The sequence below is a fragment of the Salvia miltiorrhiza genome, chromosome 2 (assembly GCF_028751815.1).
Source record: "Salvia miltiorrhiza cultivar Shanhuang (shh) chromosome 2, IMPLAD_Smil_shh, whole genome shotgun sequence".
In the NCBI taxonomy this organism is placed as follows: domain Eukaryota; kingdom Viridiplantae; phylum Streptophyta; class Magnoliopsida; order Lamiales; family Lamiaceae; genus Salvia; species Salvia miltiorrhiza.
Window position 1 is genome coordinate 1,200,202 of NC_080388.1, and position 120,624 is coordinate 1,320,825.

Sequence of the window (120,624 nt, forward strand, 5' to 3'; positions counted from 1 at the left end):
GCTTGCGATCTTAATGGGCGCACATAGGGATGTAAACGAACCGAATCGAATCGAATATCATTGGATTCGATTCATATTCATAATAGTAATTATTTATTCGAATCGACATTCGAATATCTTTCGAATCATATTTTACTATTCGTATTCGATTCGTATACTGATTCGCGAGTACTCAAATCGAATCGAATATTCGTTTAAATTTTTTACAAGTGTATGTTATACAATTTAAATCGAATATTTTATTCGAAAATTCCTACTATTTAGTTTAATTCGAATATATCCAATTTGCGATTTTAATAAAAAAAATTAAATAATATTTCAAATAATATGGAGATCACGCACATTACATTTACTTAAAAATTCAATAATATATATGCTAAAAATATTCTTCTGTTTCAAAATTCAACTCTCAAATTATAATACAAACCTAATATTCAAAAGTTTGGATAGCATAAGTGTAATACCCCGTTTCCTCGAGCTAAGTTAGAATACTTTGAACTTAGATTAAGATGATTCGCGCCGGAAAAAGAAAAAAAAAATTATTTTTAAATTCCAACAAAAAAAAAAGATTTACAAAAGCATTTGTAAATTTAGTTATTAAATTTATATGCATTGCATATTTATTTAATTAAGCATTCAAGCATTTCATGAGTTGAGATTTATTTCATATTGGGCCTTATGTTTTAATTACTTATGGGTAATAAATGAGAGCCCAACCCATCTTGACAAAGCCCAACCCATCTTTCCTCCTAAGATATTTTTTTTGCTCACTCCACCGCCTCACTATTCCCTCTTCAATATATCTCCTCCGCTGCACTCTCCCTCATTCACTCAATTCATCTCTCTCGTTCCAACACCCGAAGAGAACAACAAGAATTCAAGTGAGCATACAATCTGTGTTTCTACATACATCAGAGCATGATTTATAAAAGAAGAAAGAAGGAGTCTTGATCTCGCTTTTGAGCCGAGAGTGTGTGTTCTGTTGGGCTGGGTCGGAGCTCGGCGACGACGGCGGCGGCCTGGCAGCTGCTGTCCGTCGAAGCTAGAGGGGAAAGAGGGCAGGCGGCGGTCGGCGGTGGCTCCGCGCCACTGTCAGCCGGAGTGCGCAGAAGGAGAGAGGGCCGTGAGACAGAGGGAGGCGCGGCACGGCGGCTCCGCCCGCTGCTGTCGGGCTAAGGACGGAGAGAGAGAGAGGGAGGCAGGAGCTAGGGTTTTTCAGAGAGGGGGAGAAGGCGGCGGCTCTCCAGCCGTCGAGAGAGCCGGGCATGGCGGTGGTGGCCGGCTCTTCGCTGCTGCTGCCGCCGACTGCCGGAGTCGAAAAAAAAGGGAGGGGGCGACGGCTTCCAGTTCGTGTGGGTGTGTGAGCTGTCGTGAGAGAGAGAGACAGAAGGAGAGGAAGGTCAGGGGCGGCGGCGGCAGCGGCCGGAGGCCAGCTGCTGTCGTCCGCCGGAAGAGGGAAAGGGGGGGAGCTGGGCGGCTGTGTGGTGTGAGTGTGTGCGTGTGTTTCTGATTTTGTGTGTGTGTGTGTGCGTGACTTAGGTGAAGAAGAAGGGATGGGGGCTTTTGGGCTTGAGCTTGGGCTTTGCTTTTCTTTTTGTTGGGCCGAAATTTATTTAGTGTTGGGCTGTTAATTCCTTTTAACTGGGCTTGTTTTAATTATTAAGAGCATGGGCTGTGCAGTTTTAATTTAAATGGACTGCACTATTTAATTAATTAGACTTATTTGAGTTTGATTAATTATTTTAAAGAATAAATTTCATAATAATATTATTAAATTATTATTATGTGCATATTTTAAGTAATTACTTATTATATGCTAAGCATGACATAAAATTTGCATTTATTTTGCAATAAGAATATTTATGTTTTAATTGGTTATTTATATTTCCAATTACAAGAGAAAGTCGAGTAAGAATATTGTTGGTGTTCTTAACTCAAGAGAATTGTTTTCATTTATTTATTCATTAAATTTTGAAAACCCGGCTAAGTGAATCATAGAATATTAAGCACTACACCACGACTTGAGTTTAGATTTAAGAGACCTATTAAGAATAAATTTCTTGTAGGCTTTGAACGTCAGGAGGATTAGCACTGCTATTCCGATTCAGAAATAACGTTAAACGACAGGCTTTGCCTAAACAGGTGGGCTTATTTTTCCAAATGTATGATTTAGCTATTGAGCTTTAAATGTTCGTGAAATATAAACTGTTTATCCAATAAAATATTTTTGTGCACTCTGCTCTGTTTAATGCTCGTCACAACGAATCAATTGAGGTTCTCTTATAGCCTAACACGTTATTTGAGAATTGTGTACACCGTTAGCTGACTCGGTGGGTTGATCTCCATTCGGGCACTAACTAAGAGGCGTTATAAGGATGCTTGCTGGATGTGTTCCGAAGCATGTAATGTAAGGGCCTGCCTGGGTAACGTCCCGAGGTCAAAAGTAAACTTGTCTGGGTTATGCCCTCAGTTCAAGTAAATGGGAGAAACGGATCCGTCGGTGGCTAAAAGGTCCGGGATCATAGCGAGTAACAGAATTGAGTGTGACAACTGCGCGCAAATTAAGTATATATATATATATATATGTGTATTGAAATGTTTTCACATGCTTAGAAGCTCTTTCAATTTAAAACCTTCTAAGTCATGTCAAGTATAATTGGATAAACTGTTCTTCAGATTATGAAATGTTTTAAAGTTGCAGCCCACTAAGTACATTAGTACTTAGCCCAAAAATGCTTTCAAATGTTTTTCAGGTTAACGGCAGGTGATGACGGGGCAGAGCTGAGGCTAGGATTCAACTCCGTATTTTGTCTTCCGCTGTTACACTAGCTCTTTTATCTTTTGTTCCTCTAAACATAAGACCTTTATGTAAATTCTGAATTATGTTTCTTATCGAGCTTAGACTCTCAACTTCTATATATATTTTGTTGAGCCAAGATTATTATTTCACAAGTATTTCACTCTAAATGTTGGTTATCAGAAGCATGACACTAAACTTGTGGTCCAAAGGGGACTAGCCCGACTTGTTATTTTATTCGGGTTTTAACAAGGTTGTTCCTTGTTTATTTCTATGAATTAGTTGCACCTCGATTATAGTTTATTCATTCAAGAATTGGGGTGTGACAGAGTGGTATCAGAGCATAAGTTTTCTTTCATGTCTCTGATAACCAAAAGCTTCTAATGTTGAGTCTAGATTAGTACCCCTAGACTTCTAAGAAAGTTGTTGAACCTCAGCTCGCCGTCACACTGCCGCAAGTAAGGTACGTTTTAAAAGTTTCAAAGTTATTAAATATTTTGAAAATTTTCAAGAAGTGTGCGCTTTCAATGAATAATGCTATGTGAATTGCTTATCGCTTTCTATATGCTATAAGTTATGAATTGCAAATCGCTTTCATATTGTTATTTTTTGAGTCTCCGACTCATATAACCAAGTTAATTTCGTGTTTGGGACTACCCGAGCCCTTAACGAATCAATGATAAACGGTCGAGTTAGATTCCTTGAATCTTTCCGGCAAAAGTAAAGTTTTTAAAGGAATGTGACATTTATTGTCCACGTGTTTTAAAGGTTTCAAAAGAAACAAACAAATGAATGAAGGAATGAATGAGAAAGTTTATGTTATCGTTTTAGGTTCACTGCCTATACGATCAGAATGAAGGGTCCTCTTACAACTGTTTGAGTACCACCCAAGAATACCTTGGGAATGTTAGTCGTGATAGCTCCGCTTGATCGATTTAAGTAAGGACTGGTAAGATAGAGACGTTAAACATAGATATGTTATAACGTAGAAGCAATGAGATAAGATTTAGGATCCACTTAAGTACTCCACTAAGTTAAGATTAGTTTCCAATAGAGTTAGCCTTCACAGGGTTACACTATAGAAGCGATATACCTTGTGTATATCTATGTATGTATACTTGTATGTATGCATGTGGAATGAGTCTCACTGTTGTGTTGTTTTCGTCCGTAATTCAGAATGGAAGATGCGCCAAGAGGACGCGGTAGGGGACGAGGACGTGGTCGCGGACGCGGCAGGGGATTCGTCCCTGAACAGCCTGTTCCACAAGTAGCACCGAATCGTACTGCTGAAGAAAAGTTTCGTAAGGAAAAGCCTCCAACGTTTGATGGTCTGGGTGATCCCACGGACGCCGAGAAATGGGTTAGGGCAGTGGAGCGAATTTTCAGCTACATCCGTTGCGAAGACGGGGAGAAAGTGACTTGCGCGACTTACCAACTGGTAGACGAAGCCGACTTCTGGTGGGAGTCGGTGAGGCGCACAATGACTGAGGAACAGTGGGGATTGTTCACTTGGGAAGATTTTAAGAATGAGTTGTATGAGAAGTACATACCGGGATGCTATAGACAGAAGAAACAGAACGAGTTTTGGAATTTGAAGCAGAGGGCTGGGACAGTGACTGAGTATGACAGGGCTTTTAACCAGCTGTCACGATATGCACCAATGTTAGTGGACACTGATGAGAAGCGCGCAGAGAAATTCAGGAACGGACTGCGCCACGAGATATCGATATCCCTAGCGAGTCAGGGAGGTCTCACTTATGCACAAACACTGAGTAGGGCTCTCACCATTGAGTCATTGCTACCAAGGGAGAAAGCAAAAGCTCCGGGACAGTCTGGATTTGTACCACCTCAAGATGGTGGTAAAGGAAAAAGAAAGTGGAACGAGGGAGCTGGTGGAAACCCTGGAAATGGAAATGGGAAGAAACCATGGGTTGCAAACCAAAATCAGAATCAGCCTCAGAACCAGCAGCATCAGGCAATTATTAAAACACCTTGCCCGAAGTGTCAGAAACTCCATCTGGGAGAATGCTTGAGAGGAATGAACGTCTGCTTTACCTGCGGAGAAACTGGGCACTATGCTCCGGCATGTCCAAGGAAGAGAGGAGGAGCACCGCAACAGCCACAGAACCAGGGTCGTGGAGGACATCGGGGGCCGCCCCAAAATGCTAGGGCATATGCCCTTAACCAAAATCAAGCAGCGAGAAACCAAGGAAACTTGGCAGGTATGATTAATGTCTTTGACGTGCCGATAATAGCTTTGTTTGATACTGGAGCGTCCCACTCTTTCATTTCACATGCTGCTTGTAAGAGATTAAAACTGACTCCACAATTGGCTGAGACAACTTTAGAGGTTAGCACCCCTGGTGGTGGAAGATTGGCTGCTAAGGACGTTATCTCGAACTTAGAGCTGAACATAAGTGCTGAAACATTTAAGGCAAAATTGTATGTCATCGTTATAATAGATTTTGACATGATCCTTGGGATGGACTGGCTTACTCAAGTCGGTGCCACGATACTGTGTAATGAGAGAAAGATCTCTTTCCAATCCACTGGAAAAGAGAAGGCAAGTTTTCATGGCATAAGAATGGGAGGGAGAGTACCAGTGATTTCGGCGATGAAGGCCACAAAGATGATGAGAAATGAAGAATGTCGGGCTTTCCTAGTCAACTTGACAGGAGAACGTGAAGCAGAGAAAACGATCGAAGAAGTTCCAGTGGTGCGAGATTTCAAAGATGTTTTTCCCGAAGAATTGCCCGGTTTGCCACCGAACAGACAACTAGAATTCACGATTGATCTGGAACCTGGAGCAGCACCAGTGTCCAAGGCACCATACAGAATGGCCCCGCCGGAGTTACAAGAATTGAAAGTGCAACTACAAGAATTGTTGGACCTAGGTTTTATACGACCTAGCGTATCACCGTGGGGAGCACCAGTCCTTTTTGTCAAGAAGAAAGATGGTTCACTAAGGATGTGTATCGATTATAGGGAATTGAACAAGCTCACGATAAAGAATAGATATCCTCTTCCGAGGATAGACGACCTGTTCGATCAGTTGAGAGGAGCCGGTGTGTTTTCCAAGATTGATCTAAGATCTGGTTACCACCAACTCAGGATGAAAAGAGAAGACATCCCAAAGACAGCGTTTCGAACGCGTTACGGACATTACGAGTTCACCGTGATGCCTTTTGGTTTAACGAATGCCCCAGCAGTCTTTATGGACCTGATGAACAGAGTTTTCCATCAGTACCTCGATAGTTTTGTCTTAGTGTTTATTGACGACATCCTCATATACTCTAAGACTGAAGAGCAACACGAGGAACACTTGCGCATCGTACTCGAAACCCTGCGTAATGAGAGACTGTTTGCCAAATTCAGCAAGTGCGAGTTTTGGTTGAAGGAAGTAATGTTTCTCGATCACATAGTGTCGACTGAAGGAATCAAAGTAGACCCCGCCAAGGTCGAAGCAGTCAAGAAATGGAAGGCACCATCGAATGTAAATGAGATCAGAAGTTTCCTCGGTCTAGCAGGTTACTACAGAAGATTCATCGAAGGATTTTCAAAATTGGCAAGGCCAATGACTCAGCTTTTGAGAAAAGGGACTAAGTATGTTTGGTCTGAAGCTTGTGAACGAAGTTTTAAGGAGCTCAAGATAAGACTAACTACTGCACCAGTGTTAGCAATACCAGAAGAGAATGAAGAATTCGTGGTGTACACTGATGCCTCGAAATTAGGATTGGGTTGCGTGTTGATGCAAAATCAGAAAGTGATAGCATACGCATCTCGTCAATTGAAGCCCCATGAGCTGAACTACCCGACTCATGATTTAGAATTAGCAGCTGTCGTGCACGCTTTGAAGATTTGGAGACACTATCTCTATGGAGTTAAGTGTGAGATCTTTACAGATCATAAGAGTTTGAAGTACTTCTTCGAGCAAAAGGATTTGAACATGAGACAACGAAGATGGCTCGAATTAGTAAAGGATTACGATTGCACCATCAGTTATCATCCAGGGAAAGCGAATGTAGTAGCTGACGCCCTGAGTCGAAAGATGAAAGCTAAGCTAGGGTATTTCATCACCCAGCAGAAGGAACTGATTCGTGATTTCGCCTCCCTCAGTTTGGAGTTTGTTCATCCTCCGAACACAGTATCGGGTTGTATAGCTGCCTTGATAGCTAAACCTGATTTGAGAGAAAGAATTGTGCAAGCACAAAGAGAAGATTGGTTCTTGGAGAAGATGCGTCTTGCTGCAAGAACGAATGAAACGAAAGGATTCACTGAAGCAAAAGATAACGCACTTATGGTTGGTGAAAGATTGTGTGTGCCACATAAGGAAGAATTAAAGAATGAGATTATGAGCGAGGCTCATGATACTCCTTACACTGCACATCCAGGCAGCACAAAGATGTACCAGGATTTGAAGAAAATTTTCTGGTGGAAAGGAATGAAAAGAGATGTAGCGTTGTTTGTAGAGCGATGTCTCGCTTGTCAACAAGTAAAGGCCGTGCATCAAAGGCCGTATGGAATGCTGCAACCACTACCTATCCCCGAGTGGAAGTGGGAGCACATCAACATGGACTTCGTAGTAAGCCTACCGAAGTCGGCACGTGGAAACACTGCAATTTGGGTCATAGTGGACCGATTGTCAAAGTCAGCGCACTTTCTGCCAATTCAAATGACTTTTGGATTGGAGAAACTTGCAAAGTTATATGTCAAGGAGATAGTACGCCTTCACGGTGTACCTGTATCTATCACGTCAGATCGTGACACCAGATTTACCTCACGTTTCTGGAAAAGTTTACAAGAAGCAATGGGCACTCAACTGAACTTCAGTACAGCGTACCACCCTCAGACTGACGGGCAGTCAGAAAGAACAATTCAGATTTTAGAAGATATGTTGCGAACGATTGTCGCAGACAAAGGTGGAAGTTGGGAGGATTTGTTACCTCTCGTGGAATTTGCTTATAACAACAGTTATCAAGCAACAATTGGAATGGCTCCATATGAGGCTTTGTATGGCCGAAAATGTCGTTCACCACTTTACTGGGATGAAGTGGGTGAAAGAAAGTTGTTAGGTCCTGAACTGGTCTAACAGATGGTTGAGAAGGTCGACCACATCAAGCAAAGAATCAAAGAAGCTCAAGATAGACAAAAGTCTTACGCCGATAAACGCCGATCGGAGTTAGAATTCAATGTTGGGGATCGAGTTTTCCTCAAAGTCTCTCCCTCAAAGGGAGTTATACGTTTCGGAAAGAGGGGCAAGTTACGACCCCGTTATATAGGACCTTTTGAGATCCTAGATAAGATAGGCCCTGTAGCCTATAAGTTGGCATTGCCGCCTAGTATTGGGGACGTGCACAACGTGTTTCATGTCTCTCAGTTAAGAAAGTATGTGTTTGATCCAAAGCATGTGATTAAGCACGATGAAGTGGTCCTAGCCCAGGACTTAAGTTATGAGGAGAAACCAGTCCAGATACTTGATCGCAAGGTTCAAGTTTTGCGGAACAAGAACATTGTTCTCGTTAAAGTGAAGTGGAACCATCACGGGATGGAAGAGGCCACATGGGAACTTGAAGATTCAATGAAAGTCAAGTATCCTGAGCTAGATTACCAAGGTATGTAATTTCGGGGACGAAATTTTCTTTAAGGAGGGAGGGATGTAATACCCCGTTTCCTCGAGCTAAGTTAGAATACTTTGAACTTAGATTAAGATGATTCGCGCCGGAAAAAGAAAAAAAAAATTATTTTTAAATTCCAACAAAAAAAAAAGATTTACAAAAGCATTTGTAAATTTAGTTATTAAATTTATATGCATTGCATATTTATTTAATTAAGCATTCAAGCATTTCATGAGTTGAGATTTATTTCATATTGGGCCTTATGTTTTAATTACTTATGGGTAATAAATGAGAGCCCAACCCATCTTGACAAAGCCCAACCCATCTTTCCTCCTAAGATATTTTTTTTGCTCACTCCACCGCCTCACTATTCCCTCTTCAATATATCTCCTCCGCTGCACTCTCCCTCATTCACTCAATTCATCTCTCTCGTTCCAACACCCGAAGAGAACAACAAGAATTCAAGTGAGCATACAATCTGTGTTTCTACATACATCAGAGCATGATTTATAAAAGAAGAAAGAAGGAGTCTTGATCTCGCTTTTGAGCCGAGAGTGTGTGTTCTGTTGGGCTGGGTCGGAGCTCGGCGACGACGGCGGCGGCCTGGCAGCTGCTGTCCGTCGAAGCTAGAGGGGAAAGAGGGCAGGCGGCGGTCGGCGGTGGCTCCGCGCCACTGTCAGCCGGAGTGCGCAGAAGGAGAGAGGGTCGTGAGACAGAGGGAGGCGCGGCACGGCGGCTCCGCCCGCTGCTGTCGGGCTAAGGACGGAGAGAGAGAGAGGGAGGCAGGAGCTAGGGTTTTTCAGAGAGGGGGAGAAGGCGGCGGCTCTCCAGCCGTCGAGAGAGCCGGGCATGGCGGTGGTGGCCGGCTCTTCGCTGCTGCTGCCGCCGACTGCCGGAGTCGAAAAAAAAGGGAGGGGGCGACGGCTTCCAGTTCGTGTGGGTGTGTGAGCTGTCGTGAGAGAGAGAGACAGAAGGAGAGGAAGGTCAGGGGCGGCGGCGGCAGCGGCCGGAGGCCGGCTGCTGTCGTCCGCCGGAAGAGGGAAAGGGGGGGAGCTGGGCGGCTGTGTGGTGTGAGTGTGTGCGTGTGTTTCTGATTTTGTGTGTGTGTGTGTGCGTGACTTAGGTGAAGAAGAAGGGATGGGGGCTTTTGGGCTTGAGCTTGGGCTTTGCTTTTCTTTTTGTTGGGCCGAAATTTATTTAGTGTTGGGCTGTTAATTCCTTTTAACTGGGCTTGTTTTAATTATTAAGAGCATGGGCTGTGCAGTTTTAATTTAAATGGACTGCACTATTTAATTAATTAGACTTATTTGAGTTTGATTAATTATTTTAAAGAATAAATTTCATAATAATATTATTAAATTATTATTATGTGCATATTTTAAGTAATTACTTATTATATGCTAAGCATGACATAAAATTTGCATTTATTTTGCAATAAGAATATTTATGTTTTAATTGGTTATTTATATTTCCAATTACAAGAGAAAGTCGAGTAAGAATATTGTTGGTGTTCTTAACTCAAGAGAATTGTTTTCATTTATTTATTCATTAAATTTTGAAAACCCGGCTAAGTGAATCATAGAATATTAAGCACTACACCACGACTTGAGTTTAGATTTAAGAGACCTATTAAGAATAAATTTCTTGTAGGCTTTGAACGTCAGGAGGATTAGCACTGCTATTCCGATTCAGAAATAACGTTAAACGACAGGCTTTGCCTAAACAGGTGGGCTTATTTTTCCAAATGTATGATTTAGCTATTGAGCTTTAAATGTTCGTGAAATATAAACTGTTTATCCAATAAAATATTTTTGTGCACTCTGCTCTGTTTAATGCTCGTCACAACGAATCAATTGAGGTTCTCTTATAGCCTAACACGTTATTTGAGAATTGTGTACACCGTTAGCTGACTCGGTGGGTTGATCTCCATTCGGGCACTAACTAAGAGGCGTTATAAGGATGCTTGCTGGATGTGTTCCGAAGCATGTAATGTAAGGGCCTGCCTGGGTAACGTCCCGAGGTCAAAAGTAAACTTGTCTGGGTTATGCCCTCAGTTCAAGTAAATGGGAGAAACGGATCCGTCGGTGGCTAAAAGGTCCGGGATCATAGCGAGTAACAGAATTGAGTGTGACAACTGCGCGCAAATTAAGTATATATATATATATGTGTATTGAAATGTTTTAACATGCTTAGAAGCTCTTTCAATTTAAAACCTTCTAAGTCATGTCAAGTATAATTGGATAAACTGTTCTTCAGATTATGAAATGTTTTAAAGTTGCAGCCCACTAAGTACATTAGTACTTAGCCCAAAAATGCTTTCAAATGTTTTTCAGGTTAACGGCAGGTGATGACGGGGCAGAGCTGAGGCTAGGATTCAACTCCGTATTTTGTCTTCCGCTGTTACACTAGCTCTTTTATCTTTTGTTCCTCTAAACATAAGACCTTTATGTAAATTCTGAATTATGTTTCTTATCGAGCTTAGACTCTCAACTTCTATATATATTTTGTTGAGCCAAGATTATTATTTCACAAGTATTTCACTCTAAATGTTGGTTATCAGAAGCATGACACTAAACTTGTGGTCCAAAGGGGACTAGCCCGACTTGTTATTTTATTCGGGTTTTAACAAGGTTGTTCCTTGTTTATTTCTATGAATTAGTTGCACCTCGATTATAGTTTATTCATTCAAGAATTGGGGTGTGACAATAAGTAAGCATTTGAATAAAGCAAGCATCAATAAGAACATCTTATATAACACTTCAATAAATAGAAGTACGTCATAGCACTTCAATTGACTAGAATTATTTGAATAAATAAAGCAAGCATGTGAATGCTATCAACAATGCTATTATTGTAATTCACTTTTATTTTAATAAATATTAGTATTTTTTATTTATTTTACTTTAAAACTATTTTATTATTTATTTTTTAGTGTGTGTGTGTGTATATATATATATTTATCGAATATTTTCGAATACCGAATCGAATATCGTGATTCTCGAATCGTATTCGATAACTAAACGAATCACAAAAAGTATTTGTATTCGTATTCGAATCATAAAATTCCGTATTCGAATATCAAAAATTTGAATCGAATACCAAATCGAACCAAAATTATTTGATTCATTTACATCCCTAGGCGCACATGATGGGTGAGCGCTTTTTGGAACCACGCTTTTGCAACTCAAGTGAAATTTAAAGCGCATAAAAACATGTGATTTGGTCCCCAAAGAGTCGGGTTTAGCTCGTGACTCTATATATTTTCGTATATTCATTGACTTTATAATTGAATAACATGTGAATATACATCGCATTCCATCAAAATAAATGTATTTTTCATGGCATTTTTTGGACCAAAGAGTCTCTTTAACCATAAATTTGTAGCAATCTAGTTTGCGTGGACTTTTGGATTTTAGAAGATAAGGAATAATATGCTAGTCATCTTTTATGAGCATTTTTAGTGAGTATGTTTTGTCCATGTTAAAATTCATTTTTTATTTTATCATATTTATTTCAATTTTAATATCTAAAAATTGATATTTACATAATAAATTTTACAAATTACATAAAAACGAAAGTTTGATTCGGTTTTTGTTTAACTTCACAAAATGATAAAAACAATGAATTGTTCATGTTTATTCCATGTTAATATTATTCTTTTCAATTTATATATTTATTTTAATTTTAATACCTAAAAATTGATATTGACATAATCAATACTCCAAATTACATAAAAATTAAAGTTTGATTCGTTGTTTCTTTAATTTAAACATTTGATAAAAAGAATGAACCGATCGAGCTTTGATTTTTATTCCATTAATTAATGTTTTACATCAGTGACAATTTATGAGATATTACAATAAAAATAAACATATATATCAAAAAGAGAATAATACTAATATAGACTAAATAAACATATCATTCATCTAAAAAGACACAATAATATACTGTGTTTATAGTAACTTTTGTGATGCACAAATCCCTATAAACCTTTTCATTTATATTGTTTATTAGCAATCGTGTTTCGAAAATAACTGAATATACGTAAGATAATCGTTAATATAGGCATTCTTCATGTCGATCTCAATCTTTTCCTTTAATTTAAAACTCTATTTTAGCTCAATTTGGTAAATATTTTGAGTGTATGGAATATTATGCTCAATACATGAGCTTATATACATATCACAAAACACGTGTTACGTGTATCATGTGTTAGATGATATATGATATAAATCAGTAAAATTTTATTTAATAAAATATGATTGAATTACATATAATGTGGTACGTCCATGTGGATGGTTAATTATTATGTCCAATCCTGACTCGATAATCAAAAATACAGTTCTAATTTTATTTTTTATTTTTTTATAGACGAAGAATATTAAATCAAAAAAATTTAAATATCACGTCATAGTGAACTCAAACCCAAAATTTTTGGCTAGACATTAATAATTATATCGCTTGATCAACACACATGCAAAACACATTCTTAATTTGTAGTATATGTTTGGTTGTTGGCAAGAGATCTTAATTGGAAAAGTATTGTAATCCATTTTTTATTTATTTATTTGGTTTGATGCCTACTGCATTATTAATTTATTATATATGGAAAGTATAAAAGTACTTAAAATAAGAAACATGGTACAACTTTACTATATTCTCATCTTACAAGCTACAACATACGACAAGTATTTTATTTCTAAAAGAAACACAAGTATTTCATTAAAAAAAATTAAACAATTGAAAACCCATGACAATTTTTCTATTTTGAATACGACAATTTTTCAATAATAGAATTTTTCATTGTTATATTGAATGAAGCGTACAAGTAGTCATTTTCGTTAGCGTTATTTGCAATTTAGTACCCCAACTTTTAATGTTGTAAAGACAAATTTAACACTTTTGCAATTTAAACCTATTCAAATTTTTGTGCAAAATTAGAGTTGAGATTTAAATCTACATCTGATGTCAAAACTCAAAATAGATTGAGAATTGTAACGCACATTATCTGAACGACCATCTAATATTGACAATTTCATCATCGAATGTTCGAAATTACAATTCGTACTGCTGCAAGACCTTGATTCCATCACACCAATGTTCAATTCAATTACTTAATCGTCGAACGTCAAATAATAAAATTATAACTTTAGAAACAAGAGATGATAGTTCAAACAATAAATTAATTTCTAATCTCAATATGAGATGAATGTCTAAATCTAAACTTCAATATCCTGTAAAAATTTATATTCCTGAGTATTAAAAAAAAAAAAAAAGAATGTCAATCTTGAAATCATTTTTTGCTAGATTTCAAAATTTGGGTCCAAACTACAAATAGCTACAAAAGTTGGGGAAAAAAATGTAGCATGATATTGACGAAATTAGCCCTTGTGGCATATGTCTAAAAATAACCGCATTTTAGAGTGTGAACACAAACGCATCAACATTAGAAAAATGTGGCAATCTGTCTACGCTCTGGGCCCCACCCCCCTTATGGTGTGACAGACTTATCCACAATAGTTCCTATTTTTTCGTTTTTTTTCTATGTTAACTTTTACGTTTGATTTGATTAACATCACAAGTTATCTTCCTTTTTTTTTTATTGCATATAAATTATTTAACATTCAAAACAATTCTCAATTTTATATTAATTTAAAAATTTATATAATATAATTATTTTTGTTATTTTACTTATTTTTCGGTCGAGCGACTGTATAAGATAATGTTATTTCATTTACTTTACTATCTTTGCAAATCAAAATTATTTTAATAACTGATGAATTTTGACACATAAAATTTGAGATGGCCACTTCAACGTTGATTTTAATGATGAAATAATTTTAATACAAAATTTTATAATTAGTATGCAAATGAGAATTATTTGAAACTTGAAAGTTTATTAGTTTATAACTAACTCTTTTTTTTCTTCTTCTTTTGAGTGATAATACATCACTAGATTAGTGGTTCTTCTAATTACCCAATTTATTAATAGGGATTAGTGCTATGAGTCGGCACGATATGATTTCATTATTACACTTCAATAAAGTCAGTACTCCCTCCGCCCCACGAATCTTGACACGTTTGCTTTCGGCACGAGAATTAAGGAACTATATATTAGTGTTTTAAGTGTGTAATTAAAGGTATAAAAGTGATAAAGTAGGAGAGAATAGATAATAAAAGTGATAAAATAAAAAAGAAAATGTAATAATTATTACCTTATTTAAAAATGTGTCAAGATTCGTGCGATGACCCAAAAAAGAATACGTGTCAAGATTCTTGGGACGGATTGAATAACTATATATATATATTTTTTTTTTATTGAGAATTTTGCCCTAATATTAATTTTTTCCAGAGATTGTTGAATCTCACAAATCATAAAGTCGTCTTATCCCCTAATAAAAGTCTTCAAAATTTCATTAAAGAGAAATTCTTTAATTGTTCAATTTTCATGCAATCGTTTACAAATAAAAAGATAAATTTATCTATTTTCTTAGTACACCATTTATAACGATACTTATTAAAAAATCGACAAAAATATTATCTAAAGAGGAAGCAAACGCGAAACAAGCTGCGGAAATTCCTCGTCACCCCAAAAACAAAAACATTTAATCTATTAATTTGCATATACAAAAACAAGTTTTTCTATAACTTCTCTAAAAAAAAAAGTTCATCAGCACAACCCCTTTCTATAGTGTACATACATCGAGTAAAAACACACACCATTACAAACTAGTTTCACCTTTCACCTACATTTGCTTCATCAAAAGCCATCTCTTGCAAAACTACACAAAAAAAAAAAAAGCAAAAGCCTTCAACGTTAGTCTCACTTGTCCTAAAATATCAACAAAAAGGCCAGCCCTATCAAAGCTCTACGACGACGACGCAGCTGCTGCTGCTGCACGACGGCCTATCTCGCGGGGGTGCTTCAGAGACGACGACGTAAGGGGGCGTGTTTAGCCGTGCCGCATTCCCATGAAGTAGTTGAAGTCGTGATGTTGGACCCTCAATTGCTTTAGCCAAGAGTCAGCCACGCTCAAGAGCGACGCCATCCTCTCCCGGTCGAGGCCGTTCTTGTCAGATAGCCACACATCCCCTTGCATCTTGTAACTTGCCAAACCAAATGGAGGGAGAGGGATGCTTTCCCCTTCCTTCCTTTTCCTCTTCAAATTCTCATCGTCGTCTCCCAAGTCCATGTCTATCATAATCCCCGGCAATTTAAGCACCATGTCTCAAGAAAACGGGAAAATGAGATGATGATAGAGTTCAGTGTTCATACCTTGGAACGAGGAAGAAAGGGTGTGGTACGTGAGGAAGCACGTTTGCAAGTCTCTAATGGTTCTACCGGTGGGAATGTGATAGATAGGGTACCTAGATCATGTATAGAAATGATTTTTAGACGCGTAATCCATAATCTCTTGATTCCATATTGACTCAAACACGCGTAAATCAATCAAGATACGTTTAGAGTGCTAACCACGCGACGGCCATCCAACTAGCCGGTGAAAGATCTACACTTCTTAACGACATTAATCCCGGGTGTCTTTGAGCTAAGCTACTAATCTGATCAAAAGCAAACAATCAAAGGAATTCAATACACAAAAAGGGAAGAATATATTCCTCAACAAATCATGAGAGCACGAAAGTAGAATAAAGGCGAGCGCCTATAACAAACAAGACACAAATCAAGGAGGGAAAACCGGCCAAATATGTTGGTTCGTTTTCACAAGTCAAAAAAGTTCACAAAACTTCTTTACAATATGCCCTATTATTTGATTCTTCTTCCACATCATATCATATCCAAATAATCTACTTCTCCTTTATTGATTCCTCACCAATATTAAGTAACCTTCGACTTCATCAAGATATCAAAGTACGAACTCAAGCTCGTTAAAAGGGTTACCTTGTCCGTGAGAGGGACCCTCCCGTAAGGGGACGACCTCTCAAAGTACTGAAGGTAAAGATTGCCCAATCTCTCATTCTGATGCCACAAATCCTGCTCGCATATCCCTTCCTCGGACGAGCACCCATCCCACCTCGACAACTTCTCACTCTCGCTCTCATCACTAAACGAATCACTAAACGAGTCCCTTGTCTCGCTCACGGAATCAGACTCTTCCCTACACCAAATGCAGTCTAATCAATAAATCACAATCAGAAAATGCACAATTCATCTCCAGCTTAGCAATGCCGCTCAAAACCAACACGAATTAACATCTTCCTCATACACAGCAATCGCAACGTATACTACGAATTAAGCCCTAAGCAAGAACTACTCAATCAAATAGCTCAAACCAAGAATTGATCAGCTCTGCAAATGTGTGTTTTATACCTCAAACAGTTTGCAGATGAAGTGCTGGTGAAAATCTGGATTGCAGAGAGGTAAGGCACGAAGTATTGGATGAGATTTTGGCCGTCGTCGGAGACGATCGGAACTCCGGCGCCGTAAGCACTCCATTCATCAAAGCTATTCCAAAGATCAGCAAGAACAAAATAGTCAACTTTTTCCCTTTCCCATGGATGCCACAGCCTGTTAAGCTTCCTTGTCTCACTCTATCAAAACCAATCAAGAAACAAAGCAATTCAACACAACAAAACCCCATCAATCAATAGCTACAAGAATGAATTGAAACAATTTATGCAAATTGGGATTTTGGGAAGGCTAAAAATCAAACCTTGGGGAGGAACTGAGATGGGGCGAGGGGCGTTGTGCAATCCAAGAAGCTTTCGAGGTTTGTTGTCTGCATTGAAACCTTGTCGAAGATCAACATGATTTTCCCTTCAACACGGCGAGATGATTAAGAGAGAGAATTTGCTGCGATTCTCTCTCCTAAACTCTTTTTGAAAGTTGGCACACAAGGGAGGGAGAAAAACAGAGGAAGGGAAAAACAAAAGGATTTTACGAGGAGAGGAAGAGAGAAATTGACGGGATTTTCCTTCTCTTTCTATGTGAGAGGAGAGAGAGGAAATTGGTCTTAAAGAAACAAATATTACTACCCTTTGACGTTTGGACAAACCATTAGCATAAACCGCAAGTCTTAATCAAATTCCACTTCTTCTTTTTTTTTTCTTTTTCCTTTTTCCCTCAAAATTCAATCTTTCAACAAGATTTCTGATCACCGGAAAAACCCCAAAATTCCAATCTTTCTCTCACCAAAGCCCGGATTTTTTTCAAAAAAAAATCTCACCCATCAGATTTTATGGGCAAACCCACAAACCCAAAATTTTTCTAATCAAAGATCACAAAAACAACTCACATTCCCAACATTCAATCTTTTCTCAATCTTTGCTGGGAAAATGACATGCACCCGGTTTTCGTAATTCGAAGCTAATCCCGGCGAATTACGCTTTCTTGTGCGTGTGCTGTGTGTGAAAGCGAACGAGGAAAAAACTTGGATGAGAAGAGAAGGAGTTTCTGATAACAAAAACAACGTTTAATTCACGCGAAGAGAAAGGAAAAGGGCATGGCGTTTTGTGAGGCAGGAAATATGAAGAAGAAAAAAATTGGATCTTTTCTCCTCTAAATATACTCGAAATCAACAGAAATTTATGGCTTCTTTTTCTCTTTTGTGATAAAAAGGGAATCAACTTTTCTTTAAAAAGCCAAACCCAAGTGATGTAATTCGAGTTTGAAAACCAGAATTTTGGTCACCACTGGTAAAGCAGGTGCCTGAATGCGTGTGTTGTGTGTGTGTGTGTGTGTGAGAGAGAGAGAGAGAGAGAGAGAGAGAAGGAGAGGAGAGAGAGAGAGCTGAAACAGAAGTAAGAGATTTTTCTTTTCTTCTCATTTTATGGCATTATCTTTCTCCACTGAAAGATACGTCTATTTAATTCTTTGGATTTATGTTTCTTATATTGCTTTTTCTTTTATTTTTATTTGTGGTCTTTTAATTACTATGTCACAATCAATTTGGGCATGATCCGGATCAATAAAACTTATTCTTCTTCACTAAATAGTTAAAAAAAATGTTTGCTTTATATATTTATTTATATTGTACTAATATGTACATAACTACTTATGAGCGTTATTTTGTATTTTATACATTTATTTCTAATTTAATACTTCAATTTTTTTTATAAATTACATAAAAATTAAATATATATATATATATATAATTAATACTATCATATATGAATATATATTTATATTGATATTCCACAGAAATTTTACTTAAATATACAAGAATTACAATATATTTCTGTGCATTTAATTTGCTAGCTTTACGTTTTATTAACCATAAATAATTATTGTATACTTCATTGATAATATATATGGCCGTGCGTGTACATATATTTTGTTGCATATATGCTACTACACATACTATAAATATCTATGAATAGGCAATATAAGATAATTAAGTATTTGTGTGCTCGAGAAGTTATTAATTTATTGATTTTATTTTGCTAAAATCTCCACTGAATTATTATTATTATTATTTAGAAACTTCCAACTGGTTTATTTAACTTGGTTTAAATAATTAAGTGAAGTTATTCATTCGTATTCATTAATGGCTCATAAGTCGTAACCTCAGTCGAGTTGTCAAAGTAATGGTCCATTATTTCTTTAAAATATCCGATATATCTATTTTTATATGATCTCAAAATTAGTTAAAGTATTTATTGGACTCTAATCCGCCATTAGCTAATTTATCTAACACTTTTTCTAAATCCAACGTAATTAACGGTTAAAAGAAGTATGAAATTATCTAATCCAAACCTAAATTATGTGTTTGTCTTTTGGGTCAAAGAGAATTTCTACGGTCTGTTTGGTGTCCTTTACAAAATTTCAAATAATCATTCAAATAAAATTTCAGAAAAAGACGTCTCAAAAAAAAAAAAAAAAAAAAACAGAAAAAGAAAAAGAAAAAGAAAAAGAAATTTTATTTTGACCTAATAAAACGTACAACTATGAAATTTTTTATAGCATCCTTCACTTTCAATCTTGGACGATAAAATAGTCTAATGAGCTTAGAAACTAAAAAAGAATAGAAAAGTATGATCATTTGTGAGAAAAGGGAAAAGCATGAAAATCTAGCAAAAATCTAAGGAGATCACAACCTAATCTTTAATGGGTCAAGCCTAAGGGTATATTAGACTGAAATTCTGTAGGATTATTCAATTTAAATTTTTTTAAGTCTTTTAAAATTCAGAGGTATTCAAATTAGATTTTTTAAAGTCTTTTAAAATTAGGTGGTATTCAACATTTCATGGATTTTAACAATCCATGAATTTTAATGGATTTGTCAAAAAAAAAAAATACAAATGACAAAATCTGAGCTTCAGACTTAAAATTTCGATGGATTCCTCTAAACTCCACGCGGAGTCTATGAATTTCGAAAGTCCTTTAAAATCCATGAACTTTTTAAAGTCTTTTAAAATTCTACAAAACTTCAGCCAAATCTAGAGAAAAAATATATAATAAAAAAAAAAGAAACGAAAAAAAAAGAGTATTCATCTAAATACAAAGACATCTTCATATTTCTCTGTTTCAAGAAGAAAAAACGAAATAGTGTTTGTATTAACTATTATTTGGTCGTATGGGTGTATATTTTATTCTATAATTTATAATTATTGTATATAAATGAAATTTATCGAAAATACATTTATATGTATGAATTATAGGCAGTCTTCACAAAAAAATAAAGAGAAGTTTTGAATATTTTGATGAGTGCAAATCAAATTTAGTCATTGAATACGTCAAGAGGTGGATTCATATTGATAGTGTATGGATTCAATTTCCTCTTAATGTGGCGAATATTAGGATTTGTTTATCGCTACGACATCTTCTTCAATAACATATCTAGTTTTGATTAAATTGAATATATGAGTCGAAAATATTATGTTATTAAATTTAAAATAACAAAAATGTTGTCATTTTGATTTAAAAGATTTTTTTTCCTGAAGTGATATTTCATGATTGTGCAAAATAAGTCGAATTCGTTACTATTTTTTAATGACGTGGATAACCTATAAGTTGTAACCGTTTTTTTTTCTTTTTCCTTTTTAAGTATTTGAAACGTATGCGACATTTTATCCTAATGGATTAGATAGTTATTACACGTATATTAATCATAAATTTGGTCCATAGGTGATTTTCAATAATTTTTCATTCCAAATAAAATGGAATGTATTTTTCCACAATAAGACCAAAAAATATTTGGCATTTTCTACCATTTAAGTTAGGCAAACAGTATTGAAAATGGTAATAGTTGAATTGTATATATACAATTAGCTCACGTGTATTTGATTATTTTTTTAAGGTCACGTGTACTTTAAAAAAAACATTGTTGTCATTTTATGATATATTTTATGATCATGCATATATATATATATATATATATATAGGGGGAGGCTAAAATAAGAACCAATTTTAATCTATAAAATAAGAACCAGTATAGACCATTAGATTATTTAGATTGAACGGTCTGATCCCAATGATCGATTTTCCATAAAATTAACGACATGTCTTGTATTAGGCTAGATAAGTAATTTCATCATTTTAATAATTATCCTTTCCTTAATTAAGGGAATATGTTTGGCACAATAAATTACTAGTATCAATACAGAATGCTTAAAAGATACGAAAAAAAGAAGAAGAAGGAAAAAACCCTAAGATTGTAGTTCAAGAACATGCACGATCAGAGGTATAATGGAGAACCCAAGTATGAGAAGATATTGTTCAAAATTTGATCTCATGGTTGTTTTTCATTAAATTTACAAGCAATGTCGATGAGTTTTCTACAGTGAAGAAATTCATACAATAATAATCATGTATAATTCATACAATAATAATCAGTAATTTTATTCATACGGTAAACAGAATACTTCGTACAATACTTGACTACAATTCTTACAAAAACCAACAACAATTCATGCAAACAGATTATCCCAAAACGTAAAAATTCATATGTAAACCAAAAGTAATTCATGCAACAAATAAAAAAAATTCATGCAACAAATAAAAATAATTCATGCAACAAATAAAATTCATACATAAATAAAAAATAATTCATATATAAATAAAGAATAATTCATACATAAACCAAAAATAATTCATGCAACAAATAAAAAATATTCATGCAACAGATAAAAATAATTCATGCAACAAATAAAATTCATACATAAATAAAAAAGAATTCATATATAAATAAAGAATAATTCATACATAAACCAAAAATAATTCATGCAAGATATGCTTATTTGTATTTTTAATGAAGTCATCAATTTTCAATTCGTAAATTGCGTCGATATCATTATTTGAATTTGGTTCAAATTCATTTCCATTCAATTATTGGTGTGCAGACACTCAATTACCAATTAAATCAAATCTTAAAGTCCATAATAAAAGAGCAAGTAAATTGGAACTGTTTTCACACGTCATATATCATAATTTGCACCTTATTGTACTCAATGAATCACTAAATATCAAGCCAATTTTTTATATTAAAATCATACTCCGCCATAAATGAATTATGCGTAGAATTTGGAAAGATTTTATTGCCTATATGGAAAGTCAAAACATAATCTCACATTTACCCTCATGATGGAAATCAGCGTGAATTATGTAACAAAATATAACGAATCAGTTGACATATCTAATATTTGATCTAAGCCGTTAAATTGCTCAAAATCTAAGGTCAATATAACTTCTTAATTTATATGCTAAGGGGAGTTTGTGGAATAACCGCCCCCTATATATATATATATATATATATATATATATATATATATATCCAATATTTGGATCTCACTAGCTTGAACAATTTCAAATTAATGGCATATAAATTGTATATAGGCTATCGGTTGTGAAAAATATTTGACTTTGTCCCAATTCAAATCTGCCAAATTGTTTGATGGCTAATTTGTAAAGAATGAAGCATGGTTATAGGTTCGCATTTCCGGTCAAACCAGCTTATTTTCTAAATATTACTATAAAACTTGATTTTCTGACTTTTGACGAGAAAAATCCAATTAATTTATATTTTTAATATGAAATTGGATGGATTTAATTAAGTAATTATATCTGATTAACGAATTACCATTCTATACCCAATATATGGTCGATATCCATGGCAAAATGTGAGCGATTTTGAATATTTACTACTAATAATAAACTTATACATAATCTAGATGTGATTTTAGTTTATAGTATTAAACGAATAATATTGTAAGATTCATTTGGATAATCTTATCCAAACAACAATGGAAAAAAACGAAAGAAAGCTGTATATATTGAAAATCGAATTGTAAGTAATAAATAAATTTAATTGAAATAAATAGCATTTTAAAATAAATTGGATATATTTAGATTTTGAAAATTTTAAATTAAAAGGATCTACTTATATTTTAATGGGGAAAATCGAACTATTTTATGTTGTCATTTGTATAGATTGTCCTTGGTGTTTTGTTAACTTTATCTTTAAGTGTTAAAATATTGGGATACTATTGAAATGTTTCAAAAGTTGAAAACTGATTTATAAAAAAAAAAGAAAATTTAAATTCGAAATTATTTGACGATGAAGCGCAGTCTGTTAGTAAGACGGCTTCTCCTCCAACCAATAAGTCAGGGGTTTGAATCATCTAGAAGGTTAGAGTGTCGGTGTTTTTTTTTTTTTTTTTGGTGTAACATATTTTTTTTTTAAATTGCAATTATTTATAGTAAATATTTTGGAGGAGAAAGTATTGTTAAAAAATCTAACTACTATAAATTTATCACTTCACAAGAACCCCCAACTACCTAAAATGATACCAATCAAGTCATTAATTGACTTTGGTATATCTTTTAATTCCCAAGTTGGGCAAATGACAATTACTAGGCTTGTAAGCAAATACTCCTATGATTATGGCCAGAAACCCTATGAATCTATGACATTTGTGAGAAATTCTTAAAAAGATAAATAATTGTTTCGCATAAATGCTATGAGACTAGCAAGGAAATTAGTCACCTTTAAGATTTTATGACAAACTGTTTCAGTGTATGCATGTCAGATTTTATTAATTGCTTCAGAAATTAATGTCAAACTTGGCATTATTTTCCAATGCATTTGACTATTTCCTAAGCACAATAATTTATTGAACATGTATTAAATTAACCAAAATATAATTTAGTCTACTTTGTTCTCTCACGTGTATTAAAAGATATTTTGTTAATGAAGTTTGGGGTTTGGAATAATCACATATAATGTCTATGTTAATTTTAAGCACATATTTGTATTGGTACATATTTACAATAATTTAATAGTATAATGTAATAATCTGTCTGAAGATATTTGTATACATAGTTGTGAAAGTAATATATGGAAAGTTATCTTTCTACATATGTATGTGTGAATTTGCCATTATCTTTTAGATCTAACTATTTAGAGAGCGAATATAATTATTATTATTATTATTATTATTATGGATCTCCATCGAGAAAAGTCCTAGAAGTAGACCCCCCATGTTTTAATAAAAAAATGGTTAATGTATTACTGAGTGAAGACAAAAATCACACTTAAAAAATGGTGTTAATAGTAATAATTAATTGTATTGTGAGTGAAGAAAATGACTCACATGTCATAGAAAGTTTTCAAAAATAGAAATAGACTTATTTTTTGTAGACGTTCTAAAATGATAAAAATAGATTATTTTTTATGGATGGGAGAAATATTTTTAAATTTTAACCCTTTACTCTTACTCTTATCTTTTTTTTTTCAATCGATAAAATTCAATAAATGAACGGTACCAGAGGTACCAAAACGTTATACAAGAGGGGAGTGCTCGTTAGAGCACCACACCGAAAAAGGAACATTCGACTCAACGGTGTGAAAAATCTGATTCCAACTCCAAAGCCTACCCTTGATATCTTTCACTACATTGGACACCTCCCAATTCTTACTCTCGAACCTACTCTCATTTCTATATTTCCACAGCAGCCACACGGTTCCAATCCACAGAGCTTTAAGGAAATTCGAGTTTCGCTTACCTCTTCCCCCTCCGATAAAGGCTTTGAAATGGTCTTCGATACTTTTTGGCTTAGTCGTTTCAACCCCGATCCATTGTTGCACCTGGTCCCACACACGATCTGCTTTCGGACAATGGAGGAAATAATGCTCAACCGTTTCCTCCCTCCCCGCACACGCATTACACCATATTTCTTCAACTGGGATCTGCACATTCCTTTTAAGAAGGTTCCCGCAGGTCGGTAACCTGTTACGAAGGGCTCTCCAGGCTGTCACTTTTGCCTTATGTGGAGCCGGCGCCGTCCAGAGTTTAGCGATCTCTTCTTTGAGAACCACGGGTCTCCCTCCTTCGGCCTTAGAACATTCCACATACGCCGCTTTAGTCGAGAAAGCACCATCAGCTGCACTTTTCCATTTCCAGCCATCCTGATAACCAAGACAAGGAGAAAAAACACCAATTAAAGTCAACATATTATCCGCCATCTCCTTATCCCTCCCCCTCAACTCTCTTCTCCACTTTAAATCCCACTCCCACCCTTCATCCGTCCACTTCCCAGCCTCCTCGACGCTGCAACACCGATGGAGGCTAAGGTTGAAGAGCCTCGGAAAAAGAAATTTGAGGGGACCACTTCCCACCCACTTTTCCTCCCAGAAACTGACCTCTCTCCCGTTCCCCACCACCCTTTGAATGTTGCCGTGAAACCATTTCTCTCTCTCCTCCCCCGCCCTCCCGACGATTTTGGACCACCATCCCTTCATCCCACCCCTTTTCTCCACCTTCCAATCCCCCCCAGCCCCCATGGAAAGCTCCCCGTACAGGGAGCGAATGACCCTAACCCACAGCGCCTCTTTCTCCGTCAGATACCTCCACATCCATTTGAAAACCAACACCTTATTGAACCACTCAAGGTTTCTAAACCCCAGCCCCCCTTGAGCCTTGTCCTCACACAAGTCTTTCCAATTGAACCAGGCGATAGATCTGGAAACCCCACTTCCCCCCCACAGGAACTTCCCAAACGCGGAATTGAGATTGTTGATCACCTGTTTGGGAATGAAGGTGAAGGAGAGTTGGAACACGGGAACGGCCTGCAACACCGACTTCACCAGAATGATGCGCCCAGCGAGAGATAAAGACTTCTTCTTCCATCCTCTAATTTTCTTCAGAACTTTTTCCTCCAAGAAATTCCAGTCAACACAGCTATTCATCCTTCCCCCAACCTTGATACCGAGATAATTGAAGGGAAGGGAACCCTCGTTACAGCCAAGCAAACCAGCCCACCTCCTAGTAGAAACTTCTTGGACACCAACCCCCATTAAGCTGCTTTTATCGAAATTAATTTTCAGACCAGCCAAGAATTGGAACAACAGGAGGATCCTCTTAACAGTAATCACATTCCCTTCGTCCGCTGCAAGCAGGAAAACCGTGTCATCCGCATATTGCAAATGTGACACCTGAACTTTGTCCATTCCCAGAGCTGCCGGCACCACCATCTGTTTCTCTGTTGCTCTCTCCATCAAAGCATTTAACCCTTCGGCAACAATTAAGAAGAGAAAAGGAGACAGAGGATCCCCCTGTCTAAGACCACGTTCCATCTTGAAGTCCCCTGTAGAGGAACCATTCACCAGAACGCTACCGGACGCCGACTCAAGGCACCCTTTCATCCACCTTCGCCATTTGTGATTGAAGTTCATCAGCCCAAGTAAGACATCAAGAAAGTCCCATTGAACTGAATCATAAGCTTTGGCGAAGTCAATCTTGAAGAAAAGACGCCCGATCTTCTTTTTCTTTGCTTTCGCGATAGCTTCGTTGAGTATCACCACTCCATCAAGAATAAACCGACCTTTAAGAAAGGCACACTGATTATCCGAGATAATTGACTCCATCACCATCTTTAACCTTCCCGCGAGAGTTTTTGCGATCACTTTGTATAAACTATTAATCAAGGAGATTGGTCGAAACTCATCCAACTTCTCGGCCCCTTCCTTCTTCGGGATAAGCACGAGGAACGAGGTGTTACTCCCTTTAGGAATCCTCTCGTTCTCGTGAAATTCGTTGAGCACTTGAAGAAGATCTTCCTTAACCGTATCCCAAGCAATTTTCCAAAAGGTGAAGTTGAACCCATCGGGACCCGGGCTCTTATCGGCACCACAATTCCACACCGCCTCTTTAATTTCCTCCATCGCGAACCCTCTACACAACCAGTCCCTCTGATCGTCGGACAATTTCTTCTTGAGGAGGTCGTTGGGAAGTTTTGGTAGATGCCGAGGCTTCCTTTTGAAGAACCCTTCGAAGTGCTCCCGAACCTTGGTTTTGACCTCCCCAGGATCTGACACCCACTGGTTCCCGAAGTACAAGCCCGCAATCTCATTCTTTTTCTTCCTCCCCACAATCGCCCGGTGGAAGAACCCGGTGTTAAGGTCACCACTCTGGAGCCACCTCACCTTAGCTTGTTGTTGGATAATCCTTTGTTTGTCCTTCAGCTGTAGAAAAAGATTTGCTTGAATCTCATTCCTGCGGATGATTTCGTTCTCCTCCATCCCCTGCTCTTCGTCTTTCTGATCAAGAACTTGGAGTTCGGACTTCAGATTCTTAATCCTCTCGTCAGTGTTCCCAAAGGTGATTTGATTCCAGCTTTTCAGAACCGTTTTCAAATTCTTAAGTTTTTCGTTGACTACGAAGCACCTCCACCCTGTAACTCCCTCCGCAGACCACACCTCCCTCACCCGCTGTTCAAAGTCCGGATGTGAAGCCCAGACGTTAAGAAAGCGAAAAGGCCTTGGTCCCCAATCTTCGGCCTTTGAAATCAGCAAAATAGGGCAATGGTCCGAAATGGTGCGCTGAAGGCCACGCCCGTTCGACCCCTCCCACTGTCTCAGCCAAGAGTCATTAACCAAAAACCTATCCAATTTGCTCTTGCATTTGCCATTCGGTTTGTACCAAGTATATTTGCGTCCTTGGCATCTGATTTCCGTGAGTCCGCTTTCACGAATAAAGCTATCAAAGATTCTTGCATCTGCTCCCCCAGAAGAATCCCCAACCCCTGCTCTTTCTTCCCTCTTCCGGATGGCATTAAAATCCCCCATCACGCAAACACCACGGTCTTCATTCTGATCCACGATGGTTCTGATAACATCCCATAATCTGGACTTTTCATCCGACCCTGCTGGTGCGTAAACATTAATAAGACAGCACCGAAAATCCCCTTGAATCCATTTTCCATTCACAATCACAGCCCCACTAACCTCCCACTTGCTAGAAGCTTGGAAAACTTCTTTGTTCCAAGCACTGACCAACCCACCTGACCTCCCTTCAGAGTTCCGAAAAGCAAGATCAAAATTGGCATTTCCCCACCAAGAGTTACACAACGAAAAATTAAACTCATGCATTTTCGTCTCTTGAAGACAACAAAAATCGACTTTTTGCAATTTGATTAAATCCCCAACATCTTTCTGCTTCGCAATACTCCCAAGACCCCTAACATTATAGGAAAGAATATTCATGGAGACTTACTCTTGTTACGCCCAGCTTCTGCCCTCGTGGTCCCTCCCTCTTGGCCATCGAATTGCTCCGCCATCTCCTGATCTGAGAGCTTGCTTGACAGCCCTAATTCTTTCCCTAATTTCCAAATTTCCGCACCTTCTGATTCCAAATTTGAAATGAAGTTACCCCATTTGCTCTTTTCTTGCGCTCTCTCTTCCGCCTTTTTCATCTTTTTGGACAATTTCTTGTTGTTTTTACCGAGCTTTTTGCCCAATTTTCCTTCCCCAGTAGCAACCTGAAACAAGGGTAAGTTCTGCGCATGTTCCGACTGCACTGAAAGACTTTCCGGACCTTCGCTGTTCTCTGCTTCGGGACCATCCTCGGAGGCTCGAAAGTCTTCGAGCTTCTGACGAGACGAACTCCCTCCCCCCGTTCTCTTCTGAGTCTCTTCTCCCCTGCCGAAGGAGCCGCCTTCGTCGATTGCAACCTCGGTCTCCCCAACAACTTGAAACCTGGCAAGGATCGGGCCAGAAGAGTTTGGAGAGATCTGGGCCGCTGGGGTTAAAATCCCAACCGGGCCGAAATCCAAGGAACAAAGAGGAGTCCTTCCTTCCAGCCGTTGGGCTTCAAAAGGGCCCAAGTTGGGCCGACTCCCCCTCAGTCCATCGTGCTTTTTACTCCCAACGTTCCCCACAAAACACCCAGACGCAACTTCACCACACGCGACATCCTGCGCCGCCACCCTATCATTTGTTGTCAGATCCTTGGTACCCCCAACGACACACGTAGCAGGAATCGAAGAGACTGTTTCTTGGGAAACTGAAACGTCCCCTTCGTTGGAAATCTGAAAATGCTCATCCTCGAACATTGCTTCTGCCGGCCCCGTAGAGTCCTCCTCCCAAGACCAGCCGGAATCCGAGTCCGAACCCTCCTCCTCCGCCTGAGAATCCAAAGAAGGATTGAAAGGTTCACGGATCTCCTCGATTCGGATATTGAAGCAGACCCCCTCGATCGTACATTCTGTGATTCTGTCAATTGAAAAAAGACCCGTCGAAACTTGGATGAACGCAGCATCAATCTTTTCTCTATTTTTGGTGCCTTCTTGAATATTCAGAATCGAACCAAAGCATGCACAAGCAGCATTAAAAAAACGAGGGTTCCAAACATGTAATGGAACTCCAGTCCATTTGGTCCACACCACTCTTTGATAGGCGACGTCGTCGGGTTTCCATTTTCTGCTCCACTGGAACCAAAACTGAAGCCATTCGTCCATCTTCTTTAAGATTTCTTCAGTAGGATCCTCGCCGGCGCTTTGGAGAAGAACCAGGTTCCCACCAATCAACGAGACATTCAGTTTCCCAAAGCATTCCCCTTGGATTTCATCCTTGATCTCTTCCCACCGGAACTCTTCTTTTATCAGCCCGGTAACCGCCCCTTTAAGCCAGGCTTTTTCCTCCTCCGTCGGGTTGAAAAGAAAGACTTCCCCCTCTCTTTTTTCCTTACCTCCAGTTCCCGTAAGAGCTTCTTTAAACGACACCCCATCCTTCTGCTCTGCTCCCTTTTTCCGACAAACCTCCTCGACACTATTGTTCACCTTGACATCAGATTTCCAAGCAGACCGCTTTCCGGCCACCGGTTCTCTCTCGAACCTCGGTTTGAAAACCCTAATCTTATAGCTGCCAATCCATAACTTGTTCAGATCCTCGAGCAATCTTCCAGGATCACCCACCTCTCGGAACCTAACGAAGCCGAAAGCTTTTCCACGCATGTCCCTTTTTTTCGGGCAAAAAACTTCGATGGGTTCCAAAACCGTGCCAAACTTCCTCCTCAGAAAATCCGGGCTGCATCCGTCCGGAAGGTTGTTGACGAAGAATGTAATAACCTCCTTATCCATCCCTCTTCGTCCCATGCACGTTGTTTTACTCCCGATTCTAGCAGCGCCAGAGCCATGGCCATCTTTCCTGAACCGCGAGCTAGGGAACCTAGGGTTCGAAACAGATTTGAGCCTCGCCGGATTGCTCTCGGAAAAAGGACGCCCACCCCATCTCTTCCTCACCTCTCTCCACTCACTCTCCATCTGAAACATGACTCTTACTCTTATCTTGGTCAATTATAATGAAAAATTTGTTAATTAATTTTAATCTGATCGTATTATCTAATAGATTAAGTTTCCATGTATTATTTCAGAATTTTTTGATCTTTTTGAAAAAAAAAAAAAAAAAAAAAAAAAAAACTTCACCTTTCAATTTTTTTTTATTCACATCGAATTTTATCCAAATTCCTTAAAATTTACAAATTCGAATTTTTGGATAATATTATATGGTTCTAATCAAATTGAATTTTTAGAATATTTCCGGATCTTCAAGTCGAATTAAGCAAAAATCTAAATACTCACCCTACTTTATACTCTTCTTACCATTAAAAACTTGTTTAAAATTGAAAAAAAATGCGAAAAATCTCAATTACTAGATCAACAAGATCATCAAATGAGATTGACTACTACATACTATCTAAAATTTAAGCACTATATCTATGGTATAAAAAAGTATTGTGTTAGGCCGGATTTGGCGACGAGCCCATGGAGGCTGTGAGGGGGCGGGAGTTGAGGTCGTCGACGATGCGGACTATGCCGAACCTGGTCGGACAAGTGGCCGTGATGGAGGCTTGCCACGCAGCACCACCACGGCTGACGTGACGCAGAGAAGAATTTGCAGTGTATGCAGATAATTGGATCAGAAATATCCTTCAAGTAGAACACTTTTGCCATGGATAGATGATGTCAATTTCTTCACCTTTCCTTTTAGGTCCACATTACTCAGATATCTCTCATGATCGCCTCCCAAAAATGGCAGCACCTCGACCACCAATTTCTGGAACAAGTTTTGTTCGAAGCCCTCTTCAAGTATATCCTCAAAATCAACAACGTTACCCGTCAGATCCAGCAAGACACTGCAGAGTCCTTGATTCTTGCAGTGTTCAAGAATTTCGAGTAGACTTATCTTTTCCAGATATAGTGTTTGGACTCCTTGCGCAGTCTCTTGCTTGTCGCCCGTGTCTTTATCAGTGACTATCAACAGTTTGGAAGCTCCATCATCTTCGAGAGCAGGAATCTCGGTCATGGGATTCCAAGACAGCACGATTTTAAGAGGCTGATTGGCTCCGGGTTCTTTAGAAATGGGAATAGACGACTTATCGGCCAATGCAGCAGAAGGAACTATGATAGCATCGTATTCTTGCAGCAGTTTTGAATAGTATCCGCCACACTCCACAGCTTCTTCACCGAGCTGATCCAGTAAATGGCCATCAAGCGACATGGAATACCTGTAACACGAGCCAACGTTTCATAAACTAACATTGTAAATCAATCAACACAAAAAGGGTAGTTTCATAATATGATCAATCAAGATAGATTCTTGCAAGTACCTCAGAGTAACATATGGCTTTCTTGTAAGCATATAATGGATATAGGCCTCGTTAAGCCTTTTGCAGAGTTCTTCCTCGACTCCAACAGTCACTTCAATTCCCGCGTCTTGCAGTTTTTTCACCCCTGTTGAAGCAACAATGGGATTAGGATCCACCATACCAACCACTACATTTTTCACTCGAGCTTTGATCAATGCTTCAGAGCAAGGTGGAGTTCTTCCATAATGATTGCATGGTTCTAAACTAACATATGCTGTTGCATTCTCGGCCAAATCACCCGCGTCTCTCAATGCAAAAACCTACAGTTTTCCTAGTCAAATTCTCTACGAGATAATATATAGGATAAACATATAGAAAGTTGCTATCAATCAGGACCCAGCATGAAAAATCTCCAGAAAAAATTACCACAACATCGAACAATCAATTTTCAAACTTCTAAACACCAAATCAAAAACAGTAGGCCATTTTTGTAGTTGATGAATTACCTAGTTTGTTTTGGTAGAATTCACTAGTTTCTTGACTGGATTCAACAATTGAGAACATATAGTATCATTTAGCTTTTAGAAACTCAGTATGTAAGAAAATTAAGCCTATAACAGAAACCAAAGGCAAAGACTTCAACATCAATACCAATAACAGAAACAATTCATTTCTCACAAGGAACAAAAGCACCCCAAAAAAGCTTCAAAATTATGATAACATATGATTCAAAATCATTTCAACTGCATAACATTATCTCGAACATTCAATAAAAAACTACTGCAGTGTGCTCCTATCATCAAAACAACAATGCAAGAATCAAGGAACCCCATACTCGGCAACACAAAATCAAGAGATTATCTTTAACAACTCCATCTTCAACCAAAATGCAGTCATAAAACAGAGAAAGAAAAAATGAAATCGAGCTTGACCTCAGCATGAGGCTGCCCAGCTTTAGGGTGGAAGCCTTCTCCAACAATCTTGCCATCCTTGACAATCACACAACCAACCATAGGATTAGGACTGGTGCAGCCAATCGCCTTCCTCGCGAGCTCAACGCAGCGCCTCATATAATACACATGGTCAAATTTATCTGCTTGCATTTCGCTGCACCTGATCGCAGCCAAACGAGCGCCGTTTCCCAAACTGGTTTTTGTTTCAGAAACCCTTTTTGGAGAATTGCAGAGCCCAAATCTTGATTTTGATGAGAAGGTTGGATTGTGGGAAGTGTGGGTGGGAATTGGAAGAGGTAGCATTTGAGCATACATACCGGAGATGGAATATTGCTTGTGTTGTGTATTGAAAGTTTAGGATGCCATTTTTGTGAGAGGTATGGAAGAAACAAAAATCAGAGTGATTAGTGAAAAATGAAGTTGCAAAAGACAACTTTGTATATAACTAGAAAAGTCATAAACAAAAACTTCTCTCTAGAATGAAATTATGGATTTGATAATTTTCTATGTGTAAATGGATTATCAAGTAAAAAAGGGAATTTGTGTTTAGGTTTGGTAAGCGTGAGACAATGTTAATAACATAGAATGTCATCTCTTTTTCACAAATCAAGATGTTCAGAAAGCTCATCAATAATATCAATAGCTAAAAGCTAATACATCTTCATAAAACACGGCATTTAGCAGATAACAATTCAAAAAGGCAACCAAATAATGCACACAAATTCAAGATGTCCATATCACATAAAAATTCCACTACCAACCCAAGCTATTAAAACAAAAAAAAAAAAACAAAAAAGTTCAAACACAAATAATTGCATGTAAATGAGAGGACAGAACCAATAATCAGTGAGGTGCTCAAAGGGCATCTCAAGGAAATCAAAAGGCACACAATGCCCATACATGGGAACAAATAATAGCACTAAATGTCCCTGTAGCAGGCAAGGAGTTTGACGGAGATACAGATACTAACACGTCACAAGAAGTTGGAAACAGCTTTCAAACATTGTTTCTTTTCTAGGCAGTCCATATGCGATATGCGGATGACCAAATTTTTTTCAAAGTCTCAACATCTTCCTCAAATTCCACACATTTAAGTTATTGTCTTATGCTCTGACTACACAAGAACAAATAAGCTCACATGTGATGCACATCACCTACCAACAAACTAAATTTGCTCAGTGACATTGGGCATTTGAATCTTCATCTACAACCTTAATTCTTTAGATACAGACGCCCTAAAACCTCGACATTGTGTTATGGGACGTGAGTAGGGAATTCAAAAATATAATCATGCGTGCTCGCACAAGCAAATATTTTGTGGAAACGCCCATTTGTATCAGGTCTACGCTAATTATATATAATCACAGAAACATTGAAGAGACATCAAGATTGAATAACTAACAACCACATCGAGTAAGTTTTCCCAGTCAAGCCCTAAATTCAAACTCAATGGTGGCCAGAACGAAGAACACTATTCAAACTGAAGGCCATTACTAAATATTCCACATTTTCAGACCCTACATACCATAATCACGACTAGCAAAAAATCAGAACAAAAGGAACGAAACCAGAAACAACTTCATCAAAAAAAACTAACCTAATGTGAAAACTGAAAAGGTTAATGGAGAAGGCAGCTGAAACTAACCTGACAAAATGGGATTCGCCTTCGCCTAGGGTTTTGTTCCTTGTTTCTTCAATTCGCAATACCCCAAAAACCTCCCCTCCAAATTTCCGTCTGCTAGTGTGCGCCAATCTTGCCCAGTTTTCTCTCTCTAAAGAATGGAGGAGAGATGAATAAAAAGCTGAAATGAGGGGTTTGGGTTTTACAAACAAGGAACTAGATTAGGAAAATGGTAAATTTAAATTGAGGCCCCATATTTTAATGAGATTTGAGAATTTCACTCGCTCTTGTTTTATTTGTGCAGTATAAGACACTGAGGGAAGTCTTTGCAGTTTGGTGCTTTGACTTGTGTGATATTGTAGATTAACCCACACATATTTGGTTTCTATTACTGAGGACTAATTTGTCTTTTTTCGTCTGTCTTCATAAAATGTATTCAATCTATTTTTAATAAATTTTCCACTTACAATAAAGTGAGAACCTTACTCCACTCACAACACATTCAACTACTTTATTAAAACTCTTGTCATTTATAAATGAATACTTTTTATAAGAATAGAGGAAATATTACACACGCAAATAAAATAATAATTTATGTGATTTATGGTTTGGATTAGTTCGAAACATTGTGTCAAATTACTTGAATAATTTTAAATTCGACTATCATATATATTTATTTATACATTATTTTGTTACTTCAAATTAATTTGGTTCTATACAGACATATATAGGACGTGATACAGTATAAAAAATTATTCAACTATGCCTCTTTCTTTCTTCTTTTTTTGAGGAAAAAGGAAATCTCATAAATAATAAATCGGATCGTACAATATTTAGAAGTCAAGCCGGGAAACTCGATTTCCAGACATTACATCCAAACAATCAAAAGCAACACGTGCAAGCTCATGCGCAGCTTTATTAGCACTTTTACAAGCATAACAAAACTCCACCACCACGTATTTTCGCGCATGCTCAAAAACCTCCCACAGCTCGTGAGAGAGAGACTCAGAGCCAAACAACTTATCATGAAGGACATGAATGACCACTAAAGAATCGGAAAAAAGAATAAGCGGCCCAAACTCATTTGCAAGACAGAAAGCCACGGCCAACACCATTTTGACTTAATTACCGCAGCCACAATCTTGCCCCTCCAATCCCGCAGGATGAAACCCACGGAATGCGACATCAACGTCCAAACTAAGCCACTTTCTAGTTGTTCCTTTTATTAAAGTAATTTTTCATAAATGTAAAGTCTTTCCAGTGGCGGATCCAGGATTATAAAATTAGGGGGACGATCGATACAAAATTTAAAATTATTTTGAACATAAACATTGTCTTATATTTAAAATGCAAAAACATCTGTTCAAAAAAAATAAAATGCAAAAATATCATTACAATTAAGCATTGAGTCCGACCCGACGAGTCTTCATTTTCTGGAATCGATCAATTACATCATCATCGGGAATTTGTAGAAACATATTTTTCTCAATGAAAATAACTAAACAATCATTTAACAATTGATCACCCATGCTATTTCGCAACCTATTTTTGATATAGGTCATTCCCGAAAATACTCTTTCCACACCTGCAGTAGCGACTGGGAGAATCGACACCAACTTGATTAGCAAATAAATTGTTGGATAAGTCTCATGTTTTTTTGTTTCTACAAGCATCACCGAAAGGGCACCAAGATCATTCAAATCTCCAAACCCATCATCCTTTCGCAAATCTTCAATATATATATCAAGTTGGTATTCAAGAGACATCAAATCAACACCTGAAAATTCAAATCTTAAATCTTTTTTTGCATATGTTGAATAATACTCCCTCCGTCCCAAACGAAATGTCCCATTTCTTTTCGACACGGAGATTAAGAAATGTGTATAAAGTAGATAAAGTGGGTTGGTGAAAATTATTTAAATATTAAGTATAGAGAGAGAGTGTATTGCCAAAAAAGGAAACAAGACATTTCGTTTGGGACAGCCCAAAAAGGAAAACAGGACATTTCGTTTGGGACGAAGGGAGTATATCATATAAAATTGACATTGAAGAATCATAAAATTAATACCTGAAAATTCAGATGGATAAAATGTGGCAAGTTTAAGTATTTTCTCCTTATTATAAGAAGAAAAACCATCTCGAGGACTTAAGCAAGCCATGCATTTAAACAACTCTATATTAACCTCATCAAACCTCTCATTGAGCTCCATAAGCCGCAACTCTATTATCACTTTATGTTGAAAAAATCATACTCCCTTCATCCCAATAAATTTTTCATTTTTGATTCGTTTCATTATCTCTGGCTCATTTTCATATATATATATATATATATATATATATATATATATATATATAAAACAATAATTCACTTTTGAAAATGTGTGAATCATATTATGTTTATTCAATTTACACATTTTTAAAATTTTTGTACCGAAAAGAAATAAGTCACAAATAGTGGGACGAAGGGAGTATATGTTTTTCAAAGTGAGGTACCAATATATTGATTAATGATTAATTATAAAATTTTATAACGGGGGCACCATTTTCATTTTTGATTATTAACTCTACTTTTGATATGTAATACATGGATGATGTGTTTAGATCATCTTGGAAGTTGGTTTATGTTTTTGTAATTGCTATATTATCTCATGAAAACTTTCTGTTGTACTATGAATAATTTATGTTCATATATTTCCGGAAATTTCCATATAAATCAAAAGATATGATCCCCTTTCATTTAACAAATTGGGTAGGTAGTAGGTTTCTATTTGATACATATAACTCAAAATAAATATGCATGACTACTTTATTTTTTCCTTTTCAAGAAAGCGATTGCAGCATTATCTAAAAAAGAAAGCTATTGCATCACATATTCATATCATAAATGTGTTCAAGATAATAATGAACTAGGAAAAATTGTAGTGCTTAGGGGAAATTTGCCAAAGGCTAAATACATATCATAAAGAAGATAAAAGACACTCGCAGAGAAGGCCAACACATATTCACAATGCCACATAAGAATATAAGTCATTATCAACAAAAAAACATTTAAAAGCCAATCACAAGATAATGGGAACTCAGAGAAATTATTCCTGTCCAGCAGTGTTGGATCAAAGATGGGAATGAACGTGCAGCATAGTCGGATCACCGGCCAAACCAACCTCGTGGACCTTGGCCATCCCCGTCGTTCATCAGCTTGTCCAGGACGACATTCAAATCAACCGCTTGTCCGTTTTCTGTTAGCTTTCGAACTGTTGCCCTCACTTGATCTCTAGAGAATCCCATGTTGGTTACTCTGTCTACTACATCATCGATCGGAACCCTATTCCCGGAACCACCAGCACCAGCACCAGCACCAGACCCAGGACCACCACCCACTGCAGAGGCAGTTGGCAGTGCTTGAGGCAGTATTCGAGCTGTAGGTAGCTGTGGATAACCACTACCACCACTCTGGCCCATACTAGGAGAAGATAGTTGCTGTGGCTTCATAGGGGAGCTAGTACCGTACTGTGATGGAGCACTGCCATAAGGATATGGTTCGCCATGACCTGATGGTGGACCGAACGAACCTGAGTATGCTGAACCAGGTCTGCTGGTGGGTGGAGGCTCGTACACACTTGGAGTCGGTCCAAAGTATTGTTGCGAGGCAGGTGGGGGAACTCCAGTAGATGGAACAGAGGGAGGTGGGCGAGAGCTCATAGGGTAATTTTGAGGGGGCATGGGCATATGCAGAGCTTCTTCAGAATGGTGACCTATTGGTGGCTGAGGCATAGAGGGGTTAACAGCTGAGAACGAGGAGTGTGGTTGAGAAGGTGGAGGTGGCAGAGAGTATTGCGGCTGCGGTGGTGGCTGATACTGGTGCTGTGGTGGAGGCGGGGCTGAAAGCTGCTGCTGCTGCTGTGGCTGCGAGGGAGGTAATTGATACTGCTGGTTTGGGTTTTCTGGTGTTTGATATTGCTGATTTGGGTTTTCTGGGGTTTGGCTGGGCGGGGGGAAGTAAGAATCTCGCTGAGAGACTGGAGGAATTTGATTTTGAGGGAACTGGTTGGGAAGTTGAACTTGGGGTTGTATGTTCTGTTGTGGAGGTGACGGAGGAGCATTTGGGGGATGAAGAGCTGGAGGTGCTTGTGTCAGAGGGACGTTAGAGAACTGATGCTGGGTAGGCACTCCCGTCTGCATTGGATCAGGTTGAGCGTTAATCTTGCTTTCAATATGTTCTGCCTTGGGCAACTGCATCTTAGCAATCTGCAATTGAGCTTCAACAATATCTTGTTTATCTCTTACTACCTTAACACCGGATTGCACCTGCAGACAAAATATAAAAACAAACACGCCACACCGTTAATCAAATAATGTAACTATGCTGCAAGAGAAAATATGAATGATCACACAATCTCATACTACAGCAACAAACATTCACCTAGTTCATCATACCTATCTACTACAAAGAGATGAGAAAACAAAGAACAGCTGGATGATAAGGATTTCCGATTTCTTTGATGAATCCTACTCATGTATATTTTTACATAGTAGAATTGCCGACACAATATACACTTATATGGGCGGGAAGGTGTGAAAGGTACCTCCGTAAGAATATTCTCTAGCAGTCTCATTTTTCCATCAATGGCACCATGATTGTTCCCAACAGATGTCTTCAGATCATCGATGGAGTGCTCCAGGTTGCGAGATCTCGTTTCCAACTGCGACAACCTTGAACTCATGTTATCGATGGCATGAATCAGATTGTCCATATGCTTCTTCATCATTCTCTCAATGTCAGAAACTAAAGTCCCGTCCAAAGGTGCACTGCCAGTTTTGTGATTCTTCCCCAACACAAATTTGGCAGGTTCATCAACATCAACAGAATTGTAATTCTGAAAGATTAAACACAATAGACGATTCTTGTAAAGAAAATATCCAAAAGAGTAATTGAAATAGTTATTATTCCTCTTAAGACAATAAACTAATGTAGCACAATATCATATCACACACTAAAAACATAAGGTGGATAAAAGACAGCTTAACAAAGAATTAGAGCAATTCCATAACAATTCTACGAAAAACTAATCAAATTCCCTTGGTTTTATTTTTTAAATTCCAGAATTATTATCGATAAAACCCAAAATCACAGAAAAACTAGCAATCAGCTAAACTACGGATCAATTCACGAATAACACCACCTACATTAAGAAATGGTCGCACAAAAGCAAAAATAAATCAGATACAAAGAGCAACCAATATAGTTGTTAAAGAAAATACCCTGATAGGCGAGGAATTCGCTTTCGAATCCACAGAATTCCACGTCCTGAGGGGAGGATCGTCATTGTCCGAGTCGAAGTTCGAGCGAGCGGCCTTGGGCGACGACGACGACGACGCCGCGGCGGTGGCGGGTCGAATCGGCATGAAATCGTAGCTCGGGACCATGTCCTCCTTCTTCTCCGCGGGGCGGTTCATGAAATCGATGAAATCCGCGCCGCCGCCGCCATTGCTGCCGGCGATGTTGCTCTGGGAATTGGAGAGATCCATGATCTGCTTGTCCATGTACTGAGACGCCGTACTGTTATTCATCTGAGTCCTCAATCGACCAAAATCGAATCAAACTGCTGGCGCTTAAATATAGCTCGAAGCAGAAATGGGGAATTTTGGGATTAGGGTTTTGGAAAAGATGCTCGATTTTGGATATGTTTTTGGAATAATTAAACAGAAAAAAAAAATGAAAAATAAAACGATGGGAGGAAGAAGATGACGAGTGTGGAGTCGTCTGCATTACTTGTCGCGGAAGGTTAAGTGATATTTTGAGCTAAAGTCGCTAGTGGTGGACCTAAATGTGAATGTCGAAGGGATTAGCTATCACTGAAGAGAACTGGAGCAGTTGGAACCGGAGACACTTCACCGGTGGCTGCTTTTCTTTTGGGCCGGCTAATGTGCTTGGGCCAGCCCAATGAATAAAGGAGATTAGACAGTGCACAATGGTTTTTCTTCCTTCAACATTATATATGGTGTTACTCCCTCCGTCCACCAATTTGTGTTTTATCCATTTTTAATAATTATTTTCTTAACAAATAAATTATTTTTAAAAAATTTGTGCCCCTTTCTCCACTCAACAAATAAATAATACTCCCTCCGTCTCAAACGAAATGTCCTATTTCTTTTCGACACGGAGATTAAGAAATGTGTATAAAGTAGATAAAGTGGGTTGGTGGAAATTATTTAAATATTAAGTATAGAGAGAGTGTGTATTGCCAAAAAAGGAAACAAGACATTTCGTTTGGGACAGCCCAAAAGGAAAACAGGACATTTGGTTTGGGACGAAGGGAGTACATTTTTTCTTACAATTTGTGCCCCTCCCCCTATGATACGAATTGATGGACGAAGGGAGTATATAATATGATATGTACATTGCAATGCATAATGTGCTCTATCTTGATTTTCTAATGTTGGAAAAAATAGATGGGCTAAAATTTGGATCAAAAGGACAATAAAATTAGGTTTAACATAAAAAGCTATTTGGACTTAGGCTTGATTGCCTAAAGATGAAATTTGGTTGAAAAGGGACAAAAATAATTAGTAATTAATTGAAATTGAATTTGATTGTTTATGGATGGTTTAGGTGGTGGTTGAATGAGAAGTTATGCCTGTTGTCTAAAGAAGTTGTGGTTATTTAATATGGTTGTTTTTTGTGAAGTGCATGGATGAATAACTAGATTATAAATTAATAAATTAAATTTAAAAACAATAAAGTTATAATTAGGGATTGGAGAGTTGAAATTGAATTTGATTGTTTGTATATAATATAGATCGTTAGTAAAGAAATTGAGTTTGATTGTCTCACCAATAAATTGTGTGTGGACGTAATTAATATCACACAGGTGCACTGCTAATTTTCTTAAATATCACTTCGTCGCTCTTTTCCTACTAAAAAAAAAGAATATTCCTACATAAAATAAATTAAATATTTGAATTTATTACAAAATATTAATTTTGTTATAATAAAATTAATGTTTTAATGAAGAAAAATGGAACCCAATCCAACTTGCAACATACTCCCTCCGTCCCCAAAATAAGTTCCTCTTTGGGGACGACACGAGTTTTAAGGAAAAGTGGTAAAGTGTATTGATAGTGGAAAAAAAATATGTTATAATTAGTATTGGGAGTAGTGAAAATGTGAAAAAGTGTTATAATTAGTATTGAGAGTGGTGAAAAAGTGAAAAATAAGAATAAATAAAGTATTATTAGTGGTGGGGTAGTTGTCCAAAAATAGAAAAAAAGAAAGAGGAACTTATTTGGGGGACGTCCCAAAAAGGAAAAAGATGAACTTATTTCAGGGACGGAGGGAGTATTTAATATTCTCTCCGTCCCACCGAAAGTAGTGCGTATTCTTTTTTGGGTTGTACCACCGAAAGTGGTGCATTTCCTTTTTTGGTAATAATTTTACACTACAAACAATGTGGCCTCAGACACATTTACACAACAATCTTATTCTCCTTAAATCTCGTGCCCAAAAGAAGTGCACCACTTTGACTGGGACGGAGGGAGTAGTATTTTTTTCACAACTCTTTAATGATTTATACTCTCTTCATTCCATAAAAAGTACTCCCTCGTCACATTAATAATGACTCACTTTTCTTTTTAATATGTCTCATTGATAATGACATATTTCCAAAAAAAAAAATCACCTTTACTCATTAAAAGTTGTGGGCTCCACCACAAACTATCACTTTTATTATTTAATCATTTTTTTCTTAATAACCGTGTTAAACAATAATGAGTCATTATCAATGAGATAGATGTAGTATCATATTTTTCATTTTTGTATGTTTCATATAAAATATTATTTTTATTTTGGGACATGATTTCACACATTATTTAATATATTATTTATTAAATATTTTTTAAAATTCGTGTGATTTTTTAAATAATAGTACTATTTTTTATGAAACGGAGGGAGTATAAATTTGATAGCACTTCGTCGTAGAAAATTACCAAATCGTCTTATTTTAATCGAGAAGGTCTGTATTTCCGTGTGGAAATCTGGTGCAACCCACTTACCTATTTTAATGTTGAATTTTATAGATGTTTTATTGTAGTTTTCCCAAGCAGACATATCATTGCGCGAATGATCGTAAATGCAGTGGCTGAAGCCCACTCAAATGTTAAGTTTTCTATTAATATATATAGAAGAAATATATGATAGAATATAATATATTATTTTAATAATTATAGCATTCACGTTAATTGCTTAATAGCATTTTACAGTGATTTGTTATAATTTGTTAAGTTTATATTATTTTTTGTCTTATTTTTCTTTTTTTAGTTAATTTTCAATGTTGAATTCGAGTCAGTTCTCAAGTCAAAATAAAGTTGTGAATTATCAATAAGAAAATTAGATTATTATTTTTAAATATGAAACATTTTAAAGAAATAAAACACATAAATATATGTCTTTATATGTTTTTAATATATGTTGGGTATCTTCGCCTAGCCGGAGGTTCACCGCTTGGTTCCCGACCGTCCTGCCGCCTTCACTGGACACTCAAGTGCCACGATCCTCTTCACGACTTATCCTCTTCTTCTTCTTCTTCTGCTCTTTCTTCCTCTTCACCTTCTACTTCCTCTTTCTCCTGCGATTACCTGCAGATCACAAGAAAAGCAGCAAGTCAACAGTTCAAAGAAAGAAATGAAAGAAAACAGAAAAGTAAGAAAGTCCAGAGGAGATTCAAGGTGGGAAAAGTGTGCCCTTTCGGACACAGGGGCTCAGATTTTCCCACAACAGCAACACACTCCGGCAGCTCAAGGACCAAGGCACAAAGGTGGAAGAGGAACACAGATCGGAGCCCAACTCAGTTAAACCCAGCCGCCTAAACTCAAGAATCCGATGGACAGGACTCCGGCGACACAGGGAACTCAGCAATATCACCAAACAGGAGACCTTCTCAGGAATCCGATGATAATGCTCTCAATAGCAGGAAGCCCGCTCCTCACAGCCACAACACCGGAGATCAGACCGAAAACACAGAAGGAATAGCAGAGCCTTCAACGTTGTGTACCTCTTGAACGGAACTTCCCACAATCGAGTGCTTTATAACCAGGATGGGGACAGATCAGGGAGGTGAATGGTGGTATTGGGAAGGATGGATAAACCATAAATGGTGGTGGAGCTCGAGGGATCAGCAGACCAGGAGACGGGGGAGATGAAGGGTTTCGGGGAGAGAGAGAGATCAGAGCGGCGCAGGGTAGAAGTGGGGGATTTAGGGTTTGGCTGAAAGGGGGTTGGGGTATAAAAGGGGATGGGCTTGGGCTTACGCGGGTTTTGGGCCTTGGGCTGGGATAAAGAGCATTGGGCCAACAATCCACAATATACTTATTGTTCAATTAATAAAATATGAACAAATATTTTATTTGGACATAAAAATAAATTATATGAAATTTCAAAAAGAAATTGACTAATTTTATATAAATACTTTAAGACATCCTACTTCAACAAAATTTGGATTCGCCCTGCGTACATGAGAATTTTGTATTTTGATGTTGTATATTTCGAATCCACTTTGTATTTGAAAAAATGATATGAGAATAACATAATGACGGCTGACATCAAAGTAATTAATATCAATATTTAAACTTAAATATTGTCCCTAACACCAAGAAAGTAAATATTACTACATGATTTAGTTTTGTTCACACGAAAAGTTATAATCCCTTTTTAAGTCAATAAATAGTTATAAGAGAGAAGCTTTTAGCCCACCCACCAATGTTTTTTAATGCTATTTGTTAAACAATTAATTCATGGTATAACAGATTAGCCAAACATAAACAGACACAAAATTAGATAGTTGTAAATTTGTATTCCTAGCAAATTGAGCAAGTCAAATTTACGTGATAATGGCATGATGTATTCCTATTTCCTACCAATATAAAAAATAAATTAAAAAATAAATAAACTGACAAATAAAGTCTCAACAGCTAAGAATGAAGCATGCAAATTAAATGAAGTTTGAAATAGTGGACTTTCTATTTGTGGTGGAATTTGAGTCAACTTTTCCAAAGACTCTTAATATTGCGCGACAAATCATGTGGGCTCCTTTTCCTTTAATTTAATATTTAATCACAACTAGTGTACTCTTTCGTTCGATACACAACGAACATTGAAATTAAACGACATATTTAAATAAATAAATGAATATAAATATTAAACAAATATAAAATATATTTCACAAATAAAATCTAATAATCCACATCAATTAATCAATAAAATTTATAATTTAAAAATATAAATTTCCAACTTTATATAAAGTGTAATGATAATTATAACTATTAAATAAATTTAAAAATTATTCGATAAAAAAATTAGCATTACACATATTACTATATAGTATTACACGTCATAATAAATAAATATTTTCACGCACAAACATAAATAAAAAGTTGTAAAGTTTTAGTGAAGAGATAGAAAATATTTAAAATTTTAAAATTTTCATAACTTATTCATTTTAAATTTATTTTTGAATAATTTTATGTTATATTAAATTTAATATTCATATTGAATATTTTTCATGAATCAAATTTGACGATGTTTAGAAAATAATTTAAATATAAAAAAAATAGTGAAAAAATTGGTGTGAGAAGAGAGAGAGAAAAGACAAGGAAAAATTTGAGGGAAAAAACTCATCTTTTATATATACTTGTATGCTTTCTCGTTCAATGCATGAATCACAATATATTTATTTATTTTTAAATTTGAGGTAAAAAAACTCATCTTTTATATTTTATATAGATATTGAATATTTTTTTCATGAATCGAAGTTAATAATTTTTAGAAAATAATTAAGAGAAAGAGAGATCATTTGGTGGGAGGGAAAAATTGAGAAGAGAGAGAAAAATTGGGGGTAAAAAAATCATTTTTCAGATACCATTTTTTTAGCCAATCACAATACCATTGAGAAATTCAAAATTCATATTTTTATAGTCTCTCTGTCTCTATAAAAGTATACTCAATTTATTGTTCTGTGTTGTCTCTAGAAAATCTCACTTTCTATTTTGGACACCACTTCATTTACAATAAAGTATGCCTTTTTTCATTCACATATTCACTTAACATTTTTTTAATATTCGTGCCATAAAAAATATCACATATATTTTAGAGGTAGATGAAGTATAATTTCTTTATATAACAAAAATATTACAAACAATCAAATATATAAATTAAGAGCATCCACATTGATTGAGTCATACTGACTCATTCATACTCCGGGACCACTTACGAGTCAAGTGAAAATTTGAAAATCAAAGTTACATAAAATTAAAAATACATAACTTCAAAAACATAATTAAAAATTACAGAAATTCAAAATCAAAATTTAATTACATAAATTTAAATTCATAATTTAATTAGATAAATCAGAATTTAGTTACATAAATTTAAAATCATAATTAAATTTATTTATTTTTAATTGCACATGTATAACACACGCTATGCATGAGCTGGGCTCATCCGGATGAGCTAGAGCTCAAGCAGTCCGTGACTGCATCGGTCGACTCATAGCTTAGGCTGACTCGAGTCAGCCCTATGAGCAAACCGATATAGATGCTCTAACAATATATCTAATAAAAGACATAGGTTCCTCTCAATCATTATGGCTATTTTATGAGCAATCAAATTAAATTCGCTTATGATTTATGTGATACTATAATCGCCCCGAATTTAATAAGATTAAGATGGCTTGTGTTTTATACTTTTGAAATAGTGTAACTAATTTCTTCATATATGATACTTCCTCAATCCGTCAAGATTATGTAAAAATTACTATATCGGGCATACACCAAGATTATGTCACTTTCATTTTAAGGCAATGGTCCCACCATGCTCTTTAATATATCCTTACTAACACTCTTTATTTACAAAAAAACTCACCCAAAATTTAATCTCAACCACACATCTCATAAAGTGGTGGGACCATTTCTCCACTACATCAAAATCATCATCAATTTTATTAAATCTTGTGCCCGAACAATTTTACATAATCTTAACGGACGAAATCACGGAGGGAGTATAAGATATTGCTCATGATGATCAACATAGGTAAATTAAGTATTAACGGAGAAAGGATGCTTAACTTTTTTGGTGTGGAGGTGGGATGGATCGGATGGGACCGACTTTGTGTTAACAAAGAGATAGATAGACTCAGTTTTTAAAAATTTAAGCTTTTTCAACTTCCTTGTGCTTGGGAAGATTGGTTGACAGCTTTACGTTAATTTGAATACTCTGATAAGTCTGGTTAACAGGAACGACCACTTATTTACTGCGAGCAAACATAATGTGCTTATCATTGATGCGGCAATTTTAATTAGAATAAAGTAATTTTAATTAGAGTAAAATATATTAATTTTCTTTCTTAATTAAAATTATCACATCAGTGATGAACACGTTATGCTTGTCACGGTGGGTAGGGGATCGATTTTGTTAAAGTTAAATACATTTTATAAGGAATTTTTTTCGAGATTCGTGATTGCGTCCTAAGGTAAATTTTTCATAAATGATTCTCCTTGTGAAAATAAAGAAAGAAAGTGGACTTTCCCACGATGGGTAGGTGATCGGTTCTATTAAAGTTAAATATATTTCATAAGGATTTTTTTTTAGATTCGTGATTGCATCATGAGGTAAATTGTGAGATAAATTTTTCGTAAATGCTTCTCCTTGTGAAAAAAGAAGAAGAAAGAAAGTGGACTTTAAACTATAATATTGTTATATTTTTTTTTTTCGAATTACAATAGGTATCTAATATAAAAGAAAGAAAGTGGACTTTAAACTATAAGAGCATCCACATTGGGGGTTCCTTGATAGCCTACTTGATAGTGGTTGTGTTATTGAGTAGGTAGTGCTGCATTGGGGTTCCTTGATAGCCTACTTGATTTTTTTAGTTTTTAAAGAGGAGAGAGAAATTTTTAAAGAGGAGAAGAGAATTAAAAAAAAAGAAAAAAAAAGAAAATCACTCGAGCATACTCGAAAACTCGAGTAGCACTCGAGTAGCTCCTCCCTGCAACACCTACTCGAGTGCAATACTCGAGTTCGAGTAAGGCATCGAGGATGCCGTTGCCAATGCTCTAATGTTGTTGATCTATTTATTTCTGAGTTGCTGCACCTTTCAATCTAAAATCGCTTCGGATTTTTCTTCATAGCTCAGAGCTGGGTTAAGGATCATCTCATTTTGGTGAATCACGTGCTTTGGATCGAAAACGTACTTCCTAAGTTGTGATATGCTTAAAACATTATGGACATTTCCTAAGCTTGGCGGTAATGCCAGCTTGTATAGGCCACTGGGCCTATTCTTTCTAGGATCTCATAGGATCCTATAAATCGAGGTCTAAGTTTCCCTTTAAAGTTAAATATAGTACTATTTCATAAGGAATTTTTTTTTTTAGATTCGTGATTGCATCGTGAGGTAAATTGTGAGATAAATTTTTCGTAAATGCTTTTCCTTGTGAAAAAAAAGAAAGAAAGTGGACTTTAAACTATAATATTGTTAGATTAAAAAAAAAATTTAAAATAGGTATTTAATATATAATCAAATATATCTACACCACACAAAGATGGAAAAATAATCGCAAGCAGATGAGATTGAACCCATGAGTCCATGACCTATCACAAATGAGAGTCTTTAGGTGCCTCAACTTTGTCATTTAAACTAATTCTCATAGTCCTATGATGTTATTGATTTAAACGAGTAAAATGTAACGGATTCCATCAAAATTTATATTCCATACATTGTACTATTGTTCGTTATTTAACCAGTTAATAGTTTAGTTGGTTGCTTGAAGTTATAGTGATTCAAGATTATAGTTTAGCGCAATTCGCGCGTCACGTTGAGCATCCTTTGCGCAGTTAATAGTTTAGTTGGTTGCTTGAAGTTATAGTGATTCAAGATTATAGTTTAGCGCAATTCGCGCGTCACGTTGAGCATCCTTTGCGATGGACTTAAGATTTTCTTAGTTGGCTTAGGGATATTGTACGGAATGATTTGGAGTAATAAAATCTATAGCTTCCGTTTCAAAAAAAAGATTATACAAAATTTAAAATAAAGTTTATCACATAAAAAATTCAAATAATATATTATTATATTTTATTAAATCATATTTAATTCATCAAATCGAACACTCTCGAATCGCTGTCTTCGCATAGTTATCTATATTTGATTAAAGAAAGCGTGAGAACGATGAAAATATAATATTAAATGCTCGTTTGGTTCAAGTAGAGGAATGGAAAGTGAATGAAATCAAATAAAAAAGCGGAATAGTAACAATAACTATTACTTTTATTAAGTGTAAGGTTTAACAATGAAAATGAATTATTAGTAAGAGATTCTCTTTCTTTTATTTTTCCTCTATTTTTGAGGAGTAATAAAGTGGGAGATTGATTGAGTTAACCTCAAATAAGAGTAATGGTTAACTCATTACTCAAATCAAATAACAAGTAATAGACTCAATTAATTGAATCATTTTCGAACCTCTAAAAACAACTAACCAAACGTGGGCTAAGACTTATTGCGCATACGAAATAGTTGAAAATGATGAAATATATTCCCCCCGTCCTCATAAAAAGTATCTAATTTGTCATTTTCTTCCGTCATCATAAAATGTATCCACTTACTACATTGACAACACATTCAACTACTTTATTAAAACCCATGCCAATTAGAAATGGATACTTTTTAGGGTAATTGGTGTATAAATAAATGAACTTTATCACTTTTTGGTATTAACATGAACTTCAAAATCTAATTATAAATAAATGAACTTTAAACTTATTTAATTTTTGACCCAGTTTTTATATTCTATTAAATTAATGCTGACATGTCAAAATTAAAACTTAGTTGGCAAATTAATCCTCTACCTGGCATTAATTAGCTTTAATTATCTCATTATTGCTAGTTTTGTACTCCCTACGTCCCACCATTTTAGTCCTTTATTCTATTTTGAGATGTCCCAAAAAGATAGTCCACTTTTCTAATTAATACTATATAAAAATATTATTTTTACTAAATTAATCTTATTTAATGCTTTACTTAAATGTGAAAAGGATGTGTGAAAATAATAAATAAGGGTATAAAAGATAAAAATATAAAAATTAAATGCATTTTCTTAATATGTGTGAAAAGTGGGAGGGGACTAAAATGGTGGGACGGATGGAGTATTATCTGTAGATGTGACCTCATACTTGGGATGTTTAATATCTGCTTCGTCGCTTCGTTAAGAACAAATGAAAGAGAGAATTAGAAATAAGCAGATGTGAAAGGGTATTTTTGTGTAAAAATGGGAGGAGGAAATTTCTAAGTTACATATTAGAGGACTAATTTTGTCATGTCATCATTAATTTCATGGAATATAAAAAATGGATTAAAAATTAAATAAATTTAAAATTTATATATTTATAATAAAAATTTTAAATTCATATTAAGTATCCAAAAGTTAATAAAGTTTATATATTTATACACTAATTAGCTGGGGAGTATATTGGAACTTGAAAAAAAAAATATAAGAGGCTTTAGACGATAGCAGCTTACTCGTGTAAGTCTGCTATCGTGTAAGCGATGCGGGGCCGAACTTACACGAGGGCTACACGATAGAACGTGTAGCCCTTTAAACCTTTGAAAAAAAAGAAAAATTTGAATATAATAAATTTTAATTAAAACTATCATATAAGCTATCATGTAACTTCAATGCAGCCTCTTTACACCATATGGCCCCCCTCATAATATAAGTTATCATATAACAGCAATGCGGATGCTCTTAGGGCCAATAGAACCGACATCAGTATTTAAATTTAAAATGTCTGATTTATAAATGTCCCAAGGCTTTTGCATTTGTCAACACGTCACATCATACAATGATACGGTGATTAATCACAAAAAAAAGAAAAAGAGTATCTCCAACTCATTTGACTTGATTCGTACTCTTTCCTTGATTGTTTTATTTAATTTGATCAAATTCTTATAATTATTTTAATACTATGTCGAATATGAATTTGCCCATTTTATATTATAATCTTATTATTTCAAAGACGTGTCAACTTAAATTGAGAAGGAGGAATTTATAAATAAATAAATAAATAATAAATTAAAGTTAAGATTAAAATATGTTCGAATTGGCATAGAAGATTTAAAATAAAGTATCTAACTAATCCTTTTAAGTTATTTGAAAAATTGTTGACGGTTTGAAAGTTTTTTCTTGTTTCCTTTGTGTTTTGTATTTGTATATTAAAATCTCAATTGGTATATTATATTTTCAACCTTCCTCTGTTTGAAATATTCGCTTATTTATCCGTTGCCATGCTCTTTGTCTAGAAAAGCTCTTTCCACTATTAAAGTGAAAATATAATTGAGTTTAATATAGCAAGATATATACTGAGATCCACTCTCTTATACTAAGAAACCGTTTGATTTGCAGTTTAGGATTGATTATGATTAAAATTATCTTGAAAAATTAGTGTGGATTTATACTATTTTATGGGTGTTTGATATCATGGCTACTTAATCCTATATTGTGTTTGATATCCATAGGATTATGTTGGATTATATTATCTAATACCAAAACTATCCTCATATAATTTTAAAAATACCATGTGTGTCCACCATTATTTGGGCATTTGCATCGATATGCGTGAGGAAGGGTAGCAGAATTTTTATCCAACTTCGCAGTATTAAAGTTATCCAAGAGGGGAGGGGTGGATTATTAGTATGGGTTATTCCCACAAAATAGCATGGAGAAGTGGGATTAAGTAGGAGTTGACCATATTAACTGCACATGATATCAAACATCACACTAATCTGTATTAATTTAATTTATCCTACCTATAAACCCATATCAAACAGGCCCTAATAGTATATAGTATCTAGTGATCTTTCACACAATGGGGTTATATGGCGCACTAAGAATGCGCCACATGACAACAGCTTTCCAAGACCTTCCAATGCTTTTCAAGGAAAAAAAAAACACGGAAGGATAAGATGATTATTTTGAAAATTATATAAAAAAATTAATTATTACTTCCTCTGTCCCGCTATTCATGGCACGTTGCTTTTCGGCACAGAGATTAAGGAGAAGCAAATTAGGTGAATAATGAGTGTGGTCCACATGTTTAAGTTTGTGATTAAGGAATTGTTAATTATTCCTATTTTATCAATATAAAAAAAATTATTTCTTTATTCATTAATTTAATTTTTAATAACATGTATTTAAATTTATCTATTTCCAAAAAATCGTAAAAATACAAAAAAAAAAACTCAAATCTAAGAAATGAAACTGAAATTCTGAAAAATGAACAAAGAATCATACACAGACGATTCCAATGAAACTGAAATTCTGAAAATGAAAAATTGAAATTCTGGAAAAATTCTGAAAAACTAAAATTCTAAAATGAAACTGAAAATCCTAAAATTCTAAAAAATGAAACTCAAATCTGAAAAATGAAACTCAAATCTGCAAAATAAAACTGAAACTCAAATCTGAAAATCAACGAACATGGTTGAGTTTTATTTTCCAGAAGAGGGTGGACGGCGGCATAAAATCAACAAACACGCTTGAAAATCTGCAAAATGAAACTCAAATCTAAAAAATGAAATCTCAAAGGGGGTGGACGGTGGCACTATGGTGGGGGTGGATGGGAGGCGGTGCTAGGGTTTCACTCAAAGGTGTCGAGGCGGTGGAGGCAGCGCTAAACTCAGAGAAGGTGGAGGCAGGCCGTTTCTGGGACCTGCGCCGCCGTTGCAGGAGGTCCTCATAGGTTTCGATCCGGACGAGCTTGAGTTTGGGCTAGAAGAATTGAGGCGGCGCTAGGTGGAGGGGCCGAGGGTGTGGAGGCGGTGGAGGGTGGAGGGTGGAGGCGGTGCAAGGGTTTAGGAGATGGTGGAGGATGAAGAAGAGGGTAGAGAGAGATGGATGATGAGTAAGGTAAGAGAGAGAGAGAGAGAGAGTTGCAAAATAGTGAATTAATTAGGCCTTAACTGATCCCTTATTATTTTCCAAAATAGAAATGAGCCATTTATGTTGGGACAACCCAAAATGGAATACGTGCCATGAATAGCGGGACGGAGAGAGTATTTTTTTTATTATCGAAAATCTATGTTTTTTCTTGGATCGTCGTCAAAATTATGCATATAATTGAACACCAATATGCATAAAGGTAAACACGTATGTGAGCCGTCAAGTGACCAGCGACGAGAGCTACCTGACGATATCGCATAGTACTATGCATATAGTTCAACACGAATATACATAAAGAAAAACATAAATATGCATAACGTTACACATAAATATGCATAGCATTATTCGACAGCGAGAGACACCAGAGGGTTTGCATACTGATACTTTCTCATGCATATTTTTATCCAGCGTCATGCATATTTGAGTTTATGTTTATGCATTTCGGTGTACAATCATATGCATAATTTTGACGACGGCCACCGGAAAAAAAAATGAATTTTCGGTAAAAAAATTATAATTTTTGAATTGACCATTTTACCCCTCTGTGTTTTTTGCCTTATAAGCTGCTTTGGAAGGCCTTCGAAGGCTAATGCCATGTGGCGCACTCCTAGTGCGCCACGTGGCCCCATTGTGTGGTCCAAATTTGGGCCTATATACTATGAGGGGAGTACTACATGATCCCACCCCAATATATATATATATATATATATATATATATATATATAGGGGGCCGCTCTAATGAGACCTCCTAATTTTAGTGAGATCTAGGGCACGATCTAGTGCGTTTATTTTATCAATCCTATGGCTGATATTCTATCTGGAGGGTGATTTTTTTTCGCAGGGTTCGAATCCTGGAGGGAGCATAATATTTTAAATTTTGTTATTCATCAGTATATACTGCATTGTTCATCAGTATATACGGCCATGTTCATCAGTATATATGTCTTATTCATTACAAATTTTTTAAATTTAATTTTTCATCAGTATATACATCTTGTTCATTAGATATACGTTTTGTTCATTAGTATTATATGTCTTATTTATTGTACTCATGTTACACGAAAAATAGGGGGTCTCACTGGAGCGCGCCCCTATATATATATATATATATATATATATATGTATATAGGGGAAGGCTAAAATAAGAACGCTTCTTAAAATATAAATTAGAAACCATTTTCAGCCCTTAGATCATCAAGATCTACGGTTGATTCATCACCTTGTTGGATAAATTCATGGTCCTGAGTTCGAATCCCAAAGGTAGCAAAAAATTATTTTTCACAATTCGTACCTTTATACAGTTTATTCATGCATGTTATGCATAAAATTCATGCATTTTTACTGGTTCGCAATTCTTAAAATAAGAGTGGTTTATTGAATAACCGCTCCCTATGTATATATATATATATTAAATATAGGTCCAAATTTAAACCATGCAATGTGGTCACATAGCTCACTAGGAGCGTGACATGTGGCAGATGCCTCTCAAGACATTCCAAAGCATTCCAAGGCAAAAAACACGGAAGGGTAAAATAGAAATAACTTTTTTAAAATATTATTATTATTATTATTATTATTATTATTATTATTATTATTATTATTACCGAAAATTTATTTTTTTCCTACGGCCGTCGTCAAAATTATGCATATAATTGATCACAAATATGCATAAACATAAACACAAATATACATAACGTTGGATAAAAATATGCATGAAAAAGTATTACTACGCAAACCCTCTGGTGCCTCTCGCTGATGCTCGTCGCCGTCATAGTTATGCATATTTATGTGTAATATGAATATTTATATTTTCGTATTTAATTATATGCATAATACTATGCGACACTGTTAGGTGGTTCTCGCCGCTGGTCACTTGACGGATCATATACTGATACTTTCTCATGCATATTTTTATCCAACGTTATGCATATTTTTATTTAACTTTATGCATATTTGTGTTTAATTATATGCATAATTTTAATGATGATCGTGGGAAAAAATAAATAAATGTTTAATAATAAAAAAATATTTATTTTGTTTTATTTTTTAAAATTTTTATTCCTATTTTACCCCTGTGCTTATTTTACCTTGGAAGCCCTTAGCAAGCATTTGACACGTGTCACTCTTCTAGCGCGCCACATACACATTTTGTGGTCTGTATTTTGGATCTATATACTATTACAAGGGGGTGGATCTACATGATCCATTCCCTATATATATATGTATAAAGAATTGGTTATTATCCGAACCATATTTATAGTATAAAATGAGTTAATTCTGAATTTCCTATGAAATATTATGATTCGTGATTTGTCGTGAAAAAATATGAGTTAACAAAAATAAAATTTTCGCCACATATAAAATTTAGGGTTAATTGCCGTTAAATTCAAAAGCTTTTTGAGATTTCGCAATATTCTCACCAACTTCAAAATCGGCGTATGAATACACGAATTGTGAATCCGTTCTTAATGTTCCCAAAATTAAAAAATCCGGCGAGATGACATGGCAAACACCTGTGACATGTCAATTCAATGCCAAATAGATATGACATGTCATTTTTTATTTTTTTTAATTAATCTTATTTTAATAAAATATTAATAAATTAATTTATAAAAAAAAAAATAGAAAATACCTACCCCCAACCCCAAACACCCCCTTCCCCAACCCCCCCGACCACCACCTCTCAAATCCAAACCCTCGGCGCCACCCCGTCCACCACCTCCCAAACCCCCGGCGCCACCCCGACCAACACCGCGAGAAGAAGAAGGCCGCCCAAATCAGTACACAAAACCAAACACCCTTCGACTCCTCCATCTACCCCATCCCCAAACACCCAGAGCTGCCGCCGCTGAAAATCGAAAGAAGTAGTTTGCAAGAGAGAGAGATTTGAAGGAAGGGAGGCAGCGATTTGCAGAGGGATTTGGGGTGACGATTTGAAGGAGGGAGGCCGCAATTTGGTGAGGCGATTTGCAGAACGGCGGTGAAAGGCGAGAGAGAGATGGACCGGCGGCAGTTGTAGGTGAGTGTGTGTGTTGTTGTTGACAGTTGAGAACAGGCGGAGATGGGCGGTGGTGGTGGTCTGGTGGAAGTCCAGAACTCTGGCAGAGACGAGTAAGGGAAACGGTGGGAGTCTAGAGCTCGGCGGCGGCGGTGGTCTGGTGGCTGGAAGTCCAGATCTCGGCGGCGATGGTGGTGGCTGGAAGTCCAGAACTCGTCGGCGGCGATGGCTGGAAGTCCAGAACTCGGCGGCGGTGGTGGTGTGCGAGAGAGAGAGAGATTTCTGCATTTTTTTTCTTTTTTTTTTAAATGTTGTTGGAAATCAAAACGACGTCGTTTTGATTTTAAGAAAACGACGTCGTTTCCTTACGCCGCTGACTATGCCACACTGTAACTACGGTAGTCCATGTCAGCTTCAAATTGTGGGGATTTTTTAATTTTGGGAACATTAAGAACAGATTCTCAATTCGTGTATACATACGCCGATTTTGAAGTTGTTGAGAATATCGCGAAATCTCAAAAAGCTTTTGAATTTAACGGCAATTAACCATAAAATTTAAATCATAAAACATGAATTTATTAAGCAAAATTATGCATTCAAGATAAATCTTCATGATTCAAAGGCTGGAAATAATTCTTATTTTATACTATAAATCCTATACTTTTTTTTTAGGTAAAAACCGTATTCCTTTCATTTCAAATCGGTCGTAGCAACATCCCTGAGCCAACTTGGGAAATCACTAGTCCAATACATTACTCCGAACAAGACTTCACAAACTGAGCTAAACAATGGACGATCATATTTGCCTCTCTAAAAGAATGACAAACATTAATCAGGAAATTAGAGTCCGTATGTATCTCCACCGGCTCAACTTTATACTCAACGCATGCCACAAGTCCATGAACAACCGCCATCACCTTCGCCATCATAGCAATCGATGCCAGTTGGGTTTTCTTCGCTACTATAAATCTTATGTTTATTTGAATCACTCCATTCTCTGAAGAGAAAATTGGTTGAAATGAATTTAGATCTCGATAATAGATTATGAATTCATTATGAAATATTATAAGTTCGTTGTAAAAAATTATAAATTAAAATATAATGAATTTCGACCGCTTTTGTGATTCAAACCATGAATAATGAATTTATTCATTAAAATGATATATCTATTATAAATTTTCATTAGTTTGTGATATACACTTAAACTCATTAGAGCATCCACAATGGTGAACCCACCTTGGTGCACAATTGTGGGCCCCATTTTTATTGCACTCACTCTCCAGTCTCCACAATGGTGCACCTCCAAGGTGGATGCACAATTCATCGTCTCTCTACCTTTGATTTTTTAATTTTTGATTTTTTTTTGTAATGTAAAAGCTGAAAAGAAAAGGGAGGTGGGCTCACGCGCCAAGCATTGCACCGGGGGCGCTGGGGCGCTCCGCCTCATTGCACCGACGGTGCGGCATTGGTAGAGGCAATAAGAAGGGGTGCGCACCGGTTATTGCACCCCCATTATGGCACTACAAAATTCGCGCAAAATAGCTACGGAAATTTCCGTAGCTAAAAACACTAATTCCGTAGCTAAACAATTTTACCTACGGATCGGGAACGGATGTCGTCCGTAGGTATATCGCTCGTCGCTAAATTTTTAGCTACGGAAATTCGATCCCTCGCTAATGTTAGCTACGGATTTAGCTACGGAAAATCCCTCGCCGGAGTGTGTCGCCATAATCGTCGTCTAGCGGTCACCAACGGACTTAGCTACGGAAAAATCCGTAGCTAAATGGCTACGGAAATATCCGTAGCTAATCCGAATCCGGCGATAGGAGTTTCTTCACCAGCTATTTGGATTTAGCTACGGAAAAATCCGTAGCTAATCCGTAGCTAAGTTGCTAAAATTTTGTAATTTTTATTTTAATTTTTATTTACCTTAATACAACCTGTTATATACTCGATTTCTAGCAGAACTAACAACAATTAATATTATTTCAACATCCAACACACTCATTATCCCAAAATAGTCAATATCAAAGTCATAAACCAAGATAGTTTAGAAATCACGTGTCTAACAAGTATTTCAAAACCAAACACCTAGAAATAGTAGTCACAAACCAAAATAGTTTAAAAATCACATATCTAACAAGTATTTCAAAATCAAGCACCTAGAGATAGTCGATATCAAAATCAAAACACATGTATAATCATGGAACATGTGATGGTGGATCTGGATGGCTAGTGGCACTGCTTGATTGCCCTTGCAACTGCTTGATAATCTCCATTGCAACTTTAACCTGTTCTTCTAATCGAGATGTCCTTTCTCGCTCCTCTTGAAGCTGCTCCTCTACATCTCCTAGGCGAGTGGCATACTGCTCTTTGTCAATGTCGGACATAGCTGAAGTACTACTCTCTCCCGATATAGTGGTGTTGCCTTCTAAAACCAGCACCTCTCTATAAGCTCTATAATCTTGTATCTTCAACTATATAACTGCTGAAATGCTGCTGGCCACCGCAGAGGCAAAAGGGCTATCCGGCAGACTAACTCCTTGAGCGCTGCACACCACGAGTAATCACCAGCAAATAAGTAATAAGCAGCAAAAAATTAAGACAACCTAAAACAGACTCCCAAATGTTATAGAGTTGAGTTTTTCCCACATTAATAAGAGATTAGTAGAGCATTGAGTTACCATGCATAACACTAGGAAAATTTTCTAACAAATAAAAGAATTGAGGGGACTCTTTAGACAAAAATGTCATCAAAACAATCACAGGCAGGAACGCAAAAGCACTATAAGAAGACAATATCTGGGTAAAGAATCATGCCAACCTCTCCTGATCACCACAGTTGTTAACTGGATACTTGGGGTTATCATCACTGGTAGAGCCACTGTTCAAAACGCCCAACAGATAATTGAATTGTTCTCTTGATGGAAATTTGGGGTGACCTGCGCAAGTTTGATGCAAGAATTTGACATGAACATCAAATGTGAACAATTCAATGAAGAATCCTAATTCAAAGACAAGATAAAGGACCTTCAGGCACTTTTAGCTCATCCATGGAATAACCAAAGATAGACTGGCTGGTTATAGGTCTGCCAGCTAACTGGAGCTGTGCAAGGCGCATTGCCTCGACTTCAATTGTGTGTTCCTGTTCTTCCATTAGCTGCCATGGGAACAGCCTTGATGAATCCCAGCCTGCCATGTGGAAGTAAAGAGCATGAAAAAAATAAAAATAGATCCAAATCCAACATGATGAACGTTCTCTTAATATCAGTACAAGTCAAAGTGATCAAATAACAACACTACACAGTTAATGGATAAAATAGTGGTAAATTACCAGTTTGAAGCTCTGAGTCTATATCTGTAGGGTGTGACTGAAAAAAAACTTGATGATCAAAATTTTCCAAGTATCTCCTGCATGGGAAATGGAAATCCATATGATACAAATTGACAGGATACACTCAAGTTCCTAGTGAGGAGTAGCTAATTGGCATAAAATCATATACGCCCTCTCAAAACGACGAAACAAAGACCAAGTCATCTGAGAGAAAAAAAAAATATTATCTGGATGAAGATGTAGCATAATCTCATACACAAATTGCATGTGGAACAAAACCATAAATTGAGCAATGACTATACTATTAGCAAATACCGTGAATTGTGGAAGTTATATCAAATTGTATGTGTACAAAAGTTGGATGACCAGAGACCACAAAACAGAATTCCTACAAGTGACTCGAGAAGAAAATATACCTCTCAACAAGCTTTGCCTTCTCTCTATATGGTTTAACAAGAACAAGAAAATTAACTTCACAGTGTCTGCACTGACAAAAGTTACAAAACCAAACATTCGTTGTTGCTGGCACGGCATCCTCACATCCTGCACCGGTCCAAAGTTACTGCAAAGAGAACCAACGAACAATTAGAGAAATTCAAACTTAAAATTGGGAGGAACACCAATCAACACTAAAAATAGAGATGTTACCTGAAGTAATTGGCAACATCTTCTTCAGTAAAGGTGCTCTCAGCTGGAAAAGTCATAAATTAGAGAGACGGATGATAGCTTCGCAAAATGACATCTAAATATAGGAGAAATGTACATGTAAGTCTTAAAACAAGCACGCTTTCCACAGATTAAATGATTAGCGTATCAGCACTTGTATTGCAAATTTGCAATGATAGTCTAATAGGCACCATTATCCTGATCCTATTCCAGATAGTCTGATCTTGTAGTATATATGCTACGATAAAGTAAGAAAAAGGATCCCAAACAACCTTTCCTAACAGAACCTAAATTAGCAACACCAGAGCACCAGCAATGTAGGGATTATAAATGCTCTCTCCCTGGGAAAAGGAAAATAGATGATATGTAATGCAAGGGGGGTATAGAAGCCAAAAATTGGTCAATGGGAATGATTTTTACAATACACTAGTAAAGATCTTCTAGGAAATAATACTAAGAGATATTACAAGGACCTTAATAGACCAGCCTGAGAAACTTAAAAAACATAGAAGCCTCCATACCTTCTCCTCCAACTCAACTCCAAGACGCTGATACACCTTTTCAAACTTGAGCCCAAGCCTTCCGGTACTTCTCCTCCCCAGCCTGTAGATTTGATACATAGATATATATAGCACCACACATAGAAAGTATAAAGTCAAAATGGGAATGAAACAATTCTATAATGAACTGCTAAAAGTTACTGTTATTTTTTCAGTGAGATACTTAATAGCCATTAAACACAATATTTTCTATTGAAAGAAAATGAAAGCTAAATATGTTTGTAATGCATTCTTTGTTTTCTTCTGCCATTTTTCTATATATATGTATATGCTTACGAAAATCTCAATCTAAAATAACCTTGCTAAAATTCGAAACAGATTGCATATATTTCACATGAATTCACATCCCAAATATTCCACAACATTTATTTCATGCCTTTTACTTTGTTCACACTGTCCTAAACCAAATAGTACCCTCCATTTTTCTTCTGCCATTCTTTTGTTTTCATCACACAATGAACTTAGTCCAAGTAATGGAGATTTCTGGATTGCAATTTGTCAGTTTACCAGAAAAGAAGCGCAATTTGTCAGCATTGTGCCCAAAACTCCCAAGTGCTCCCCAGACGGCAAAAGGGAAATATCGAAGTTACACTCAATAAATCAAAAAATGAAATGTGGAACAACTAATTAACAGATCACCTATGCCATATAGAACATACAAATTTTTTAGAGGCAAGCCTTAGAAACTTACGGCGCCTGCGACGGTGAGCGAGCACGGTGGCGGCACCTGTGAATGAGAATGAGATGGTGAGAGAGATAGAGATCGACGATACTGAACGTGATGTGAATGTCGTGATCTGTACCCACCGACGACTTTGAGAGAAACGGCGGAGCAACCGCGGCGACGGGATGAACGGCGCCGGAAGAGTGAGAAACGCTAGGGTTTGCAATTAGGGGAAAATGAGAAGAAGAAAAACCGCGACTGCACCTTTAGATTTGAAATTTGGTCTTAGCTACGGATTTTGCTACGGACATTCCGTAGCTAATAAGTCACAATATCCCGCTACAGATAGAGTCCGTAGCTACGAATTAAATTTTAGTTTAGCTACGGATTTAACTACGGTTATTCCGTAGCTAAATTTTTTTAACAAAAATTAGTAATTTTTTTGACTTTAATGACGGAATATATCCGTAGGGAAAGTATTGCTACGGAAATCCGTCGTTAAATCCGTTGCTAAATTCAACAAATTATTTCCGTAGCTAATCCGTTGTAATTCCGTCACAGAATAGCTACAGAATAATTTCCGTAGCTAATTCCGTAGCTAAATCTAGCGTTTTTTTGTAGTGTGGGTGCTCTAAATACCACTCGCTGTATATATTTTATAATAAGTTTATTCAAGATACATTCAGCGCAATATATATATTTCTTTCCAACATCTCTTTCAAGTCACTTAAATAGTTCATATGTATTGTTTATTTTTTTTTTTTTGGGAGGAGTTCATGTGTTTTGTTAGTATGAATGTCCGCCAAAACACATTAACTATTAATCGTCAGAATTTTTGTTACGAGTAAAAAAAAACCGATAAACATTATCTTATAATTAGTCTTAAAGTAGTCATTTAAAAAGAAAAAAAAAAACGCTTTAATGATAAGCTAAAAAGTCATATTAATTTACCTAATAAAAAATCATATCTAGTCTAACATCAATTTTCGATTGTGAAAAATATCATATAGCTTTCCTTTCAACTGTTGGCGTCGCATGCTTTTGTCCTCTTGGGTGATGATTTGCCGACGCCGTTTGGAACTTAGCCAAAGATGACGGCGCGTTTATACCACGCCCTTGCTCTGATTCACAATATGACTTTCGCACTTTAGCATTTTTATAAATTAGTAATTCCACTTATATATATATATAGGGGGCCGCTCCAATGAGACCCCTAATTTTAGTGAGATCAAATGCACGGTCTGGTGCGTTTATTTTATCAATCCTATGGCTGATATTGTATTTGGAGGGAGATTTTTTTTCGCAGAGTTCGAATTCTGGAGGGAGCAGAATATTTTAAATTTTATTATCCATCAGTATATACCGCATTATTCATCAATATATACTGCCTTGTTCATCAGTATATATGTCTTATTCATTACCAATTTTTAAAATTTTATTTTTCATCAGTATATACATCTTGTTTGTTAGATTTACGTCTTGTTCATTAGTATTATATGTCTTATTCATTGTCCTCATGTTACACGAAAAATAGGGAGTCTCACTGGAGCGCGCCCCTAAATATATATATATATATATATATATATATATATATATATATATATAGGAGTGAGTTAAAATAAAAACACCTCTTAAAATATAAAATAGGAACCATTTCCAGTCCTTAGATCATCAAGATCTATGGTTGATTTATCACCTTGTTGGATGAATTCATGGTCCTGAATTCGAATTTCATAATTAAAAAAAAATTATTTTTCGCAATTCATACAGTTACACAACAAATTCATATGTGTTATATATATAATTCATACACTTTAGCGAGTTCGTATTTTATATGTTAAGAAGTGCTTATACACTAACCCTCCCATATATATATATATATATATATATATATATATGGGTGGGCTACCGTGAGAGCACATCTTAAAATAAGAAATAAGAGCAATTTTTAATGTATGAATTTTATGCAGAACACGTATGAATTCGCTGCATAAAGGTATGAATTGTGAAAAATAAATTTTTGCTACCTTTGGGATTCGAACTCAAGACCATAAATCCATCCAACAGGATTACGAATCAACCGTAGATCTTGACGATCTAAGGGCTGAAAATGACTCTTATTTTATATCTTAAGAAATGCTTTTATTTTAGCCCTTCCCTATATATATATCCGAAAACTTACAGATCCGTTGGTTTTGTCACTTTTTCGCATGTGCACGTTTGGAGGATGGGTGAAACCCGAGAATCGGGTGCTGGTATCTGTATATTTTGTATGCTATGATGATAATTATATGTGGTTCTCATGTTTTCTCGTATGATCTTCATTTTTTACCGTATCTAACGCATTTCACTAACGATCTCTCGGTTGTTGCTCAATTTTTATTTGTTTTTGGGTTTCTTCTGATAATCTGTTCTTTCCGCCGCATTTGAATCTAAATTCGGGGAGAAAATCTTTGTTATTCGTTCTCCGTGTTTGAATCTGTGCCCTGGGTTTATTTCCCGGCGCGCATGGAAGTATTTTGATCGGGAATTCATAATGGCCTTCGCGCCAGTATTTGGGATTTCTTATGTCGAGGATGCTTGTGATGAGGGGTGGATCGATCTGTCTTTTATCGGGACCCTTCTCACATTTTTTACGTGTAGGTACCATGGACTCTTCTGACCCTCATCGCACCGTCGAGAAGGACTTTGACAACACCGGGCTCAACTCTGCCGCCTGCACTGAAATGCCCGTCTCTTTGCTACGCAGTCTGCCAGTCAGCACTATTTTCTCTACACCGCCGGGCTTCCTCAACACCTCCGCTACCCCGCTGACGGGCCAGAACATCACCCCCCCAGATATCTGCTCTGGTTGCTGCTGGATCTGAGTTGCAGGGCTTGGTCCCCACACCTGGTGGTGGGTCGCTAAACTTCGTCCTGGCAGAACAGCTGATGGCTCTGTTAAATTACGCTGTTGTGCGTCAAGCGCTGAGAACCCCGTTCATCCCAACTGTCCCCGCTACCGCCCCTCTGCTGGGAATGCTCAACCAGCAGAGCACTGAACTACCACCTCACGCTGCTCTGGAGGTGAACGAGCAAGTTGCCAACAAACAGCCTGCACTGCCGAAAAAAATGCCAAAATTCCCCGCTGAGAGGGAACCGGAGAGGAGGCCAGATGGGAGCCGTAGCATTGTCAGAAGGGAGGGGGTGGATGAATCTGACAGTCATTCCATTACCCCTATGTTCGAAGAGGAAAGGCCGAGGGAAAATGCGAAGCTGAAAAATCAGGTGTCACAACTGAAGAACCAACTTAAAGATCTGGAGGATACTCTGAGGAAGAAATCTCAGAGGGCTGAAAAGTCACAGAGGTCAGAGAGATCCCACAGAGCAAAGAAGTCATACTGGTCAGATAAGTCCCGCCGGACTGAGAGGTCAGAGGGACGAGAACATGAGCAATCCTCTAGCAAACAGGGACATAGGGGCCACAAACAACACCACGCTCATAATTCACCAAGAGACAGGAGGGAACACAGGAGATACAGGGATGAAGGGCGTGCCAAAACATCAAGGATCCAAACCACCACTATCCGGAGCCCGTTTTCCGCTGATATCCTGGCAGATACCTTGCCAAGGAGCTACAAACCTATTTCACTTGACTACGATGGTACCACTGACCCGGAGGTGCACCCCAACCGGTTCGAAGGGCTAGTCACGCTACACATGTATTCGGAGGGCATCAAGTGCCGTATATTTTCTACCACTTTGTCTGGACCCGCCCAGCTATGGTTCGGGATGTTGGCCCCGAACTCCATCCACTCTTTTGAGGACCTGCAAACACGTTTCCTCAGACAGTTCACAAGCTCGCGAAGGGTGGGAAAGTCAGCCCTTTCCTTGATGGATATAAACAAGATCAACATGAAACGCTGCGGGAGTACACTACCCGGTTTAATCTCGCTGCTCTGGAGGTTCCAAAAGTGGAATCACAGATAAAAAACTGTGCATATGTAAGAGGGTTGAAGCCTGGGCTTTTCTTCGACGAGTTACAGATCAGGCCGGCGAGAGATTTTGATGACATCATGTCAAGACTACCAGGGTATTTGCAATTAGAGGATGCCCGAACGACACAAAAGGCAGAAAATGATAAGCACAAGGCCAAAAGGGCCGAGGCCAGGCCACAACAGAACAACAGGAATCAGGATCGGGCACCCTTCAGAGGGTTGCCCCGTAGGGTACTTCCTCCCCAGACAGAGGTACCACCCCGCCAACAGCGCACTGTGAACGAAGTTAACCACTTTGATGAATACACTCCCCTGAACAAGCCACAAGAAGAAATCTTTCACCTGATTAAGAACTAGCCGTTTTTTCGGGCACCGGGCACTTACAGGGATGGGCAGCCACAGCCGGGGCCTAATAATAAATTATGTGAATACCACAACTCTTATGGGCACTATACTAGGTACTGTGGGCATCTCAAACACCAATTGGAACTCTTGGTACACCAGGGCAACCTGGATCAATTCATAGCCAGAGGGGATGAGGGTCAGGGTCAACAAGCTCAGGGAAATGACCAGAGGCAAGACCAGGGAAATAACAGAGACCGACGCACGGAAGAAAACCGCGATCAGCGCAGATGGGTCGTGCAGGGTCGAATACCCCCCCCACCCGGCTAGAAGGGAGGTGCATATGATCTTTGGGGAAAATGGGCTATCAACCTCCAACCGAGCCAAGAAACAGGTTGTGCGGGCAGTGGGGTCAGAATATTACCCTAAACAGGTAATGGAAATCACGAACGCAGCAGAGGAACCAGCCATAACCTTCGGGTTAGAGGACTTGAGGACGCTCATGTACCCCCATGATGATGCACTGGTTTTTACAGCCGACATAGCAAGTTGCATTGTACATCGTATCTTCGTGGACTCTGGGAGTGCGGTGAACATTTTATATTCGGAATGTCTCCAAGCTATGGGGATCGAAGCCACTATCGAACCCACGAATGCTCCTCTGTTCGGATTTGGCGGAGAAATCGTCATGCCGCTAGGATTTGTGGAGTTACCAGTTAGCCTTGGCAGAGCAGACGCCAGCAAGACCAGGGTGATACGATTTTTGGTGGTAGACATACCCAAACCATCCTATAACGTGATACTTGGGCGCCCTACTCTGACGGCGTTCAGAGCAATCATTTCAATGTTCCACCTAAAGATGAAATTCCCAATCGGAGGTGGAAGAGTGGGGGAAGTGTGGGGTGATCAAAAGATGTCAAAGGAATGCCATGTTCGAATGCTCACGCACTCTTCAGGTCAAAAAAGAGATAGGGTGACAGAGGGACCAGACACCAGGAAGAAGGGGAAGACGGGTGATATCGCTGCTCCGGCAAATGAACGACGGGAATTGACAGAGCTACTAAATGCTCGAGAGAATTCAGAGAAATCTGCTTTGATATCTACTAATAACGTGTGTAACATGATTGAGCTATTTCTGGAAAAAGAGGGCTTCCAGACAAAAATCGGGTCATCCATGGATAAACAAGCCAGAGCAGAGTTAATCAATTGCCTTCAGAGGAATGCAGATGTGTTTACTTTCAGCACAGCCGACTTAAAGGGCATTGACAGAGGATTGGCGGAATATTGCCTTAATGTAGACCCTAACGTAAAACCAGTAAAACAAATAACAAGACACTTTGGGGCTGAAAAAGATGCTGCGATCAGAGAGCAGGTCTAGGGATTACTGGATGCGGGTCACATCGAGGAGGTGCAGTACCCGGAATGGATCTCCAACGCCGTGATGGTGGCTAAAAAGACAAACACTTGGCGCATGTGTGTGGATTACAGGGACTTGAATGCTGCTTGCCCCAAAAATCATTATCCTCTGCCGAAGATTGACCAACTTGTGGATTCTACTTCGGGTTGCGCGCTGCTATCCATGATGGATGCCTATCAGGGATATCACCAAGCCAAAATGCATAAAGGGGATATTGCTAAAACGACCTTTGCCGTCTGCTACGGGGTATTTGGCTGGAGGAGCATGTCGTTCGGCCTTAAAAACGCGGGGGCTACATATCAGAGAATGATGGAAAAAATATTCAAAGAACAACTCTCGAAGAACATATCAGTATACGTGGATGACATGCTTGTGCGAAGTATCAGAGCAGAAGATCACGTCTCTGACTTAGAGGAAATTTTCACAGTCATCAGAAATCATAGGCTCATGCTTAACCCAACGAAGTGCACATTTGGGGTCACCACAGGGAAATTTTTGGGGTACAAGGTCACTCCAGCAGGGATCGAGGTCAATTCGGATAAGGTAAAGACCATAATGGATATGACACCACCCAGAGGAATAAAAAAAGTGCAAACTCTGAATGGGCGTATCACTGCCCTAAGCAGGTTCATTTCGTGATCGGCAGAACGAAGCTTGCCATTTTTCAAGATTTTGAGGAAAGGGACCAAATTTCAATGGGATGCGGAATATCGGTTAGCTTTTGATGATCTTAAAGCGTACTTAGCAGAGCTCCCGACTCTGACCAAATCAATTCTCGGGGAGGTGCTATATTTATACATAGCAGTGGGTGAAGAATCAGTCAGCTCTGTCCTTATCAGAGAGGAGGGGAGCCATCAGAAGCCAATCTACTTTGTCAGTCGGGTGATTCAGGGGCCCGAATTAAACTATTCAGAAATTGAAAAGGCTGCTCTGGCGGTCATGGTCATAGCTCGGAAACTAAGATCCTACTTCTTATCGCATCGTGTGGTGGTTCGAACTGCCTTACCTTTCAAACATGTGCTAGGAAGGCCAGATCTTTCGGGACGCATGGTGAAATGGGCCATGGAGTTAGGGGAGTATGATGTGGATTATGAACCAAGGCTGGCTATCAAGGCCCAAGCCCTTGCGGACTTTATTCAAGAAACTACTTGTCGCCCGGTGCAAGAGTTTTGGGTGGCTTTCGTGGATGGATCAGTTACAAAAGAGGGATGTGGGATCGGAGTGTATATCATTTCTCCAGGATCAGAGGTATACCAATTCGCTATCAAATTCACCTATAAGATGTCCAACAATGAAGCCGAGTATGAGCCCATGGTCATAGCAGCACATATTTTGTCAGAGCTAAGGGCGGAGTGTGTCATCATCAGAATCGACTCACAATTGCTGGCTCAACAATTCTCGGGAGGATATCACATCAAAGAGGATTGGATGCGGGCATACCATTGCAAGATTACTGAACTGAAGAAAAAATTTATGGAATTCATAATAGAACAGATCTCTCGAGAAAAGAACACTCGGGCAGATTTACTGGCACGAGTCGCCAGTGTAGTGGAACGAACATGGAACGATGAGATCACGCTGCTCTGCGACACCAGAGAAATGGGGACTTCCCAGATTTTTGCGGTGGAAATTCGGGACGATTAGCGGGCTCCAATTATACATTTTCTCAGAACAGGAGAACGACTGAACAGAGAGTCCAATAAGAGGGCTCGATACGAGAATTATTGCTTGATCAATGATCAACTCTACAAGCGTTCCTTCACCCATCCCTTGCTGAAATGTTTATTTCCTGAGGTGGCTAACTTTGCTTTGACAGAAATTCATGCAGGTTGTTGTGGTGGGCACACGGGATTTAGGGATCTTATACGAAAAACCATCCGGGCAGGGTTCTATTGGCCAACCATCACTAATGATGCCAGAGAATTCGTCCGCAAATGCGAAGCTTGTCAGAAGCATGCTGGCAAGATCAATATTCCAGGAGAGACTATGGGAGTAATGTATGCTGCTTGCCCATTTGACAAATGGGGCATAGACATAGTCGGGAAATTGCCCACGGCGCCAGGGGGCAAATGCTTTTTCATCGTGGCAGTGGATTACTTCTCCAAATGGGTAGTGGCCGAGGCCGTGTCAAAGATCGATGAAGGAACTGTGGAGCGATTCATCTGGCGAAACATATGTTGCCGATATGGAGTCCCGAGAATCATTGTATCGGACAATGGAATCCAATTCACAAGGCAGAGGATCGCCGACTTCTGTGATCGCATGGACATAATGCAACGCTTCGTTTCCGTAGCACATCCATAAGCAAATGGGTAGGTGGAGTAGGCAAATAGAATAATTTGTGAGGGGATAAAAAAGCGGCTAAATCAGAGCAGAGGGAAATGGGTCGAGGAGCTAGACACCGTACTATGGGCCTATCGCACCAGCCCAAAAACAGCAACCGGAGAAGCACCATTCACTCTGGTGTATGGATCCAACGCAGTGATACCAGCAGAGGCCAGACTGGAGTCGTACCGAATAACAACATATAACACAGAGCAAAATTCAAAACTCCGCAGAGTAGAGCTAGACCTAGTGGAAGCGCAGAGGGATGAAGCCCAGGTCAGAGCAGCGAAATACAAGAGCATTATCGAGGCCGAATATGACAAGAGGGTCAGAGCGCGAAAGCTGTCCAAGGGTGACCTAGTTCTCAAGAGGGCCGACGCTCTGAAACTAGTGGGCAAGTTCGAGCCCAATTGGGAGGGTTCTTTCATCGTCACAGAGGTTTTGGGTGGTGGAGCATACGTATTGTCGGATCCAGACGGCAGAGCTCTCCCAAGACCGTGGAATATCAATACCTTGAAAAAGTTCTATGTGTAATTTTGTTTCACGAACTATCAAATTGTAGACCGGATACTCTTTTTCTCCACAGGGGTTTTAACGAGGTTCGGGGCCATGTTATCAATAAAATTGGATGCGTGGTTTTAGGAATTCCGCGGTGTTGTCTCGATTTGTTTTAATTATCTCATTTTACATTGCATATTTTACTTAACATGTTCATGCAGAGCATTGCACATGTCATCAGAGGGGGGAGTAGGGTATATACCCATAATTCATAATTTTAACCCAAATTGCTGCTTAGCAAGATAAGGGGAAGACAAACATCCAGGGTCAACATCCACGTAAAGGGAAAAACAGAGGGTTCGTTTTAATCGTAAGCCGCGAAAGTTGGATGCATCTCCCGGATCATCCATGCTCCGCGCAGAGGGTTCGCTTTAACCGTAAGCCACGAAAGTTGGATGCATCCACAGGATCATCCATGCTCCGTGCAGGGTGTCCTCTTAACCGTAAGCCACGAAAGTTAAGCGGATCCCTCTGATCGTCTATGCTCCGTGCAGGGTGTTCTCTTAATCGTAAGCCGCGAAAGTTGGATGCATCCCCCGGATCATCCATGCTTTGCGCAGAGGGTTCATTTTAACCGTAAGCCACAAAAGTTGGATGCATCCCCCGGATCATCCATACTCCGTGCAAGGTGTTCTCTTAACCGTAAGCCACGAAAGTTAGGCGGGTCCCTCTGACCGTCTATGCTCTGTGCAGGGTGTTCTCTTAATCGTAAGTTGCGAAGGTTGGATGCATGCCCCAGATCATCCAGCTCCGCGCAGAGGGTTCTTTCTTAATCGTAAGCCGCGAAAGTTAGCTGAGTCCCTATGACCAGCTATGCTCCGTGCAGAGTATTCCAGCCAGCGCGAGGGAACCGTCAGAGAAATGCCTAGGAGGGAACCGTCAGAGAAATGCCTAGGAGTTAAGCGTCAGAGAAATGCTTAGGAGGGAAGCGTCAGAGAAACGCCCAAGAGGGAAGCGTTAGAGAATGGCATACGAGGGAAGCGTCGGAAAAATGCATATGGGGAAGAGTCAGAGCAACGAAAGGAAAAGTCAAAGCAGGGCATGCTAAAAAGAAGTCAGAGCCACGAAAGGCAGAAGAATCGTGCACACTCCAACAACACAAACAAGTAGAAATTGACCAGAGAAATCACAACAATTTCAATAACACATTCAAAGGAAAGCCGACCAGAGGAATCACGAACACTTCAACAAAAAATCAAAACCCTACTTTCTACAGAGGAGACAATAGCTACATCTCGGAGCGCCAAAATACAATTCGCATCAATTCAAAGGCAAGACAACAACAACAGGACAACACGAAGGGTAAACAAATGCGGAGCCAGATCAAAAAGCGAACTCATGTCATTTCAAAATAAGGGAGAAATCATTCAGATGTATCATTCAAATGTAGCAGAGTATTTACAAGTTAAAATATACAAATTCCAGCAAAAAAAGGAGAGGATAATAATGGCAGTCAGGAGGTAGGAGCAGCGGCAGAGGAGTCAGGGGCAGCAACTTCAGTGGCAGCATCGGAGGCTTCGGTAGAGGGGACCCCTTCTTCGAGCACCTTCAGCGTGTCAGAGTCATCCACCTCGCGCAGTCGCTGTTCCACGTCCAACAGCTTCAAAGCCTCTTTGGTATATTCTTTCTCATTTTGATACAAGGCAAAGAGCTGATCCACAGCTGCAGAGGTGGAGGCGAATATCAAAGGCGGAAGCATCGAAGGTAGGAGGCAAAGGAGGGTCCATGCTGAACTGAGCAAAACCCCGGGAGCAAACATCAGCCCAGTTTCTCAACTGACCCACGAACATTTTCAGGGCCTCGCAGAAATGGGAATGGTACTTGGGAGCAGTCGGCACGGAATCGGGACAAACCCCAAAGGCAAAAAGGGGGAAGGACCCTATCCAGAACCGGGTACCACCACAGAGGCTTCTCCGGGGATTCAGCAATTATGCCCAGCGGAGCATTGAGGTCCTCATCCTTGATGTTGTCCATTAAGGCCCCCAGGTCCAGAGCAGAGGCCTGCTCCGCTAACGCTCCCAGCACTTTCACCGTCTTCAACACTGTTTCCTTGATAACGTGGGTGAAAAGCTGGGAGAACCCTTCCAGATACTCTGGTGTCCTCTGGAAGGTCACCAGGGTATCCTCCAGCATCATATCCAGAAATTGCTGGCCCCGGAGGGGAGATGAAGAACTCCAGTCGCTGGTCCCGAGCACCCAGCGCATAGCCCCGATTCAGAGCACCTTCACAGGCCACTTTCCAGCGATGCTTGGCCTCTTTATATTCCATTTGATATCGGGCCCGGAAGCGCGCTAGGTTCTCGTACCCCTCCTTCTTGGTCCTCTCCAGCTCAGAGGCCAGGGAGGCCTTCTCCACCTCTAGCTGCTCAATTTTGGCTCGCAGCGCGACTGCATCTGTGTCAGCCTTACTGAAGCGCTCCATCAGGACCGTGACCTCCTGGTCACGCTTCACTTGCGTCTCTCTCTCTTTCTTCAAATCTTTTTCCAGTATATCGTAATCATCGATACACTGGATTGCCTCACCAATTTGGGTGTCACAGCCCGACCTAAACTAACAACAGTTAAGTCGGGGAAAATGTGTGACTAGGGAAGATAAAAAGAAAATGAAAAATAAAATAGATTTAAATAATAATAATGAACCCTCTTTAACGATGAATTACTTTAATATTGGATAATTATAAGCAATCACTTTTAAAACTCATGAGTAGACAACTTACAATACACAACGACAAGTTGTCTAACTTTCAAGTGACATAATTCTCTAAGCTATTGATTTAAAATATGTACAACACATCAATAAAGTAAAGTACATTAAGTGTTGCAGCGGAATAATTCATGTGGATTACATATATGAAGACATGGAATCCTGAGCCTGGTTTAATACATATACATCAAAGAATTTGCTCTGCTCACTTCCATCTGCACCACAACTTAACCTGCATATTTAGAAACATAGGCAGGGCTGAGTACCAAAAAGCACTCAGTGGTCATGCCGAAATAACTTTAATGCTTGCTCTTAGAGCTATATATTGAACTTGACATCTCAAACATCACACAGGAGTTTTATTTAAATAACCTATGTATGCAAAACTGTAAAACTTCTCTATAATCATCATAACATCATATACGTCTGCAGACAATTAATATGTATGTACCATATCTACGCATCATATAACTCTGAGTGTTGAGAAGTAGGCCTCCTTCTCAAACACGATGACAAGCTAACACGAAGGTTAACTGTCAACTCTGTGTACACAAATCCTGACTCGCTCAGGACCCGAATTCGTTCTTCTATGTAGATGGTATCATACAAATCTCAAACATTGGCAAGTCAATAATTGGAAAATAAATGCATACACTCAATCTTTATATAATAAAGTATGCATCTTTACTTCTTGAGTTAGTAAGCCCACCTGATACGCTTAATGAAATAGAAGTCTTTGCTTGTTCATTCTACACTGCCACTCGAACCTTCATTATAATGAGGTTCCCACGTAAGATTGGATAATAAGTAAGTAAATAGAAAGTAAATCTTGAATGAAACTTCTATCACTTGAAAGTTGCATCCTCTAATCTGAGTATTCTACTTATATGGACTTAACTAACTAAAGCAAACAATAACATCATATCTCTTGGGATATCTCAAGTTGAAAAAGTATAAGAGTAAACTAATCCATTCTATATAGATTAGCTTACAATTAATAACTAAAACATCAATTCAAGAATTGACCAATGACTTAAGCATAGTTTTACTCAACTATCCCAAGTAAGTAACTTCAAATATGTAATCATATATGAATCTCAACTTTGAAATATCATATAAAATCAACCTCTTTAAAGAAAAATACAAGCTTTACATTTTTAGAAATCACTCAAAGTCTATTTTTATTATAAAGTTACAAAAATACAATACATCAAGTGTATGAGAAGTTATATCACGAAAGGCAGAATCTGCCACTGAACTTTGCTGCTTTGTGCAGTACATTTCAGAAACTCGTTTGACACATCTAATGGTCTCGGATTTAGCTGAAATTTTGTAGAAACTTACTACTCATGATAAAGTTATTACAGTAAAAATTTCAAGTTATTTGAACCACGGGAACACTCTCAAAAGTATCCCTCAATACCCTGTCCTGTACAGCCAAGAACTGACAGCAGGGGTATCTCTTACTTCAACTCAACAAAATACATATCTTGGCTAAATAAAGTGATGTAGGGCTCAAATATACATCATCTTACTACATACTAGCATGCTTGAAATCCTCCAATTTATATCATATAGTTTATTTTACAATCTCAAGAGTACAATTATACAAGCTTCAAACATATGGCTATCTTACATCAAGAATTCCCAAATCCACTTAAACTAACAAAATCAATCTCACAAACTATGTGATGTAAACTCATAATTTACTCATATATGACATAATTCCAACTCAAGAACACATATATGAGTCCAATTATTCAAGAACATAATCATAACTCTCAACCTCAAACCTAGGGTTCATACTAACTTGAGTAAACTCGAAATCAAGTAAGAATTAATACAATTAACTAGCATAATCATGCTTAGGAACATCAAAGACGTACTATATCTCAATATTAAAGTCATACTTCAATTCTAGTATGAAATCCCCAAATTTTCGGAACCCTAGAATTCAGAACATAATTTTCTTCAAGCTAAAATCATAGAGAGATAGAGAATCGAAGAATTCACCTTTTCTTTCAAGGTATTGCAGCTACTACATGAAATTTCTCTACGAAATTGAACTTGAAGGAAGAAAATGGTGATTTTTGATTTCTTTTGGGGAGGGGAGATGGTCGACTGTTTTGGGGAGAAGAAAAGGAAATGAATCTCCTCAAAACTAATATATACAGTACTTTACAATAAATAAATGCTTATCTCAAACATTAAAAATTTAAATCCAATTATAGAAATGAGCAATATAATTCAAACCTCATTTCCCTTACTGATCGGCCCATTTGGGGTTTGTAGAAGAAATAAATAATAAGAGGAAAACTTGGCTTTTCCTATAAGCCTTATTTTGTGGCCCTCAAAATTTGATCAAATAAAAATAAGAATAAATTAGAAAAGCAATTCTCTACACTAATATGACTCACGAAACTTGTGCTCCAAGCTCAAGTAGTATTTGATAGCTATCTAAATTAATAAATTATTATACACTCCATGAAATATAATACAATTCTATATATATATACTAAATTTACTCAAACTAGTAAGAATTCAAATCCAAATCTCAAATTCATGGTTTAATAATAAATCATCACTATTAAAATAAGAAAGCTCATAGATAAATAATTAAATATCATCCGTCACTTCAATTAGTCGAGCAATAAATCGACTAATAATATTTCATATTTATCACCATTCTCATCTCTGAAAATAATAAAATAATCCCTTTAACTAGGAATTATAAACTTGCTTCCAAGTATGAAAATAATAAAGGATGCAAGAATACTTAACTTTTCAAATTATACAATCACTGAATTAAAAGCTCCGGGTAATATAAAAATGTCTCATCTCATCTCTGTGATTCTACTTCTCTTTCTTCTTCTAGATAATAGAAAATAGAAAATAATATTAATAATATAATCTATAGTGAAAATGTCGGGTGTTACATTGGGACTCCAGCTGCAGGGAATCAGAGGGAAAATGTCAGAGCAGAGAAACTAAAAGGTAAATACCAAACATCACCAAGGTAAAGATAAATGCAGGGTACCTGAATCCACAATTGGCCGATGCTGCTGGCCAATCTCGCCCTCTTCATTTTCACGGTTGCCTCCCGATCCTTGGGATGGATTTGGGTAAGCAATTTTCGTACAAAGTCTCATCCCTTCATGGACGAGACGAGCTTGGAACTAGAGGCCTCCGATGCCTCTGCAGTAAGGGCAAGAAGATTGCCCTCTTCGGCATCCACGGAGGCAGTCTCCGTTTCATCTGCCGGTTCCCCCTCCGCCGCCAGCGTACTCCCTTTTTGAAGGGCTTCCCTCCTCCTCTTCTCTCCAAGGGACACCAAGGTACCCTTCCTCTTTTTTCTTGTGAATGCAGGAATAGGGATGTCTTGGGCCTTCTCGGGAGTGGGAGCATCTTTGGAAATGTCCACTACGGGGATAACACCCCCAAAAATAGTGGATCCTCCCTCCGCCCTGTGGGAGCCAGAGCTCGAGCCGCCAGCCCTCTGACTGTCTGGGCTGAACATTGCCAAGACCTCCATGGATTTTTCCTTGCCTGGAGGGAGGCTTCGAGTAGGGGTGGTCGCCCCAGCAATGTCAAACATCGTCCGAGAGGTGTCCATCTCAGAGCCAGCGGGTTGCTCTGGTGTGTCTGCCCTGGAGCTGGTGTCTCCAGAGCCCTGCCCCCTGGTGCCAGAGGGACGGTCAGCCGAAAGAATGGATCGGCACTTCTGTCTACACGACATGCCTACAGACAAACAACGTTATATTATCAGAATCAGGGTAATGACAATACATATACTTATTAACACGTGATATTACCTATAGCTGTGCGTGGATACAGGGGGAATAAGTCATTGTCTGCTAGAGCCGAGTTGTTATCAGTGAGCTGTTTGCAGGGGAAAGGCTTTTTGTTATTAAGGGCGTTAAGGTTGGCTATCACCCCTAGATCAAAATCACTGGGGGTTCCTTGGGAAGCAGGCTTATGCTTGGTACGAATGTCATGCTATTTTAGTTCTTGGGCACCGTATTGGCGCCAAGTGCCAGTGGAAGTCACCACGAAACAATAATAGGGCAGGAAGCCCTTATCATAAGAATTTAGGGAGTTGAGGAAGGTGGTGGGATACGTTTTACGGGCGGCGAAGCTATACGGGGGACCACCCTGTAATCTCAGGGATTGGGTCTGAAGGAATAGTTTTTGGTGTCTTCGACACCATGAGCTCTACACAAAATATGGAAGCAAAATAACCTCCGAAGAGCGGAGGGGCTACTTGGTAAAATGGAATTTGGAAATAATTACAAACCTCCACTAAGAGTGGAGGAGGAGGAAGTCTCAGTCCGGCGTCAATCTGGACCCGCCATATGGCCGCCGTATTCATCTGCATCCTACGGAATGGCTCTAAAGCTTTGGACTGGGGTTCAAACCTTACGCCGGCAGGGTTTCTACACGTTGCGACCATCCTGTTTAGGTCCGCGACATCCAGCCTGGAGTCGGGAATGGGCTTCGGCATCTTAGGAGGGGGAGGGGGAGATTCAGGGGAGGCCCAAGGGTCCTGGGGATTCGGAGGAACATAAGAAGTTGGAGGGTCCTAGGGGTTCGGGAGATCGGGAGAAGAAGGAGGAGAAGCCGGGGGACTAGGGGAAGGAGAAAGGGAGAAAATAGGACGGTCGGCGGATGAAGAGGCCATGGATGATTATAACCTAGGGTTTTCAAGCTCTGAAAGAGAGCACCAACAAATTCAATATAATCAACCCACGCTGAACACAAGTACCAGGGGAGAGGATGTAGGATTTACCTAGGTCTGCGGTTGAAACTGAGGAAGACTAATTGCAAGGTTTTCGCCGGAATCAGGAAAGGAATGCCGCCGGAAAAATTTGGGAGTAGTTGAAGCGTATGAAACAAGAGTGAAGAAGATGAAAAGTGAAAATTGAGTTTGAATCCACTCAAGTATTAACCTACGCAGGCAACAGCAAAGTAGCGGGATGAACAACACGTGGCATTGGGGAAAGGATCGACGGTTGAGGGTTTCTACGGAAAAACGAAAAGACGAAAGGGCTGAAAAGGTAACCTCGAGATACGGAAAAGTATACTGCAAAAAGGCGGGCATTTAATGCAAATGACGTCAGCAATGCGGGCGAACACTCCGACTAGACCAGAGGGGGGAGTAGTTGTTGAGGAGTAATATATGCAGAGCAGATGAATGAACTTGGACAGAGGCATCTCTCGGGTCAGAGGAACGGGATCAGTCAGAGGAATGGGCTCCGTCAGAGGAACGGGCTCCGTCGGAGGAACGGGCTTGATCAGAGAAATCACTGAAGTCAGGGGGGTGACTTACCCACAAGATAGTCAACGGTAAAAGTGACCACTTCACCCGGAAAGCGCCAGAGCAGAGGAATCGCTCGTTCACAGAGTAATCCAAGGCTTCGCGATATGTACGTTTCTCTGTCTTTGAACAGGGGAATGAGCAAAGGCAGATGAAATTACCATCGTGCCCCTGACCATGCGGGGAGCATGACTGCTAAGATGAAATTACTATTTTACCCCTCGAATGTACTCTATAAATACCCCATGCACCCATATTGTGTATTTTTCACGTGTTCTCTATTAATACAACAGCAAACTTACTTTCTCTCAGCAATTCGACTCTATTATCTCAATTTCCACGATCAACACTAGGTAAAACTCATAATCTAACCATAATTCATCGATTAAAACGTTACCCACTCAATCACGATTTACCAGAAACCAACACACAAGAAATATAGACTTAAGGAGTTAAGTTCAAGCAACAATGCAATTGAAACTAACCAACATCTTTATGAATGCACACAGGAAAGACAATCAAGCATGAAGAAATGTAAAGCAAGTAAAACTAAACTTTTCCTACAGTCATCAACGAGTTCAAAGCCAAATTCAACAGCACGCATATCTCATTCAACATCCAATAAAAAATAACTAAGTATCATTCTCCATAATCAATCTAACAAGCAAAATCAAGAAAACAATCGATAGATTCTAGGGCAACAATTCAAATACAATTTCACAATTACTAGAGCGGATCAACGGATATAAGATTAGGGAAAACAACGAAATTAACAAATCAAACAAGCATAGATTATCAAGAGCAACGAAATTAATTAACTAAATGAAAGATTCATCAAACTCAAGAGCAAACAAGGAACACTAAGCAAATCAATTGAAATAAGAGGAAATCCTTACATTCATCCAATGACACTTCAATCCAATGAATACCAAAATCACACGAGGTTTAGAGCATGATTTTCTCTAAAAAACTAAAGGGGGAAGCGGTAAAAATCGCCTTGGAGGCTGTAAGAATGGAAGATGCTCAAGAAAACCCAAAAAATGGGTTTTATTCCCGAAATCCATAATTGTCGAAACTACAGGGGGCGACGGCCGCCTACCCCCTTCGCAAAATATGCACGGAGGGCGGCGTAGGGCGGCAAGCAGTGCTGGCGGCGGGCACCGTGAGGCGGCGGTGGCCATGCTGTTGCTTCCAAAAGTACGCCCAAAGCTTCCCGAAACGCCTGATAACCATGACAACCTGCAAAAAAAAAAAAAAAAAACACAAAAAGCAATCGAGCAAGTATAAAATGACACTAGAATGCACGAGGCATGCTCGAATACGCATCAAACAATCCCCAAATAACACCCAAAAATGAGGTAAACAACACGCATGACACAGACTCCTGCACATGTGATTTTGTCTATACTTTGCAAAATGTATACTTAACTATATCGTTAGTTATAGTTTATTTAGTTTAAATTTTCAGCGAATTTTAGTTTAGGGTTAAGGTGCAGATAGGCCCCTATATCGTATTGCTCTCCATAGTCAACATTGAATCAAATAGGCCCCTCAAAGTTCGAAAAATCAAACAATTAAACCCATTAGACTAATAGACGTTTGACCCCGTTAGTCAATTTTTTTTAATTCAAATGTGTGGGGCCCACCTGTAACATTTACGGTGGAGCAAGGCTGCATCGTCCGTGAGATCGAGCCGGTTTACCCGCCGGAGAACCAGACGCAGTTCGCCATGGCCTACTACATCATCAACTACTCCAAGCTCCGCATTTGGGAGATATAAATCGCGAATTAGGGTTTCAAAATTCACCGAATTAGTTAATTAATTGCAGCAATTAAAAGTTGCATGTTTGAATTGAACTGCAGTTTGTGGAGTACAACAAGATGATCTACTTGGACAGAGATATTCAGGTGTTCGAGAACATCGACCATCTCTTCGACATGGATAACGACTACTTTTACATTGTGATGGACTGCTTCTGTGAAAAGTCGTGGAGCCACATGCCGTAGTTCTAGATCGGCTACTGCCAACCGAGCCCGGTTCCTGGGCCCGAAGCCACCCAAGTACTTCAACGCCGGAATGTTCATCTTCGAGCTGAGCCTGCCGACTTACCAGGACCTGCTGCAGACGCTGAAGATCGCGGAGGCGACGCCCTTCGCGGAGCAGGACTTCCTCAACATGTTCTTCCGCGACGTCTACCGCCCCATCCCCAACATCTACAACCTCGTGCTGGCGTAGCTCTGGCGCCACCCCGAGAATGTACACCTGGACGAGGTCAAGGTGGTGCACTACTGCGACACCAATCCAAGCCGTGGCGCTACACTGGCGAGGAGGAGAATATGGACCGCGATGACATCAAGATGGTGGTCGATAAGTGGTGGGACATTTGAATTAAAATAATAATAAAAATTGACTGACGGGGTCAAACGACCGTTAGTCAAATGAGTTTAATCGTTTGATTTTTCGGACTTTGGGGGTCTATTTGATCTAATGTTGACTTTGGATAGCAATATACCATAGGGGTCTTTACTATATGAGCCTATTTGCATCTTAACCCTTTAGTTTATAGTCTTATTTTTTATTTATTTTGTGCATATTCTAACATTTAAGAAAATATTTTATTATGACCACAATCACATTGAAATTGTGGCGATAGTAGTTATTTGTCAATATTACACCTGAAACGATAATCGGTAACTACGAAACTAAAACATAATGTATTTTGCATTACATTAATGGAAATTATTTTATCGTAGATAGCTCATTGTTATTGAACTATCGATACGATTTAAATCACTTTAAAGTGGTTGAAATTAATAAATTAGATTCACATTTGACCTTAACCGGTTGAATTATTATAGGTCGACACGATAACAATTTGACTGGATCCAAGATGATGTGTCGGTCCGGTCTAAAACTAGAGGCAACGCGCGTAAGAGAGAGCGTGAGGTACTTTATGGAAGACGATAGTAAAGCAGAAAAAAAAGGCAGCAGAAAAGAAGATATGTCCATGTCTACCATCATCATTTTAGCCGGGCACTTTGCTCTTTCAAACCCACCCCTTCTCATTATCTCTCTCGCCAACCCATTCTCCCTCTCTCTCTCTCTCTCTCTCTCTCTCTCTCACTCACACACACACTTTTCATGCAATTGCAATTAATGCACCATCTTCACCCCCCAACAACAATCTTTCTGCTCCACTGCTTTTACCCCTCCTGCTAAATTTAAAGAACTCACATTTGCTTCATGCAGCAAAACTCGACCTTCAATCTCCCCGCCTGCAACAAGCAAGGTAAGCCCACCTCTTGTTTCTCTCTCTAGATGCTTATTCCTCTTCTGGGCCTCCATGCCGCTTGCTAAAGATTCTGTTTTTTCCCTTCGATTTTGCAGAGCTGTCAAATTCTTCTATGTCGAGGGTTTTTGGAAATGTTTGATCTTTTTCTTGAATTTGGTCGTAGATGGCAGCTTTGAGCTTGAGATTCCTTTTTCACGCTTTTTCTTGGAATAGGGTTTTGATGAATTCATCTGCTGTTTGCTTTTGCGTCTTGGAATTCAATTTTTGTAGGATTCTGTGTTTGACGATTTCGCTTTCGCCCATTATTTTTGAACTCCCTTTTTTGCTTTTGTATTTTATCCCATTAGTCAAGAGAATGAAATTTCAAAGTTTGAACAAATGCATCTTTCTTCACTGCCTTCTTTCTCTTTGCCCTTTTCCCTTTATTTCTTTATTTTTGGTTTAGTATCAGTAAAGCTTAAACAATGTACATCCTTGTTTCTTTTCTTATAGATCTTGTTTGTGTGTGTTTGAATGTGTTATGTATCTTTATCCTATTTTAGATCTATGGTTGTCAAGAAAATTCCACACTTTTAGCTGTTTTCTTGTAAAACATTATCCTTTAATTTGATTAGAGAGGGTTAATTCCTTTTATCAGTCAACTTAGGTTGTTGATTGAATGGAGTTTGTGATGGAAAAAAATGCATTAGAAAATCGAAATGGTCAACTAATTCGGATTGCTTAAAGGTTTATCTTGTTTTATGCTTGTGTTTTGTGGTGGGAAATGTGACAACAATTTCAAGATTACTCTATGCTTCTGTCATCAAATATTATATTGGATGGTTGGGTTGTAAATACTAATAGCATGAAATCTTTCAACCTTGTTAAAATAATGAGAGATTCCTGTCAAAGGACAAGCAGTTAAGACAGCCTTGTGATAATTTTTTAATTCACACTTCACATGCTAAATCTTTAAATTTTAGTGTTGTTGATTTTGGAGTTTACTTTCTTGCCTATTTTTATACATTGAAATGCTAAATGAGCAAACTTCACTGATTGAATGTCTTCTCTCTACTCTTTTCTAGCTGGCTTGGTTACCGGTCCACCTCGTCTTCAGCTGAGTTTGATGTTTGACTGAGAGAAAAAGGGATCCTAGAATCTATATTCAGAATCTTGTGACTCCTAACTGTCTTTTGCTTGGTCAAATACTATCTGATCTGTAAAATATAATTGAGATTCTTGTATGCCAAGAAGAAGGGGGTTGTTCTTCGATTTAATCCAGATGGTCTGTTGTTTCGCAGTCTGAGATAATGGGGGGTTGTGTCTCGATTAGTAGTCAGAGCACTTGTAGTAGCAGGAGTAATGGAGAGAGGATATCTCCTTCATGTTTGTGGATAGATATGTTTCGGCGCAAGAGAAGTAGGAGGACGTTTTCCGACCATGCCACCACTTTGCAACATCTCTCCTCTGTCCCTAACCGGATAATCACCAACGGGAGGAGCAGCAGTTCTTGCATATTCACTCAGCAAGGCCGGAAAGGCATAAACCAGGACGCTATGATTGTGTGGGAAGTAAGTCCCTTTTTTTGTTGGTTGAGTTGTCTTCATCTATTTCAGAAGATAATATCATATTATTTGATCTTGTGGATGTGCAGGATTTTATGGCAGAAGATGTTACCTTCTGTGGCGTCTTCGATGGCCACGGCCCCCACGGACATCTGGTGGCTCGTAAAGTTAGGGATACGCTGCCGCTAAAGCTCTCCTCTTTTATGAACTCCTCTGAATCAAAGAAGAATGGTTCGAGTGCGAATTGCTGCAATGGGAATGTGAAGTCAGATGTGGTAGATCCCGTGAAGGATACACCTGTCGAGGATAGAGTGGAGTCGTCGTGGAGAGAAGCTTTTCTGAAAGCATACAAGTCGATGGACAAAGAGTTGAGGTCCCATCCTAATTTGGATTGCTTCTGCAGTGGCAGCACCGCTGTGTCGGTTATAAAACAGGTATATGTTATAGCTTTGTCGATGTTTACATCAAAATTTGAATTCCACTTATATATCTGTTGAGCTTACCTTGAATTATTGAAGGGTCAAAATCTTTTCATCGGCAATATTGGTGATTCAAGAGCTATATTGGGATCTAAAGATAGCAACGATGCGATGGTGGCAATCCAATTGACAGTTGATCTAAAGCCTGATCTGCCTAGTATGTTCTTGTTTGTTTGTTTCCTTTTTTGTTTTATTTATGTGATTTTGAGTTATTAGGCGAACTTATGGTTGCTATTACTTGAAATAGAGGAGGCGGAAAGGATAAAAAGGTGTAAAGGTCGAGTTTTTGCTTTACAAGACGAGCCTGAAGTGCAAAGAGTTTGGCTGCCATTTGATGATGCCCCTGGTTTAGCAATGGCTCGAGCGTTTGGGGATTTTTGCTTGAAGGAATACGGAGTTATCTCCATTCCTGAATTCTCTCATCGGACTCTTACTGACCGAGACAAATTTGTTGTTCTTGCTTCAGATGGGGTGAGTCCATTTTTCTTTAAGCTATGATTTATGAGTTGTTTTTCTTTTCCTATTCCTTTGTTGAAATGTGTTTGTCACGACAAATGATGCTTATGATTCTTCACTTTTCGCCTTTAGATGCCTTAGCATTAGCACGTTAGTTCATTTAAAGATCGAGATTGTAGCTTGATTTAGAATCTTTCAAATGGCATTCACCATCTTCTTAGGCATAGGTTGAGCAAGTCTACTGCCACGATCTTCTTAAGCCGACTATTGGCGCAAAGCCATTTTTGAGAGTTAGATTAAACGAAACGGTTAATGAGTTTCTAGAGTTTGGTACTGCAACAGGGCATGGTTTCCTGCAATAAATGAAGTAACAATGCATTAATTTCAAAATGTTATCACCAAATGCAAGTTGTGAGAAATAAATAAGCAGCCATGCTTATGCAAATGGCAGCATGCCTCAGGTATTGCTTCTCGAACCAGTGAAATTAATTAGACGAGGGTCAAATCCCTCGTTTCATATCTTATTCGTTTGTCTGATGGATGTGCACATCGATTGGCTCTGCCTGCAATTGCTTGACTCGATATTAAGAAAGAAAAAAGTTGTTTGAATGTGAGAAGAATTTTCTTGATTTAGTTTCTTCTATTTGATTGCTTGGTATGAATTTTCTATTAAGGTTTAGCTGATTGTTCTTACTAGTAATGTTGGATTGTTTCCTCTACACATGAAACTCTGCAGCTGCATCTGTTTTAGGGGGTGTTTATTTCAATTTATCAAACAATTTTGAGCTTGTTTGATCATGCAATCATACGTGTATTGTCAGTCGAATCTATCACTCAAAGTAAACGCCTCGTTAGTAAATCTCCTTCTCCGGTGCAGGTATGGGACGTCCTAAGCAACGAGGAGGTGGTCGAGATAGTATCATCGTCCCCAACGAGGTCCTCAGCTGCTCGGATCCTAGTCGAGCACGCCGCCCGTGAATGGAAGGCCAAGTATCCGACATCGAAGATGGACGACTGCGCCGTGGTCTGCTTGTTTCTAGACGGGAAGATGGACACGGAGTCCGACTACGAGGAGCAGGGCTTCTCCTCGGCAACCCTCCAGAGCAACCATTCCGGCAACGTCGTGGAATCGGACGACGGTGGCCAGCATCCCGAGCCGTGCCTGCAGCGGAACTTCACCGTCAGGTCGGCGGAGGACAACGAGCACTACAGCAGGGTGTCGGTCGAGGCGGACAACGGGGATAATGCCGGTGGCGGTGAGGATCAGAACTGGTCGGGTTTGGAAGGTGTGACGAGAGTGAACTCTCTTGTTCAGCTTCCTAGATTCTCCGAAGAGAGGCCGAGGCCATAACGACGTCGTTTTGATTGATAGTCGGAGTTGTAACTTGTAACACTGCTGTGTTATGTTGTCTGAAAAATCAAGAAATGTGTTCTATTTTTATTTTTTATAAGATTGGATAAAATCTTATTTATGATTCTTGCATATATTTTGGTCAGTTGAAATCCGTGTTACTTTTTCATGAGAATTAGCATTTGCATTTTACACCGTATCTATACTATATTAAAACAGCAGTTTTCAATTAGAAATTGATTTCAAATCAATTTGAAATTGATTTGAATGGCAATTTTGATAATACTTTTAATATGAAGGTTAAAAAAAAATTATTAACACCACTAACTAATTTCACACGTTCACACTAATTCAACAAAATATATTAATTACTTAGAAAACACTATTCAAATATATTTATTCAATTTGATTTTCTTTTAAATTCATCAACTTTAATTTATAAAAAAATATTCAATATGGATGTTAAATTAAAGATAATGACGATATCTATAATTTGATGTAAAAATTATAAAAAATAAATTTAAAACCAATAAGTTATTATAGTTTAAAGTCACCAAATAATTTTTTTCTCTCTCCTCTCTCTTCTCTCCTCTATCATCTCCTCTCTCATTTCTTATTTTTTAAAATTCACGGTTCTTTCATTCCTTTTTCCATATTTTTTTATTTTATTTTTTATGTTTTTACTATAGATCAGTATTTTTTATATTTTACTATTTATATTTTTATTATATCAGTTTAATGCAATTACAATGATGAAACTTATATTTGTTCATTTTAGAAATCTTTAGCTTAAAAATATTTTTTTAAAGGTCAACTTTATATTAATATAAATTTGTAGATAAATAACTAATATATAGTATATCTTAAAAATCGAATTTTTAAGCTTCAAAATTACTCATTGGAAAATCAGTAATTAGAGAACCATTATCGATTTTCTTTAAAAATAAAAAATAAAAGTAAATTGAAGAGTTTAATTTTTTAGTAGCACATTTATTTAAATTTACTGAAATTGTATACATTTTATTTTGGAAAATGAACGACACATATCTCATGTTAAACCCTTTATTTTTTCACTTTCCAATTGAAAAAAAAATGTATACATTGTAACTTTATTTTAAAATTTGAGCATAAACAAAATGACCTCATAAATATGCATTCGAAAACTATATTAAACTACAGTTATACTATATGTAAATAAATAGTTTTGTACATCTTAGAATATTATATGATCCATAATGATACTCATTATCATCTATACTTGCTTTTGATATTTCATAATTTATTTATTTATAAATTTATACACATTATCAATTAAATCAATTAATTGCTATTTCAATAATTGAAAATTCGAATGTTTTCAGATTGATATTTTTATTGAGATTATATTGTGAATAATTTATTTTTTATTGAGATCATTTATGTTTATATTTACTTATATATATATATATATATATATATATATATATTATGTTTAACATTTTTATTTATTTATTTAAATTATCATTCAATTTCGATGATGGTCGTGCATCGCACGAGCGGGCACATACTAGTTTATATAAAACTGATACCGGCTCAATTATCTTATTTATAAAAATAATAAAAAAATTAATGTTAACTGAATATATTTTAAATTGAATATTAAAAAATTTAAAAAATAAAGTAGAATTTATAATAATAAAATTTGATATTATGAAATGGTAAAAGAAATAAGTTAAAAAAAAGTGAAAGCGAAAGGACTATGATTGCAAACGAAAGTAGATGACTATTCAAAAAATAAATTAGAAATACATAGATCTAAAAATGAGAGGAGTTGAAGAAGAAAAAAGTGTTAATAGGCAAAAATGCCCTTTTCTTATAAACACTTGTAAAAATGGCCTTTTTCACTTATGAAAAAGGGCATTTTTACAAGTGTTTATAAGAAAAGGGCATTTTGATATGATCAATATATTAAAAAGATAATCGAATCTAAATCTATATCTATATCTATATATATTATATAAAAGAGCAGTCTAACGGCTATATTTTCCCGCCACTACTCCCTCCAAAAGTTTAAAATTTGTGATTGAACGATTTTTTAGAAAATTATAATGACAGCTAACATTTTGAAAGAATTTGTGCCTAAGTTGTTGAATTAAATTGTTGCGCATATTTTGAACAGTTATAAATTTTGCAGCACCCACGAATTTTGGCAGCACCCACGATTTGATGATTTCCACTAAGTCATTTTATACTTTTTTAATTTATACTAAAAAAAAATATTAATTGTAACCATTATACCAATTAAATTTCGCGATTAATAAAAATAATTAGTAAATTGAAAAATAATTGTCTAGGAACTATATAGATTATGTACTTTAGATTAACTAATTTAGAGGTTTATCTTAATTTATAAAATAATCGAACTTTGTCTTGGAATTTTAGTTTCCCTTTAATGATTCATCTCCATTTGTTGTAAGGTTGTAACAGATCAAACTTCACTATGCACCAAAATTACACTATTCTCTTCTTTTTATATTGTAATTATTTTCTAAACCTCATTAAATTTGATCATGAAAAAATAATCAATATGTATCTTAAATTTAATATTTATTAAATAACAATATTATCTTTTTTTTTTTGACGGAAAAAGAGAGATTTTATTAACCACACGAACATGGAACATGGAGATGACCCTCCACAAAAGACGGGGGTTCATTCCAAACATGTAACGTAGAAATATCTCTCGCAGCTTTAGCTAAGCAATGTGCTATAGCATTTCTAGTACGACGAACATTGCAAATACGGACACCCAGCATGGTCAAAAGTTCACGTCGACAGTGATCGGCAAGGACGCCTCGCTCATTGATAAAGCCCACTCCCTTCGAAACTGCATCACAAGCTACCTTACCGTCGCAATCAATCCAACCATGCGCATAACCAAGAGACTTAAGCCACGACAACGCCTGCTTTATTCCCATGAGCTCACCCTCCGCAACATCTCTACTCCCCGGCACCTTCACCGACTTCCCAATCACGAACTCACCTGCATGGTTTCTCACCACCATGCCAATACCCATTGATTTATCATGCTCAAAAAACGCAGTGTCCACACCGCACCGCACCCAGCCCTCCTAAATAGCATGTCAACCAGTACACGAGTTAAAATCCGGTGGCGCCGTAGCATCCAAAGGCTGAAAACTCCGAGCCACAAGCCAATCTTCACGGCAACTAACAACAAGAGCATCAGTGCGACTGGGGCTCGGGATGACATTCTCCCACACTGCTTTATTTCTATCTTTCCATATATGCCATAACAACATACACACTTTGGCTGTCCCCACCCCAGCAGAAGACACCAAATAAGATAGAGCATCTTTAAAGGAATCAGAGTTTGCCCGAATGGAAAGCAAGAGCAACGAGAAACCCCCACACTGCCAGCTTTCTTCCGCAAAGGGGCAAGCAATGAAGATATGCCACAAGTTCTCAAAACCCACTTTACACACGCCACATTCACCACCCACCTGAAGGCCACGCGACAAGAGTTTATCTTTGCAGGGAAGATTATTTTTCGCCGCTCTCCAGAGAAAGGACAACAATATTATCTTAAAAAATAATCAATATGTATCTTAAATTTAATATAGTATAAAAATAATCAAAAATGAATTTAAAATAAATAAGCTACGTAAATTTTAAAATATTTTATTTTCTTTATCTTCATTAAAAATTTATAACTTTTTATTTATGTTTGTGTATAAAAATATTTATTATGATTACTAATATATGCATAGTACAAAATTTCATTATCGAATAATTTTTAAATTTATTTAATAACTATAATTATCATTACACTTTGTATAAATTAAATATTTACATTTTTAAATTCAGGAATTAAATATTTAAATTTTTAAATTCAGGATTTTATTGAGTAATTGATGTGAATTATTATATTTTATTAAAACATATTTTGTATTTGTTTATATTTTAATTTTTTTATATTTATTTATTTAAATTTATCATTTAATTTCGCTATGCGTCGTACATAGCACGTAATAATCAATATCCAAATAAAATGGAATTTCAAGGAAGGGACCACTTAAAATATGAAACTTCGAAAGTTTTATTGTCAGCTTAGAGCATTGGCATCGCTTCTCCTCGATGCCCTACTCGAACTCGAGTAGCCACTCGAGTAGGCGATGCAAGTGAGTGCTACTCGAGTGCTACTCGAGTTATCGAGTATACTCGATAATTTCTTTTTTTTTTCTTTTTTTTTTAATTCTATTATCCTCTTTAAAAATTTCTCTCTCCTCTTTAAAAACTAAAAAAATCAAGTAGGCTATCAAGGAACTCCAATGCAGCACTACCTACTCAATAACACAAACACTATCAAGTAGGCTATCAAGGAGGCTATCAAGGAGGTCCCAATGCGGATGCTCTTAGACATAACACACAATTATCTTCTATACTTGAGAAGCAAAATCACTAAAAACATCTCCAATCTCTAAGTATTTTCAATACTTTATTTTCAATGAATAAAATTATGAAATAATGTAGTCGGATGACCATAATGAAAATTGAAAATCAAATTTTGGCCTCTAATCTTCAAACCACAAAATATGGCCATTAATTAAGCGGTATGCCTAATATACCATTTTTACTCGGCCGCTGGGGTGATTGCGCGACCGCTGGAAGCTTATGGGTGAGTTGCGCGCTCGCGGGGAAAGCCAGCGCCCGCTGCACGTATGGCACTTATGGCACTAATAGTGTCATAAGTGCTAAGAGGATCATTTTATTACTTGGTTTTATTTTGGATTTCCGTCGGCACTTATGACACTATTAGTGCCATAAGAGCATCCGCATTGGGGGTTCATTGATAGCCTACTTGATAGCCTACTTGATAGTGTTTGTGTTATTGAGTAGGTAGTGCTGCATTGGGGTTCCTTGATAGCCTACTTGATTTTTTTAGTTTTTAAAGAGGAGAGAGAAATTTTTAAAGAGGAGAAGAGAATTAAAAAAAAAAAAAAAATTATCGAGCATACTCGATAACTCGAGTAGCACTCGAGTAGCACTCACTTGCAACGCCTACTCGAGTGGCTACTCGAGTTCGAGTAAGGCATCGAGGATGTCCGATGCCAATGCTCTAAGTGCCAAAATAACCATTTTAAACACTTCCACGTAGGATTTAGATGTTCCATTTAGAGTTTAGATGATCCATTTATGATTTCTTGATTCTATTGCTGTTGTTTCTATATTTGTGTTGCACGTATGACACTATTAGTGCCATAAGCGCCAAAATGACCATTTTACTTGGTTTTATTTTGAATTTTCGTTGACACTTTTGCACTATCCAAAATAAAACTAAGTAAAATCTTGGCACTTATGGTACTATTAGTGCCATAAGTGCCTAACCCGATCCGGCACGCGATCCGCGTGCCTGATCCTACCCGGTCCGCCTCATTAAAGGTAAAAACGTCCAAAATCAATAAAAATGGCCAAATTTTATGTTTTTTTTTCAATGTGTGACCATAAATTGTGTTTTATGCTTCATTTTGGCTACTTCAAAATTTTACTCTAAAATTATTAGGCAAGTTAACAAAATCTTATACTGCAATATAAACATTAGAAAATCAATAGAAAATTTCAGCAAATTCACGTATTTCACCAATCGACTTTATTTTTAATGGTTACATTAGCACTTGTAATTAAGAAAATATATCTTCAAATCAATCGTAAATAATATTTTTTTATAATAAATTTAAAATTATTAAATATTATCATAATTAATGGAATTATTTTTGAAATTTGGGCTAATCAAATTTGGGGCGAGCCCTGCAATCTTGAGGAAAGAACGGGCCCATACTACAGCCTATAGTTAACGAACTTGAACCCAATGTATTTTTTTTAATAAGTGTATTTTGGTGATTTTGTCAGGCAGTTTTTTATATTCCACTTGCATACAACTATTAATTCACTATTTTGATAAAATTTATTAGAAAACAAAATTTATTGTCATTAATCTGATTAACATTGATCACTAAAATTGAAAGATAATATTTATATCCTAATTATTGATTGATCACCAAAACAATAATTTTTTAATTATAAAATTTGCAAATTTAGTGTAAAAGATAATAATAAACCACAGTTATTAATTTTGAAATTAAACTAAAAAAATGTTAAAATTAAAGAATAAATTATTAAAAATAAAAATAAAAATTGATACCTTGACTTAGATGTGACACAAAATGGAATATTCCAAGTAGTGTTAATCACATATTTAGAATACTGATTGAAAGGTGTTAGGTGTAAGTATAAACAATTATTTTGCAGCTCTAAATCAAGCTAGTTTAACCTACAAATTACCCCCAATTGCAGACAAGCACCAAACCTCGTTGTTAGACCCTTCTAGATTCAAAATTAGGAGGGTTAATGACATTAAAATACACCAATTTTGATTGGTTTTTGATTTTGCAAATAACCTTTGAAAATTAATACGAACTTAATAATTGTTGCAACTTTATTAAGATTGAGATTTTCGTGCAAATTAAAGCTAACATGACAATTTGATGGCGTAAATTTTCATGACCATACCGACGTCATTTAGAAATGAGCATTGACACGTCATAGCCAACTCACACAATTTATATCACTTGGTTGTCATGTCAGCTTTAATTTCGATGAAAATCTCAATTATGATAAAATTTTTGTATCAATTTTAAAATTGGTGTGTAAAATCAAAAATCGACCAAAAACTATATATGAACTTTAATGCCGATAATCTAAAATAAATATATATTGAGTTATTACAAACAAATCTATGGCTGTAGCAGCACAAGTCCCTTTCAATCAATTCATGCCACCAAACTAAGTTGGCTGTTTAATGAAGCCTGCAGGTGTAATATAGTAATATATATATATAGCATTCTTATTTAACAAATTTTAGAATGTTAAAAACAGTGAATCTTGTCCCTAGTTTTTGGGGTTTTGCTACATCCTAGCTAGTGATTAATTTCAATAATTAATTAGACGAAAACGACTAATCCATCCAATAATCGTGCTACTAATTCGATAATTTTGCTAATTTACGAGGTTATGCATATGCTACGATCAATGAATATATCGAATCTAATATCGACGAATTCTCGTGTAAAATATAATGCAATGTCACCTAGCTAGATTGCATGTATTGAATTAGCCGTGATTTCTTGGTCACTGTTCTTAAATGAGCAACCACTTCGTTTTGGCCTATAATGCATGAAAACAACGTTTTCACAATATGTGCTGTAGGTTGGGGTGTAATCGAATCGAGTTGAGTGATGCCGTGCTCAAGTTTAATTTGTTTATTATGTAGTCGAGTCTCAAATTTTGTTTATTGAATACTTCGAGCCTCATCCTCATGAGCCTGTTTGAGCTTAATCAAATATTTCCAAATTAACTTTCTAAATTTAGATTCATGTTTAAAATATTAATTATTCTCATTTGAAAATAAATCATTTTACGCACAATAATATACTATTAAGTGTTGAAAACAAATAGAGTTAATTAAAGATTGTATACATTTATTACTAATTATAATTTATAAATATGCTGTACCTATTTCCATATTAACTTTCTAAATTTGGATTTATGTTTAAAATAATATTTTTTAAATAGATAATTTTAGTCACAATAATATGATATACTCCATCTGTCCGCGAAAGGACTTCATACTTTTTCTTTTTGGACGTCACAAAAGATTTTCCTATATATTTTTGGACTATACCTCACCGGTAACTTTTCACTTTTTCACCACTCTCAATACTAATTACAACATATTTTCACCACTCTCAATACACTCAATAACCTTTTCTTCACTCTTAATACATTCAACAATTTTTTTCTTAAAACTTGTGTCACTCCCTCCTAAGAAGTTCTTTCGTGGACGGAAGGAGTACTAATTATTTTCTATAACAAATAAAATTAATTAAAGACTTAATACATTTATTACTAATTATAATATATAAATATATATAAGTTGTACCTACTTAGAATTTTATATTTTCAAACTAAGTTACTTAATAAGCTTGTTCACGAGCAACAAAACCGAATATTACCATATTTAAACTTGGTTTATTTAAATGACGGGTATCAATAAACGAACTCAAACTATGAACAGATCACGAATAATTTGATTTGTTTACCGCCCTAACAGCATATATTTCTCTCATCCATAGTTTTATTCGGCATATAAATTTTAATTAGGAAAATGATCAGGTAACATTCCAAACATTGAGACTGAGTAATTTAGTTGCAAACGTTTTAAAATTGTAACAAAAATGTCACTATCACATCTCCGAATACTAGATCATTTGCATGTAGAAAATATCAAAATTTAATATAAATGATAGTCAAGTACATAGACTCAAACTTTTACAGATGAAAGTAGAGAGATGATTTTTTTTAGAAAAAGGAAAAGAAATTGAATATTCATTTATCACTTTCACTCACTAAGAAAAAATGCATATAAACATTCTATGTAGCCTCAGTGAGTTCCATTAATCACCGCCAAAATTGTCACAAAATCTCACCTATAAAAACCCTTCCAAATCCAATCTTCCATCATCACCAATTCTCTAAAATAAAACATTCACATCTCTCATCTACTTCACCAAAATCCTAAGACAATGGCATCCTCCTCTTTCTTCCTCCTCTTCCTTCTCGTCTCGTCTCTGGCCCTCGAGGCAGCCGCGGGGCGGGACGTCCCGACGGACGATGCCAAATTTTCCCACGACGGCACGGTGTGGGTCCCAGGCCTCGGCCGTTTCATGCTCCCCAAGAAAGGCTCCAAGTCCTTGGACTACAATCCCATCACCGGAGCCCCGGGAGGGAACGGCGTCTCCATCCCCGGGATCGGCGGCCGCAGCAATATCCCCGGCGGAGACGACACGTTCGTGCCCAACCCCGGCACGGAGGTGCCCGTCCCTAGCGGTGGAGGGATCCCAACACCATCCAACCCTTAAAGCTTTAATAAAATGAGCAAGAATGGTAGAAATCTCAAATCTGTCTTTCTCTATTTTTTTCCTGTATTTTAAAAGGCCATGTTTGCACTCAATAAAAAGTGTGTGTGTGTTTCTCTACCTCTACTTGTACGTTTCAACAGCGAGCTTTAGAGGGTGAAAACTCGAACTATGAGCAGCAGCAACCTCACTTATCACTAACCTGAAACAAGATGCAGCAAAAACTAGCCAAAACAGCTCAACATGAGAGATATATTATTGCATGAACTTATGAGCAAGAAACAGCTAAAATATACGATAAATCGAACTGAAACTAAAATCCGCTTCAAAATGAGCAAAATGGATGAATCTACAGATGATCTTCTGCTGTGATCAAGAAGGACTAATGTTGTTCCACAACGTATAAAATACATTTCTTGCAAATGTAAAAATCAAAAGGCTAAACTCTTCCAAGTAGCAAAAATGGCTGTTGAAGAACACAAAATGTCAAAATCAGTATCAAATTATTCATAAGACACAACACTAGTGAAGATGGAAAACAGTGAAATCACAACACGGAGTTAATTCATCACACGCAAATTCTTGTAAAGTAACAACAAGATGAGAAACTCAAAGCCGATGGATTCATACTAGCACAAGACACAGTGCAGCAAGACCACCCGACGGTGGAACTCCCTTCGAGTATATATCACTCTTAGCATTCTATGAATCACTTCTTGACAACTGAACCGGAGTAAAAATCCCACGTGATAATTTAAATTTTCCTGCGTGAAAGGATGGCAATGAAACAGGAATCAGTTCAGCAGAAGCTACTTTCAACAGTAAACAGAAACATGATTATAGTTCAAATCAAATTCTTTCAATCCTGTCTTCTTAAAAGTTCTGCTAAAGGGAGGAAACCTAGATGTTCGAGTTGAAAAGTTATGTTTCTGCCCTTGTAATCTTGTTTGGTGACTAAGGTGATGGAGTAGAGCTGGATGATAAGATACATTTTGCAATTCTAAGAAGTCACAGAATTGATCTTTCACAATAAAATCATCCAACTTAGCTACCAAATAAAGTAAGCCAACCAACCTTATCACCACACTAGCTGACATTTTTTTTGGGAAAAATCTCATTGAATTTTAAACATAGGAGTGTAATCTAAAATCTCAAAATTACAGCTCCAACAACAACAAAGGTTAGAGAGAGAGAGAGAGAGAGAGAGAGAGAGAGAGCAAAAAGATCACTGCATTCAAATCCAACAACAACAACAAACGTTATAACAAGAAGATGAATAGAATCAAATGAAACTTCACTCAAGTATTCATACCTCAAAATAGAACATTCACTTGTCGATTTTGAGCACAAACTTTCTTAAGAATCTCTTGCAATTTCTCATCTTTACTTTCTCCAATTCTAAGTTCGTGAAGCAAAGCAGAAATGATCTTTGAATTAACCTTGAATCCTCTCCTGCAGGTCTCCTCCAAGAAAGGTATTGCCCTCATGCACCCTTTTGCTCTTCACCAGATGCCACACAATAATGTTGAACGTCATGCCATCAGGCGCGCAGCTGCTCCTCTCCATGTCCACCATCAACCTCCTAGCCTCCCCTTCGCGCCCTTGATGGTAGAGGGAGTCGAGCATCATGTTGTAGGTGTGTGTGTCAGGATTTAAGCCCTTGGAAGGGAGATTGTTGAAGAGCGTCATAGCATCATCAAGTCTTCCGCCCTTGCACAAGTCGTTGATCAGAACATTATACGTTGCGATATCGGGATTCTCACCTCTCACCTCCATCACCGTCGAAATTGCCAATGCCTCATTAATCCTACGAATACGACACAAGCCATCTAACAAGATGGTGTAGGTGTAGAGATCCGGATGCAACTTCTGAGCTTCCATATCCTCAAAAAGCTTCCACCCCTCTGAAAAACTACTTTGACTAATTATGCCGTGAATCGTAGTATTGTATGACACGGTCGAGTGTTTGAGACCTACTCGCGAGATTTCATCAAAGATATGCCAATCTTCATCAAGGTAACCCATCTTGTAGTATCCCTTAATCAAGATATTATAGGTGATTATACTGTGCTTGATCCCCATCTTTACCATTGAATCGAAGAGCTCTCTGGCTCTAACCATCTCGCCCAGCGAGCAATATCTATCTATCAATATGTTGCATGTGACAACACTAGGCGAGACGCCGTTCTCCACCATCTCGGAAAGCAAAAGCAGAGCTTCATCCATGTTTCCCGTCTTGCAGTATCCCTTAATCAAGATATTATAGGTGAATATATCGTGCTTGATCCCCGTCTTTGCCATTGAATCGAAGAGCTCTCTCGCTCTAACCATCTTGCCCAGCGAGCAATATCTATCTATCAATATGTTGCAGGTGACAACACAAGGCGAGAAGCCCTTCTCCACCATCTCGGAAAGCAAAAGCAGAGCTTCATCCATGTTTCCCGTCTTGCAGTATCCCTTAATCAAGATATTATAGGTGAATATATTGTGCTTGATCCCCGTCTTTGCCATTGAATCGAAGAGCTCTCTCGCTCTAACCAGCTTGCCCAGCGAGCAATATCTATCTATCAATATGTTGCAGGTGACAACACAAGGCGAGACGCCCTTCTCCACCATCTCGGACAGCAGAAGCAGAGCTTCATCCACACTTCCCTCCTTGCAATATCCATATATTAAGTTGTCATAGCTAACAATATCAGGCTTTAGGCCCGACTCTACCATGGAATCAAATAATTGTTTTGCTTCTTCCATCTTTCCTTTCTTGTAGAATGCATCGATCAATATATTGAAGGTAAAGACATCCGGAGATATCTTGGAAGTAGCCATTTTATTATGCAGGGTCTACCAACGTCGCACAGTCCCTTAATCACGTAATTATATGTGACAACAACAGTGGGTGGAATACCCTTCCCTACCATCTTAAATAAAACCTGGAAAGCATCATCCACATTTCCACACTTGCAGAACCCATCAATTAACGCATTATAAGCCTTAACGTTGGGACAAAGCCCCGTACTTTCTACTCTATGAAGCCAATCATGGGCAGCAACGACCTGTCCAGCTTTACACAGCCCATCTATCACGTGCAAAGTTTTAAATCCAGAACCTTTTCGAACAATTTCACAGCTTCGAAATCCTTATCATCTGAAAATAATCCTTTAATAAGAGTGCTGGATGTCACAGTATCTGGTTCGTAACCTCTCTTGAAAAATAATCCCTTTATAGCAAAAGCAGAGCATCTATCTTTCAAGTGACAATATGCATTTCATCGAACATATAAAGGGCAAAAAAAAACTGCTCAATCTTTGCAGTAACACTTATAAGTTTGTTGTAGAGGCGAACAGAAGGCTCCGGCCACATACTCTTTATTTTATGAAACAATTCAATAGAATCATTTAATTCTTTAACAAAACTGAAACAGATTCTAGACTGCTTAGGTTGAAAAGCCTCGGAAGAGAAGAGAGAGGAAAAGGAGAGAGAATACCCGATAGATGCGACCATCGATTGAGAAATCCTCTTGTATGAATGAGATGAATTGCAGAAACAGCAGCCCTTTTGCTCATCATCTTTAATCGGTTCTTTGGTTTTTGAGAAGCTTAATTCGAAGAAAGGGAAACAGCAGCGAAAAGAAGGCATCAATTCAGATTATACAAAAGACAAATAAAAAGGAAGTAATATTAATCCAAATCTTTTTAAAATGATTTTTGGTCCAAATCTTAAGCCTTTAATTTTGCGAATTCTGTGATGTATTTGGCCGAGTATTTTATTGCTTGATTTGAGGATATTATTTTTTAGAAACAATAGGGCCCTATTGGTGATTGAAACTTAAATTTTGTCCACAAAATTTAAAATATCAATATTTGATCATCTTTTATGTGCTCTACCTAATCTATCCTTTAACCCAATAGATCTAACAACTTCCTTTGACCCGGATCCAGATTTAGGGATTAACCAATGTCTTGTCTACCCCACACCCCGGACCCCACCCACCCCCCCACCACCCACCCCAAGCCAATTTTTTTTTTACTTCCCCTGCTTGTCTACCCCCCAGACCCCCGACCCCACCCACCCACCCCCAAGCCAATTTTTTTTTTTTACTTCTCCTGCCTTGTCTACCCCCCGACCCCAGACCCCCGACCCCACCCACCCCCCCACCACCCACCCCCAAGTCAATTTTTTTTTTTTTTTTTACTTCTCCTGCCTTGTCTACCCCTCCAGACCCCAGATCCCCGACCCCACCCACCCCCCACCACCCACCCCCAAGCCAATTTTTTTTTTTTACTTCCCCTGCCTTGTCTACCCCCCAGACCCCCGACCCCACCCACCCCCCCCACCCACCCCAAGCCAAATTTTTTTTTTTTTTTTTTTTTTACTTCCCCTGCCTTGTCTACCCCCAGACCCCAGACCCCCGACCCCACCCACCCCCCCACCAAGCCAATTTTTTTTTTTTTTTTTTTTACTTCCCCTGCCTTGTCTACCTCCCCAGACCCTAGACCCCCGACCCCCCCCCCACCCCCCCCCCCTACCACCCACCCCCAAGCCAATTTTTTTTTTTTTACTTCCCCTGCCTTGTCTACCCCCCAGACCCCAAACCCCCGACCCCACCCACCCACCCACCCTCCCACCACCCACCCCAAGCCAATAATTTTTTTTTTACTCCCACTGCCCTGCCTACCCCCTGACCCCCGACCCTACTCCCCACCCACCCCCAAGCCAAAAGGAACTTTTTAAACACTTCCCCTAGGGTTTAGATATTCCATTTAGGGTTTAGATTATCCATTTAGGGTTTAGATGTTCCATTTAGGGTTTAGATGATGCTGTTGTTTCTATATTTGTTCTGCATGTTTGGCACTTATGGCACTAATAGTGCCATAAGTGCTAAAAAGACCATTTTACTTTATTTTATTTTGGATTTTCGTTGGCACTTATGGCACTATTATTGCCATAAGTGCCATAAAATAAAATAATAAAGTAAATTTTTTTGGCTTGGGGGTGGGTGGGGTGAGTGGGGTCGGGGGTCTGGGGGGTAGACAGGGCAGGGGGAGTAAAAAAAAATTTCGTTGGCACTATAAGTGCCATAAGTGCCTAACCCGACCCGCGTGCCTGATCCTACCCGGCACGCGGCCCGCGCTCCTGACCCTACCCAGTCCGCCCAATTAAGGGCAAAAACGTCCCAAAGCTATAAAAATGACCAAAATTTGTGTTTTTTCAATGTGTGGCCATAAATTATGTTTTATGCTTCATTTTGGCTACTTCAAAATTTTACTCTATTTTTTATCTCTATTGAATAAAAAGGAACATACTCCATTTATATTAAATAGAGAAAAAGAATTCTAAATTTTATATCCATTTATATTATACTTTATACTTATGCATCTATTTTTATAATCAAACATCATAGCTTAAAAATATTCATTCTATTTATAAGAATAAGAATAAAAATAAATTGTACATGTGTGAAGCTCAAACCACATTATAGATTGTCTAATTAATTTATGTGACAATAGACATTTGTAGCCAAAAGCATATAGTTTATGACTTTGATAGCCACCACTTTTAAAGAATAACTTTGGGGGTAAAAAAGCATTGAAAAGACAAAATAACCATTACTAATTACTGAATAAAAATAAAAGGAAATTAAAATAAATTTTATTTGACTTAGAGAATAAAAAATAAAACAAAAATAAGAAAACCCCTTTCTCTCCAGTTTTGCGGTGACCTTCCCAAAAAATCTCCACCGGCGGCGGCGACCTTTCTCTCCAGCGGCAGCAGCGGCGACCCTTCCTCTGCGGCGCGGAGCACTCCAGTCGTCGGCGCGACCCTTCCTCAGCAGCGGCGACTTCCAGAAGCGGCGACCTTTCTCTCCAGCGGCAGCAGCAGCGGCGACCCTTCCTCTGCGGCGCGGAGCACTCCAGTCGGCGGCGCGACCTTCCTCAGCAGCGGCGACTTCCAGAAGCGGCGGCTTCCTCTCCAGCAGTAGTCGGCGACGCGGTGCTTGGTTCGGCAGCCGGAAAAACATGAGTTTACCGATTGAAGCGATTGCTAGTCTGGAATTGTCGATGGAGACGCTGATGGGAGTCCCTTGGAAGTTGCCACCATGGAGGGCCTTGTTTTTAGAAACATCGATCAAGGGGTTGTTGTTGACGGAGTTGATCTCGTGCTCGATCATCTTGGTGACGGTATACTTGAACGCCTGAAGACCTTTGTCAATGCTAACAGGTAACAGCTCTAGGGGTTCTTCACATAATGTTGTGCAATGTGGTGTCGTAGAAGGATCGTCTCATATATTGATTGTTGTGTTAGAGTGGATAACCTTGCTTAGCTTTGATCATAGAAATGGCAATTTAGTTTGCATAATGTGGAATTTTGTGATCATTTTTATGAGCAGTAATAGCATATACTAATTTTCATGTACTTTTCAACATTTTCATTATAGAAATGGCAATTTACTTTCTTATTTCTATTTCATGTGATTGTGTTTTGGGGGAGGTGCGGAGGGCGTAGCGGTCCTGCTTCGGCTTCTGGAGCGGGTTCGTCTCGCGGAGCTCCTGCGCGGCCTTGACGTAGGCGTTGCTGTCGAGGATGTGCACCATGATCGCCGCCGCCTCAATCTGCCCCGGGTGGTGCTTTAGCTTGGAAAATTGCACAATTGAACCCTCATACATCCCATCATTTGGCGAGCTTGTGGGATGAAGATGCAGAATTTGATTAATGGTGTTGCCAGGGGCTTGAATTGTAAGACTTTAAAATGCAGAAGGAGAAGACGATGATCAAAGTAAAATTAACAAGACACCTAATTTATGCTGCAGTGAAAGACATGAAGATATCACATGTAAGTTTTGTTACACAAGAAATGTATTGATTTGAAGAGTCATTTATTTAGTTCCAAGCTGTATCCATTCTTGATTATGATCTAAATTAGATTAAAATCGATTCGTATATTACTAATTTAATTAAATAAATTAATTATTATTGAATTTATTAATATATTTATTAACTAATGAGTTAGAGCTCGCTCAAAAAATTTTAATTAGTTATTACTGAAATTTAATAAATATTTTTTATATAAATTAGCCAGTTAATTAAATTTCTAATTAAGTATATTAGTTATTTTTAATTAATTAAGTTACATATTATTTATTATTTTTAAATATTTATTATGTGTACAATTGACTATAATACGTAAATAATTGATTAAATTTGTACATAGTTGAATAACATCAACCATGTAAATGTTGTGCATAGTTGAACTATATACATAGTTGACATAGTATTTATGAATTAGCTTAATTATCATTTATATAGTAATTTAATTAATTAATTAATTAATTCTTGAATTTATAAATATATTTATTAACTAATGAGTTGGAGTTCAAGCTCATAAAAATCTTAATTAGTTATGCTCGATTAATGGGTAATTTGTTCAAAATTGTGCATACTCAAATGTGTACACTAGTTGCGTACTATCATTGACTCATTGTACACCGTAGAATTATTATTTTTGCCCGATTTTAAGGTATTTGGGCAATAAAAATTAAGAAATTTAACTTTTTAAGTTCATGTCAATGTTTATCACATCAAATCGAATACTTCTTTATAATCAAGTTTAAACATTTATTTTGAATACTTAATTTCACTTAAACGCATATCGATTACTAAGAGATGCCCCGTTTAAAGGGTAGTTTGTTCACAATTGTGTATGCAGTTAACTGTGCACCGTCATTGTGCACCGTAGAACTATTACTTTTGCTCGATTTGAAGGTGTTTGGGAAATGAAAATCAAGAAATTTAACTTTCTAAGTTTATTTCAATGTCTATCAAATCAAATTGGATACTTGTTTATAATCAAACACATGTCAATTACTAAGATGCTATTATATGTACACTAACATATACTCTTAGTACAAGTAACTTACATGTAATATATCTCCAATATGTTTGAGTGAGTAATGAATATGAACACTATTAACTCATTTAAATCGAATATAATATTTAAACATTTATTTTGAATACTTAATTTCACTTAAACGCATATCGATTACTAAGAGATGCCCCGTTTAAAGGGCAATTGTGTATGCAGTTAACTGTGTACTCTAGTTGTGCACTGTTATTGTGCACTCTAGAACTATTACTTTTGCTCGATTTGAAGGTGTTTGGGATATGAAAATCAAGAAATTTAACTTTCTAAGTTTATTTCAATGTTTATCAAATCAAATTGGATATTTGTTTTATAATCAAACACGTGTCAATTACTAAGATGCTATTATATGTACACTAACATATACTCTTAGTACACTTAACTTCCATGTAATATATATCTCCAATATGTTTGAGTGAGTAATGGATATGAACACTATTAACTCATTTAAATCGAATCTAATGTTTAAACATTTATTTTGAATACTTAATTTCACTTAAACGCATATCGATTGCTAAGAGATGCCCCGTTTAAAGGGCAATTGTGTATGCAGTTAACTGTGCACTCTAGTTGTGCACTGTCATTGTGCACCGTAGAACACATCAAATCGAATACTTGTTTTTAATCAAACACGTCTCAATTACTACGATGCTATTATATGCACTCTAACACGTACTCTTATTGTACTTAACTCTCATGCGATATATGTCCAATGTGTTTGAAAGGGTAATGGAATTGAACACTATTGACTCATTTTTATTGAATATAATGTCTATTAATTGCAATTGCATGCTTAATTTCACTTAATTGCATATGAATTACTAAAACATGCCCCGTTTGTGGTTGACTGTGTATTCCCCGATTCACTGTGTACGTAGTTGTGCACTGTCATTGTGCACCGTAGAACTTTTACTATTTTCCCGTTTTGAAGGACTTCGGGCATCGGAAATTTGGATTTTTAATCTCCTATGTTAAATTCAAGGGTTAACACATCAAATCGAATACTTATTTTTAATCAAACACGTCTCAATTACTACGATGCTATTATATGCACTCTAACACGTACTCTGAGTGTACTTAACTCTCATGCGATATATGTCCAATGTGTTTGAGGGGGTAATGGAATTGAACACTATTGACTCATTTTATTGAATATAATGTCTATTAATTGAAATTGCATACTTAATTTCACTTAATTGCATATGAATTATTAAAACATGCCCCGTTTGTGGTTGACTGTGTATTCCCCGATTCACTATGTACGTAGTTGTGCACTGTCATTGTGCACCGTAGAACTCTTACTATTTTCCCGATTTGAAGGACTTCGGGCATCGAAAATTTGGATTTTTAATCTCCTATGTTAAATTCAAGGGTTAACACATCAAATCGAATACTTGTTTTTAATCAAACACGTCTCAATTACTACGATGCTATTATATGCACTCTAACACGTACTCTTAGTGTACTTAACTCTCATGCGATATATGTCTAATGTGTTTGAGGGGGTAATGGAATTCAACACTATTGACTCATTTTTATTGAATATAATGTCTATTAATTGAAATTGCATACTTAATTTCACTTAATTGCATATGAATTACTAAAACATGCCCCGTTTGTGGTTAACTGTGTATTCCTCGATTCACTGTGTACGTAGTTGTGCACTGTCATTGTGCACCGTAGAACTCTTACTATTTTTCCGATTTGAAGGACTTCGGGCATCGGAAATTTGGATTTTTAATCTTCTATGTTAAATTCAAGGGTTAACACATCAAATCGAATACTTGTTTTTAATCAAACACGTCTCAATTACTACGATGCTATTATATACATTCTAACACGTACTCTTAGTGTACTTAACTCTCATACGATATATGTCCAATGTGTTTGAGGGGGTAATGGAATTGAACACTATTGACTCATTTTTATTGAATATAATGTCTATTAATTGAAATTGCATACTTAATTTCACTTAATTGCATATGAATTATTAAAACATGCCCCGTTTGTGGTTGACTGTGTATTCCCCGATTCACTGTGTACGTAGTTGTGCACTGTCATTGTGCACCGTAGAACTCTTACTATTTTCCCGATTTGAAGGACTTCGGGCATCGGAAATTTGGATTTTTAATCTCCTATGTTAAATTCAAGGGTTAACACATCAAATCGAATACTTATTTTTAATCAAACACGTCTCAATTACTACGATGCTATTATATGCATTCTAACACGTACTCTTAGTGTACTTAACTCTCATGCGATATATGTCCAATGTGTTTGAGGGGGTAATGGAATTGAACACTATTGACTCATTTTTATTGAATATAATGTCTATTAATTGAAATTGCATACTTAATTTCACTTAATTGCATATGAATTATTAAAACATGCCCCATTTATGGTTGACTGTGTATTCCCCGATTCACTGTGTACGTAGTTGTGCACTGTCATTGTGCACCGTAGAACTCTTACTATTTTCCCGATTTGAAGGACTTCGGGCATCGAAAATTTGAATTTTTAATCTCCTATGTTAAATAGATTTGTACACGGTTAACTTAATTTATTGAATTAATTAGTACACAGTTGATAAACTCGTACACAATTAATTAATTTACTAAATTAATTAGTAAACAATTGATATCATTCAAAATAAGTGCACAATAGATAAATTCATACACAATTATTATAATAAGTGCACAGTTGATGTAATTCAAATGCCTCATTATGGAAAGTGAGACATTTGTAATGAGACGGAGGGAATAATTATTAATATTTTTAATATAAATATAAATTTAGAAAGTTCGTATAAGCTCGATTATGTTCACGAGTCTTAAAGTATTAAATAAATAAATCATAATTGCTAAACAAATAAAATTCTGTGTAGATACAATTTTATACTTTTATTACTAAGAAAAATAAATCACAATTGCTAGATTATCACTCTTGATAAAAATCCAGTCAATCTACAGCCAAATCATATGATTGGAATCCTAAATAATCATTTATATGGCAGGAATACACATTCATCAAAGTTTGCAATCATCAGGAGTTGTTTTTTATCAACAAATAATAACTATATTCCAAAGCAACATGTGTGAAATTGCAATAGAAATGTAAAGCTAAATGAATTATATTACTCCATAAGTGAGAAACGAAAAATGGGAGTAAATCAAATAAACCTTAAAAAAAATAATTTCAGTGGGAAACACCATAGTTTCTTCTATCTAAACAAACTGAGGCTAACAGACTCATGCTGAGTTCCACAGTAGAACGGCGTTGCTACACTGAAATTGGGGGAGCCGGCGCTATCGTGGTTTCTCTAAAATCCGGTGAAAATCAGTCGCCGTTCTGTCGAACGAGCCCTAGCTCTCTGCTGACTCAGGCGGAATTTCCGCGCCACTTGGCTCCGTCTGCCGTTGTTCCGTGAATCGGCGAGAGTCGCCATCGGCGTCGGATCTCCCGACTAAACCAAAGCCTCCGTTGCTCTGGATCGACGCTGCTGCTGCTTCTCCGGTACTCTCAACGGGGAAGGAGAAGAAGTCTCTGTTCGGGCATCCGAGTGCCGCCGCACGTTCAACGGGGAAGGAGAAGAAGTCTCGGTTCGGGTGAGAGGTCGTCGTTCGCCGTTCGTTCGGGAGAAAGTGAGGTCGCGGTGGGGAGAAAAATAAGAAGCAGTTCCAATTTTTCATTCTGTTTTTTTAATTATTAAGGTCAACTTTCAATTTTTTATTTTGTTTTATTACAAATTTTTCAAGTCAAAATTTGATTTAAATTTTGTTTTATTTTTATTCACTAATTAGTTAGGGCATGCTTGTCTTTTCATTTCATTTTGACCCCCAAAGTCATTGTTTAAAAGTGGTGGCTATATAAGTCTCAAACTATATGCTTTTGGTTACATATGTCTTTCTCCCTTAATTTATTGGCGATTGGAGATTTTTTTTTTTTGAGAAATAATTTAAGGGATATTGTTGAGCGGCGAGATTGGATACATTTGGGAAAGAAAGGTATGAATTACGAGAGTATTTGGGATTTCAAGGGGGGGGGGTAATTTTTTATTTTTTATTTTTATTTTTTTATTTTATTTTTCATTTTTGGAAAGAGAGAGCGGTGGGTTTGAACCCTGAATCTCACTGTTCGTAGACAGGAGTTCGCACGAACTGAGGATGGGTGATTATTGTTAGGTCCGGAGGGTCTCGAATAGGTGTGTGGGGGATACACCTATGTGCTATTTTTCTCGAATGAAAACAAAACTTTAAATACAAACTCACTTAACCTGTTTACTGAAAAGAGTTTTGTCAAAACAGGGTTAGCGACTGATACTGAATACTCTTCAGTAAGGATTATCAGTTAAGTCAAAGACTTTAACTGATACACGTAAGGCTTCAGTCGAGTTTGATAAATAGAGATATGTTATGAATCTTACTGACTATCAAAAGATAGATCAGTTAGACTGATAACATATGCAGCGGAAAACTTTTGTTTCGTAATAGCCTGTGTAGTTAAACACGTTGTCAGTCGTTAGGTTTCTCTTTGCAATTAATCAGTTTTTAGTTTAAAAAAGTAAGAGCACAAGTAAGAATGTGAATACTGAAAGCTCTAAATAACACAGAGATTTTACGTGGTTCGGAAAACACTTCCTACATCCACGGTCGGTTGATCAGACCAACAACTTCACTGGGCAACTGCTTGCGGGTGCACTGCAAACCGATGCTCGTGCTTACGGGTGCACTGCAAACCTGAACGTGTGCTTGCGGGTGCACACAAACCGAAACAACTGAAGATCCTATCTTCAGTACCAACGCACCTGGTTGGATTTCTCACTCCTAGCACACACTGGGCACTAGGACCTCACGGAGACAGAACACCGATCTGAACTCCTTTTCGACACAAACACTCAATTCGGTTGGTTGAAGAGAGGTTTGAAAACTTGCCAACTAGACTACAAAGAACAAGTTCTTTGCAGTTAGTTTTACCTAGGCTTTGGATATGCGATATTTGCCTAAGGTCTAAGAGAATGTATGTAATCAGCAGTGACTGATTTTTGACTTTGTAATTCTCTTCTTCGATTCAAACTTTGGAGATGTTTGATTTAGCTGAGTAACAAATTTGACAGCGTTTCAGCTTTTGTTGTTGAATCGGTGAATAGTGAAGTGATCCTCGAGCGCTATTTATTGGAGATGTCTTGAATAGATTCGTTGGCGGAGATGGTCTTCAAGATTTCTTCCGTTAGAGAGTAATTTGAACTTGGGCTGAGGCTTCAATCTTCGAGGTTCCTTGTTTGGTGAGAGCGGCTACTTTGAAGAGCAGGAGATGCGACATCTCTGAAAAGGTAATCACCGAAAAGGAATAGCCTCTGCAGAGAAAGGACGATCCTGAGATCTTTACATTTAATGCGGCTGTACTTCTGGAGTGCGTGGCTTCCTTTGAACGTTGGAGGTTCAGTCCGAGGAAGAATGTTTAACTGATACTTTACTTTAGTATCAGTCCGCTGAATCCACGTGACTCGCATTAAGTAATCAGTCGAAACTGATCCTTCGACTGATACTTCAGTCGGCATCTTCAGTCTTCAGAACAACAACTTGTTAGATCCCGGGGGTTTCGAATAGGTGTATGGGGGGGAATACACCTATGGGCTATTTTTCTTTTCCTCAAAGAAAGAGATCTCAAGATAGAGATCTAAAAGAAACTTTACATGCAAACACAGACGCCTGTTAACTGAAAGTAGTTTTGACCAAACAGGGTTGACGGCTGATACTGAAAGCTCTTCAGTAAGGAGTTATCAGTTAAGTTGCTGGAACTTAACTGATGCACTTATGGGCTCCAGTCGAGTTTGCCAAAATAGAGATTATAACACTCTTTCTGACTATCAAAAGATAGATCAGTCAGACTGATATCATACGCAGCGAAAATTAAACTTAGTTTCGCAATAGCCTCGGTTGAGCACGTTGTTGGTCTTAGGTTTCTCTTTGCAGTTATTCAGTACTCAGTTTATGAATTGAAACAACACAAGTAGGAAGGTAAAACTGAAAGCTGTAAACAACACAGAGACTTTTACGTGGTTCGGAACCCTTTTCTACATCCACAGTCGGTTGATCAGACCAACAATCCACTCCGCAAGTGCTTAACAGGTGCACTGCATACCAAACCGTGTGCTTGCTGGGTGCACACAACCGTACCACTGAAGAAAACCCTTCTTCAGTACCCACACTTCACTCGTGTCGGATTTATCTTGCTTAGCACAACCCGCGCTAAGACTCTCAGAGTCAGAAAACCTTTCTGAACTCCGAATCACTCAAAACACTCAAATCTTTCTTTTGGAAATGAGGTTTGAACGAGTGCCAACTATACTGCAAAGAACAAGTTCTTTGTAGCAAGTTTGACCTTGGCTTCTAGGTAAACAAAGGTTTGCCTAAGGTCTAAGAGAATGTATGTAATCAGCAGTGACTGATTTTGGCTTTGGAATTCTCTTCTTCGATTCAAGCTTTGGGGAGGTTGAGCTTTAGGCTGAGTAGCGATTTTGGCAGAGCTTCAGCTTATGTCGTTGAATCGGTGAAGATTGAAGTGATTCTCGAGCGCTATTTGTAGGAGAACTCTTGAATAGATCCGTTGGCGTAGAATGTCCTCAAGATTTCTTCCGTTGGAGAGCAATTCGAATTTGGGCTGAGGCTTCAAACTTCGAGGTTCCTTGTCTGGTGGAAACGGCTCTCTTGAGGGACAGGAGATGTGACGTCTCTGATAAAGTAATCACCAAATAGGAATGACCTCTGCAGAGATAAGATCCTGAGATCTCTGCATTTAATGCGGCTGTACTCTTGTGAGTACGTGGCTTCCTTTGAACGTTGGAAGATCAGTCCGAGGAAGAATGTTCAACTGATACTTTACTTTAGTATCAGTCTGTGGCACGCATTAAGTAATCAGTTCCAAACTGATTCTTCAACTGATACTTCAGTTGGTATCTTCAGTCTTCAGTCCTTCGTCCTTCAGTCTTCAGAACCGCATACTAAACTAGAAACGAACTCTAACACTTGAGTTCAACACTGTTCTAGTCTATTACAATTAAGACCTATGAATTTTGGTATCATCAAAACAAGGATTAAGATATTCCCACAAGGTTCCCAACACAACTAAACTAGAAAAAGAACTCTAACACTTGAGTTCGAACAGTTCTAGTCTATTACAAATTAAACCTATTGATTTTGGTATCATCAAAACTAGGATTATGATATTTCATTAAGTTCCCAACAATTTCCCCCTTTTTGATGATGCCAAAACCTCACAACAGTTCTAAGCAAGAAAAAGACTGAACTTAAAGCACAAGTCATTAAACAGGGTGAATACTATTCCCCCTTAACAATAGAACCTAAAACTTGCACTTTGAAGGAAGAACACAACAGTTTAAAGAAACTGAACGAAGACAAAACTGAAAAACATTAACCAGAGCCTGGACAAAAAGTCATTGTCTTCAGGTTGAGATCAAAGAGAAGTTCTTTTCATTTAAAATAACTGACGAGAAATCAGTTGAGGTACAAAGCAAGACATACAAAGGAGTAAAAACACAAAGAAAAACACATGGGAAACCCATGGACTCCAGCAGTCTGCTTGTCTGCGCCTTGAACTTCTTGATCTCTATCTTCGTTTTCATGTTCCTAAACTTGTTCTTTTCACACTTATTTTCCATTGACTTGAGGTCTTTACTGAAACGTCATCCTTAAAACTTCTGGTGATCCTTTTGCTTTACCATCTTCAGTCTTTCGAGAAGATGCAGAGAACCACATTTGAGAAGGTTTTTCTCTGACTTCTACTTTCCCCCTTTTTGGCAACATAAAAAAGAGAGCTGATGATGGAAGCTATGATCAGACGGTACCCAACTCCTATTCTCAAAAACTCATGAGAGGATTCGAGAAGAGGATGAGTCCAGAGATGCAGAAGAGGAAGACGCCAGTGGAAAGAGAAGATGAGAAGGAAGGCGGAGAAGTGAAGGAGAGCGAGAGGATAAGGGAGACGGAAAGATGAAGGAGGTTGCCTTAGAGATGAAGGAGGCTGCCTCGGAGGGAGAAAGAGAGGCTTAAGAAGAAGAGAGAGGGGACGGGGATGGAGAAAGAGGGAGAGTACGTGAGAGGGGTGTGAGAAGGAAAAATTGAATCAGTGACAGTCGTGAGAACTAACACTGTTGATTTGCCGGCACGAGGTCTTTGAAAAAAGAACCATGTGCGGCTGATGATGCCGGCAGACAACGAGAGAGAGCTCATTATTGTTACATGCCATGGAGGCGAGCAAGATATGTGAAATAAGCTTGATAACCTCCGGAAGCTTAGAAGTTTCTTGGCGCCAGACATGATGATGGAAGACACTCGCGTCGCTGGATATAAGTGAGGGTAGAAATAAGCTTGACGTCGAAGAGACGTTGAGATCCAGTGAAATGGTCCTGTGAAGACCAAGTGTGTGAGTATCATTCTCCCACTCCATGACTTCGTCGTCATTGAACACACCTTTGTCGGAACGAAATTATTCTACAACTTTTGAAAGATTGAAATTCTCACAGGGAAGGCTGTGGAGAGATGTTAGTTAATGAAGAATACAAGTGAAGACTTCGAGGCATATATAGACTATAATACCGAGAGAGAAGATGAAAAAGTTTTTCGAAAAAGGTGCCTAAAATCTTTTTGAAGAAAATTTCACGTTCGCTGTCACTGCAGAGGACGGAAGCTTCAAAAGGTAAGAAAAATCATTTCATTTTGTCAAATTAATGGGATTCTCAAGATTTTCATTTCAGAGGCAAAAAGGTTAGAAAGATTTCAAGTAAGGATCATGACAAGTTAAAGCAATTTTTAAATCCTCTTAAAAGTACTTGTCCTTCATGGATATTTCATTTTCCAACAATCAGTTAAAGATTTTAAAACAAACTGATCAGTTAGAGAAAGATGTTTGAAGAAAAACAAAAACTCATAACTGAATTAACTGATTTTCACATGGTAAGTTGAAAATATTTACTGATCGACTGATCATTGTAGTCAGCCGATACCACTATTTCTGGTTGACTTATAAGAATAAGTTCTCCTTCAGATGAAGACTCATCTTATTTGATTTCCACGTCAGCAGTTGAGGAGCACCAGTTGGCTGAGCAACAGTTATCGTGACTGTAGTTGAGATCTTCAAACACAGCATCATTCTTCAGGGTTGATGAGGCCGATCCTTCCACAAAGATCGTTGAACCTATCTTCAGGAAGAGCTTTGGTCAGCAAGTCTGCTCTCTGAACTGCGGTCGGAATCCATTCAACAGAGACATTCTTATTTTCCACATGATCACGAATGAAGTGATGTCGGATTGCAATATGCTTGACTCTTGTGTGATGAACTGGATTCTGTGAGATTGCAATAGCACTGGAGCAGTCGCAATAGATTGGAACTTTTTTTTCTTCGATCCCATAGTCCTTCAGTTGTTGGACTAGCCATAGGAGTTGTGAACAGCAGCTTCCCGCAGCAACATATTCAGCTTTAGTTGTGGAAGTGGCGATTGAAGTCTGTTTCTTTGAAAACTACAAGATAAGTTTGTTGCCTAGGAATTGACAAGTTTTCGAAGTTGATTTGCGATCAATTTTGCATCCTGTAAAATCTGAGTCTGAATATCCAGAGAGTTTGAAGTCGTCGTCAGCTGGATACCACAACCCTAAGTTGGGTGTGCCTTTGAGATATCGCAAAATTCATTTTGCTGCATCCATATGAGCTTCCTTTGGATCTGACTGATATCTTGCACAGACCCCGACTGCATACGCGATATCTGATCTGCTGGCAGTCAAATACAATAATGACCCAATGATTTCTCTGTATATAGTTGAAGATACAGACTTTCCTTCCGAACCTGGATCAACCTTCCAGTTTGTGTTCATTGAAATCTTGACTAATTTCATGTGCTGAATACCGAATTTGTCGATCAGTTCCTTGGCGTACTTCGATTGATTGATCAGTATTCCTTCGCTGGTCTGCTTGACTTGTAGTTCAAGAAAGAAATTCATTTCTCCCATCGTGGACATCTGAAACTTATTAGTCATAATATCAGCAAACTTCTTGCACATGCGTTCGAATTTGGATCCGAAGATTATGTCATCCACATAAATTTGAACAAGTAGGAGATCTTCTCCTTCTTTCAGAGTGAACAAGGTTCTGTCAACTGATCATTTCTTGAATCCTTGTTCTACAAGATACTCAGAAAGAGTATCATACCATGCTCTTGGAGATTGTTTCAATCCATAGAGCGCTTTCTTCAGCTTGTACACCTTTTTCTGGTCCAGCAACCTCAAAACTCGGAGGTTGTTCCACATAGACTTCATCGGTGAGCACTCCATTGAGAAATGCGCACTTCACATTCATTTGGTGTACTTTGAATCCTTTGTGAGCGGCAAAGGCTAAGAAGAGCCTGACAGCTTCCAATCTGGCAACAGGGGCAAAGGTTTCATTGTAGTCGATTCCTTCTTCTTGATTGTACCTTTTTGCTACTAGCATTGCTTTTTTCTCACCACGTGACCTTCTTCGTCTTTCTTATTTTTGAAAAACCATTTCAAACCAATCACTTTTGCATCGTCTGGTCGATCCACAAGTTCCCAAACTGAATTTGGGTTGAATTCATTGAGTTCTTCTTGCATTGCGATGACCCATTGAGTGGACTTCAGAGCTTCTTCAGTGTCCTTGGGCTCTGTAGTTGATAAGAAACAACTGAAATTCTTTTCTTCATTGATGCGATTCTGGTTGATGTCGAAGACGAGGTTGCACATTGATCTTCGAGTCTTCACACCATTTGATGGTTCTATGATGATGTTCTCCTTTGAGTGGAGTTCAAACCATCTTCGTTACTTCTTGATATCTTCTGGCGAGGGTGGAGGTTCTTCAGTCAGAATGGTTCTGAGTCCTTCAGCAGTTTCTTGAGCAGGGAGTGTTGAACTGGTGTTGCTTCAGCAGGTTTAACTTGTTCTTCGACTGTCGGAGTTCCCCTTTGACTGATGCTATCTGTAGTAGCTCTAGTCGGATCTTCAGACCTTTGACTGATCTTCTAATACTGAAGCTTTTCAGTATCTTCTTCTTTTCCTGGTCCCCACACCAAAACTGTAATGGGTTCGGTGCTTTTCATTTCAATTCTGGAAACTTCAGTGTTCTCAGCACTTCTTTCAGTTTCCTGAATTTTGAAATCATCAGTAGACTCGTCAAAAATAACATGTGGTGTTTCTTCCACACAAAGAGTTTGAGAATTAAACACTCGATAGGCTTTGCTAGATCGTTCCGTTCCAGAGTATCCAAGAAAAATTCCTGGATCAGCCTTGCTATCAAATGTGTTTAATTTCCTTTTGCCATTGTTGTGAATGAAACACCGAGAACCGAAAGCATGAAAATATGAGATTGAAGGCTTCCTCTTCTTCCATAGCTCGTGTTGTGGAATTGATCGGGAAGACACTCAACGCAGCAAGAACATAAAGAAAAGCACACAAAAGGAATTTACGTGGTTCGGATTTTTCAATCCTACATCCACGGAGAAGAAACGATCCACTCTATTTCACTATGAACACTCAAGAACTTTACAATTACAAATTGAGAACTCTCAACCCTAGAAGAAGTGTATAGCCTACAAATCTATCAAGATTGCTATGTATCCTCACTCGCAACTAGTTTACAGTAATGGAAATTCTTAAGTAACAACTCAATAACTAACCTAGGTATTTATAAACAAAGAAATAACCGCTGAGACGGTTGAGCAGCACGCTGGCTTCTAAGTCAGAGGAAAGTCAAAGCCAGCGAAATCAAATGACAGTGAAGTCAGTATGCCAGCGGAGTCAGTATGCCAGCGGAGTTAATATGCCAGCGGAGTCAACGCCAGAGAAATCGACGCCAGAGGAATCAAGTCCAGAGGAATCAAGTCTAGAGGAATCAAGTCCAGAGGAATCAATGCGCCAGAGCGGAATCCATTTCTCTGGTGATAGCCGCGAATTCGGCCAGAGCGTTATAACTAACTTTATCAACCTAAAACTGAACTCCCGCATATTTACTACTTGATTCCTCAGCTATAGACTAATTGTATGCGGATACTATACTCACAATTCCCCACCTTATCTAATACAATTAGAATACGCTGAGTTACCTGCATGTACCTGCACAGATTAGATATAAACCTTGCTCTCCTCAAGAGAGCTCATACCAATCAAAGAACAACACTTTTGGAACTTAACAGTTGGTAAAGATTTGGTAAGCATATCTGAAGCATTATCATCAGTGGACACTTTCTCTATTATAACTTCATCTTTTTCAACTAAATCCCTAACAAAATGAAATCTAACATCTATATGCTTAGACCTCTCATGAAAAGATTAATGTTTAACAAGGTGAATTGCACTTTGATTATCACAAAGAATAGAGACTACCTGTTGATTAACACCTAACTCAGATAGCATACCTCTTAACCATATACCTTCTTTCACTGCCTCTGTGACAGCCATGAATTCAGCTTCTGTAGTGGAAAAAGCTACTACAGATTGCAATGTAGATTTCCAGCTCACTGATGTTCCATAAAGTGTAAATACATATCCTGATTGGGACTTCCTTGTATCTATACTTCCTGCATAATCAGAATCAGTAAAGCCAACTAGAGCTTGACTTAAATAAGTGGCTCCACCTTGAAATACAATTCCTTTATTCATAGTAGCTTTAAGGTATCTTAAAACTCCTTTTAATGCAAGCCAATGTGGTTTTCCTGGATTTGCCATAAATCTACTTACAAGACTAACAGCATGAGCCAAATCAGGCCGAGTACAAAGCATAGAATACATGATGCTTCCTACCACATTTGCATAAGGAATAACACTCATTTCATTAAGCTCTTCACTAGTAACAGGACATTGACTACTAGACAGCTTAACATGTTGAGCTATAGGAACCTGAGCAACTTTTGCTTCATTCATATTGAATTTTAACAATACTTTCTTCAAGTAATCAGATTGAACAAGCATAAGTTTCATATTTTTCCTATCTCTCTTAATATCCATACCAAGGATTCTTCTAGCAGTCCCTAGATCTTTCATATCAAATTCAGCACTCAGTGATTGCTTTACTTTGTCAATTTCAGTACTAGAACTACTAGCAATAAGCATATCATCAACATACAAGAGTAAGTAAACAACCACAGACTTAGCAACTTCTTTCAAGTATACACATCTATCATGCAATGTTCTCTTGAAACCTATACTTATCATGAATTCATCAAACCTTTTATTCCACTGTCTTGGACTTTGCTTCAGTCCATACAAAGACTTTTTCAAGAGACATACCTGACCTTCACAGCCAGCTACTTCAAATCCTTCTGGTTGATTCATGAATATAGTTTCTTCTAACTCACCATTTAGAAAGGCTATTTTAACATCCATCTGTTGCAATTCTAAATCTCGGTGTGCAGTTAGAGCAAGTATAAGTCTAACAGAACAGTGTTTGACAACAGGAGAAAAGATTTCATTAAAATCTACACCTTCTTGCTGAGAGAAACCTCTAGCAACTAACCTGGCTTTATACCTGATGATCTCTGCACCATTATGAACCTCCACCTTTTTCTTGTATAACCATCTACATGTTACACATTTCTGGTTCTTAGGTCTGTCCACCAAGATCCAAGTCTTATTTTTCAATAAAGACTCTATTTCCTCCTCCATAGCTTTGATCCATTGCTTGCTTTCAGAGCACTGAATTGCTTCTTTATAGGACTTAGGCTCTCTGTAATTTACCTCTTCAGCTACTGAGAAAGCAAAGCTGACTTGATCTGCTACAGAGTATCTGGCTGGAGGTCTGGTAATTCTCCTAGCTCTGTCACGAGCTAGATGATAATCACTGAGATCCTCAGTGTTATCCTTTTGTTGATCATCTTCCTCCTGTTTTATACTTGTCACTTCTGATACTCTAGACACTACATCATTAATAAGAGTGTTATCACTAGTTTTATCAGTGTTTACTTCAACTCCTCTACTAGTATACTCAGTAGTAGATTGCTCCTTAATAGGCATTATGTTTTCTTTAAACACTACATCTCTACTGACTAGTAGTTTTCCCTTTCCAGATTCTATGCACCAGAGCCTATACCCTTTAACCCCTGTTGGATATCCCACCATAACACATTTCAATGCTCGGGGTTCCAACTTATCCTGCCTAACATGCATATATGCTAAGCATCCAAATTTTCTCAAGTTTGAGTAATCAGCAGCCCTACCAGTCCACAGTTCTTCAGGAGTTTTAAAATCAATAGCACTATAAGGGCATCTATTTATAAGATAAGCAGCAGTGGTGACTGCTTCTCCCCAAAATTTTGGTGGTAAACCTGAGCTAGAGAGCATACACCTAACTCTCTCAAGGAGAGTTCTATTCATTCTCTCTACAACCCCATTCTGTTGGGGATTTTCAGGTACTGATTTATGTCTTTTAATTCCCCTATCTTTACAATATTCTTGAAATTTTTCAGAGGTGAATTCTAAGCCATTGTCAGTCCTTAAGCATTTCAACTTACATCCCTTTTCATTCTCAACAGCAATACACCACTCAACAAATTTATCAAAGGCATCAGACTTGTGTTTTAAAATGTAAACCCAGACTTTCCGAGAGAAATCATCTATTAGAGACATGAAATATACTCCTCCACCTATAGTGGTGGTTTTGGATGGACCCCACAAATCACAATGAACATATTGAAGTGGTATAGATGAGACATGTTTGCCAACAGGATATGGAAGTTTCTTGCTTTTACTTAATTCACATGCATCACAATTGTTCAGTTTTGCATCAGCAGATAAACCCAAGATACCCTGTTTCTTTAGTTCAATTAATCTTTTTTCACTAACATGCCCAAGTCTCTCATGCCACAATTCAATATCACAAGTAGAGGCAATTTCAGACTCACCAACAATAGTTTCAGCAACTAAATGATACAAAGTCTATTTTCTGGTTCCTTTCAACACAACTTTATCTTCCTTTAAGACATATATATCATTAACACATGATTTAAACTCATAGCCTTTCATTTGTAGTGATCCAAGGGATATCAAATTCCTTTTTAGACTAGGAATATATCTAACTTCAGTTAGGAGCCTTACAGAATTATCATGTAGCTTTAACTTGATTGCACCAATGCCTTTGACAGGGCAGACTTGGTTGTTCCCCAAAACTACAGATCCCAGGTCCTTCATCTGCAAATCAACAAACCAATTCAAGTTAGGACACATATGGAAAGAACACCCTGAATCTAATATCCAATTATTCTCAGTTTTAGAAGATGTGATGTTTAAGGCTTCAGCTTCTTGGAAATTTTCAGCAAGGTCTGCAGTGTCTGATGAGCCTTTTTGAGCTTGTTTTCTTTTCCAGCTGTAGCAGTCTTTCTTGATATGCCCTGGCTTCTTGCAGTAGTGGCATTTCTTGGTTTCCTTCTCATCATCCTCCTTCTTTCCTGATCCTCCTTTCTTACTTTGAAAGGCTTCTTGAATTTTCCTTTGTTGGACTTTGCTTTGACATTGAGGCTTTCACTTGCGGTTTCTTGCCTGCCATCAGATGCCTTTTGCAGCTCCCTAGATTTCAAGGCATTCATGACTTCATCCAGGGAGATAGCAGTCTCCCTCCCATACAGCATGGCATCCCTCATGTTGTCATAGGATTTGGGCAGGGCACTAAGGAGCTGGATTGCCTTGTCTTCATCTTCTAGCTTTACATCAATATCCGCCAAATCATCAATGGTTTTATTGAATTCATCCAGTTGATCAGAGAGATTCTCCTCCTCTGAAACTCTAAAGGAATACAGCCTCTTCTTCAAGAAGAGCCAATTTGCCAGAGACTTAGTCATGTAGAGGCTCTCCAGTTTAGCCCATACTGCAGCTGCAGTGTCTTCTTTTGACACCTCTCTTAGCACTTTATCTCCCAGATGCAGGATGATAGTGCTATGCGTCTTCTTTTGCATTTCAGCGAATTTCGCCTTCCCATCTCCTTCTTTAGGTGCCTTTTCTTGGGTCAGAACATCATCAAGGCCCTGTTGAATGAGAACGACCCTCATCTTCATTCTCCACAGGGAGAAATCATTCTTCCCTGTGAATTTCTCGGTGTCGAATTTAGCAATCGACATTTGGTTGATCTCCAGTCTTGAGATTCAGCACGATGTAGTAGTGAAAAGATTTGCGAGTCCTCCACCGATCACGAGCTCCTCCGATTCAAATTTCCTCCGATTCAGAACTCAAAACAGTTGGTGTGCGTCGATCTTCCTTTTCCCACAGACGGCGCCACTTGTTGTGGAATTGATCGGGAAGACACTCAACGCAGCAAGAACATAAAGAAAAGAACACGAAAGGAATTTACGTGGTTCGGATTTTTCAATCCTACATCCACGGAGAAGAAACGATCCACTCTATTTCACTATGAACACTCAAGAACTTTACAATTACAAATTGAGAACTCTCAACCCTAGAAGAAGTGTATAGCCTACAAATCTATCAAGATTGCTATGTATCCTCACTCGCAACTAGTTTACAGTAATGGAAATTCTTAAGTAACAACTCAATAACTAACCTAGGTATTTATAAAAAAAGAAATAACCGCTGAGACGGTTGAGCAGCGCGCTGGCTTCTAAGTCGGAGGAAAGTCAAAGCCAGCGAAATCAAATGACAGCGAAGTCAGTATGTCAGCGGAGTCAGTATGCCAGCGGAGTCAATATGCCAGCGGAGTCAACGCCAGAGAAATCGACGCCAGAGGAATCAAGTCCAGAGGAATCAAGTCCAGAGGAATCAATGCGCCAGAGCGGAATCCATTTCTCTGGTGACAGCCGCGAATTCGGCCAGAGCGTTATAACTAACTTTATCAACCTAAAACTGAACTCCCGCATATTTACTACCTGATTCCTCAGCTATAGACTAATTGTATGCGGATACTATACTCACAGCTCGTATGGAGTTTTCCCATGTCTTTGAGTGATGAAGGAGCGATTTTGCGTGTAGCATGTGTTGTTGATTGCTTCAGCCCAAAACTTCAAGGGGAGTTTTGATTCGGCTAGCATTGTTCTTGCTGCTTCCTTCAAAGACCTGTTTCTTCTTTTTGCTACTCCGTTTTGCTGGGGAGTTCTTGCTGCAGAAGTTTGATGACTGATTCCTCGTTCTTCGCAGTAGTCACGAATGACGACATTGAGGAATTCAGTCCCTCGATCTGATCTGATGTTGATGATGTTGACTTCCGTTTCAACGCTAAGTCTTCTCAGCAGCTTTGGCAATTCCAGCAGTGTCTCTTTCTTGTTGTAGAGAAATATGACCCAGGTATATCGAGATTAGTCATCCACGACAACTAAGGTATACTTCCTACCGTTGTAACTTCTGGGAGAGATTGGGCCAAACAGATCCATGTGAAGTAGTTGAAGAATTCTTCTAGGGGAGTGTCCTGACTTTGACTTGAATGACGTCCTAGTTTGCTTTCCTCTTTGACATGCTTCACATTCTTGCTTCTTCTGGAACACAATTGAGGGTAAGCCCTTTACCAGTTGATGCTTAGCAAGTTTGTTGTTCGTTTTGAAGTTGAGGAGGTTGAGTCTTTTGTGCCATAGCCAGTTGAGCTCCGAGCTGCTTTTGCTGATGAGACAGGTTTCTGGAGGGCTATCTTCCCATGAGACGACGTAGAGACTTCCTTGTCTGATCCCTCTCAGAACCACCTTCTTTTGACTGTTTCTAATAGTGAATTCATCTTTCTTGATCTTCACTGCGAATCCACTGTCATAAAATTGACTCACAGACAACAAATTATGTTTTAGTCCAGAAACATAGTTAACATTACTGATACTGGCGTTACCTATGTCGAGTACACCATAGCCTTTTGTTTCTCCGATTGAGCTGTCTCTGAATGCCACTTTTGATCCAGCTTTCTCAACATATTGAGTGAGATATTCTTTGTAGCTCGTCATGTGCTTCGAACATCCGCTATCCAGGTACCACGTTCTGATTGAGGCTTTAATTTCTTCATTCTTTTTGTGTTTCCTATTTTTGTCCTGCAAGGAAGAGTTAATTTAGGTACCCAATCAATGTTTGGGTCCTTCATTGTTAGCTCGTGTTCCTTTTGGAATCCATATCTGTTTCAGAACTGGTCTTGGTGCTGATCTCTTGCGCTTGGCTGATTGTCTGACTGAACTGGTTGGCGCTTCAGTTGGCACATGAGCTTTCTTCTGTTGAGCTTTCATTTTAGGAGCCTCGCTTTTGTAGAAGCTTTATCTGGTGCAGTATTGAGGTCTCATCTGCTCCATTGAGTATCTCCTTTGAGATATGTGAATCATCCTTGACTGATGTTGTGGAACATGAGTTTTATAACGTCCAGTTGCACACTGTTGTGGGTGACCTTTGGCTCGTCTGGTCCTATCATAGCTTTGTCTCCATGGTTGTTGTTCTCTTCGAAATGTATTATGATTTAATGTGAATCCATGGTATCACATCAAGCGTGTAAGGTCCATGCAACATTTCTCACAGTGAAGATGGTAATTATTAATGTTATAGTACTGTAAAGTTACTTTAATATATGAGACTCCAATGGTGTCTAGCTGTATTTGAGGTCAGTGGCGAAGCCAGGAATTAATTTGGGAGGGGGCTGAACTTACACGGGCACTACAAAAAAACATATCGGACACCGACGGAATTACCGACGAAAAATAATCCGTTGGTAATCACCGACGGAACAGCGGCGAAATTCCGACGAAGATATTTTTAAAATTTTACCGACGGATTACCGACGGAATAGCGACGGAATTATTAGCGACGGAAAATAATCCGTCGTTAAATATTATTCATTATTTTTTATTTATTTTTTTATTATTATTTTTAATTTACCGACGGAATAACGACGGAATTATTAGCGACAAAAAATATTTCATCGCTAAATATGATTTATTTATTTATTTTTATTTTTTAAATTTTTTTAAAAAAATATATATTTTTATTATTTTTTGTAAAAAAAATAGCGACGGAAAATATTCCGTCGCTAAATATTATTTATTTATTTTTAAAAATTTTTAAATTTTTTTTATTTTTAATTAATAATCCGTCGGTAAATATTATTAATTTTTTTTGTTATTTTTATTTTTTTAAAAATATTTTTATTATTTTTAATTAATATTCTAATTTATTCTTATTTTTAAATTATTGAGAATATTTTAAATTTATTGTTATTTTCAACAATAATATATATATATTTTAACTAACTATAATATTAATATTTTTTATTATTTTAAATTTGATCGTATATTTACCGTCATTCTTTCGTTGGCACCACAAGTCTTAGATATGACTTCAGCATATTCTAAGGTTATGAATAAATGATACTCCCTCCGTCCACGAAATGAGTACCCATTTGTGGACGGCACGGATTTTAAGAAATGTATGGAGTGTAGTGTAAATAGTTTAAGGGTCCCACTTTTTGAGTGTATTAATTAAAGAGATGTGTGGGGTACACTTGCCAAAAAGGGAAATGGGTACTCATTTCGTGGACGGACGAAAAAGGAAATATGGGTACTCATTTCGTGGACGGAGGGAGTATTGTATATTAAAATAGAGTTTAAATGAATTAATAGGTGATAGTTATATCAATAATACGCGTGTTCTGTACTGGTGACCACTCGAAAAGAACTTCAAGGTTAAACGTGCTTGAATTAGAGCATAACTAAGATGAGTGACCCACTGGGAAGTTCGTCTTAACGTATGCAATTAAGTTCAAAATACATTAGAAATACCAAAATACTTGTGGAGAATAAAGCTAGATTGATAAAAACAAAAAATTATTATTATTATTATTATTATTATTATTATTATTATTATTATTATTATTATTATTATTATTATTATTATTATTATTATTCGAAAAAAAAAATAGCGACGGAATTCATTTTCGTCGCTAATACCGACGGAATTTTCCGTCGCTATTTCCGTCGCTGATTTCAGACGACGCT

At 37.7% G+C, this 120,624-nt stretch overlaps 7 protein-coding genes, 4 long non-coding RNA genes and 2 pseudogenes across 17 annotated transcripts; 5 read left to right on the forward strand and 8 right to left on the reverse strand.

Annotated features, from left to right (window-relative positions):
- The first annotated feature begins 3,974 nt into the window (after positions 1 to 3,974).
- Positions 3,975 to 6,229, forward strand: LOC131007564 (uncharacterized). The gene is made up of 4 exons (XM_057934474.1): positions 3,975 to 4,300; positions 4,361 to 4,656; positions 5,053 to 5,621; positions 6,173 to 6,229. Exons 1-4 carry the CDS (start codon positions 3,975 to 3,977, stop codon positions 6,227 to 6,229), a joined length of 1,248 nt encoding a protein of 415 aa, XP_057790457.1.
- An 8,767-nt stretch (positions 6,230 to 14,996) lies between these two features.
- Positions 14,997 to 18,230, reverse strand: LOC131012492 (uncharacterized). The gene is made up of 6 exons (XM_057940478.1): positions 17,085 to 18,230; positions 16,742 to 16,962; positions 16,313 to 16,529; positions 15,887 to 15,972; positions 15,689 to 15,780; positions 14,997 to 15,607 (listed from the first exon to the last, which is right to left on the reverse strand). The coding sequence occupies exons 1-6, from the start codon at positions 17,178 to 17,180 to the stop codon at positions 15,366 to 15,368; spliced, it is 954 nt and encodes a 317-aa protein (XP_057796461.1). The 5' UTR covers positions 17,181 to 18,230; the 3' UTR covers positions 14,997 to 15,365.
- An 11,972-nt stretch (positions 18,231 to 30,202) lies between these two features.
- LOC131012483 (riboflavin biosynthesis protein PYRD, chloroplastic-like) lies at positions 30,203 to 34,062 on the reverse strand. 2 transcript variants are annotated; one of them, XM_057940453.1, is made up of 5 exons: positions 33,832 to 34,013; positions 32,504 to 32,519; positions 32,166 to 32,400; positions 31,255 to 31,553; positions 30,203 to 31,152 (listed from the first exon to the last, which is right to left on the reverse strand). In XM_057940453.1, the coding sequence occupies exons 3-5, from the start codon at positions 32,334 to 32,336 to the stop codon at positions 30,564 to 30,566; spliced, it is 1,059 nt and encodes a 352-aa protein (XP_057796436.1). In that variant the 5' UTR covers positions 32,337 to 32,400; positions 32,504 to 32,519; positions 33,832 to 34,013; the 3' UTR covers positions 30,203 to 30,563. The 2 variants fall into 2 exon arrangements, with proteins under 2 accessions (XP_057796436.1, XP_057796435.1); XM_057940452.1 differs by having other exon boundaries at positions 32,166 to 32,519; positions 33,832 to 34,062.
- A 2,647-nt stretch (positions 34,063 to 36,709) lies between these two features.
- LOC131012470 (altered inheritance of mitochondria protein 3-like) lies at positions 36,710 to 39,621 on the reverse strand. Its single transcript, XM_057940427.1, has 3 exons — positions 39,067 to 39,621; positions 38,391 to 38,681; positions 36,710 to 38,112 (listed from the first exon to the last, which is right to left on the reverse strand). The coding sequence occupies exons 1-3, from the start codon at positions 39,373 to 39,375 to the stop codon at positions 36,952 to 36,954; spliced, it is 1,761 nt and encodes a 586-aa protein (XP_057796410.1). The 5' UTR covers positions 39,376 to 39,621; the 3' UTR covers positions 36,710 to 36,951.
- A 17,167-nt stretch (positions 39,622 to 56,788) lies between these two features.
- On the reverse strand, positions 56,789 to 60,622 carry LOC131012516 (uncharacterized). 3 transcript variants are annotated; one of them, XR_009097334.1, is made up of 9 exons: positions 60,149 to 60,622; positions 60,033 to 60,068; positions 59,303 to 59,384; positions 58,764 to 58,806; positions 58,532 to 58,677; positions 58,116 to 58,192; positions 57,812 to 57,973; positions 57,606 to 57,723; positions 56,789 to 57,331 (listed from the first exon to the last, which is right to left on the reverse strand). It is a non-coding gene; the product is annotated as an uncharacterized LOC131012516 (long non-coding RNA). The 3 variants fall into 3 exon arrangements; XR_009097335.1 differs by having other exon boundaries at positions 58,764 to 58,857; XR_009097336.1 differs by having other exon boundaries at positions 59,849 to 60,068.
- A 5,143-nt stretch (positions 60,623 to 65,765) lies between these two features.
- LOC131007565 (uncharacterized) lies at positions 65,766 to 68,600 on the forward strand. Its single transcript, XM_057934475.1, has 4 exons — positions 65,766 to 66,284; positions 66,411 to 67,364; positions 67,494 to 68,030; positions 68,112 to 68,600. The coding sequence occupies exons 1-4, from the start codon at positions 65,766 to 65,768 to the stop codon at positions 68,598 to 68,600; spliced, it is 2,499 nt and encodes an 832-aa protein (XP_057790458.1).
- A 2,650-nt stretch (positions 68,601 to 71,250) lies between these two features.
- On the reverse strand, positions 71,251 to 73,488 carry LOC131012519 (uncharacterized). The gene is made up of 3 exons (XR_009097349.1): positions 73,342 to 73,488; positions 72,038 to 72,095; positions 71,251 to 71,560 (listed from the first exon to the last, which is right to left on the reverse strand). It is a non-coding gene; the product is annotated as an uncharacterized LOC131012519 (long non-coding RNA).
- Positions 73,489 to 77,755: 4,267 nt separating this feature from the next.
- Positions 77,756 to 79,030, forward strand: LOC131007566 (galactinol synthase 2-like; annotated as a pseudogene).
- Positions 79,031 to 79,616: 586 nt separating this feature from the next.
- Positions 79,617 to 83,934, forward strand: LOC131012478 (probable protein phosphatase 2C 52). Of its 4 annotated transcripts, none has more exons than XM_057940444.1 (7): positions 79,671 to 79,932; positions 80,031 to 80,201; positions 81,000 to 81,485; positions 81,569 to 81,913; positions 81,998 to 82,115; positions 82,206 to 82,429; positions 83,292 to 83,934. In XM_057940444.1, the coding sequence occupies exons 3-7, from the start codon at positions 81,225 to 81,227 to the stop codon at positions 83,763 to 83,765; spliced, it is 1,422 nt and encodes a 473-aa protein (XP_057796427.1). In that variant the 5' UTR covers positions 79,671 to 79,932; positions 80,031 to 80,201; positions 81,000 to 81,224; the 3' UTR covers positions 83,766 to 83,934. The 4 variants fall into 4 exon arrangements, with proteins under 4 accessions (XP_057796426.1, XP_057796427.1, XP_057796428.1 ...); XM_057940445.1 differs by having other exon boundaries at positions 79,680 to 79,932; positions 80,031 to 80,401; XM_057940443.1 differs by lacking the exon at positions 80,031 to 80,201 and having other exon boundaries at positions 79,617 to 79,932.
- Positions 83,935 to 92,091: 8,157 nt separating this feature from the next.
- LOC131012477 (pentatricopeptide repeat-containing protein At3g22470, mitochondrial-like) lies at positions 92,092 to 96,188 on the reverse strand (annotated as a pseudogene).
- On the forward strand, positions 92,405 to 92,740 carry LOC131007567 (putative cell wall protein). Its single transcript, XM_057934476.1, has one exon. The coding sequence runs from the start codon at positions 92,405 to 92,407 to the stop codon at positions 92,738 to 92,740; it is 336 nt and encodes a 111-aa protein (XP_057790459.1).
- LOC131012525 (uncharacterized) lies at positions 93,165 to 96,436 on the reverse strand. Its single transcript, XR_009097358.1, has 2 exons — positions 96,222 to 96,436; positions 93,165 to 93,501 (listed from the first exon to the last, which is right to left on the reverse strand). It is a non-coding gene; the product is annotated as an uncharacterized LOC131012525 (long non-coding RNA).
- A 1,925-nt stretch (positions 96,437 to 98,361) lies between these two features.
- LOC131012532 (uncharacterized) lies at positions 98,362 to 99,106 on the reverse strand. The gene is made up of 2 exons (XR_009097364.1): positions 98,594 to 99,106; positions 98,362 to 98,488 (listed from the first exon to the last, which is right to left on the reverse strand). It is a non-coding gene; the product is annotated as an uncharacterized LOC131012532 (long non-coding RNA).
- Positions 99,107 to 120,624: the final 21,518 nt, after the last annotated feature.

Bases quoted from the DNA above. Each gene is read 5' to 3' on its own strand.
- LOC131007564 (XM_057934474.1), top strand. From the start codon at position 3,975: ATGGAAGATGCGCCAAGAGGACGCGGTAGGGGACGAGGACGTGGTCGC. The intron at 4,657-5,052 runs GTAAAGGAAAAA...TGCCGATAATAG, and splicing joins TGTACCACCTCAAGATGGTG to CTTTGTTTGATACTGGAGCG. The intron at 5,622-6,172 runs GCACCATACAGA...TGCCAAATTCAG, and splicing joins GAGCAGCACCAGTGTCCAAG to CAAGTGCGAGTTTTGGTTGA.
- LOC131012492 (XM_057940478.1), bottom strand. From the start codon at position 17,180: ATGTTGATCTTCGACAAGGTTTCAATGCAGACAACAAACCTCGAAAGC. The intron at 16,963-17,084 runs GTTTGATTTTTA...TGGTTTTGATAG, and splicing joins CATCTCAGTTCCTCCCCAAG to AGTGAGACAAGGAAGCTTAA. The intron at 15,781-15,886 runs GTTAGCACTCTA...TACATGATCTAG, and splicing joins AGTTGGATGGCCGTCGCGTG to GTACCCTATCTATCACATTC.
- LOC131012483 (XM_057940452.1), bottom strand. From the start codon at position 32,501: ATGTATGCTCAAATGCTACCTCTTCCAATTCCCACCCACACTTCCCAC. The intron at 31,554-32,165 runs GTCAAGCTCGAT...GGAAAACTGTAG, and splicing joins CTGGGCAGCCTCATGCTGAG to GTTTTTGCATTGAGAGACGC. The intron at 31,153-31,254 runs GTACTTGCAAGA...CTCGTGTTACAG, and splicing joins AAGCCATATGTTACTCTGAG to GTATTCCATGTCGCTTGATG.
- LOC131012470 (XM_057940427.1), bottom strand. From the start codon at position 39,375: ATGAATAACAGTACGGCGTCTCAGTACATGGACAAGCAGATCATGGAT. The intron at 38,682-39,066 runs GTATTTTCTTTA...TTAATCTTTCAG, and splicing joins CGAATTCCTCGCCTATCAGG to AATTACAATTCTGTTGATGT. The intron at 38,113-38,390 runs GTACCTTTCACA...TTTTGTCTGCAG, and splicing joins TAGAGAATATTCTTACGGAG to GTGCAATCCGGTGTTAAGGT.
- LOC131007565 (XM_057934475.1), top strand. From the start codon at position 65,766: ATGGTGGCTAAAAAGACAAACACTTGGCGCATGTGTGTGGATTACAGG. The intron at 67,365-67,493 runs GTGGAAATTCGG...CAACTCTACAAG, and splicing joins GGACTTCCCAGATTTTTGCG to CGTTCCTTCACCCATCCCTT. The intron at 68,031-68,111 runs GTAGCACATCCA...CGGCTAAATCAG, and splicing joins TAATGCAACGCTTCGTTTCC to AGCAGAGGGAAATGGGTCGA.
- LOC131012478 (XM_057940443.1), top strand. From the start codon at position 81,225: ATGGGGGGTTGTGTCTCGATTAGTAGTCAGAGCACTTGTAGTAGCAGG. The intron at 81,486-81,568 runs GTAAGTCCCTTT...GTGGATGTGCAG, and splicing joins ACGCTATGATTGTGTGGGAA to GATTTTATGGCAGAAGATGT. The intron at 81,914-81,997 runs GTATATGTTATA...GAATTATTGAAG, and splicing joins CTGTGTCGGTTATAAAACAG to GGTCAAAATCTTTTCATCGG.
- LOC131007567 (XM_057934476.1), top strand. From the start codon at position 92,405: ATGGCATCCTCCTCTTTCTTCCTCCTCTTCCTTCTCGTCTCGTCTCTG.